The sequence below is a fragment of the Scleropages formosus genome, chromosome 22 (assembly GCF_900964775.1).
Source record: "Scleropages formosus chromosome 22, fSclFor1.1, whole genome shotgun sequence".
NCBI lineage: Eukaryota > Metazoa > Chordata > Actinopteri > Osteoglossiformes > Osteoglossidae > Scleropages > Scleropages formosus.
In genome coordinates, this window is record NC_041827.1 from 8,625,157 (window position 1) to 8,744,321 (window position 119,165).

Genomic DNA, 119,165 nt, shown 5'->3' on the forward strand with positions numbered 1-119,165 from the left:
TTATAATTTTGATTTTCATTGCATTGAACATTACAAATGAGGAACACCATCTGAAACTCTACAACTTTTGAAAATATTTGGACTTGTCTAGACTCAAGACTCATATCAGATGTACACAGACATGTCACAGTGCAGAGGGCCTTGGATTCCTTAGAAGCTGTCTCTTAGCCACCTGTTCACCATACTTTACTGTATAGCTGGGAGGTAAGATGCAATTACCTACCAGCTGCAGCCCATCTCACATAAATGCTCTAATCAGAGATTAATCAGTTAACAGACTGGTAAACCAAGCAAAACAATACTTTAAGCTCTAAATCCTGCACAGTGTTTGTATCATAATAAGACATTAGTTATACATAGTGTGATTGTGCAGTTAGGGGGAGGGGCAAAGTGAACAAAGGGAGAGAGGAGGAAGAAGATGATAGAGAACAAATGTGTGTGCAGTAGAATGGTGAATGCACCAGAACCCCTCCAGTGAAACATTGCATCCCTCAAGATCTGCTATACCACACCTGTTTGCCTTCCTCCTGTGCTACAGAGAAATATGCAATCCTGACGAACTGTGGTGGAAAACAGCAAATGAGATGAGGTAAAGCCAGAGCTCAGACCATTGTACATCATACTAGCTCGTCACAATAACCTTAACTTCAACCTCAACCTCAAGTACTGGACCACAGCAGAAGTCCCATAAAGGCTGATGGGCAAAGCTCTGTACTGAAGAATGCAATTTCTGGTAGCAAAGGTTGTTTCCTTAGAATACAAGGAAACTGCAGAGGAAACTAACACAAGCTCATCCCTTCTTTTGAACCACCTGTATTTATCTACAGTTATTAACAGTTGTGCATCTTTAACTGCAAAGTATGTGCCATACTTACTACTAAAAACAATTAACACATCTGCAAAAACAATGCAAGCGATAATAAAGTGCTGCTATTGCGTGGTATGGACAACTACCAGGACTTCATGGCCATGAAATTAAAACAATTACTAGAAAAAAGAAATTGTGATCAATTAAATTCTAAAAGCATATAACACTTTCCTTTGGGAGTCTTTTCCTCCATCCACCTTTTGCTCGTTTCATCTTCTTTTTTTCTTTAGGAACATCTTATTTAAACAAGTAAATCACTGGACATTATTAAGTGAGCCTCATCATGCCTCTTAAACACCTGTGTGTCATCACTTTAGTTTGCAATTTTCCAAGTGTGCAGGCACTGAGGTTAAAATCCTTCATTCTTCTTCTCCCACACTAAAACAAACAAACAAAAATGAAAGTGCCCTCGGGTGCATAATTGCCTGCACATGCTCATGCATACTAATGCAAAATTCAGTGAAAGGCCTTTGAAATATATGCTTCAGCTATTATATATTTTCGTTGCTTTAACAGCTAAAATAAAAAATCAGTTTTGGGGCCAACGGTGATGTGAAAAATCACCCCCTTACCTGCTCTCTGAAATTGTTTGGAGACTGCTTTCAGTTAGTCTGTTTCAGATGTGCAGTGAAATGAGGATGTAAAACATTCACTCCTTGGCTGGTAACAATAACTGCACAGGAAAAGGGATCTTGCCCATGTTTCTTGTTGTACCAGTCAAATGCTCCTTTTTCTGTTATACTGCCGTTCAACAGACAAACGGGGCAAAGATAAGAATCACTCAATCCAATTCAGTTGCTCAGCTCTGCTGAGACACACCCTAATAAGAAAGAATGTGTATTGAAATAAACAATGAAACAGCATGTCACAGACATGTCACAAAGCACATATATTTTAAAATTCTTCCGATATGTTTTTTTGTACATATTACAACATGTTATTTTTTGATCCTGAAGGGAGCATAATACTAAATTAAGACTGTATACTGACACAAGCTTCTTTTTATGTAACTGTTTCAGGCACACAGTAAAAACTGGCACCTTATGAAGGGTAACCATACTGAACAATCCATACACAAAACACAATTTGTTAATTGTATCACACACATGCTTGCATCCCTGAACAAGAGCTATTCTAGTCTTTATTTTGTGATGTAAAACCTTTTAATGCTTAAAAAAATTATTCTTGACATGTTAATGCAGTATACTCACATATATAAAGTTAATTTATGGTAATTTATTTGCAGGAGGAAAAATTATATGTATAGACACATAGCTACTAAATGTAAAATAAAAATTTTTGGTTGCATGGCAATGTAGCAAGTAGTGCCAGTGCCTCACTATTACTGGGAATGTGCGATTGGACATAGGCTCAATTCCCAGTCCGTTTGTTCGGTTTTGCACGTTCCCTATTTGCATTGGATTCTGATTTCCTTTTTCAGTTGAAAAACAGGCACTTCAGGTTGACTGGTAACTATAAATTGCCCTTACTGTGCATATGTGTACAAGGTCACAGTGGTTCAGAGCCTTTCCTAGAAGCACGGGGCATGAAGCAGGGCACACCCTGGGTGGGATGCCAGATCGTTGCAGGGCAATTATACACAGTCATGCATTAAGAGCAAATCAGTAACCAATTCACCTTAAATCTTTAGACTATAGGAATAAACTGCCACACCCAGAGGAAATGAGCACGGAGACTACGTGCAAACTCTACACAGACTGAGCTGGATTCCTGTCCTCGTCCAAATTCACAGCCCAGGCCCTGTGAAGTACCAGCCCTTTTTGCCGCACTACAGTTCTGCTCTCATTCTAAAAATATCAGTATTTAAATTTTAACTGAAATTTTGAATACCTTAATTCCAAACGAACTTCCAGCAAATATATTTCCACGTTGTTACAAACTTCCAAAAAAACCTTAAAAGCTGTATTTTGCAAAGAAGATTAACATTTTATATACAATATTTTATCAGCCTTCACCAACTGAGGCATCCCGCCAGGCTATTAAAAAACTTTTGTCTGTTTAAAGATTCTACTTTCTACTTTTTGAATGACACATTTGGTGTTATTCAATTGAAGAACTCCTTTCATCATTATTTTTGCTATAAACCAATATTTTAAACATAATGCAGCACAAAATAAGGTGAAAGTCCTGTGGTTTAGCAATGGGGAGAGTCTAAATGGATTTTCATTCAGTTCTGAGGAAAAAATCTAATTAGTACTGATAATCTGAGATACATTTTTCACACAACTAAAGTACCACACACAAATCTGCCTGTCAGCTTTAGAAAGCTAAATGCTGGTTAATTTATGCATGACTGGGTCAAGGTTACAGGTTTCTCTTTATTCCTGTAGAATGTGTTAAAGATAAAAACTAGAGTGGAACAAGAAACTAGGGTGCAAAACCCTAAAATGAATTACTGCTTCAGGTATTTCAATCTGGATCATAATAAAGAAAAATCATTATGAAATATCAATGTTATTTGCATGTAGAAGGGAAGAATAAATAAAACATTTGACACAGTGTGACAATTAGCAATGGTCTGATGCAATGTTTACAGAGGGCCACCCTGGCATGAGCCAGATGGCATACTGGAAAGCCAACTGTTCGAGGAAATTAGTGAAAAATAAAATCACCCAAAATATCAATAACAAAAATATATCTCTTTCACTTATCTACTTGTTATTAGGGGCATCAGGTAGTGTTGTGGTTAGAGTTTTCACCTTGCCATCTGAAGGTCCTTCACTGAAATCCTGCTCCTGCTGAAGAAATAATTGACAAAAGTCTTTATACCATATAATTTTACACATAACAGACACAGTGGCTACCATTAAAAATTGTACTATCATACATAAATAATCACTTTCACTATTTAAATGAAAAAGCAACAACTCTACATAGTTTCAGTGTGTCCCTGCAACTGCAATGTACAACGTCTTAATATATAAAGAGATAATTATCGCCATTTTATTTATAATATACAGTGCTATACATAATGTGGAAAATGCTGGAATTAAATTTGGTTGTAAAATAATAATTTAAAAAATCTTAATAGTCATGGGGATGCAGTGGTGCAGTGGGTTTGGCCAGGTCCTGCTCTCTGGTGGGTCTGGGTTTTGAGTCCTGCTTGGGGTGCCTTGCAGTGGACTGGTGTCCCATCCTGGGTGTGTCTCCCTGTGTTGCTGGGTTAGGCTCCGGTTCGCAGCGACCCCGCTCGGGACAAGCGGTTTCAGGCAGTGTGTGTGTGTTAACAGTCATAGGCATGTTAGTGCTAAAAATTTTTTAAAAATTCAGTTCCAGCCTGACGTTACATGAAGATAAAAGGTTATTGAAGCACTATTGTAACAACTAGGTAAGACAAGCTTCATATAATTAACACTGAGCAAACAATCAGAGAGCTGCAGTATAATTGGCACTATAGTCTTGTTTATATTGTAGGAACAGAAAGTGGAAATCTGTAGTTGGGGGCTAAATGAAAAATTGGCATTACTGTTTAATGGCATTAAATTGAATTACACTTGTTTTATGAATTCCCACAGTGTCTGCATCTAAATGGTTTAATGTCTTATCACTGCCAGATGCAACCCATTACAAACAAATGCTGTTCCTAATGTCATCATGCAGCTCTGTGACTTTGAATGAATTTATATTCTGTTGGTAAACAGAAAAGCTGCAGAGATTTATTTACTTACCCAAGCCTAGGGAAACAAGCAAGTGAACGCTGCATGACCTCGAAGCTGACACAAGGACACATGCGGGAATCATGCAAATGAATGGTGTGAGCAAATGCACTCAGTCACTGCTGTCCATGGAATTCCATTACCTCCCCCACCTGGGACTGCAACTGTACCACTATACATAGCAAGCAGCCCTTACATTTTCCTGCATACCTGCTATAAATCGTTTGCAATTGCCATAGGACAATAAACTAAACAAGAATAGTCAGTTTGATAATTCAATGTTTAACAATAATAAACAATAAGAGCTGGTGTTATCATTAGTATTGTTGCTATTTTCTGCACACCCTTAGTCCAGCTTGCACTCCTGAGACTTTAAAGAAGCCTGAAGTTGTGGTTTTTGTTTCAGTCCAAAGAGATAATGCAAAGCCAGAAGCAGGTTCTTAAGCATAGTTGCAAAGGGAAATGTTGCAATATGTTGAGCAAGCAATACCATATAGCAGAAGGATAACCATAGGCAATTGGGACAAATAAAATAATTTCTAAGCCAATCGCCCCATTAACTGTGGTGTTTTTCTTGCCGTTTCTAAAGCATTTATTAACTCCTGGAAGATGAAGAAGAAGTTTTTGCCAATATAGACAGTTTAATAACAACAGGCCGGTAAAACTAATGTTGATCACGTAATGTTTTGTTTTATTTTATTATACGTTCTCCCTGTTTTAAGATAGTGAAGACACATTTCAGACAGTACTAAAATAAACAGAACATAACCTACAGTGAAAAATTGTGAATCACAAATCATGACAATTATGTTACTAACACACTGATCGTACACTAATTAAATCCTAATCAAAGTGTTCGCGTATTCATTATTTAATTTTAAAGTTTTCCACCTATTCGTTCTCACCTGAAAATGGCAATTGCATAATATTTTTTCATTCATCGTTACTTATTTCAGCAGAAGTAAGTTTCTTTCTTCTTGCTGAATTACTTTTAGAAGGAACAGTATGTGTGAGGTGATCTCACTTTGGCGAGGAGATTTTTTGTAAAATACAAGATCAAAGATTTCGGATTACATCAATAGATTTTCTGGACATGCTGATAATGTATGAATGTAATTTTCCAATAAATTCACAAGAGATTAAACAGTCAGTTGTGGAGATGAAACGTTTGCCTTCCTTTGGTGTCACCACCTAAAAGAAGCAGTATACTGAGGTATGATTATATAAGTGGCATGAGTTTCACACCTGCATTGTACACCAAGTACACTTCTACATCCTTTTTACTATACTTGACCTACATGACCAATGCAGCAGTTGGAAAGAATAACTCACGGTATTGACCCGATCTTGATGCTCACTTTGAGTTTCCTGCTTACTTGCGGGTTCAGAAGAAATGACCAAAATCGTCTTCAGCCGTAATAAATAATTTCCCGTTCCTAATAAGCATAAGCCGACATCACATGCAATGAGTACAAATTTTATATGAATGAACTGCATCAGTAAGCGTTGCTCGGTGTGTTACTGTTACTGTTATTGCATACTGATGCAATAGTGCGTACTGACTTCGTCCACAAGGGCTTCTTGAGCTTCTTGAGGTCTAACATCATAAAAGAGTACTGTATGTTACAGTTTACCTCATGCATCCCGCCGCGAAAAAAAAAAGAGAAATGCTGAATATAATTAACACCCAGTGTGGTGCATTTCTCTGGACATTGGTGCAAACCCAATATGTTCAGCAGCAAGACCTAGGAGGCAAATTAAACGCGCGTAGGCATCGATCACAGAGACGAGGAGGGCTGGTAAGAAACGCAGAGGTCGGGCGGGCAGGGGCCCTGGCTTCTCCCAAACAAACTGGTTAAAATGTAACTCGTTATGTACATCTAAATCTGTTGCCTTCCCGGCGGATCTCGCTTGATGCAGTTTTGTACACTCTTTAGGAAATCGGCATTGTAATTGTTGTCTTATTTGCTGCTGCGCACGGAGAGTCAGAGTGTAGGTGTGACTGGAACAAAACGACTCGTAGTTGAGCGCCAGGGAGAGTTAGATCGATCCAGCGAGCGAATCCGAATCGGGCTTGGGAACGGAGAGCCTTCCCTTCACACCGAACACGTGGATGCGATGCACGGCTCGAGTCGTGGAGAACTTACTTCGTCTCATCATATATGACAATGTGAGGGAATACTGTTCATTAGGGTTAGAGTCACGTGCCACTTTATCTCATTTACCTGTTTGTGTTTCTTTAGTTTTTCATCTTCGAATTCGTCACACATGAAATAGACTGATACGAAATTATGTGCAGCAGGTCTAATTACTTTGAACTCACATCTACTATGTATGTCCTGAGCCTGAGCGCTTGCACTACAGCCTACAACAACATGATCATGTATGCAAAAGTATTCCGGGCGTAATGTACATTAATATTTACACTGCAGAAACTTGTGGATGAACAGCTGCATGTTGCTATCGATGAAAGCATCAGCCACGTAATGAATTTAATAACCATAATCGTAGGCACGCGGATCATAACATCCGTAAATTAACCCGGATAAAGTTGTTGTAATCCATTCTTACTCAACCAGCTGCACAAGGGTCTGGAATTGTGTCCTGCGGTGTCTAACATAAAACTGTAAAGAAAGTAAAATCTGAGGTAGTACTAAATATGTAAGTAGCGTTTATTTTAAAGGAACAGATGGTGTATAATGTTTGTGAAATCCCGTACAATTTCGACTAGCCTGCCTGCGGTGCTCCAGGGAATAATAAAGATGCAAAGCACGTTCTCAATCGACTGACTTCCAAATCGATCTCTGACTGGAATCTTTCTATAAGCCTCATCTTGTTAAAATATGAGCAATGGGACTCCATTTTTGTAATATGAAAAGATTTAATAAATGCCCATAGATCTCGTGATTAATACTTGCAAACTATTACGCGCCTAATGAGACAAGTTAGGTTTTTGAGACTATAAACTGTTGAACTGAATCGATCCGTTGTTTAATTTCACAGCAGGCTTCTTACTGTGTATCTTCTGTAATTTCGGGTAACAGACTAGTATTGTTTAATATAAAATGGGAAAGAATTTTCGGCTTAATTTGCCAAACAAAATAAACTAAAGAGAAAGTGGGGGAAAGTAAATTATTTTTAAAAAAAAAAAAAAAAAAAAACATTCTACTCGCTGCATCTCTCTTTCCTGAGTGTTTCCTTTTTTCTCCTTCACCGCTCATCCAAAATGTGATGGGAACTATATCATATATGACACGAAGTGCTTCTAAAGGAACGTTAAAAAGACGCTGAGTCACTTAACGTGACAGTGCAGTGTGTGTGTCTGCGGCTGGTGCTTTGCTTTCTAAATATCATATCATATGTGTTGCACGAGATAGGGACACAAGCACCTGGCTGGAACAAAAACGGCGTTTTACGTCTGACTAACAAATGCAAGCGTGCATCACATGATCTTAATAATAAATAATAACGAGGAGCTCTGTTTGTTAGAAAGTGAGCTGACAGGGTATCGCTGCTGCTCTAGGGGAGGGAGTGGCGCACGGAGTCATTGGCCAGACCCTAGAGGGCACGTCATCTTAAATTAGGGATCGAATCCCCTCACAATATTGGCTTCTGTAGGGGCCCAATTGGCCCAATGTGAGCTGTAAGCACCTAGCAAACATTGACACAAATCCAGAGCTGCTGTGAGACGGACAGAGCGGTGCCCGGTGCGGTTTACCTTCCATCGAAGGCTACACACAGCATGGAGGACAGGCGAGAATGTCAAAAATTCATCTGTGGAAGCACAGAAGAAAACTACTTAGTTGCCACCGACTTTTCCGTGCAACAACGTGTGTCACAGTTCCGCAACGGTACCCCCGGTCCCGCCCCCAGCTCAGCGCAGCATCTCGAGTTCTGCAACAACAGTATCAGCAGCTTCCAGGCTGGAAGCCTTCACCTCACCTTCAGTACCGGGACTCCGACTACTCCCACCTATTCTCAGAATGAGGGCTACTCCGTCCCTCCGAACTGCTTCCATCATCCTTATCCCACTGCCTATCCTGACGAGCAGGAGCTGGAAGTCGGCGCGCCCAAATTTCAGTTCACCAAGGAAATCCCGGCGGCCTTTTCCGGGCTGCGTTTCGGAGCCGGATCAGGATCGCTTGATCCGCACTCCGGAACAAAGATTCACCTGACAGTCAAGGACAGCCCTCCCCCGGACGCCACTTCCCAGCCTGGCAGCAGTTACATCAGCAAAACGTTCCAGTGGATGAAAGTGAAGCGAAACCAGCCCAAGACAGGTGGGTCCAGCTCCTGAGACCATATGGCTTCTCGTACATCTGTACGCGCTGCTGTAACCAGAAAACAAGAACTTGAGAGCTCGTCTTCGCGGCTGTACGTAAAACGCCGGGTGTGTAAACGGACGGACGCGCTTCTAGATTAAATACATTAAAATCCAGTCACTCTGAAACTCTTGGTTCTTAGATATCGCTCACTGATGCTGCTGCTATAACAACTTCAGCGACACACTCATCATGTTGTGTAAATAAATGCAGGATCATGTGCAATGTGAATGTAGCACATTCAGTTATACTAAAGCAGTTTTTTGCGGTTTATTTTTGTGACGTTCTTAAGGTACAAACGGAGCACGTGATAAAGTATACAGTACCCTGTCTCGCAAATTCACTGCAATAAAAACCATTATAGTTGGATATAAGTTAAAAGTAATCATCACAGTCAACCATTTCAGTAAAAAAAAAAAAATCAGATACAACAATATACAAGTCTGATAGTGACATAAAAGAGTGTTTAGTCGAACCTTTGTATCTTTCAGGTCTTGTCATAGAGCCTGTGCTGGTTAAAGGTCAAATATTTATTAAAATATAAAAGCCGAAACGTACTGCACGTCTTTGTAGTTATATTTCTCGCCTGGAATGTGTTTCGTAACTTTCTAACAGCTCTAACAGTGTATATTGATATCTGAGGTCCAGATTTCACAGAAACATCAATCTGTGTGCTATGCAACTACACAAGGCCATAATTGTCCATGCCACGTCTAAAGACAGCTTTTAAAACTTTAAAACTTTCACATACTGCCCTGTCTTGGACTGCAGACGAAAATTTACCTGATAAATAACTGTAGCACTCACAAAGTATAAACTAATGACTTTGGTTCTAAAGTTCACTCTGAACGAACCCTTTAGTTTTTCGGTCTGAACAGATATCCTGCTGTAAAATTACAGACTAGTATTTCTTTAAACATGTTTATAAGCAGTATGGGCACAGTAACTCCAGCCACATCTGGGTTGGACGATGGATATCGCTTCCTCTGGGCAGTAAATTCCCAACGCGTCATTCCTCAATTATGTGTTGACAGTAGCAGAATTACTGTGGGCCGGATGCCCAGGTGACTGACCCAATGTATATCGATCATATGATCTGTTTTTTCTCGGTCTCCCGGCGTCCTTTTCAATCGGCTCTTCTCGTGGATGCAGATAACTCAGCACGACTCTTACATTTTTGGCCACTTTATTAATAGAGTTTGTCATAATGTGAATTGAAGCAATGTGTTAACAATGTGTTATATTGATAATGTGTTAAGAGTGGCAATTCTTAGCAATTCTTGGCAGTAAGGCTTTAAACACCGTCTAAATTTCTCGCCTTCTAATAATTCTTATGAATATATTTGATCACGTTTAAATTAACTTTATTGTGTTACTCTGCCTATGAAAGCAGAACAATTGTAGTTGTATAATTGTCATCAAGGCGTCTAAATTTTCTACATTTAATACCATGCCGTGTATTTTTTTCTGTTCATTAATGGAGTATATGTTTGTTAATAAAGTATATTAAATTTCTACTACATAATATCTTCTATATATGTATATGTTCTTGAGGCTGTACTAGTTGTGATGAAGGTCGTGACTTCGGGAAACTTAATTTCCCGAAAAGGTTACTTTCTCTTCTTTATCATAAACTTCTGTAATCTTTATATTCTTTTTATAGCTTGTCCTTTGTCCTTTTGCCATCTGGTCCTTGCAGGTGTTACGGTGATTTTTTTTTTTGTGATATTGTGCTCCTGTATTTGCTGTAGACTTAAGGTGGTCTAAACGACATATATTTCAAATCGGGATATGGTTACAGGTAAACATTTGGAAGGCTTGTGCCGTGCCACATATTTTGGACTGAGCTTCGGAATTGACTGCGAAAAGGACTCCAGCACCGACTCCGCTCAAAACGAGCGTGATGGCAACGTGACCCCGAGGACCAGCTTCACTACCAAACAACTGACGGAGCTGGAGAAGGAATTCCACTTCAATAAATACCTGACGCGGGCCAGACGGGTTGAGATCGCTAACGCCATGCACCTTAAAGAAACGCAGGTGAAGATTTGGTTTCAAAATAGGCGGATGAAACAAAAGAAAAGAGAGAAAGAGGGTCTGCTGCTTGGCCTCTTGTCCTCCTCAAACAGTAGCCAGGAGGACTGTCGTTCTGAGAAGGATAGCGGTCCATCGCCTGCACCTTCACCTTCCCCTTCCCCACGTCAGTCTCCACCTCAGGATGCTCTTGTAGGTGATTTGTCTCCTTTGCAAAACGAGGTCTTCTAGAAAGCTGACGTCAGCAGTACTGATTTATAATGTTACAATTGTAGCATCTGATTTATTTATGTGTAAATACTTATTTACCTCACTATTTGTTATTTAAACCTCTTATTTATTTTTGCTCTGGTGAGAAGCATGTTATTCTGAGCTCATTGATGTTATAAAAACCTGTAAATGAAAATCAAACAGATAAAAGGAGTATAGTAAAGTGTCTGCTTAGATTACTTATGACAAAAAGTTGGATACAAATGCTTAGCACAATCAGTTTCTAAAGGGTTTTATTCGTGTTTTCTTTATATTCAAACGAAAAGCATAGATACAGTGACTTCACGTGAGCCGTCGATTTCTTGTTGTTAGTTATTTTGAGAATTTTGAGGCACTATTTTGTGTTACTAGTTTTTTTTTTAATCAGAGTACGTGTTTGCATTTGTTCAGTCTTAAATATTTTCGTTTCCGTTAATTTTGCCCCGTTAATGTGAAATATCTCCTTATGGTTTGTATAAATATTGGGTTTATTAAATATAACAAACAACTTCATGTTAACTTGTGTCAAGTATAAGCCTACGTTCCTGAAGTTGTTGTAGAGCATAAACCTTTAAAATGAATTAAACGCACGCAAAGAGGAAAACCAAGTGCCTTGAAATTCGTCATCAAACTGACTAGCTAACAGGAATATTCAATTATGTAACTTCTGACAAGAAAATAAAGATGAAAATGACAAAGAAAATATTTCTCTATGCGTCACATTTGTAATTAACTAATCAACAAGTTTGTAATCTACACATTTTTAGCGTAATTATACCTGACGATACAGGAACACTTTGTTGCTTTTCAGCAAAAGAATTTCACACGTAGACGAATCTGTCTCGTGAACACACCCCATTTAAAACCTGCAATGTATACATTTTGGGAAATGTTTAGAAATGGTACCAACAATAATAACGTATCTGAAGTCTATCTAAAAAGAAAATCTTTAAAAAGATCAGTAGTGTAACAAAATGATAAGTGTAGCAACTTCTCAGACACTCGGGTAACAAAAACAATAGAGTACTCAGGTGAGTTGTACCCAAATACTTCGGAGGACAAATTAGGGTTACTTGATCACTGGGGGGGCATCTCCCCCTTTGTTACGCCTTTGGTTAAAAACCCCATTTTAATATTGCAATTTCTTTTATTAAACCCTTTCCAGACACCAGACGTGGTGGCACTTCAATTTTTTTTCTGAGTGTTGTTCCTGTATATGCCAGCTATATTTTGAGCTATAGTGTTTCGTAACAAATTTTATTTCTTAGATTCATTTTCGGTTTGCTTTTTTACCATAAAATAATAAATTAAAAAAAAAAAATCAAAGGATGCAAAGTCTGTATATATTATAAGACGTAGCAACTTGTCAAATACTGAGCGGAACAAAAAAAATTAATAAGCCGGGTTGCAAGTACTGGCGAGACCATTGTGCCTTTCCTGAACAATAGGGGGACCCGTACCGCCGCCCCCCTTCACATACCCAAGAGGTAAAGTAATCTGTCTGTTTACTGCATCGACCTGCTGCAGGAGATGCCCCAAAAAATAAAGATGTAAGCAACACACAAATTAATGGAAGTTATGCTTCAGATGTAAAGGGTTACTCACTATGTGTAGGGATGTCGGGTATAAAACAGAAGTATCAATACACAGGTAAGCTACAGACAGACACCTATATATATACCAGCTTCAGGGGCCGTCAGGTGCAGACGTGAAAGAGGCTGCGGAGGCAATATAATCGCTACAGCGTCCTTTTTGTTCAAATTAAAGACTTTATCAGTAATGCCTTAACATTTCTGACCCTATAAAATTTGAAGACAAATTGGACAGCCCTCAGATTGTTTTGCTTTAATGAATAAATCTTAATGTTTCACAAAACTGATTAGGTCTTCATACATGCAAAACATCTATAAATTAGAGAAACATCAGAGAGATCTAACAGAGAAACCCTAGGACTCTGCAGCCCTAATATATAATTCTGAATTTAAAAGAGCGCTCACTTTAAACGTGATTCACTTAATGTTCAGTCACATCATTTATTTTATTGACTCCGGCTTTGCGGTTAGGTTTAGAGAACCATGTTGTTTAACTCAAAACGGCATATGTGGTCTTAACTTTGACAGACGAATTTGTGCCATGTCGTATTACAGTATATGTTAAATTGACTGAACCCTGTACATTGTATTGTCTCTGAAATTAAATGTTGAATTACTTGCGGAATATGTAAAATCTAAAGGCATAAATACACTATACAATCAAAATTCAAAAATAAGAAACTATAATTACAATGCAAACACGAACAGACGTGAAGCTTTGAATTATACTTCAGATAAACGACGAGTTTGTTGATTTTAAGGCTTTTATGTCTCTGAATTAATTTTATCGCAGCTATTTAATAAATGCTTATCAGTTATTTAAGAGAGGCTGATTATTTTATAATATATGATTTGCGGTGTCCTGGCAGGTGGATTTCTAAAAGCGCTAAGAATGATCACGAAGTGCACATGCTCTGTCATGCTATAACGAATGCAGTTCACTCTGTAGTTCAACTTTCACCTCTTCACCTCTGACTCGCCTTGGGACAATGCTGACCCGGTCACTGACTCTACTCGAGTCAAGTGTATTCATGTGTACAAAACTTCGCCAAATACTGTGCCGGATTTTACCGGTGGAGAGAATGTCTCTTTTTGTTACTAGATACATGTTTTTAGAGCCTTAAAATGCAACATCTTCTTTTAAAAAAGAAGCAATACGTCTCTTCGAGCTCATATACTAATAAATTCATGCGTATTTAAATAATCTTCTGTTTTATTTGTCATTCGGGACTTTACTTCTATCTAGGACTATAACAGTCCGAGTTTACCATTTTTATACATCAGCTCATCTGATTACATAATCCACGACGATTTTGAGCGCCCGAGTTTTATTCATAACGGTAATATCTTAATTGATATAGTATATCACAGCTCTTATGTCCGGTATTGTTGTGTCCCGCTACTTTATTTTTCGCATTTTTCCACGCAGACTAAAAAAACCAAAAAAAAAAAAAATCAATTACGTTTAAATAAATTGGATGCAGCTGCCATTTGTTAAAGGACAAATGTTTGCGAAGAAAGCCTTGTTCCCTACTTATAGACGCACTGGTTCGGGTCCTAGTTAATCGATATAAAAGGCCCGGATGAAGGATTATGACAACATCGTACATTAGGATTATCGATCAAATATATATTTATAGTTAAAGCAGGGCACTTAATCTGAAAAAAAAAAGTTTAGATATGTAAAATAAAAGAATTCTTGCATCCCCCACCCCATATTTACTTACATTCAAAGACAAAGGCGAAAACACGTCATGAAATTGCACTTCGCCTACTGTATGTATTTAAATTTATTTATGTATGTACTGTACCCGTACATGCCTAAAGAACTCCGAAATTCCTGCAGATTGCTCAAATATTTAGCATAGTTTAATCATGGTGTGCTCCCGTGCATGTGTACAAACAAATTAGGGGATATTTGCCTCTGTAATCCCGGGCGCGCGTGGAGCTGCCCCTTGAGCTGCCCTTTGTGCGGTTGCGCTCAAAGGAGGGATTAAGCATCGCTGAGGTGAGCGCCTGTTCGCAGTGACTGCAGGTCCGCTGTCACAAGAATCCACAGTGTGCCGAGTCTGCGTTTCTGGGCTCAGATGTATTATTGACTTTCTGCAGAAAAGTTCTTTCGCACGAATGTTCGCTGAATCTCGTGACACATGCAAAGTCGCTCCTCGATCATTTCCTTCGGAGAAGGATCTCCAAGCAAATTACAGTACCTGCGACGTTATTTTTATTCAACCGATGAATGTGAATGAACATCAAAGGTGAGCGTATTAATTGGCCAGCCTACCTCATTAAATATACGATGAATTTAATCCTTATGATTATTTCACTGTGCCTATCATCAAGAAATTACTTCACAACTATGTTTTGACATTATCTGGACATAAATTCACCCATCAGCACAGATTGGCTATTTCACTGACCAGCACAATCCGTGGAATAATTGTAGTAAAGATGAAAATATTTGATCATCAGACGACGAGCACATTTGTAAAAAAAAAAAAAAAAAAAAAACCTTATACCTGGCAAAAGACACAAACCCTGTAATAGAGTGCATGCCCGTAGGCTAATAAGTTTATCTAATTTTATATATTTATTTTATGTATTGAGATGCTTACTCAGGAATTCCGTTGTACTCACGAGATTACTTACTGAAGTAATTAAAATTATTAGAACATATCCGTTTTGTAAATTAAGTAGAATAACAGCAATGACAGACTACAAAGTAGCACCAAATTGATGCATATTTCAAATTTAATTTAAGACTATGTTTGTTTATAGTATTAATTCATCGTCGTTAATTTGTCCTAATAATCATATCCATATTTTTGTAACAAAGTGGGTTATGCAGCCTGCTGGGCTGGATGTTGTACATCACGAACGAGAAAGCCGTTGTTGTTCTCCTGGAACTTTACTGGGACTTTCACTCCTTATTATCAGCACCAACACCGCACATTCGCAGTAAGATATTTTAACCCTTTTCCGTAACTGATCAAAACTAACTTTTATCAACAACAGGGAAGTAAGTAATATCTACTTTTCTTTGCTGCTGACATCAGCCTCGTGTCGTTGCAGGAAATAAAGAATCCAGGAAGACAATAGCTTACTAAATATACAATAATTTTAATGTGATTAGAACTGTCGAATAACCTTCTAAAAATTGCAGTAGTTTAATGTGTCGCCAGCATGGCTGTCCGTAGCGGCGGAGGAAGACAGAGAAAGGCTCGCAGTGCCGTCCCGCGTGCAGAGTTTCGCGTGCACTACCACGCACTTCTGGAAAAGCGTCGAGTACGAGCACGTTGGACACAGTGAGCGGGTTGCCGCTTGTTTCGCGAGAGAAAGTGTGTTCTCGAACAAGGAACTTCTCTTCACCAGTACGCGTTACTCTATCACGTGGAGTTCAAGTAGACGTTTAACGTCGAAATACGATTAAAGAAACCCAATAGAAATAGTTACAAACTAGTGTTGTGAGTTAGCCTCGCGACAACGTTTACCTATCACTACATTTATGGAGTTAACGCATGTAAAAAAAAAAAAAAAAATCGAGGCTCGTTTAAAAGTGCGGGTAATACAGCCACAAGACATTTTCAACGTAATTCCAATAAAAACTCGACTCTGGTGGGACTCGAACCCACAACCTTTGAATCACTCCTCTTAGTGTCATGACTAGAAGTCCAATGCGCTATCCATTGCGCCACAGAGCCATGACACGTCATTGCGGCGTTTAGTATTTCTACCGTTCACGTTCTAAAAGTGACTTTAAAGTATGCACTTTGTTTTCAATGCAGTATCTGAGAAGGAAACTGAATGACACGAAAGAAGTACAGTAGACATTTTAAGGGAAGTTCTTAATCTGTACACTTTTTCACATTTTGCTACAACTTTGTGGCTGTTACCTCTTAATAAAGTAAAGTAAAGGCGAGACAAGAAATGTGAAAACGAAACTACGCTCATAACGGGCGGACTAGTTCGCAGAGCCCAGTCAAGCGAAGTGGACACAGGCAGGGTAAAAAATGGACCATGTGATCATGTGTTTCAGCGTTGCTTCAAAAGTTTCCTCAGCTGTTTCGGGTAGCAATTAAAATTCATGTTTTGTGGAAACAAAACTAAACATGTTTACTTGCTACTGAGTTCATCCAGTGAAAAAAAAAAATGAAAAAAGTTTCCATGGTCAAGCGGATGACAAAACGCATCGCCCGTTCTGAACTAGTCTGTTTATCGCATTGTTTCCACTGCATACTGTTTCCTAAGGTCATGAGGTAGCGATTGATTTATTTCATTTGCTTAGGTTTTTTTTTTTTACTTATATTGACTTGTTGCATTTTTGGAACATACATGGTTTCTAGCCCTTACTTGGATACCCAGCCAATACTAAAGCTGTGTGCAGTGGTTGCATTGCCTTACAGTTCCTACTTAAGTGACTGAAGCAATGGTAAAATAAATTCATACATGTTGCTTATATGTATATATTGGTACCCATCAGCCTATTTGGTGCTAACACAAGCAGATTAGCCTTATTTGTGTTTGGAAAACTGAACCTAGCGATGGTCTGATAATCTTTACTGAGAGCAATTCTGTTATTCTTTATGCTGTGCAGAAAATATTACACACACAGTGAGAAACTGCTTATTCCAAGTGGGGGGGTTGCAGCCAACTGGAGCCTAACCCAGCAACAAAGGGTGGAGGGGACACACCCAGGATGGGATGCCAATCTGTCACAAGGCATCCCAGACAAGACTTGAACCCCAGACAGCAATTGCTGGGCAAACCCACTGCGCCACCACATCCCCCCAAATAGAGTCTAAGTTTTGTTTCATTTTTATAAACAGCATACATAATTAAAATAATAGATGAGTGACACCCAACATGGAAAGTTCATGTCAATGTCAAAAGACAGGTTTCAGGCCAACACCTGTCATGTGTTATCATTTCACATTGAATACTGTTCTAGATATTTCTGCCTATTATAAAATCTATACAAAAACATATATTTTGGAGGAACTGTAGAAAATGCAGGGATGATATATAAAGACAAAATAAGTATGTGAAATGGTATTTGACTTGGTTTTACACATCTCACTGAAAACCTATTTTAAACATATTATTATAGTTTCAGAAAATAAGGAAATTATATTCCGTTTAATGTTTCATGGGAAATGTAGTTGTTTTATAAAAGAGACAAAGCAGTGCACATGACATTTGCTTGCCCTCCCTTTGTACTCCTGAGGGAGGATGATAGGTGACAGCTCATGGCCTCAGCATATTTCTGTGTGTGAAGCAAACAGCTATACTCAGCACTTCTGGCTGCTGAGAAATTCAGCTTGAATAAAAAATTCTGGGTCAAACAGAAAAAGAGATGGCAACAGACATTTATGAACCTTACATTTTGTCATTTTTGTTATGCATTTCGTACTTTTTTGGTGGGTGTCTTTTCAAAATATTTTTTAAATCAGAAATGGTCTTATCGAAGACGGTGACCAAAATTTTATATATTTCCAACAGCTCGACCTTAACAAAGGTAAGAGCAGTTAGTAACTATCAGAAGTGAGACAAATGACAAAGATGCAAAGAGAAGGCTGAACACAAAGCAGTAATAACTGCTGTTCAAGGAAAATATTCCTTGCTGCAGCATTAATATAGTCTGGGCCTGTGAAGCATTATTTTGTCCTCTAAAAAGACTCACATACACAGTGTACACTAAACCGAATAGTCTGTCCTCAGTAAAATTTTTTATTTTCTTGCTAATGGAAGCATCAGCTGTGCAGATCCGGCACAGTGTCATTTCCTACATCAGTGTAAATTCTTGGAGAGAATTTGGCACAGTTATTGAGTTTCAGGCATATTGCAAGGACAGAAAAAGTGCGCAACATAAACAGAGGAGAACCCTTTAAAATAATGTCTGACACAGATCTGCCCTTTTATCAGCCTCCACCATGAATGGAAGCCCAGACTGTGAACTTATCTCTTTGTTTAGCACACAATTACTGCCCTTCCCCCAGCTTAAGCTTCATTGAAAAATTATAAGATGTTTTTTTTTTTCTCACTTTCAAACCTGAAGTATCAAAGAACTCAAAATTTAAACCTCAGATGCCTCTAGTTTCAGTGTTTGCCTACTTTTTACAGATTGCATTTTTTTTCCTTTCCTGCATTTTTGTCTCTACTCCTGTTCCCCTCTCTGTTGTACCAAGAACTGACCTAAACCTACTTATCAACCGATGTGGTCCAAGGTCACTGGCCGGTCATCTTTGCTGACCAGCTGACCCCTGTAAAAATTTCTGCCAGTAGGCAATTGGGTCAATTACATTTCCACATAAGACTACCTTTTGCCTGCAGGTCATCTTCAGCTTCATGGCTGGGAGTGTCATCTGCATAGGGATGATTGAAGAGGCTTTTAGCACCTATTTAGAATGAAGCTATCCACACCACACTCTAATTACCCACTTTCTAATGGCAGCTACCAATGGAACTGCTTTTTGTTTGTTGACCTAGTAGAGCCCTTAAGAAAGACAAATTTCTTTGTGGGAGTGTGATTCTGAATGTGTGTTTGTGTGAACTAGGTGATGTTAAATAATAAGGTATCTGTACGAGAAAGCAGATATTCTTTTTGCAGGCTCATCTCTGAAACTGTGTGTGCATAGTCTTGTCAAACAATTTTCAAATCATTTATTAATATTTTTGTCTTGGCATTTGACTCACAAATAACAAACAGCCTAATAATCTAAATATTTAGTGGAACACAGAATAAACACAACAGTCTGTCAAGGAAACATCTGTCCCTTAAATCTGCAACCTCCACAGATGTCTAAGCAAAAATGAATTGCTTATGATCTGTAGCACAGCAGGGTAAATTAACATTATCTCATTTATAATTTCAGACAGCAAGTGTTTTTGTTCGTCACTGTTTAAAGAAATCAGCAGCAGCAATGAAGGAAGTAGCAAAGTTAGCAACATTACTGCATTCATACTCCTGCATTGAGTACCTAAGGACAGCATTCCCACAAAGTGCTTCTGTACTTTCACAGCTGGCATTAGTTTCCATGAGGATATCTTCCTGTGGATAGTTCACACATAACTCAGGCTTGCTGCCTTTAGCACCAGGTCATAAATAAAAACCCCTATCATCTGATAATGTCAGGTTAATGTTTAGTCAATAAACCCCACTGTCATTTTTTACCTTCTTTCTTTAATTCATTGGAAGAGCCTTTTTTTTATCACGGCACAGGCTGGGAGCGCATGGGCAAGGATTGGTGTCTATGTATACTCCAGTCCTGCATGTGTTTGAAGGAGATAGTAGACACAATGGTGGGTTGTGACACAAGCTTGAGTGAGTCAGTTTAAGTCATCATTCATGGCACAATACAGCAGCTAAATGGTTCTACTTCGCCCAGGGTACTCAGTTCTGAAGAACCACAGTTTTTTGCACAGAATCATGCAGTGCAAAAAGGTGGTCACCTATCTTACTTTGGAATACTCCCAGAATATTTTGCGCAGCCACTGGTCAAACTTTCTTGTTGAACCACAAACCAACATCTCCACCATTCATTAAGCATCTCTGCATATTGTAGACATGTGATTTATCTCTGTGTGCAGCTGAATGGATGCTTGCATCTAGTATGTTCATTTATCTCTTATTGTCTCTGTAGCCCAGGCCATTACATCAATCATCCATGCAACCTTGTCAATGTACAAAAATGAGTCACTTTGAAATTTGTTGTAAATTAAAACTATATAAACATTATGCAGAACTGCACAGAAACATACAAATATGGCCATATACAATTGTCAGCATCTTCAAGGTCACTATACCTTATTACGTTAGCTAGCAAAGAAATTTTTGAATGCAAAATGATTTTTTTTTTTTTTTGAAAAGACGTAAATCTAAGGAAAACAAGTTTTTACCAGCATTATCTGCAAATTGCAAAACAGAAATGTGCAAGTCAAAAGAGAAGATAAATGGCAAAGACACTCTTCTTCATCTCCTCATAGCTTCAAGGTATAGCAGAAGATCTTTTCTCTGTGTCTATTAGCAACCCTCGGGTGCACTATTCTAGCGTTCCAACAGTTTATGCCATGATTTTTCGGTACATGTAAACAGACTCCTAAAAATATAACAGAAAAATATAATATTTATATATATTACATCTGTGATCAAATCAATTAAATCACTATCTGCATTATCATCTGCATGGTGCACAGAAATTCCTAGGATGGGGATTTAGAACTCTCGTGTGTGTGTGTCTATATACATATATACACACAGATATATACACACATACTACAATTATAAAAATGACTGCAGAATCAAGGTCTAATTACAGGTTTTCCATAGTATATTCTGACTTCATCCTTAAAAACCAATATATGCTACAAATATATTTCCGACTCAATTCACTTCTTGACCAGTCCACCTTAATAAAATGCAATACTTCGTGTCATTACTTGTTCCATACCAATAATAATATGAAGCAACTACTGCTCCCACATAATGTACAAATGTACAGATAAAGTTAAGCAACGTCAAAAATCATTACATTGGTAATCAACAGATGCGAATGTACATGTAAATGTAGGCAGTAAAGTAAACAACTTGACTTGCCTTACTTGCTAGTCATTATAGATCCATGTGTCATATTACATTTCTTTAGCTTAAAGTTCTTCTAATAAAGTATGAGAATAACATCAGGTCAACTGCTTCGCCAACTGGTATTTATATCAATACACAGAACCATAAAGGTAAAGCATGTGTTTGACTAATTGGCTTTATCTAAAACCTGTAAATGGTTGATTTTAAATGGCTGCCACAGAAGTTCTACATGACGCTGAAATGAAGACGTATATAAATACAACGCTGGACACAAAAATAGTGTTCTTAGGGAAGACATGTAAACCTTCCAAAGCAGTTAGTGAAGAAGCAGGCCAGACTGTGCAATCCTAAAACAGGAACAAAAAGATGTGATGAAGGCAGTGTCAGAGAATATAGGAAAGACCGTAACCTCAGAGCACAGACTCTATTACCGCGGTAAGAATACTGCAGGTGCAGTCAGAAATAGAAGCAATATTAACTAAGATATCAATAAGTGCCCCACTAACTAAAAGTATAGCTCATAAATCAAATCCCAAATTTTTAAAACAACCTATTTATTGATTAATTAAATCCTGTATAAAAAAAAAAAAAGAAAAAACAATGTTTCATAAAACCACTTGCTAATACAACATAAAATGCATAAAAGTAGGAGTAGACAAATTAACACTAGCTGAATGCTGTAAATACACCTACATGCTATAAATTTTATGTTGTAGTGACAGAAAAACACTTTTTTCGTTATTTTTTTCCTTAAATAAAACATTATAAAGCAAACCAGAGGGACTCTGAACAAATTATGTTTTTGAATAACCTTTTTACATTATATTCCTATGATTTTACATATATAATTTAAAGTATACACACAATGTCATGATTGAAAAGAATCAAAGTAGCGTTTAAATAATTCAAGAAGCCTGTATAATGGCAACTAAAGGAGGAGCGATTCAGATACAGGAGGGAACACAAATAGGAGGAATTTCATGAGGAGTTTCATTTGGGTTATTGCTACTACCCCTTCTGACCCTCTTCCTGTTCCCTTGATATCACTGCAGCCGTATACCATAATAAAGAGCGATGGCACCAAAGCTATGCCGTCCAGCTCGCTAGCCTCCGCAGTGGAACCATTCACACAATCATTTATCAGCTCCCCCCCAGCTCCCTCTCTGCTCTAATTCTGCTTTAATAACCGTTGCTTCCATTCATCAAAGTATTGACGGCTCTGACAAGCAGGCAGCACACACTAACTCCCTGCCCTTTACTCGAACACAGGCAGGGTCACTGGGAGGTTACCTGCTGCCCAATCAATAACTACACCATACACAGCTGTCAATGCAGAGAACCTGGCTATGCATGGGCAGGCATAGAGACGCTTAAAATGCCAACAAGCACAATCTCACACCTGCCCACCAGTGCCACACAGAACATGGCAAAAACATGAACAATATTATTCATCTGCATATTCAGCATTTTTAGCCAACTAACATTTTACAGCAAAGTATAACAGCAGTCATTCTGTACACAGTGCAAGGACTGGAATAAAAGATCACAGGAATCCAGACAGTATGGAGCACTAACAGATGGAATGGTAAAACACCACTCTCTCCATGACTTCAAGAGTCAAAGGTCATGTAACCTTGACCTCGCAGAGAGGATAATGTCCTGTGAGAACCTGTCCTGCAAATCTGTCAGTACATCATCTGAAAAACACTGAAATACAGCAGCTGCACAAGAGTGTATCTGTAGATTTACATGGACCTTTTTGTGCATCTTCTTTATTGTCGTTTTGGAAATTAATTTACATTAGCTCACAAATACACTGAGCTAACATAGTATAATAACAGATTTACGATGACTGATTGCTCAAATAATGAGTTTGGCTCCATACCACAATGCACTTTTCCTACTAGACTAAGGGATCTGTGCTCCAAACACAGGTAACTGCAGATGCAGAACAGCTCATCTCCACGAATCCTTGGCTCTGCCTCACACTGTGCTTTCTCTGCAGGCTTTCAGTGCAGGCTGCTTCCCTGCACCCTCATCAGGTCTCCTCGTCCACAATCAAAGTCAAGTCCATCTTCCTAACCTTGAGAGCCTGCAGACCACAGAGGCAGCCAGGGATGTTTTGCTTGGGGGCTCTAATTCATAGCCCGGGTCCCGTTGGCAAGGATCATTGAGCTAATTAATAACGCGGCACAGAGAGCAATGAGAGTCATTAAGAACCATGGCGGTGTTGAGTCTGCAGCGCTGCAAAGGGCCGCAGGGGTGCCGCAGACAGTCCCGCTTCATCGCACGGCCGGCATACCCATTTCACAGATGAAACATGTTTAGACACTGCTTTACCTCTTCATCTAGAGTGAAAACGACAACCAAGTTAGACATCCATGTAAACAGCGGAGAATCTCCCTCAAGGGTCTTGCCTCCAAAATAATTAGATAACTGCATGAACCATTCGTTCAGTCTGGTTACATTTGAATCAATTGAAGAAAATGAGTTAAATTTCCTCAACAGAAATGCAGGAAACATAAAGACTAAATTAAAGTATACAAACTACATGACCCTGAATCTGCTTTACCAGAAGCAGAAAAAAGCTAAAAACATGTTAAAAACATAAAATCTCACCACCGCCTATTATCTAGCCATGACTCTATAATTTTTTTTACATGTAATACTTATGGCATATGAGTTTTTGGCATAGGTTAATAACAGATCTATAAAGGTTTCTTGAAGAATGCAGCTCACACCTCCGAAGTCTACAATCTCAAGTTGTAGGTCTGGATGCAACCTTGCCAAGGGACCATGATTCTTTCTTTTTAAATACAGTTTGTACACCAGAATGCCAAGAAGGCATGAAAGTTTATGATATCCTCAAGGAAGGACTGGTGAAGGCTTTGCTGCAAGGGAACCAGCTGTCTGTTTGCAGATAATAAGTTGCATAGGTATGATTTGCAGTCTAACTTCCTTTAGGGTTTAATCATACTTTTAGAATCTGCAGCTCCAGTTTGGTCTCCCTGCAGTAGATTGTCCCGTATCACAAAGCACCCATGTCTGCTATAAGCCACAAAGTGATAAGTCAAGTGTGGAATCATCAAAGAATCCCAGATACAGCACAATGTTTATAAAGCCAATGATGGCAGTTATGGAGTCAGTAGTTCCAGAATGCCTAATTCTTTCAACCTGGCCATGGCCAGGCTTTCCCAGCCCCGATTAGCCTGTGCGCTGCGAGGGGAGGGGTGCATGAGACCCACCACACGCACCTCTATGCCAGCTGCTACCAGGGCACGTCGAGCTCGCTGCTCTGCCACCTTCCCCACCCCAACTACCATGGCAATGCCCAATGTCCGCACCACCTGACAGAGGGCCTCGTCGCACAGGGCCAACAGCGCATCCCGCTCACTGGGCGGCAGCTCAGGTGGTGTCAGGTTCTTCCCACTGCTGGTCATGAAGATGAGAGGGCACAGGTTGTGCACAAAGCAGTGGCGGAAGAACACAGCAGGTTCTCCACACAGCTTGCGGAAGAGTCCCCAGAAGCGTGTGCCGCTCACTTCACTCTGCGTGCATGAAAGACCGAGAATTCTCCGCTTTGGATGCTCTTCAGGTGGATGGCCAACCTCCCCAGAGATTTTTAGCCAGTCACGGACAGATTTAACTTCTCCAAAAGGTACCTAGATCGAAAAGGATGAAGGGAGGTAATTAAATAATTTAATCCAGAGATGTGGGAAGTACCATTCTTTATGAATAAAATAATTGCTGAATTTTATTGAAGTACAATGAATTCTTCTAAAATGTATTTTGCATATATGTGTTATATATGACATTCTTCACCAAAATTTAGTTCTGCAAACTAGGCAGGTGCACTTTAGTACATAAGAATTACTAAAAAATAGAGATGCCAACTTATTTTGTAAGGACGGTAAAGAGACAGCGCACACGTAATGGAATAATTTATTTTCTTCTCTTGCATTATTAATTATTCTCCTAATTGCCACTAATCTTCACTGGTACGATGCACCAGACACATTGACCTTATGTCACCCAACCTTAACGGAACCCTTCCTTTTGACCCTAATACACTCCTTTCGATGCTGTCTTGAGCCCCTCCTCCAGTCTGCCGAAATGCCACAGAATTACTTCACCTGAAGCCATCGACATTTGTGTCAGTCACTGAAAAGGTGGATGCATCACTCAGGACAAATCAAAGTCCTTTTATTGACTAATTTGTTTTGCTGATCTAAGAACCTCTGAACTCCCAAGCCAGGTTTAGAAAATGCATGTGTTTGCATGCAAGTGTGTGTATGCTCTTATGCAATCTGTCAATATGTAACATCACGTACCTGTATGTGCACTTCTGCTTTTCGCATTTGTCCACATTTGAGTAAACAAATGAGCATAAAAGCGCTCATCTGTACATGCACAGACATAGAATGGAACATAACTGAAAATCAAAACTTAAAATGATCCCAAGAAACACAAACAAAAAGAGGAGGTGCTGTCTCACCCCTGTCTGTGCCATGCCAAAGGGCCCAGGGTTCATGCCCAGGAACAAGACGCTTTGCCCCTCATGGCAGTAGGTGTTAACGTAGCAACGGTGCGTCTCCCAGGCATACTCCAGCGGATTATATGTGTAACGCACAGGCTCCTGGAACACAAGTCTCCTCAAGTGGGCATTCAGCTCTAGCTCCACCTGCAAAAACTGCAAGGCTATGTCTGAGCCATTTGGTACTTGGGCATGGGGCCCAGGCAGCCTACTGCGGTCCTCTGCCACCTCCGTGTCCACACTGACATCTTGCATTGGCAGCCTGCAGATTGGTAAATAGGGTAAAATTGGGAGGCGGTTTAATGACTGGCAAAGCGGTGTACAGTCAGCTTCAATCACTTTGATTAGAACCAGTTTAATTTTATTCTCTTGCACTTTTTTAAACAAAAGCACTTCAGAAACATGTGCAGCTGAGCAAACCAATACAGTTTACTGCACTAAGAAAATATAAGCATTTAAAAACCAGTGTCTAGTCCCAGATTTTAGCTGGTCTCAAAACGTAAAGCATAGAGATGTAATGCTTTTATTTAACATTATTCTTACAATTACACAAGCAATACCTCAAAAAATACATATTAAACAAATCCAGATGTCAAAGCTCCAGCTGCGATGTTGAGTGCAAATGGAAAACGTATATAAGTTACAGCAGGTAAAAATGAGCGGAATAAGATGAATAAAAGGTAACATTTACATTTAACGGTTCAGGACAATACAAACTGGCACCACGAGACTGAGGAACAGCTTCTTTCCCAGATCTGTGGCCTCCATCACCCCCTCCCTGCCCAACCAGAGAAATACTGATCACAAAAGCCAGCTGCCGCCTCCATCACCCCCCCACATCCATAGCCCCCCCGAAGGCTGCTAAGGACCGAAGACTCCAAAGTTTCCACCTAATTCTTTCGTATTTATTTCAAGTGTTATTTCTGCTGCTGTTCTTCCAAGCACTGCCACACAAAATTTCACTGCATTGTATACAATGACAATAAAGTATCTTATCGCTTCTCTTATTCTCTTAGAAGATGCCTTTCTCCAAAGGGACATACAGTGATTGTATTATTTTTATTTATTTAGCTGATGCCTTTGTCCCAGATGACTTAGAATGCTGGATGCACTAAGTACTACGTTCTCCACAATCATTTACCCATTTATTCAGCTGAACAATGGAACACGCGTTCACTCACACATCCGAAGGATAATTTCGATTCCACGCTGCTTTCGGAACCAAGTCTTTGGATTGTGGGAGGAAAATGTAGCACTTGGAGGAAATCACTGTGCAAACTCCACACACACACACACACATTCAAGGTGCTATAAGGTACTAGTCTAGAGCTCATGAATTCACTGTGCCATTGCACTGAATTCATGCTTTCAGCTGCAGGAGTAATTTAAATGGAAATTAAATTTCAAACTAGACTCTCACATGGACACAGCTGGTAGCGTAGCGCTTCTGCCTTTACCCAAAGGACGCAGGTTCGAATCCCCCCCCCTCCGGCTGCAGTACCCTATCATATGAACCAGGTACTTAAGTTACCCTAGACTAGCAGACTAGTGCTCCAGTAAAATTACCAGCTGTAGAAATTTGTAATAACTGTAAAGCTACAGCTAACGAATTGATCATTATGTAATTAACGCGAAAACTTAAACTGTAAGACGCAGGCACATAAATTATTTATTATTGTTTTACTTTCCAACACGTCGGTAGACAGAACGAAACATAACCTATAAAACAGCGTTTAACAATAATCTGCCAGCTACGACTGTATTTATAATTACAATAAATTTAAAAATCCGAAATGAATTTCCACACCCTCCCGCTCCTCGTCGAGCCTAGCATTTCAAAAAACGTGACTCACACAGTATCCATTCAAACTCAAGGACAGACACTATCACGAAATCGTGCAGTTCAATACACGCTCGCTGTACCATGTTTGCCTCTAATCAGATGTAATGTTTACTGTATTGTTTCTTACCTCCCCGGTTCGCTTTCGTACATTTTTTACTACAGCTTTCCGGCAACAAAGACACCGGTAGTGTTGCATTGTGGGACATGTAGTTTACAGAAGTACTACAAATACCAAGAGACATCACACACTCTCTGTTTTGTGTAAAGAGCGCCCCTTATCGGACGACTACGTTAATTTTTTTTAATGTTATTGATTTACCTACGTGATTGTTTTATTGGCAGGGCGTACTGCTCCATATTGGAGAAGTATATGACATGGAAAACAAATTGTCTATGTTATTTTGATGTACTTTTTTCCTTAATATGACAATAAGTAATATGAAAAACACATGTCAAAGACACACTCTCTCCACACCAGCGATCCAGCTCCTACCTGGTTCCTGCAGAACAGCTCATTACAGTGTGCTGAATTCACCGAAAACATGATCGAGGATGAACTGCTAAATTCTTCCCACTGTGAAAATGGTCGCCATCTGTCAATTTTAACTCTCTGTTGTATGAGCTCTGGCAGTTTTGCCTTTGGATCTAATTTATTGACGAATAAAAAGTTTAATTTTGAGTGGTCTTCCTATAATTGAACATAAATAGTCTAAAATTTTCATTAGTGTCCCCTTAAAAATATTAGGTGCCTGATGCCCCTGAATTACGTGGTTCTGTGACAGTGTAATGCATGCAGGCGCCCTAGGCCAATACTACTTAACCAGGCTCTTAAGTTGATGATCATGGTGGAAACTGGCAACTCACCAGTTCTGATTTGTCCATTGATATCGGACAGTTACAGACTCAGCATTTAACATGCACATACGAAAATGCACATCCTACAGAAAAAAAACAAAACGGGGGGTTACATAGGAAGACCTGATATTTGATGATACTCCAGAGTCCTACTGTATGGAATAAGAACCCTCTTTAAGTCACAAACTCAAGCGCTGCTCTGAAACCTAACATTTTCTGTCTTTACTGAACCATGACAGCTTCATTTGTTATGTTTGATAAGAGGAGGGCTTGGGTCTGTGAGCTATGATTAATTGGGAGCTCCTGCAACTTCTATCCCTTTTGTAGTGTTCCACCTGGATGAGCTCAGGGGCCCCAGGCTGCTGAAAAACGTTCCTGATCACCCGCACAACACCTGGAGAGACCAAGCAGGTTCAGCGAATGCTTTCTTATTTCCTTCTGAGCTTCACTGAACCATAGCGCCACAGAAAGTGAACACGGAAAAGAAATGCTTTCCCTTATTAACATTTATATTTTATTTTCTCGAAGCCCCACAACCAGCATCTGATGGCTGAAACACATGCACATCTCATTGGTAACCAGTTTGGGGTTGTACCTCCATGTAGTTTAAAATGCGTTTGAAAAACTTCAGTCCAGCGCAGCGCTCATTTCGTCTCTTGTACATTTCATTCTAAAGGTCAAATATGATCTGATCTCCTGTAATTAACTTGTTAATGCTTCACAAGGACAACATCTGAAAGATCAATATGAGGATTTTTAATGTAAACTTTTTGTTTTCCCGACTCGCACATCCTGCCCTCTCTTTTTCTCTTGTAACTACAGTGCTGCATGTTGGGAGGTAATGACAGGCATAGCATTACCTTGTGTAACTATTTTGGACTACAGTCAAGCAGTTCACAAAAACATGATGCTCATTTATCAGCATATGACACTAATAAATTTCTGTTATCCATCTTCACTGACTTATCACTTGAACCCATTTTGGTCTAATGCCAAATAGAAAACATTATACAACCAGTGACGTGTGTATCAATCTATTCAGTATTAAACATATTTTATTGCATTAAACTTTAATTTTGAACATATATTCAGTGTTCTGCTTATGAAGGGCTAGTGAATCTGGGGACACTTGCAAAATTTCACCACACAGGGGATGCAGTATAAAAACTGAAGGTAAAACATATTCAAAAATAACATACACTGACACTAAGGGAGAAATAATGTAGTGAAGATAGAAGAGTTTAAAAATCCGAGATCAAGACTCCACCTCAGCCTCTGCACAGGGATTGTTGTTGCCATGGCAGCAACCACCCTATCTGCAGCTAAGGGAAGAAGCTCATGGCCCCCAGTAGTCAACCCCTCCCACCTCCATTGCTGACCTGCTGCTGAACCTGGTTGGGGTCAGAGGTCGATGGCTGGAAGCGAATGGGTGACAGTGAGGGATGAGGGAAGAAGAGAATGAAAGAGGGAGATGTGCCGCACAGATGGGGCAAAGGCTGAAAAAATAGCAGGCAAAGCTGAATGTAATTATTATTAATGAGAAAGAATTAAATTGACTACATTTTTTCAACAATCAGAAATGGCTATTTTTCAATAATACATTTTTCTGTGGTTTTCAGAGAAATGGTGTTCTCTTGTTATGTTATTTTTGTTTATTCTGTCTTTTTCCAGATTTGTGCTTTTCTGCAGGAAGGAGCCTGAAACATGTACGCATGCATGTGCATTATGGGGTGGGGGGATGGGCAGCACAAGCATACGGACAGATACTTCATCACATTCTTTACGGATCATTTCAAACGTGCGCGTATACATGCATGTATAGGCATACGTAAGTGTTTGTAAAATTGTGGTGCTGAATGAGACCCTGACGAAATCCCAAGATAAAACTGACCAAATTGCATCCCCTTGTCAATGTCTGCACCTGTCAAGGCTGGATGGTGCATGTGTTTGTGTGCATGCGTGTGTTTATAAATTCTTTGTGACTGTATGTTTGTGCCCAAGCGTTTGTCAAACACTATTTACGTATATGTTGACATTGCCAAGAAACAACAAGCAAGAAAGAGGTCAAGTGAGTTTATCTTTGACCTCTCCTGATCTGAAAGGTCAAACTATTTAAGTTGTTGCAGTTACTGTATATGTATTGTCACCTCATTTGCTTCAACAAAATGAGACCCAGTCTCCAATCTTGACAGTCTCCACATCTTTTGTCACTGAATGCATACACAACAGTTTACTGTTTGCAATATAAATATGCTGCTGTGCCAGTGATTTCATGGCTCTTTGTGAGTACATCTTTCATATTGTGTTAAACCATATGAATTTCTTTGAAAACTTTCTATTTCATGATCTTCCACAGAACTCACCAAGTGATTATCAGATTCAGTATTAAGACATCAAACATTCAAAGCAATGCTGTTTTCTAATACAGCTGGTATGAAAGTGTATATTTATTCATCCTTTAAACATATACCGCTCATAGAGGCTTTTCTGTTGTATCAGAATGGTGTTTTGGCTTCATGTTACTTTAATTAAAAACGCAGCCCTATTAAAAATTGTTTTTTTTTGCAGTTGTGATGCTTATTTATGTGATAATTTATTATTAAACAGATGGCATGAGTAATGATTTTTACACACTACACACCTAGAATAAAGCTACATTGCGCAGCGCTGTGTTACTGAGTCAAACAGCCCCCTCTAGTGGTGAATTCGCATCACCTCCCCTCATTTTTACCAGTCACTTGTCCAACACAGGGTCCTGATGGTCCAGAATCTATCCTGGAAGCACAACTTGTGAGGCTGGGTACACTCATGATAAGACACCAGGCCATCAGAAGACACACACACACACACTGTGGGCTCTCATTTCAATCTGAGGAAACTGGTCCTGACAGTGGACATTCATGACTTTGCAGTGTCTCTTGGTCTGATACCCAATAAATTGCGCTTATAAGAGGAGCTTATAACTGTTCACAGTTACCAATTCTACAAAGTTCACATTAGGTCGATGCCTTGAAGCTTAATTTCACTGTCGTTCCCTCCCCCTTCTCGAGTCCCAAAAGGGTCACTACGCATAACCATATTAAGGGCAAGCAAACAAATTATACACGAGGTCTCCATCTGTCAACACAAAGATAAGAGTTTTAACAATAGTGCAAACCACCTACGCTGGTGTAGGCCTTATTAGTCCAACCAGACAATTACAACCAAACCGCACGCACGTGCAAAGTCCTATACTGAACATTCTGAACAGTTTGCAACAAGAGTTGGCAGCCCGCAACACAGTGACCAGGTCCTGACCTCTGACCCCAGACAGCAGTCCTCCACTTTGTACCGAACCAGACAAGAACAGACAAGCGATACTCTTTTAGCACGATTCATGTCAGTCACCGTCCAAAGCTATTTTGCATGCCTCGATCCCATCCGAAAAGCTGGATGATAGTCATTTCCGAATTCTGAATTTAAAATGTTACAGAAAAAAGTACAGTACCGATACAAAGTGGGAAAAAAAATGCAAAAAATAATGCAAAACAATATGTCCACTTAGTAACTTCACCGTACAGTTTTTCTTTAATATTTTGAAGGCTCTACACAGCACTTCTACAACAAGGACTTTTCTTGCACCGAAAGTCACTCGACACTGATTGATATAAATAAAAGGCAATATTTGAATTGCGTTGTGATTAGGAAAACGGATATTCACATGTATTTCCAGTTGGTAATGAGGGTATAGTTTTCCGAACATGTAACGCTAAAAACTGCATATTTTCTGCCGTTTGGCTACAAAGCTCATCTTGTGACAAACTCCATTTCATCATATGTCACACACTTGATCCTTTCCTCTGCCGATGTCTTACTGCTTATCTCTTCACTTTCCCACTCTCTGATGTGTCTCTGTTTACCTTCCCCTTGTACTCTCCAGATGTATCTCTGGAAACGCCCTGTTCTCCTCTGCGACATGCTCTGGTTCTTTCGCTGCGTATCATGCTCAGCCCCGCCCTCCTCCTGTTGACTCTCCGCTTTCTCTCCCCCCAGCGCTCTCTCCTTGGCCCTGATGAAACACCTTCCCCTCCCGGTGAACTCTACTGATAATCTGAGGGAAGCACCAAAGGACCATCGATCAGCATCGCTGACAGCCTCCCAAGCTGCTGCGCTTCATGAGGCCAGACCTCTCTGTGTGTGTGTGTGTGTGTGTCTGTGGGCGTGTGCTGTATTCTTATTTGTGTAGGTCAATGCATACTCAGAAGTCTTTTTCCACGCGTGCAATGTCGTCTGTGCTCCTTTCTCTCCGTGTACCTGTCTGCACTCTCATTGGCATGTGTATTCCCACGGTCAAGCCCGTGTTCCTGAAGGCGTACGTTTCTCCAGCATTTCCATCAGCTAATATACGACCCAGAGACAGATATACGGCTCGTCAGTAAACGACTGGCCCAGATGGCACCATTACAGAACGAGTGAGGGACAGTACCATGTGGCTATGATGTTCAGAGTCCTGCACAAGTCCGCCTTTGCCGCCCGGTATCTCCTCGTACGTATACTTTCACCCCTTATCAAAGGACATCAATGATCAATCATCTGAGCAATATTTTCACTGATTTATATATTATTACCTACAGACCTCCAAGGACAATGTTTGCTTCCGATTGTGATACTAATGCTGATAAGAAAAAGGCTACAAGGAGAGGAGCGAATAAACACAGAACGTAACAAATCATTTAAATAGCCTGATTGTGTTTTTTGTTTTTTGGCAATTGCATAAGAATGGGCCGTAATGACATTTTCTGGAGAGGATTGGAATTTATGAAGAAACTAGCTGCGACGCTCATTCACTTCTTAACGGCACTTTTGCCCATTTTCACACTTCACACACAGTGTTTCGTACCTTCGTAGCACACTTGAACACACGCTTATAGAAGAATACCTTTACCGCAATACAATCTGCTGTATAAGCTGTAAATGAGAATCGAGTGATTTACCATACAAAAATTATATTTCAAAGGGTGCAGGGCCTGAGCAATTCCTCTCTTGTATACGTCTGTTCATTTTGCGTGTCATTAACAAATAATAATTCTGTTCTATTTTGCTCTTGATGTAATATCTTTTCGAATCCTCCTCGGAGTATGTGTACATTTTTAGCGCATAAATAGCATGTAATAACTAGTTTGGTCTGAACCATCTTTAGGGTCTGTAAGGTCCCATCCCCTGGTTTAGAACAGTATCTCCACATTCTTACCAGTGTGGCTATATTTAGTCTAACTGTCTCATTTATGCGTTCTAAATTACCCCGGCATTTCTGGTGTAAGTCTCACTAATACTAGAAGTGCTTCACAAAAAGCCTCTCATATTTCTAAATATTTGTGTATAAATGATTCAGATAATATGTGCACAAAAGACGTATTAGTACAAATGTTTGCTCATCATCAGTGTTGCACAACAACACATGCCAAGAAACACTGACAAATTGCATTTTATCCGTTAAGTTAAATTTTTCGATTTTTCTGTGTCTGTCTGTGGGTAATGGAAATATTTACGTGTGTGACAGAGTGTGTCTTAGAGCTTTGTTATTACGGTAAAGGACAGTCAGATTTTTAAAAGGTGAGATGGAAATGATGACTCTTTTTTTATAAAATAGGGTAACAGATCATCCTTTCCATTTTTTTGCCTGCCTCTATTCAGCTATGTGCGTAAAAGTTTGCATTTGTAATTTTATATTTTTCAGTCACTTTTGTCAGTGACTCCTTCGGTTTCCTCTGACTTATCTCGGAGAGGGCAGCGGTACACATATTTGAGCTTGTTCGTATATTCTTGTGCGCGTGCCCTCAATAATCACAGTACGTCATCTTTTATCACATACATTTTAATCTGTGTGTACATGTTGTGGGTATGCGAGTGGTTTGTCTGTGCGTTAAGAGGACTGAGAGAAACAGCAGCGAGGGAGACATTGATGGATCGTACGACTGCAGGTTACCGCGTCCTCCTGTCATTGCGCTCGTCTGTCAAGGCAATGGCCTGACCTGCGGGCAGAGGACTCCCTGCTCCGACACCCCCGCCCGAATCTCAGCCACATTCTTGCTGTGGAGGCTCCTTTGATTTTTTTAAAGTTATTAAAGTTGTGCAATGAATATGAGAAAGAATGTCTGGGGAAGGTCTGTGGGTAGATCTTACTGACTGATAGGAAGAGAAAGACGCTCTGAGGCTCTATGGGTCATTGTGTTAATATTTGTAAACTTCGCCCTAAATCGAGACTGTAAAGTTTTATGCAAGGCGTAATGTTTTTCTTACCGTATCTTCAAAAGCTTCAATGCACATCAAAGGTTTTGGTGAAGTGCACCTGAAACATGACACAAAAAATGGCTCAATATCTCCCCCTGCTGTTTAATCTCTATCCCAAAACCCATTCCACGTGTGCAGGACTGTACACCTCCACAGTACTCATACTTACCCATGGTTTCCTGCATTCGAGACCAGCCTGACACTATAAAAGACTTGTGATTTCAGAAACTAAGTACAATAACACCAGGCTATACCCTTCTGCATTTTAAGACAATATACGGTGTGTGTATATATAATATATATATATATATGTGTGGCGCAGTGGGTTGGACCGGGTCCTGCTCTCCAGTGAGTCTGGGGTTCGAGTCCCACTTGGGGTGCCTTGCGACGGACTAGTGTCCTGTCCTGGGTGCATCCCCTCTCCCTCCGGCCTTACGCCCTGTGTTGCCGGGTTAGGCTCCAGTTCCCCGCGACCCCGTATGGGACAAGCGGTTCTGAAAATGTGTGTGTGTGTATACATAAAAGCAGTTCCTTTATGAGAACCACACACGTGCTCACACATGCACACACACTTCTCAGCCGCTCACCTCCTTTTGCTTCAGGTGTTTACCTGCAGATGTTTCATGATGAAGAATTCAGCCCCATATGTTATCAGGGTGATCTTTGGCAGGAACCTGCTCAGGGTGCAATAAAGTTAGAACACCATAAACAGGGTGGAGGCTTAGGGGGTGCGAGGCTGGCTATTAAAGAGGAAAAAGGGGCTGAGCGCAGAGCAGACCTGCACCGCAGTTGGACCTTGCCCTTGTTTCCGTTCACGGACCTTTCCGAACCATCTTCGGGTCTGATGTCCTCTAGCATCGTCCACAGGGTGTGACCCCAACCCCATCCCCGCACCTCTCCACGTTATCAGTTTGTTGAGCCTAGAGGGACCGGGGCCCCGGGGAATCACAAGAAAGGCTGATTTACACCATAGCCCTGAGAGGAGTTTATGGCTCGGCACTGAAGGAGTGAGGGGAGGGAAGCAGGGAGGAGGCCGCGCAGATGAAAGGGAATCTCTCTGGAAGAGAGAACGACAGGAGCCCGAGGAAGAAGGACACGGAGGGCTGAGCAGAAAGGATAACACCGAAGAAGAATGTAAAAGGGGTTTAATCTAAGGATATCCTGGAATGTGCTGGTGTTTGTACGTACGCGCACTCACACTCACTCACTCACTCTGCCCGTCTCTCACACTCCCGCACGCGGCCCACGCCGGGCTCAGCTGCGCCATAAATCTGAGCTGAAGAGCTCATTTAAGCTCTTTGAGTTAGACCTTCCTAAAACCCGAGCTGCTTTGAGCAGTGCTCCAGTCTGCCCACCGAGAGTCGAGTCCCGAGGCAGTAATGTATTTACCTTCCGCTGCGTGGACGAGTGCCTAATACGCGCACTCGGTTAACATCATCCACATATCTGCACGGGTGCGACTCTGACCTGCGAGTGCACGGTCGCTCTTCCGCTGTTAAATTCAGAGTGGATCCAGTCAAGAGGTATTGTCTAGACAGTAGACAGCAGACACAAAGACAGAGTGACAGCTTCAGTGATTCGGCCACACACACCAAGCGAGGAGAGACAATAGCGCCCTCTGCAGGCAGAAACCATCAACTGCAAGAGGGCAGAAATGTGTCATTCATACTGCTGTTGGTGTCAGACCACACAATTGCTTCCAAGCACCAGTAAGTCGTACAGCATCGCTCAAGAAACCTGGTTTCAATTCAGCCACAAGCAGCAGACCGATGTACGGTGGATTGTGAACATCAGCTGCAAATAACAAGCGTCACCTAGTGCAGCATCACAGCAGCTCTAGCAAAATGTTAAGCGGCAGTAGAGAAACAGTTCTCCTTTAAGAGGATTTAAATCATATTCTTCCATGTCGCACATGCCAGGCTTGTTTCTCTGTATCTAAACCAAATGTTCAGAGTAATAAGTGCACAGCATTTTTACATAAAATAAAATGTACTTACAACTTACCTACTGCGTATTTACATTTATTCATTTAGCGCACGCTTTTGTCCAAAGCGACGTACATCTCAGCAAAAGTACTTTTAACTGTTTGTCCAAGTCAGGATCGCAGAGACCCAGATCCTATTCCGGGTGCAATGCAGAGAAATCCTGGATGGGATGCCAGTGTTTTTAATTAGCTTAAATCTATTGCTGATTAGAGGACATTGTAGCAGTTTTGGGTAATTGGTTTCCCAGAACTGAGCTGTACAGGTATTTCTGGCTGTTCTCTGCCTTTAACATTGACTTTGGCATAAACTATTCCTGGATTTAACAATAACTGTCCTGTAGGGTAATACTCTCTATCTGTTCATATAAACGCACACCTTTGTCCTCACAGATAACTCATTTACTAAGAACTAAGTGATTTAAACAGTGCCACATCCTTCAGCACATAAACACCTGACAAATTACTCATATAAAAGAATACCTAGATACTCCTGATAATAATTTACATTTGTTATTATTTAAAGTAGTAAGTAACAGGTCTGCACAGCTGTATTTATAGAGAGGAGAGTGAAGAGCATGGCTAGGGCGAGACAGATTTCATAGTCACCGGGAGCCCACTGTCGTTCTGCAGCGGAATCTCAGCTTCAAGGAACCAGGGCTCAGGGAAATAAGAACTGTTTTATTCTGAGCTTTTGAGGGAAAATCTCCAGTTCAGGAAAAGGGAGCTGGTGAGTGCTTTAGCACTGTTTCTCATAATGTTGACACAGTCTCTCTATTTTTTTACCGTTTTTTTCTGTACTGGTTTAGTTGTGTTTATCAGAAATTCAACTTTTAATTTATTAAAAATAGAAGTATGATTCTGTGTATCTTAGGTTCCACTTCCAGCTTCATTTCTTCTCTGACACCCATATAAAAAAAGTGCATCCTAGACAGCAAAACACTCATGTTACATATATATCTGTCATTCATGTGCTATATGAAGAGATTCATGACTGTGGAAAGTAAGATCAGCTAAGCGATGACTAATGTCCATAAACAAGGATAAATGCACTAAAGTCAGAGCTGACATACAATGGCTCATTCATCTGCTCAGGTGGTACTGCAATATTTCTCCATTTTTCATCCATTTTTTTATTTGTGTGGTCCATTCCCAGGACTGGGCTGGGAGGTGAGGCTCATGTCAGTCTTTGATGAGACTGAAAAATGGCAGCTTGATATATGACTAATGAGTCTGCTCTCTCATCCTCCTTTGCACTTTACCCTGGGAGCTGAAAGTAGATTTGTGAGGTATGGTGGTGCCTAAACAGGTGTTTGTGCTGCCAGTTCATAACACAATACACATAAGAATATACCCACATACTCAAGGGGGCAACAAGGAGGTGCCTGTAGCTAGGGGTTCATATTATTGGTTAGTGAGTTATGGCCCACAATGGCCTACAGAGTAAATTTTACACATTTTAAGGGGGTACGCCAGCACCACTCCACCTAACAATATTATTATGTACTTAAAAGCACATTTATTCCCATTTTTTTCTTATGTGGATAAGGATTGGTAACCGAATTCAGAAAAGGACTTTTTTGTACAAAATAATTGCTATTGTTACATGGAGCATCTTAATAAGGTTTGGCAGGAAATGTGTGACCATTTCTTCATCTGCCTCTAAGGCTCTTCAAAGATGCTGCAACAGCTGTGCACATTTTGCACTTGTGAGTGAAAAAAAAAGGATGTTAAAGCACAGAACTGTGATTCTACTGCAGAACAAAGTACCGTGGCGAGCTTTGTAACTTGCCTCCAAAACTGCATATGAAACTCAAGGCTTCTGAGCTGCTGAAAAATTCATCATTTGCCTTTCTATATGGTCACTTCAGGGAAAAATTGTAGTGTACAAAGATTCTGGAAAGAATACATTTGAGTGCCAACATAAATGATTAATTTAAATTATTATCTAGTACAGGAACAAACAAGGGTAGCTGGATTATAGGTGTGTAATTAAGTGATTAAAGAGAGATTTTTCCGGCAAAGCGTCACATTAAGCAGAGTAACGCACAGCGCAATAGCGCCCTCTCGTGGTCCCACCTCACATGCGCAGTATTCAAGCTCCACTTAAGCCGATTGCCATCATTAGGTGCGTCGTTACATACACTAAGTACCACGGTAATTACAGCACTTGAGTTATTTTCACCCACCTGTTTTACCTTATTTCACCTACCCTTACCAATCACCAGGCAGCTCAGAGCTGTTGTTAGCAAATCAAGTAAACTGTAACATTGTCGGCGTCTCATCGCGGTAGACAGAACATCCCTCTTAAAACACCGGGCTGCACGCTGGTGCCTGGGCGGGTAGGGTGCGAGTTCGAATCCTCCTCGGTCTGTGCGGAGTCTGCGTGTTCTCCTTGTGTTGTCCTGGGTTTCCTCCCACAGTCCAAGCTAAAGATGTGTTTCAGGTAGACTCTCTACCCTCGCAAGTATTTCGCCTTGCGCTTCCGGGATAGGCTCTGGATCACCCCTACCCTAACTCAGGACAAGCAGGCAAGCGGTGAATGATTGCTTAAGTGTCCTCAATGGACACGTTTCCAGCTCTTGGTCTCGGAGCAAACGCATCAAACGAGGATCCTTTAGTTCCGCTGCTGTTACATGGGGGTTGATCTTCTGTTCGTACAGATGATGTTCTACAGCCACGCTGCTTACTTACTGTGTGTAAACATGTGATGATCCAAGGTCACCGCTATGAAATATATTTCATCCGGTGTCAATCTGTAATAGATGCACTAAGAGGTGAATTCCGAACTGTGAAACTGCTTGACAGTCATGGCACGTGACAACGACAAGTGACACTCGTGAAACATGACAGTGTGTTGCACGACTGAGGGCCTTGCAGTACCGCGATCGCTCAGCGGAGGCGCTCTGCTCATCTATTGTCCTTTGTGTGCACGCGTCACTGTTGCACGAGTCACACGTGGAACATCAGAGGGAAAAACGCCGCGATGCCGATCTCAGAACTCAGAGTACTGGAATTGGTTCTGGTGCATCATCAAACGCAGTATAACAATGTCCAGACGGTGAAGGGCCAGACAATAAGGATTCACAAAATAGTCATCATTTGCAAGTAATAAATTAACGACAGGATTGAAGACACAAGCAGTGGTGCAAATGATACACAACAGTGCAAGAAGAGTAGAGATGATGGTACCGCGCAAAGACGAGCGCGGTTAAGAGATGTAGCGCAAATATAAACAAGATTTCGGACACAAAGAGAACTGGTTTAGGGGGTGCACCTAGTTCACTTTGTTGAGGAGATGAGTGGCTTCAGGAGAGAAGTTGTGGAGAAGACGTGAATTTCGAGTGGCGATGGACTCGCATCACCTCTGAGACTGCGTTTTGGTGAATGTTGCCTGCTCTCTACTTCACTATGACAGGGGAGAGGTCTTTTATTGATGGTAGCTGACAATCAGGGATCTTCTCAGCAGGGTGGAGCATTCGCTGTAGCCTGGTCTTGGAGAAGGTTGGGGCGGGAGGGAACCCGAATGTGGTCGAGGTGGTCAAAACACTCTTGATGACGATTGTGTAAAATTTCATCCGGTTGCATTGTGAGATGTTGAGAGCTTCTTGAGCTGACGTAAGAAGAACATTCTCAGCTGGGCTTTCCTGATGATAGCAGTGAGGTGCTTGCCCCACTTGAAGGTGTTGGTAATGGTGGTCCTCAGGAATTGAAATGATTTGACTGCAAATACAGCCGGACCATTGGTTCCCAAAGGAGGCAAGCAGGAGGTTGTCTCCGGATGTCGACCAGCATTTCCCCTGTCTTGATGAGCTCAAGGTTATGGTGAGCAGGTCTCATCATTGTTGGAGACAAGACCTATTATTGTTGTGTCATTTCGCAATTCCCTTTACAGTTGTGCTGTTTACAAACCGAGCAACCGCAAACACGTTGCTGGCGGTTTATACGTGCGTTTAGTCGTATCGCATGCAATTTTACTATATTTTAAAATATGCTGAAGAGAATACAAATGAATTATTGGTACTCGTGTAATGGTGCTGATGTTATTTAAACGGTCCCAGAGGGTGCTGTAGCCTTTAATGGTTTGTTCAAATGTTTCTGTTTCAAATCCCTCTCCTGCTATAGCACCCTTAATGAAAGTAGTTACCTTGAACTGATACAGTAAGAATACACTACCTAATAAATATGTAAATTATTCTAAATATTACAAGTCACCTTGGACAAAGTTGTTAGATAAAGAATAATAATGATATTGTGTAAATAACTTATATCCTGCTTACTTTAGAGGTCTAATTCCATTCCAGATTAGGAACATATATTTTAGTAAGTGTATAATTTTAATAATGTGCATGAATTTTTTTATGTAGCTCACTGCCATCACATTAGGACCATCTTATAAACTGGCCTGAAACTTTCATTCAAAATATGCCTACAACATATTTCCTGTTTCAAAAAAAACACACATTGAGTTCATTCCGACAGTTAAAATATAGGTTTTGTCCACTGGATGGAGATTCATTGCTTGGCTCCTGATATGAACGTCTGCATGCGCTGCCAAAATGCAGAAATGCGTTTTACAGATTTTTTTTTTTTTGTCAATTCATGGCAGAGTAATCAGCTTGTGATGGGTTTGCTGGCTCCCTAATCCAAGGCAATGCAAAAGCATTAAATGTTTGCGTGATCTGTGGAAGGTGAGGCTGGGCCACGGGGCTGACGGACCAGGCCTGGAATGTGCCTCTCCCCCGCCGCGACTCTGCACTCACCGCTACCTGGATTTATGTGGAGGAACAAGAAGCAGCAGGTGTTGGAAACTTAAGCTGCAGCGAGCTGGCGGTTTGCTGGGCTCCAACCGGGCAATAAGTGGGCCCAGCAGTCACCGCGTGATTTCCTGCCACTATCGGAGCCTTACGGCCTGCTGCCTCGGGACCGGGACGATAGGAAACAGATGGCCTGTTTATTGGGCTGGAGGCCTCCGCAGACCTTCCCCTCACCCAGACGACACATCTGACACACATTTTCTCTTAATTGAAAGGGAAATCCCCTTCGAGGCACTCATTAGGTCCTGTAACTGACACAGTAATGCATTTCTGCTTTCAGAAAACGGTCTCCAAACACAACCCTTAGATCTGTCCTTATTTTTCACTCCCGCGCAAGCATTAAGCATTCCGTCACCGGTTTCCGAGTTTTTTTCCCCGAGTCGCATCGCTGTTACGTAGTGTGTATTCGTCTTTGAGCGGGTTTTCTTTACACACATAACTTGTTAAGTTGGTCGTTACTTTGTGGTGGGTTCTTAATCGTCCACGATTACATTTCTGGTTTCAGGAGAAGTGAATTAAGTGTGTGTTAATGACATATCCACGCACTAAGTGTGGCCGCTCTGCTTTACTGTACAGTTTAACAACTTTACAACAGATACAAGTCATTAGCACGTAATTCTAGAGCTGTATAAAAATTGCAACCATCAAAGAAGACAATTCCATTTACGAAAAATATAGGTGATCTTTGATTAATCACAACTAAATTTCAACACAGAAGTTGACTCATTTGAAGCTAAATCTAAGCCAGCTAGACGTCCGCGAATGTTCCGTTGCTCCGTTCACGTTTCACGTCTGTACTCGACTATCCCTTTCCCAAGACCGGCTCTCACTTTAAATGCCATCAGCAATTCTGCAGCTAACTGAAAAGAAGCAGGTGGTGACACATCGGTACTCTAAAGGTCAGAAGTGAGAACGTATGATAAAGTTCTCTTCTTCCCTTGCCTTCACTCCCATAAAGTCAAGTGTATCAAATGCACCGTGATAAAATGGTGAGGAAAGTCTTGCCATATTAATTACACGGCCGCAGTGAAACCACACTTAAAGCAGTGACGTCTGCAGACGGGTGGGTGTGGGAACCTATATGTTGGGGGCGGGCTGGGGGGGTATAAAATGTAATAGTAGCTTATTAAATCTGGAAGCGAGCCAACATGTACAGCGTTCGTCCTTAATCGCGTGCAACGTGATACAAAGTCAGATTTATCGCACACAGGTGACGGCGGTGTCCGGAGGAGCGCCGGCGCACGCAGCATGCGAGCGTGTTCGGTGAGAGAGGGAGAGACGGGGAGCGAGGGCCTGCCCGTCAGGGACGCCATCTGCTGCGCCTGCAGTCCGAGCTCGCAGTCCATATTCCCCTGCCTTTCCCCAATTACTGGAAGTGCTGAGTGACTCCGTGTCCCTGCCAGGCCGAGAGACAGAGGGCCAGATGGAGGTAAGTAAATTCGCCACAGGGGCAAACTGCTGCTGACTGATCTCCACTGCCTGCACTACGGTGCAACTGCACAACACCGACACTGATAACCAGAAACCCACAGAGCTATAGATGGCCTCGTGCTGGGATTGCAGCACTTTTTTTTTCTCAAGATAGGGCCCATTTTGGATACTGTCTCCTAGTTACGTACAATATATACTGGCACCCATCAGTAACGTTCCAGTCTCTCCTGTCTGATTATTATTGCTAGCAGAGGTAACCTGGGAGATTGCTTATAGAAATATATTACATTTCATATTTTTTTTTAGATTTGTTAAGTCCATTTTGCTTCTGGAGAGTATGAATGAGGCTTCACACTAGTTATTGCCCAGAATGATTACATTTATTGTGAAGAGCCAGTTAGTGACAGCATTAAGATCATCTGCAAATAATTGCACATAAGTGCATACGGGTGGAGGGGTGCGGTGGCGCAGCAGGTTTGTCCAGGGCCTGCTCTCTGGTGGGTCTGGGGTTTGAGTCCCGCTTGGGGTGCCTTGCAATAGGCTGGCGTCCCGTCCTGGGTGTGTCCCCGCCCCCCCTAGCCTTATCCCCTGTGTTGCCGGATTAGGCTCTGGTTTGCCATGACCCCTGCTCGGGACAAGGGGTTTCAGCCTGTGTGTGTGCACGTGCATGCAGGTAGGCTGTTGTAGAAAGAGACAGTAGAAGGTCACAAGAAGTTCCTCCTCCATGGAGACAAGCACTTCTGAATCTTTCAGATTTTACTGTGTTACTCTAACAGAGGCGTTCACTAGCTACTAATTTATTTGCTCGCTCTCACTAGAAATGTATTCATACTGCTGCATTAATTGAATTTTATGTTAATGACTCAATTTACATAAATGACAGCAACAAATCATGAATGTTAGTACTACATTGGCAGCTTACAAGTTAGAATAAGTTATTTTTAATATTATTTTCATCCCAGTTTGGCATCCAGGTTCCTATTTTGATACAGTACATATTTTAAAGAACGGACAATTTCAAAATTCAAAAGCTGTTTAAATCACATACACTCTTCATGATTCTGACAGTATATGAATCACAACATTGCTGCACGATATCAAGTCGGTCAGGCAGTTAACTCAGTTAACTATACTGGCAGTTGAACAATCCATGAACCCATTTCAGAGTGGAAAATATCACATTGTACCATAGTTATTTACTCTTGTTCTTTGTCTCACTTGTACTCGTGCTACAATGGACTCCATGCTCCTCAGCCAACATTTTGACCTCACCGAGACAATGAGAACTGCACTGCAAGGCCATTCCTCTTTTCACACACAGCAGTGGGACAGCAGCTCCTGCCTAGATTGCCAGCTCTCCAAGAACAAAAAATACCCTTTTCAGTTTTAAGCATGATTATTTGATGAATTAGTATAAAAATCCCCACGAAGTATGAAGAAGCCACATATCAGACCTTTCAATATTTTAGATGTTCTCGCAGAAATAGATGATTACCTTTCCTTCTCACTGTTCTATATATTATATTTTACCTCATACTTCATTGGCATATTTCAATTAAATTAATTAAAGATTTCCGGTTTGTGCCCATAAATCCGAAAGCTGTGTTCCATGGACTATTAACTAATAACTACTGTTATACCTTCCCCACAGTCAAATCTCCGTGCCGTTCTTTACTGGACTCAGTTTCTAGCCTGATTGTTCGCAGACAGTGACACAATGCTTAGTATTCAATACACAGACTCCGAAGTCACACCCATCCATACTTAGCCACATATTACAAGTGCATAAAAATCTCATTATGAGAGAATGGCAGTCAGCCATATTGCAGGGAACAGGCCAATAATTGTCATGGTAGTTATAATTTGAACACAGCTCTATATTTATGTTGTTGTAGAGAAAAAATAGAAAAATCCATTGTTTATAACAGTCAACACACGGGGAAGAAAAAAAGGAAGCAGACACCCCTCGACTTATGCAAATAGACCGTTCTTCAACTCTTTACGTAAGTCAAAAGTTACGTATGTCAGGTTCGCCCTCCTCCCCTACCATTCAATGTAGGCTAGCCTACCCTAGGCATTTGTTGCAAACACGGGTTATAAAAAATTACACAGTATACTTCTCTAGTAAATGTCAGACATATTAGATCTCTGTCGTATTATTATTGTTGTTTTTATGCTAGCTGTTCCTTTCATGTGCTCCTTTACACGTGCAGCGTCCTTCACTATCGTATTCACAGTCTATACAGTTAAACCTATAAATGATAATCTCTGCCCACCTTCATACTTCCTTATTACTTTCAGTTTCATCTCCAAATCCATTTCTGTATGCTTGCGAGACGGTTCTCGTTTTCCTTCAAGTGCACGTTTAGCACCAGGCATTGTGAATAATGGAATGGGAGAAAAAAAATGGGGAAAAAGCATTACACTAAGGAGGGATGTGTTCACGGCTTAAAACATGCGGGAACTGGGAAGATGCAGCTTCCTGCCTCGTCTGGCTACGCCGAGCTGCGCTTGACGTATTTCACATGTTTTGTGCAAGCGCTATCCTTAAATAATGCGTATGCCGGGAATTTTTACGCAAGTCAAATTTACGCACTGTAAGTAGAGGGGTGTCTATTTATATAGTATATTCATAGTATACATACAGTATGTCATCACTTCCGATTTCAAACATTAAACCTGAGGAAGATGACTAAAGATAACTAAAATTTAATCACAATATTGGAACACTGTAGACTTACGGTTGGAGAAAATCTATGAAACAAAACTATTATTTAAACTTGTTTATGAAAGCGTAGATAATGGAAAAAATAAGTACACAAAGGACAACAAACCCAAAATGGCATGGCAAGTCTTTAAAGGCTTATTCTATCCACTAAAGTGCCCTATCTCCGGTAATTGTCCATAATCCAGAAAATAAATGTTTTCATCATGGCATATTAGGTCGCATTGCATGGTGGTTTCCACTTCCGTCTATATATTTGTTCTGCTAGACTTCGGGATTGTACCATGCTCCGGGTCAGCAGTTGGGTCAATTAGCAGTTAGCTATGCAGAGCTCGTATATACGCATCAGCTTGTAATGGGACTGGATTAGCACTTTTTAGCCATGAGGCCGAACTGTGAACTGCTTCGGTGACTTTTTTAATTAAAGGCAGTAAAATGACAGCTTCATAAACTGTGGGATAGAATATCAGAAGGAGTCTGGTAATACCACATACTTTGCATCCCCCACATGCCACATGTTCCCTGGCCAAGGCCCAGCAGGGCATCTTCAGTTTGCACATCATTTCTCCCATGTACTACACAGCAGCACAAGGGGAACGGATACATACAACCCAGGCACATATTCTGAATCTATTTCCTGCCATAAGGACTGACCCCTCAGAGTGACCTCTGCACTACTCACTTTACTTCAGGATCTTGTTGGGATTACACTCCTAGATACGATATGATTTATATCTGGATTATCATTTACAGGCAGATTTACTATGGCTTTATTAATGCCCATACAGATTCTCAGACCATCCTGAGATCCTTTAATTGTTGCTTGAATGCTGAGGTAGATGAGTGCCAGTTTGCAGTGTTGTAATTTAGAAGCCCATACTGGCCTTTGGGATCAACTGAGCATTAAACTTTAATGGAATTGTACCCTTGGTATTAATTGCTGTTAATTCAGGATTCTGATTTTACTTAGGTAGTGTGCCATAAAAAAAGACGAGACTCTACTAATTGCATGGTGTGTCAAGGTAGCAGACGACTTAGCACTAATTGTGGAACTGAATGGCATCAATTTTACTCCAAAAAACTGGACTGCAAAAGTGAAACCACAAGAACAAAAAGCTAACACTACCAGCAACATGAGTGTCATCAAGTGAACGCTATTCATTTTACTGTTATTATCTAAAAATTCTTAATATGTGGAATCTGAAACAGCAGAAACTGAGGAAAATGTGAGAGCATTTTTCCTCCACCTATATAATTTAATTATATATTATTGACTGTATGATAAGCTACAGGTACTGTCTGTAGCAATGTGTTTGTCATTTTTTTGAGATGCCTCAAGTACAAAGAAAAATGAGGAAGAGAAAATTGTTCACATTTTCGTGCATGACAAACTTCTGTTTACTTTCTATATACAAGGCAATAATTTAACAATTATAACAAGTTCAATATGCCTTGAATCGTTTTCATTAGAGTTTTACAACGTGTTATTGTAAATGTTATGACATATCAATTTTCTAGTAAAATATGAATACTTAGGAAGGAAGGGGGAGAATACACTGTTTAACAAAACAATTCACTTTTTCTGAGATTGATAGCAGAAGAGCTTTTACTTGTATTTGTCACACTGCAGTGAGGCTGACATCGAGTGAAGAGTGTTGGCAATGACTGGAATGTCCACGAAGGTTCTAGAAGTACTAGTGCAACAGATGAGGCTATGGACTGTAGCAGCTGAGACAGAAGCAGTATCTGACCCCACTGCACCAACTGCAGTTGTACAGCATGAGAAGCAGGGGGAGCAAGATGTTCAGTTGCCACTCCATCTTCTTTGATATCACTAACGGAATATCACTCGCTGTCTTTTTTTGGTTCAAGCTGTGTACATTTTTTTTGAGGGAATGGGAATGCCATGATTACATTTTTCAGAGGTAAGCCAATTGCTTCAGTGCAGAAAAGTCAGAAGACAGCTTTGTGTTGACGTAGACTACCAACCAAGGGCCATCCTGGTGAATGTTCAGCACATGAGCTGGATGCTGTATGTCAGAGGGAAGCAGGAGAGGAGGTAAGAGGACAACAGAGCTCTTGTGAAGACTACCACATACAAACACAAAAGGAGAATTTATACAGGATAGCGGAGTGAGATGTCCCCATTGGCAGAAATACCCCCTTAAAGACAAAGTACCGGAGCTCAGAGGCTGAGAGAAAAACCAGAAATGTCTGCACACATGTTTTGGACAAAGTACCGTTATAGTTATAAAGCTTAGTAAATCTAAACATCATAAAAATCTGTGCATAAAACTAAAGTGTGCAGAGGAAGCGCAGACAGAAAGATGTGGGGTTGGTTTGGGTTGGGTTGAGTTTATCCAACATCTCTTGAATGCCAGTCTCCAACATTCATTGTTTCCTCTCAATTCATGTTCTCTGCAGCAAACGCTGGAAAATAATGACTTGTTCTTTGGAAACTTATGTCCTGTTATGTCATGATTAATAATGATATGATCTGTTTGGGGCTTTTCTAATGAAGTCCTTTTTGGGGTAAAGCAGTTAATTTAAGCTTAACATATTATGGCACACACAGAGGAACATATTACTTTCATTAAATCATGAGTGTTGGCAGCACCTGTGGGGGAGTGTTGGTGTGATCCTAGGCCTGGTTTTTGTCTCAACATGTCCAGACTCCTTTAAAAGGGTAATAAAGTGCAGGTAAGAAAACATCAACAACACTTCCTTCATAGTCATACCTTTCATTACTGAGGTATGTCAGAGGTTTTGTTTAAGAAGCATGGTTTTCAAAGGTCTTTTTTCACTTTTTACCCTTGCTGCCTTTAATAAGTATTAAAAACCAATGTTAATGGGAAGTTTTCAACCGGAGTTTGGCAGTACACCAACGAATACCTTGTCAGAAAAGCATGTGACTATATGCTTTTATAATTTATTAAGAAGTTTTAATTAGATCAGTCTTTAATCTACTTTTCCCCTATTTTTTTTTTCATATCAATTTATGGTTCAATTACAGTACTTTGACAAGTGCAGAATTATGGCAGGATACAAATTATCAGTCATTTGGTGGAAAATGGCGTAGTGTAATTGAACACCGGTCTCAGATCAATATTCTGAAGCCCTAAAAGGTTACAACAAGTGTGACACCAATCTGAGCTGGACAAATATAATGCTGTTAATGTCTGATGCTAATGCTGAGTTTTATACAGAAATCAGCTTTCTTTTTTCAGTCAACTTTCTCTGGTGATGAGGAAACAGACCTTTTAAAACACTGATAACTTTTTTCTTTTTACCTTGTTCCATATTTAAGAACGCAACTCTATATTCATTTGACTGCAGTTGAACTATCACAAGATAATGACAAGAGTCTTCTAGACCCTTTATCCTGTTGCACTTAACATTTTTACTCATTTTCATTTGATTCAGTGTATAAACATGAAAAGAATACTATACATACTCAAAGTAGAGAAAAATAAACAATTAGAATTTTTGTGACAAACTATATCAGACATCATCTCTAACGATGCATTCGTTCTTAATTTCTGCAGCACAATCCGCGCTCCCTTTTTTTGACAGAAATTTATTACGACTCCTGAATGTCTCACAAAATTGTATTCATTTTTCAAAGCTAAAGGTAATGCATGTCAGTGTTCCTCAAGAAATCACCAAACCCAAGCTGTTTGAATAACAAAAAAATCTGACGAGCGCCAAACAGTAACGACGAGCATTACTGTGAAGTTACGCTCAGCGCGGTATGACTGGGCGGGCAGCAAATTCTGTGTCACCCAGCAAAACTCACGTGTCTTAGCTGCACTCATCTTCTAGCCTTTACTTCTAGACCATAAAAAATTATCCCAGCTTGTGGAGGGCAAGCATTAGCATTTGCATTTTATAGCAGTCATAGAGATTTAGAGCAAAGGATATATCAGCACTGAGCAGACAGAATTAGTTAACAATGCATTATCTGCCTTTTATGGCAGCTATAACTCTTTCACTCAGCCAGGAGAGGAGGAAGAGGGGGTGGGGGACGTGATCTTAAACTTCCTTCGTGCCTGTCCACAACACAGCCTTGAGTTGCTGCACTCACGCAAGAAAGGAGAGCTTCAGGAAGGAGGATGCTTCATCTCGAATGCTTTACTATACATTAAACTTGATAGAGACCTAAATTGGATGAGGCATCAAGGTGCAATCTTCTGCATATGGATCAGAGGCCTGCTTTATGAGCTGCAGCAGATCCCATCACCGTTGACACCAGCCCCTGTGCTGGGCAGCAGAGCGCTACAGCAACTTTAATTGTTAGCACTTTAACAGTTAAAATGATGAGCCAGTGTGATTTGGCTGTAGTGTTACAGCACAAACTCTCTCGGGGTATGAGAAGAGCTCTGTCACTATGGCTCTGACCTTGGAGATCTTCCTGCTCAGTAGAAGGGAGTGTTATACTTAAAACCATATGCTAAATGTAAGGCTGCTGTCCATATGCAATTACATTATTCTTTAATGCAGTGCCGGTCTTCAAAAAATAAAATCATCCTAGTAAACAAAGAGCCACTTCATAAATTATTAAAGTACATTTGTTGGAGACCAAAAGGTTATTTATTCATTTCATTTTATTTCTTTTCAGCCCGACTAATGAAAGGCAGATTTTGACGGTCAAATGGAAATGATTTGCTATAGCAAATCAAAGTCGCTTTCCTCTTTGTCCCCCACACATGAACGCATGTATGAGATTGCACAGACATTCATCAGATCTTACACTTAATACAAAAATGCCTTCAGGAACTTAATCAGAATTAAAAGTAGGAACACTGTACTCCAAATGAGCCTTCTGTTCAGGTGGGCAGAAAAGTAAACACATTTCCTTCATCCGAAATAACATAAGATTCATGCATTTCATAGGATTTTTAAAAAGCCAAGGATTCATGTATAAATTGTTTTTTGGCAAGTATCTGGCAACCTCTACACATGGAACATGGAACAAGTATGTTATCATGGCTTACAAGGCACTCTCATTCTTATGAAAATTAATCTGTGGACATATGGTAAACATCGAAAGTGAAAATCTCAGTTTCCTGTATTTTTATGAGGGTGTATTCAGTGTCTGTGTGCCTTAGAACCTGGAAGTTTTCAAGATTCTAGAAGAGTAACTAATGATCCATTATAATACCTGACAGCTCCTTGTTGCTGTAACATGAGAAGCTGAAATCCGCTGAACATTCACAAATTTGTGCTCCTGTGTCACAGAGGGAGTAATTGAATTTCTGTCAAAACAAATTGCATAGCTTCTTTTCACTATTCAACAGACAACAGCAAATATTTTGAATCGACTTGCACACACTAGATGCCTACCTTTGCATGCAAACCTCACTTTTACTGTCATTGTAAAGATCGTTGTAATGGTTAATGTTATTCATTGTTCTTAAATATATTTTTAGAAGTATAATTACTTGATTACAGCCATAATTCAAAGTTCATAATTACAGTAGTAAGTCAAAGTCAGTAGCATTTGTGAACTACTTTCACCTAACATACATTATTCAGCCCGATTGCAGCTGCTGCATGGTCCTGAAATCACAGCTCTGAGTGCCTCCCATACAACGCAACTCTCAGCTCTAGAGAATAAAACACTTTGCCCTCACTCGCTGCACTGGGAGTAATAGTCTTGGAAGATGAAATTTACTGGCGACCTTTGCATTCCATTTAGACAGTGGCACCCTCATTTTCATGAAAATTCTATCAGCAATAAAAGAAACAGCTATGCAGCTGCATTTCAGTGTAGGGAGAAGAGAACTAGAGACTACCTGATTTTTACAACAGCATGCTTTCTCTGGAAAACTGCCTTTTCTGCCCTTGAGCTAATTCGGTTTCAAAATGTATCATCTCGGCTATTTTGGGAACACAAGAAGAGTAATGAACACATGAACTCTGAAATACATAATACTTCTTGACTCTTTGCTCTCCAAAGCCTGGCACTGCGGAAGTCTTTCATAACCAATATATCAGCTGGTGGCACGGTGACACAGCGGCACAGTAAGGAGCGCTGCTGTCTCACAACACCGGGGTGGTGTGATTGGACATGGGTTTGAGCCCCACTCAGGCTGTGTGGAGATTGCATGTTGTCAGTGTTGGTTTCCTCCCACAGTCCAAAGACATGCTGTTCAGATTCACCCATAGTGTGTGAATGAGTGACGCAGTGTATCTAGCAATGTAAGTCACTACATAGAGTTCATAGGAAGTCACTTTGGAGAAAAGCATCTGCTAAATGTAGATTAAGTCCATGGGACTGGAGGCATAGCTGTAAGAACCAGGTAAAGTGAACTCTGTTTGGATGCATTAGTAGTTGTTTAGATGGACATGTGGACAGCTGGACATGGCTGACTCTACTCTTTACATAGGTTTTTGCTCTAATGCTAATTATGACTATTTCTTTACCAAGCCAAAAGTTTTATCCAAACAAATCAGAATTTATCCCAGTAACTGCAGCAATTCAGTTTAACTAACTGCCAGTATACAGCCAGAAAATGCCTAGAACTGGCAGTCTTTTATATTCCATGCTATTGATTTAAGAACTTGAAAAATTAAGATTCTATACAAATATGTAGTAGTGTGTCCACATTCAGAAAATATTTGATGTGCACTAATTATTATTGGTTACTCATTTACATTTTTCATTTAGCACTTTCCTCAAAAGCAACATATAATAAGGTAGTACATAGCAGACACCTTTATCCAAGATAGACTAGAGCAAACTCCCAACAACCATTCAGCCGTCTATATACTGGAGCAACGTGACACATGTAAATATATACACGCATATCATGGGACATTTCACAATCACCAAATTCACCTGATACTCATCTTTGTACTGTGTTCAGGGAACCATTTTCCTCTCTACCAGTTGAAACTCGGATACAGCAGAAAATTAACACCATAATGTCAAAACCTTGATAGCATTAAGAAACATTATATTGCTATAACTATCATACAATAACAACTCATCTGCAACCAAAAGATGGCTGATTCAAACCTAGGACTAAAAAAAAAAGTAATTAAACCACTGCAGTAGGCTGCCACAACACCCTGCCCAGCCTAGCACCCTATGCTTTAGGGATGGGCTCCAGACTAGTGTCGTGCTGTATGAAGGCACACGTTAACTATAGTGAAAGATTACAGGGAACGTCTTTTATACTAGTAACTAAAGTGCTATGTAAAAAAATTAATGTAATTGCACAGCCTTAAATTGCATTGCAACAACAAACGAAGATCACTTACTTTAACCTTGTTCACTAGTACACACACACACACACACACACACACACACACACACACACACACACACATTTTCTGAACCGCATGTCCCATACGGGGTTGCGGGGAGCCAGAGCCTAACCTGGCAACACAGGGCGTAAGGCTGGAGGGGGAGGGGACACACCCAGGACAGGACGCCAGTCTGTCGCAAGGCACCCCAAGCGGGACTCGAACCCCAGACCCACCAGAAAGCAGGACCTGGTCCAACCCACTGCGCCACCGCGCCCCCGCTCACTAGTATATAATAAAAGTCAAAGCTCCTAGTATGAGTTACAAATCAAAAAGTGGACAACTGGTAGCATAGTGGTTAGAGCTGCTGCGTTTGGATCTAAAGGGTGCAGGTGTGAGCCCCACCTCGGGCTGTAGTACCCTTGAGCAAGGTACTTGCCCTGAATTGCTCCAGTAAAAAATTACCCAGCTCTGTAAATGATTGTAAGCATGTAATTATTGTGACCTTAACATTATAAGTCGCTTTGGAGAAAAGCATTAGCTAAATGAATAAATATAAGTTCAAAACTACCATCCAGTATCATCCATATCCCTGCATTCAACAGCTTGACTTCACTTGAGAGCTGTTCCAGGGCGTCCTCTGCTGGTGACAGGGGAAATACCACTACTTTGAATGGCCCGAGACAGGGACGATTAGCATTTTTAGCACTGAATAAAAACTTAATGTAACAAAGTAACTATAAACAGTGATATATCAAATTGTATGAAATAGGTTTAGAAACATGACAGTTGTGTTTTGCAAAACAAAACCGTTGCGGTAGGATTCGGCTCCTTGTCCCTAAAATGACCTGCGGGGAAAAAATGCAGTACATTCCAGTGTGCGGCTGGAACACACCACACCACCTCTTAGAACACTGAAATGTTGATTTACTACAACTGAAGGGCATACAGCTTCAAGAGCACTGAGGGATCTTTACATGAATAGCGAATATTAAACCTTAAAAAAGTTTAAAAGGGGAATAATGTACATGACAGTTCAGAGATTATCAATGCAATATTCAAAAGAACAAAAGAGAAGAGCAATCAATACTCAAGTCTCAAAAGGCTGAGGGACTGCAATGTCTCCTCTCATAAACAGAGCGGAAAGGTAATTTATCATTAAAAATCATAATATTAGTTCTATAAACTGGGAAGAGTATAAATGATACATAGACCCCGTGACAGATTTTTTTAATGAAACTACAAGTAATCACTTGTAATACAGCATGAAAAACAATGGACTGAGTTTTTAATGTATATGCATACCCAATTTACAGTAATTCTGCAGAGGTTTAAAAAACTTCTATTTATTTTTGTGAAAAACCATCCTTAATATACATTCCTGTGATTCTTTTTTCGCCACAATTCAATGATAAACCATATTTACATGAATACTGGTGTTCAATTCTATCATAATTATCACCATAATTTGTATACACTGTAGCAAATACTGTAGTATTACATGAAAAATGTTTCATGACATGCAAAGTTTTAAAAAAAAAAAAAAAAACACAATATTACCTGCATTTAACTGTGGTCTTAATACTCCTCACAGATCACTGTCCAGTGACATACATTAAAAGGTTTTTTTGTACATTAGGAAATAAATCCAGGACAAACAGAAGACTTTAAAGAAACAATGCAAAATGTAATACATACAATGTTAAGTGGAAGAGATTATAACGAAAAACTATCTGGGACAACACTGGTAAGTGTACATTTCCCAATAACCTGAATAACTCCACCTATGGTTTACCACTGAAAAGGACAGAGACATTTTGAACAGCAGAGCTCTTTTCAAAGTGTCCACATGGCCAGTTTACCAAAAATAAATGATCAGTAACTCATGTGAAGCACAAATAGTGTGTGACATCCACTAAAAAAAGCTATTTAAATGTTAAAGGTCATCAAAATGTCAAAAATACACTGAATCCAAAATAAAAGCCCTGTTTTCATACAATAAAGTTTGTGCTCTTCATTTTATATTTTTTTTTTTTTAATTACAGAAGGGTTAAAAAAGGACAGCGTCCACTGCTGGTTTGTTTACACTCACTTGCACGAAGAAAGAAATGTTGCTAGTCTCTGCTGAAGCCCTACTTGAAGAATGTTCTCTCCATTTCCATCAGTCTGAGCCCTTCTTCTGTCTTTGGTGCTTACACTGCACCTCACACACCTAGTGCATCCTTCTCCCTTTTGTCGCCGTCCTCATACCAAGTAAGGCGCTCCTCGTAGAAGGCAATAACAATCTGCGGACACTTTTTATTCGCCTCCCTTGCCAGCACTAGATCCGCCTCATCCGAGTTCTTCCTGCAAAGATGAAGACACGAGAGGAAAGTAGCCAGCAGGTTACACAGACTTCTGATCAACCACAAAACCATGCACCCATTTATTCATACTGAGCAGAGTGTGAAATGTTCTTAATTGAGTGTTTTTAATCATTGCACCAAAAGACTCACCACTTCATCAGAAACATAAGGTCTCCACAAGAGTCTGTGGCACCGATGATTTTTTCTGGCTCCAGGCCCATGTCAAAGCCTCGTGCAACCAAAACTTCATCCTAGAGCAAATTTAAAGGAGACCAAAGCTGTCCTCCAGGCCACTGGTGCCGTCCCACTCAAAATGCTAAGGACTGACTTGCCTTGAGTGAATGAGGGAAACTGCCACATGATTAAATAAGAAAACATACTAATGACACATGTTCTAAGTCAAACTAAACAAGCAGGCACCCTTTGTTCTATGGTCTTTCCTCAGATGGTTACTCACCTCTTTCTTCTTTTTTTTAGGTTTCCTGTCCTCTTCATGCGTAATGGATTCTTTCCTTTTGGGGCTATACATTTCCTTGGATGTGCCCCCCGAAGGTGCAACACTCTTTAGGTGAGCACCCTCACTTCTGGTAACTTCATCTTTGCTGCTGACTTTTTTGTAGGTCTTCATGAACTCTGAAATGAGTTCTGGACAGTCTAGGTTCTCCTCCGGCTCCCAAGTGTTGTCTTTACTACAGGGGACCAGAATCCATGAAGTTCATATTTATATTAGATCATATATGTATATAGTAAGACATATTGTAAATTTAAACTGACATTTGTGCACTTCAGTGAGTGATCCTTTCACTCACTTAACATCTTTTGGGAGTTAACTATCAAACAAGACAAGACAAAAGAGAGCGTTATTTTTAATTAATACATTTAAAATGAATGTATGCAATAATTTCACAGACACTATGACAATGAAAAAATTATTTTGAGTCATACAGTATGTTTTTTTTCCAAAAGTAGCTGAAGTGTAACAGACCAAATGGGAGCCTATTTGTTCAAAATGACATCGAGTCACAGTCTGAAGATACTGCTATAAGGCCATTTTTTCACAGCAGTTATATTATGCCTAATCAGATATTTGTGTATATTGTGTGCATACAATATAAAATGTTTTATATAACGAATGCTCACTCTGAAAAACCCTTCCACTTGAGAAAATACTCTATGCGACCCTTCACCACTCTCCGATCCAGGATTTTCTCAACAACATATTCTTCCTCGTCTGATGACTGACGCTGCTGGGTCTTCTTCCCCATGTTGAGTGTAGACTGGAATCAACAGAAGCGTGGGATCCTTTGATCCCCAACAGAAATGGTGTTAATAAAGTGAGTGACACTAAAAAAAGAAAAAATCACATTAAATATACAGAAACGTTTTCCTCCGACAAATACCAGATGCTGGTATGGTAGATGAAAAAGCAACACCTGAGATGAAGGGTCAACATTTACTGCTGTACCTTACGCTCTGAAAATACACCCCAATGTTTGCGCTGTAAAATATGCAGTAGCCTACCAATCAAAAGTTGGGTAAAGTGGGTGTGAATGCACCTACTACAGACTAGTTTTCTTCACAATGTTAATAACTGAGCAGGAAATGAGCCATGTCTTCCCAGCTCTTTTGCACTTGTTGCCAGAGATGTAGGACACTAGTGCGTTGCTAAGCTTTCACTCCTCTGCCTCGATTGCCCAGGACAGCTATTGCCCGCTTCGCCTCCTGGCTCCTGTACACCTGCTGCTTTTTCCCCCCCGCACACAAGGCACTGAGGTTCACGCAGGATTCGGACATTCGGGGGCGCGGCAGCGCAGCGGGTTCGACCAGGTCCTGCTCTCTGGCGGGTCTGGGGTTCAAGTCCAGATTGGGGTGCCTTGTGACAGACTGGCATCCTGTCCTGGGTGTGTCCCCTCCAGTCCTATGCCCTGTGTTGACGGGTTAGGCTCCGGTTTGCCGAGACCCCACTTGGGACAAGCGGTTTCAGTCAGAGTGTGTGTGTGTGTGTGTGTGTGAGTATTCTGACATGTGTTGATGATAAGCTGCAGTCCACCAAGTCACTGCTGCTGTTAGAAGAAGGGTGAGGACTGTGCAATTCCATGTGAAGGGCGCCAGTCCACCGCACGCCATTCCACACCCACGTGCACCGCTTGAACCTCACTCCCTACTGCACCTACGCAGCGAGACCGTGTCGCCGGAAGCACGGAGAGCCGCACCGACACACTTCCTGTTCCCAGCAGACATCGCTTTTCAAAACCACTCTTTTCAGCTGTGGTTGCACCGACATGTGGAAGCAGTAAAGAGAGGTGTTTAGCCACGGACACCCCCTGCAGAGCTCATGCGAAAATCATAATATGTACTATAAATAAATTATTCTTACTCGAGTCACGAGTGCCAGTGTGCTTTCGAAATGTAAATATACGCCTGAAAACAACGGCTTCCGATGAATTCTAAGCAGTGCAAGTAACAGAGCTAAAAACAGAGTGCAATTACCCGCTTTTCAGCAGCTGAAAACAGCAATTCAAAACAGTTTGTAAAGTCACGCTACGCGTCGGACAAGCGACGTGCATCCTGCACCCACGACTCGCAAGTCGCATTCACATCCTCTGCAGCAGCATAAGTAATAACAATAACAACTGCATTAATTTAAGGTCCAATATAATGATTATACTGTACAGTTACATCAAGTCGATCTCCAGGCGCGCGACATAGCTGGACCACGTGCGCTCTACGTTAAGGCTTCACGTAAATTCAGCCTCAGGGGCATAAACGTATCCAGTGATACTGGTAGGGTTGATATTACAGTTAAACCACAAAATTCAAATGCATATTGTTTTCAATAATCCGGTCAGGCTGTGGTTGTTGCGACCAACTCAGGAGTTATGAAAACAACCGCACACACACACGCGACACACCACACAGCGCGCGGATTAGGAAATTCCCTTCCATCACCCGTGTCTTAGTTCTTAGCTGCCAATTGTAAACAACAATCTGCGTGGAGCTGTACAGTACCTTCATGTGATTTGTCTTTACATCCGCCAATCAACAAACATTCACTTTATCGCCACCCATTAAGGAAGGATTTCTGTTTTCACTGTATCGCCTCCACTTCTTAGTTTCTAACCACCATTCATTCTCCTTCTCGGTAGGGCATCCCACCCACCACACACCTCTACTAGACTCAAGCTCAAAGAAGACACGCGCAGTGGCTAATGTACAGCACGACTCACCCGATAAGAAAAGGTTCGAACCCTGGTGTAACCCTCTCTAATGTGCTCTCTGCAGGACCGCGGCTCGGACGATGCCCTCCACCTCTGACTGCACTGGCTGGGACTCCGCGCCAAAACACACAATGGCGGGTCGCGCGCACGCGTGCGCACCCTGTAGCCCCCCTTTTAAAATCATTCTACGTTCCGAATTACCCTACTCTACTTCACGAATTGCTTAAAACACGTTTTATCGCAGTAATAATTACGCACAAGCCAGCTTAGTTTCCTTCGCATCATTTATCATCATATTCAGTGAACAACGTACAAAGTATTTGTTCGGTGTACAAAAAGGTGTTAGACCAAACATCTGAGTGAAATTTGTTATTCTCTCGGTGTTGTAATTCTCTCATTTAATATTTCGTGTTATCCGTTGTGAAATCGCAAGCTGGTCTTGATGTACAACGTTTGGTCCAATAGACTTATAGAGGATGTTCTCTGGGCAGCCATTTATGGAACGTCTGGCCAATGGCTGCTCTCTGAAACGCAGACATCCACTTATGCGTAGTGTATTCAGGACGAGCTCTCGCAAGAGGCTTGATCTCATGTTTTCTGTCTACACCGTAATAGTTAGAAACCAGGAGTATGTCTAAGGAGGTGAGTGTTTACATATTAGATATGCTTTAGTGATTGTTAAAGCTCGTCCTCACTCACTGTGTACTGTATTAAAACTAAAAGGGGGCGTTAGCCACCAGTAAGTAGTTCGCTGTTTTAAAATCAGCAATTAAATTCATGATATATATAGTCATTAATGTGGATTCCCACTGAATAAACCTTTGGAACATGTAGAATAGTCTTGGTGTTCTTTTCGTAATTCTAGTCCGCAATAAAATAGGGCTCGACGGCGGAGGTCCGCCATTTTGCTGGTCTTGAGCAAATCTCTGATTTTAAAATTAAGCCGTTTTCGCTCAGTGCAATCAGCAATGCTAATGCTTTTCGTTTTTAGTTTATATCCAGAGTGTCTCTAACAGACGAAACGCTCTTTGAACTTGTGTCCGCGTTTTGTCTGCTGTGTGGTCACGTCAAACTCACTCTCTCTCTGTTTTGCTGGAGATCATGGAGCGAACATGGCGTCGCTCCTTAATAATAACCGTTCCGCACATCCCGGTCCACCCATGATTCCACAGGGTTTCCCAGAGCAGAGCTCCGGCAACACGCGGTGTGACTGATTTGTCCATTTTTGCTCGGAAAAGAATGCAACGTGTTTCTCTTAACGGTTACGGATGTAACTGGTAATGCGCATAATTTATTCTGAAACTAAACAATTACAAAGTATACAACACAAGGAGATCGGAATCATCCATCATCAACATCAAAGCTTCGCTAGTGGAAGCGTTACTTTTTTTGTGCATTCCCCCCCCCCCACCTAAGCATGATGCTGGAGCGAATTAATGATTTTATTTGCGCCATTAAAGCAGCTTTTCAAAGTGTTTTTAATATAAGAAATGTATATGTTTTATAGTCTTATAATATCAGTATGTAAAAGGATTGTAGAAGTTTTTCTTGTGTGGCCATGGTGGAGAAGGTGGTTTTATTGCATTGTTTGTATTTGGCTGCCGTACCTCAGCGATGCCCGTCAGTGCCCCAGGGTGACAGGTACCCACTTGTTGACAGGCTCCCCGGGAACCCGAGCAACTGAGGAAGCTCTTCATCGGAGGCCTCAGCTTCGAAACCACGGACGAGAGTCTCCGCGCTCATTTTGAACAATGGGGAGTCCTTACAGACTGTGTGGTGAGCGGTGCTGCTGCGGCCGTCTGACCGTTTTTGTCCACGTTTGTCCTTGTAAATACTTACCGCGTTTCTTTACGTGTCCAGGTCATGAGGGATCCCAACACAAAAAGGTCAAGAGGGTTTGGGTTTGTTACGTATTCTTCGGTGAAGGAGGTTGACGCCGCGATGGCAGCACGACCCCACAAGGTCGACGGAAGGGTGGTGGAGCCCAAGAGGGCTGTGTCCAGAGAGGTTAGGTGCATGGTTGTGTTCATACTTTCCATTTTTTTCAATATGTCTCTTTGGCCAGATTGGTTTCACAAATGTGGATTTTTGTCTTTGCTTTTTTTCGTTAGGACTCCTGCAGGCCAGGGGCTCACATGACTGTGAAAAAGATCTTTGTTGGGGGGATTAAGGAAGATACTGAGGAACACCACCTGCGAGATTACTTTGATCAGTTTGGTAAAATAGAAGTCATTGAGATTATGACTGACAGAGCTACTGGCAAAAAGAGGGGTTTTGCCTTTGTAACATTTGATGATCATGATTCAGTGGACAGGATTGTCAGTGAGTTGATTTTGTTTTACTTCTAAAATTGTAGGAAAATTCAACTGTAAATTATGAGAAATTGTTGGCAGCCAAAGGATTAATGTGATATCCTTTTTCTGATTAAAGCATGTTTTTTTTAAAAAAAAAATATATATATAATTATATACATAAAACTTAAATCTGTGCAGCATGTTTGTTTTGCTTTCTTTATTCCATGTAGTGTTTTATTTACACAGTTCAGAAGTATCACACAGTGAATGGACATAACTGTGAAGTGAGAAAGGCTCTTTCTAAACAAGAGATGACAAGTGCAGGGATGAACATGAGGGGTAAGGATGAGAAGTTATGTAGTCTAAGGTCTTTTGTGTGATATATACAATTAATGGCAGTCCATAACTTCGTTCTTGAAAGTCATTTTAGAAGCAAAAATCATTTAAATGGGTTGCCTTTTTTCTAATTGCCCTTGCATCACGAAATTATACGTTATCTTAAACTTGCTCGTCTTGAGAGTGTGGTTGCATTCTTATGTCTACAAAGTTTAGTGCTTTTCCCCAAATTAACTTGCCGTGAACAGAAATTACTTTTTGGTTCTTATTAGTGTATGGTGTGGTCATAAAGGCAGTTTGTTTGAAAAGTACAGAGGATATACAGTATGTAGCAGAAAGGATTTAATCCCATGTACTGTGTACTGCAAAACTTGTAGTTAAACTCTCCACATTTTTCTCATTAACATGAAATTGATTTTAAAGCAGTTTGCTGTTACTCAGTATTTATGATGCCAAAGAAGCATATGATATATGTTGGTAAACAGAAATGTTATTTTTGTTGCTCTTGTTTAAACTTTGATTAAAAGTAGCATGCAGAATGTGTATAGTTATGGGTTTATTAGCTAGTGCCTGAATATGGCAAAGATGTATTGCAGTGATTCCGCTTTTTTTTTTTTTTTTCCCTCTTTCCCCCCCCTTTTCTTCTCCCCTCTCTCTATGGTTGCTATTAAGATGCTGCCGACATTTTTCGTAGAGTGAAAACATTTTTCTGTTTTAGGGCGAGATAGTGGAGGTGCTGGACACTTTGGAAGAGGAAGTGGCTATGGAGGTAATTTTGTAAATGTCCATCCAGCCTCTATGCCATTTGCATGAAGTGTGTGTGAAATGCCTTTTATCAATTCCTCACATTCTAGGTGGCTATGGAGGAGGAAGAGGTGGTGGTGGTGGCTATGGTGGAGATGGATACAATGATTTTGGGGGAGATGGTGAGTGCAAAATAACTTCATACATGAAATATTTTGAAGAGCAGGGAAAATTACATTTTAATTTTCCAGGTTGGCCAAAAATGGTTTATTTAATGTCTGTGGAGTATTTAAGTCATCAAGGTCATATCTAACTGTTACTGAAATCCTTAGGGGGCTATGGCGGAGGCCCTGGATATGGAGGGAATCGTGGGTATGGTGGTGGCCAGGGCTATGGCAACCAAGGAGGATATGGAGGACATGGAGGTTATGATAACTACAATGGAGGAGGAGGTGGAAACTTTGGGGGTGGTGAGTTTTTATTAAAAACATGTTGTATTAATCTCCATCTTATTACTCAAAATTCTGGTTTGTAAATAGAATTTTCAGCAGGAATAACCAATCTCATTGGAGGCTTTTGAGCTGATTTTTTTTTTTTTTTTTGCAGGAAACTTTGGTGGAGGTGGTTACAATGATTTTGGCAATTACAACAACCAGTCCTCTTCCAGCTATGGCCCAATGAAAGGTGGGAACTTTGGAGGAAGGAACAGTGGTGGCCCATATGGTGGTAAGATAATCCACAATGAAAGTTGAGCATGAGGTCCACAGCATTTTAAAGGGAAGTATTGGGCTAGATGTTTAGTACTTTGATTTCTGAGAGGTGTTAAATTTTGCAGGTGGGTATGGTGGTGGTTCCAGTGGTGGCTATGGTGGTGGCTCTGGAGGCCGGCGATTCTAGGTACTTAGTTGGTAAGCACAACTTTTTTCCTCTTGGTTATCTTTATTAGCACTGATTCAGACTTTAATAGATTTGCTACCTTATTTTTGAGATCAGTTGAAAGGAATGACAGACCTTCATGCAAATTCAATGCTGCAATAACTGTTTTACTTAAAAGTACTGAATTGAGGGACCCAGCAGCAAACCTTCATTTTTTGCTACTTTTCAATTTGTGCAATGTAGTCAAGAATTGGAATAGGCTTTGTTTTAGATTCAATTTGTGGATTCCGTTATGTTCCTAGGAAAAAGAATGGTTTGAAAACTGAAGGCTTGCTTCTGACTTTGATCCCCATAATGTAGCCTTCTGAATGAGGACAGTGCACAGTTTAACAATGTTGTTCCATATTGTTCAACAGGAATCAGTACTTAGGAGAGGAGAGCCAGAGAAGTGACAGGGAAGCTGCAGGTTTACACCATAGATCTGCTCAGCCAAGCACAGTTGTGGCAGGTTACAGCTGCTACGTGAAGAGATGTGCTCATTAAATAGAGAAGAAAAATCATGGGGAGGGATGGGCTTCAACCAAGTGTTTTGTGAAATTGCTATGGAGCAGGATTTTTGTAGTTGCTGTTTGTTTCTGTAAAGTGTGAACATTCCAGGAGTTGTATGTAGTGTGTGGGTTTTTAAGCCCTGGTATTTTTAATGTAACAGCAACAAATCAAGTTAAAATAAACCATCTTTCAGTTTTTTTACATTGTGCATATCAGTTTTTCTTTTTTGAAGTAGGTTGAAAATAGGCCTCATTAGGTTGTCAGCTTTTGCTTACTATTTTAATGAACTGCAAACTTGTGTAATAAAAAAAAAAAGAGTGCTGTTATGTAAAACATTATAGCTCTTGATGATTAGGTTCTTCTTGGAATACTTTTTTCTCCAATATGAACTTCTGACAATCTTAGTAACTAGGTATTTGAAAATAACAAAACTAATTTGAGAAATGTCCAGTTGCAGATGTTGGTTTCCCTGTGTTCAATCTTAACCCCTCTATGAATGCAGCATAATCGACATGGTTGGGTTTTAGCAAAATGAAGCACTTTGGACATAACCAGTAGTTTGCAGGAGTTCCAACTGTGTGGATTGTTCAGCATCGTAGAATGATAAATAACTACCATCTCCATTGGAAAGAAACCTTGTTCCTCCAATGAACAGAGACTTTTCACTGTTCTAAGCAGAACAGTTGCTTCTAGGCCCATAGCTACTGTCAGTCACCTTGGCCATTGGAGGCTAGCTTACATGCAGAGCTTGAGGCTAGCCACGGGAGCCAGCTAAGGGAAAGAAGTAGCAAGATCTTCGCAAGGAGCCAGTGAAGCAGGGGACAGTCTTTGAGTACAGAAGGTTGCTCTTGTAAGACTAGCAAGCAGCAGCTACAAAAGGGTATTTTTATACCAAGCTAGTAGGTAAGAACAGACTTTTCAACTTCTGTACTTGTACTGTTTTTACTAATAGAGAAATGTTAAGCAGTTCAGGGTTTGTTTCAGACAGAATATTTGTTGACATATGCAAATTTTATGCATGTTTTGTTTAAACTGCAGTTATACTGGGTAAGTATTGAATATGACTAAGCACAACTGAATGGCCATTGAGTCTGTCTGCCTGGTTGATACAAATCCTGACTGCTAGAATTCAAATTATATGTACGTTTACTCAATTGCAGCTGTAATGTTCTGGAATGTGGAAAATATGTAATGCATGCAAAGGTCTTTGAAAGCATCTAATGTCATGTTTGGGTTATATGTTCAGTCTCCATGTTATTAATCCACATCAAGTTCTTAAGATGAATTGACATGAGTATGTTGTTTGACTGTGTTGTCTTTATTTCTAAGATTTGGTTATTCATTTACAGAATTCTGACTTGGGACATCAGCACCTCAACTGAACATCTGCGCTTCAGGCACAGTGTAGCACGGTTGGCTGAGGAAAAAATGCACTAAAGGTATTTTGCATACTTCTAAAGGAGAACTGTATATTACCTGGAGCTGTTTTGTTATTCCTAAACTACCTTGTTAAATGTATTTGAATTGGAAAAAAAAAAATGTGGGGGGGGGGGGGTTCTTATTAAAAGAGGGTTGTTACCTGGAAAGACATCAACAGTACCTAGACCTGCTCTTAACATTAAACTTGTTTGTCTTCTAGAATCCATTAAGACATGGAGGACCTCATGATGTGAAGGCTGCTGGGCAGTTTTTATTTTCTAATAAAATTTTTATATTAAACTTGTGGTTTTTCTTTTAATTTCCTTTTTTGGGGTGATGCAACTTAGTATAAATGCTAAAATCATGATCTGGGTATTGCCAGTTCAACAGAACTTTGGTTTTCTTTGGATGACCTAGACTCTTAATGCATTCAGACTTGGTATTCACTTATTAAACTTTTAGAAATTATTGAATTGCATCAAACAGTATACAACATAAGTTATTAATTTTATAAAGACCATACAAAACTGTACTTTATGGAACAACTGACAGACAAGGTAATATGACATGATGATGTGTTTCTGGTCTGGCGAGTGACCAGGTGAGAGGCAGCAAAGTGAACTAATAGAGTTGCTTTCAAAATAAAGTAAATGGCAATCTAAACACAAAATAGGAACTTGCATCTACAAAAAAAAAAATTAGCCATGCAGTTCAGTCTAGCCTCTACTGTTGTGTGGTCCCTCAACTTTGGTTGCACCTGTTCCTCATGTGCTACACAGAAATGGGAATGGTTTGCATCCTGCATGTCACATGTAAGCATAGATATAGCAGAGTGACCTCTTCTGCCCACTTAATGTAAAAAAGGATTTTGAAGTTCTTAGACAAGACCAAACTTCAAAGTCTGAGAAAGTTCTAGCATTCCATGAAGTTTTATTAACACCTTCTAAAGATTTTAAATGAATGAATTTTCTGTAAATGCATTATATGCATTCCTACAACTGTGGACATACTTTTCTCAGTACACTGATTTCTCATCTGTGTCCTAACCTTTAAAACTATGGACCTGAGGCCATTTCACGTATACTGTAGGAGTTTCATAGCAGTGCAGGGGTAATGCAAATGCATCACAGTGCCTGAACTGCATGTTTGGGCATAGGTTCAAGTTCAGCTTAAGGTGTGTGGTTTCTATGTTCCTCCATCATTTGCAATCCAAAGATGGGGAAAGAAAAGGATACAACAGTGAACCACTTCTGTACAATCCATTACCATGAATTTGGCACAATGGCACTTAGCCTAGTCTAACTTGCTGTAATGATGACTTAAGAATGGAATCTAATTTCACATTTGTGTATTTCTTCAACAGCTTTATAAGGGGTTATTTTTGTGTAGCTTGGAAAATTAAGCAGTAGTTTAGTGATGTTAAACTACCAGAAATACACTGAAGAATTCTAGTTAAAGTCAACACAGAGTGAACATACAGGTGTTATTTGGGAATTTATTCTTTCAACACAACAATTTATAGTAAATGCAGAAACAGTACCAGTAACCTTAAGAAACATTTTTTTTTTAAGATTTCAAAAAAATGTTAAAAGTGGGAACTACAACAGTTAAAAATGAATTACTATTTTGTGATGCTTAAATGTAATTCATTCAGACTTTGTAATCATACAGCAAAATTACATTTTAGAAATATTTTAATTATAAACATGTATTTCAAGTTATAGCTGCAAATGATGCTAACTCAAAATAATGGGTTTAATTAAATCAGAATGCTTGATCCTTTCTTTCATGGTTTGTATTAGTCTTGTCATTTAGACAGTATATAATCAATAAAACCAAAAATTTAAAAAGAAAAAATGTGTGATGCAATGCTGTCACTGTTGCCCAAATTAAATCGAATTAGTGGTGAATAAATTGTTGCTTTGACCTCACTCGCTTTTCTGAAGCGCTTGTCCGAGTCAAGGTGGCGGAAGGACAGGGCGAACGGCCACACGATACACCATGGACAGGACAGCAGTCCATCGCAGTGTTTCTCCACAGGCTTTGTAATTTTCCAATCGGTGTCTGAGGTTGAATATGCTGGTATAAATTAATTCAGCAATAAGTTATGGCATTGATGTACTGGCCATGCAAAGGTTTCTGAATTCAGTTCCTCAATTAGGTTCCTATTTTAATATATACATATTAAGAATCAATATTAACATCGGAAAATAATATTATTGCTTATTATTCTGCTGAAGACCTTGCACTATCTATGAAATTAGAAGACTAAACTACAGAACTGTCAAATATCCGGAGGAGCAGGGATTTGAACAGAAGTCCTTTGATTGCAAGCAGAGGGTCTAACCGCTATGCTGCACATTCTGCCCCAAAAATAATAAGTACTGTACTTTATACATAAATTCTCTTTCACTCACTCACACTCACTCACTCACTCTCTCACTCACACACACACACACACACACACACACACACACACACACACACACACACACACACACACACACACCTCTTATTTAAATGAGAACAGCTGCGTCACTTCTTTGAGCTTCGGCTAAAGGAATCACACGGATTGGCTAGATATAACCAATCCAAAAGCGAAAGTTTTTGATTGGCGTTCACCAACATCCAATTGGAGAAAGCTTCGTTTACGTCGTTTCCACGTCGACAGGAAAGGAAAATGGATGCGCTCATTCTGGTACTGTAAAACAGTTATATACAAACGATTCAAAAGGCAAAGTTGATGATTTATGGATATTTGTAAAATATTCTAGATTGTACTTTGTAACAGATTAAATAAACGACTTATAACTGTTCTGAAACGTCGGTATCCGTTACACAGTTACACACACAGAGAGAGAGCGCTGCGGAAGTGAACAGGAACTGGTGTTAATTTGAGTTAATACAAATAACAATGACGTATAACAGAATGCCTGGACTAAAGCAGCCTTCTTAATTTGCTAAAATGGTATGTTGTACTGTTTTTTTTTTTTTTTAGGTGCATTTCATTAGTTATATATAGTCCTGCCGGGTGTGTGTTGCCTGCTCATCTACACCCCCCATCTCCAGCTGTGTACTTCACTGTCCCGCTTTTACTAACATGATGAAAAGCCGTTTTTCGTGTGGAAATCTCGTACGGTTCTTCGTGTCTGGCGTGCGTGCGCGCGCGCTCGCTTGCTCACCCGCCCGCCCGCGTGTACCGCCGGTGGTCGCGTGCGAGGCGGACCGAGCCGTTGTGAGGCAGCCCCTGAGGTGGAGTTCTGTTATACACTCAGGCTGTGACTCCCGGCAAGTCAGTGCATCACAGAACTTTGTCTTGGGAGCTTGGCTGCAGCAAAGCCCTCAGCCAGGCAGGCAGGGTCAGGGTGTGTGTGTGTGTGTGTGTGTGTGTGTGTGTGTGTGTGTGTGTGTGTGTGTGGGACAGCCAGGGTTTGCAGTGGGGGTTTGTTGTGCGTGTGTAGCGCGCCAGCCAGGCTCGAGTCTTACTGCGTGACAGCAGCTCCTTTCTGACAAGCACCCGTCACGTCATGCGTCAACTGACCACGTGTTGTCTTCCTCAACAGGAGCCCTCTTTGTACACCGTCAAGGCTGTCCTCATATTGGACAATGATGGAGAGCGACTCTACGCTAAGGTAATGCGCAGCTGATGTCGGGGGTGCAGTGTGTGTGTGTGTGTGTGTGTGTGTGTGTCTGTCAGCAGTGAGTGACACATTACAGTTTGGAGTGGCAGGCAGCATAGTGGTTAGAGCAACACCTTCCCAGGATCAAATCCCTGCTTTACTTTTGAGCAGGGTATTTGAACTCGCCCTGAACTGATACAGTATTCAGTAAGTATCTGACTGTGTGATTGAGTAAATCACGGTAAATGGTTTTACGTTTACAAGCTAACGTAAGTCACCTTGGACAAAGGATGGATAGATAGATAGATAGATAGATAGATAGATAGATAGATAAATGTGAATGTATTGCAGTGTGTGTTCTTTAAAGTACGTCTCGAAATAAAATCCCCCCCCTACTGTGGCTCTAACAATTGCACTGAATAGCTTTTTTGAGGGGGTACCACCATGTCAATACATTGGTGTTGGCTCAAGCTAATTTTAAGACCATTTTAAGTGAGCTCTTACCTTTATTTGTAAGAGAAGGTGTTCTGCTACTTAATTTTACATTGTGCTGTAGCTCAAAGCACTTCGCTGTTTTTGTGGATTTAACATTCTTCCCCATTTTGTTTTGTTTGGCTAACCCTTCTGGCAGTATTACGATGACACATATCCTACAGTGAAAGAACAGAAGGCATTTGAGAAGAACATCTTTAACAAGACACATCGCACTGACAGTATGTCAAAAGTTCTGAGTTACTTCTAATTTCCTTTAAATGGTTTTGAAACCACTATTGATTTTTTTTTTTTTTTTTCCTCCTCTGTGTGTGTGTATTTATTGTCTTCATTTTTCTGTGTCATCCTAGGTGAGATTGCTTTGCTGGAAGGCCTTACAGTGGTGTACAAAAGCAATATTGATCTGTACTTTTATGTAATTGGAAGCTCTCATGAGAATGAGGTAATTTTAATTATGGTGTGTAGATTAACACAATGTTTTAACTTATCTGGAATTAAGTATTCATTCTATTTTTGTTTCCCCAGTTGATGCTGATGTCTGTTCTAAACTGTCTGTTTGACTCACTGAGTCAAATGTTGAGGTAAAACTGGTTTTTGCATTTGTGGTGTATGTTTAACTGTTATTCCTTGTAATTAAGTGTTCAGAGAAAGTTAATTTTCCTGTTTTTGCTTGCAGGAAGAATGTTGAGAAGAGAGCCTTATTAGAGAATATGGAGGGCCTTTTTCTGGCTGTAGATGAGATAGTCGATGGTGGGTAAGTTTGCTGTGAAGTACAGGAGTGCAGTGGTCCAGAATCTGTCCCGTAAGTAGAGGGCATGAGGCAGGGTATATGCCAGTCCATTGCAGGGACATCACATACTCATTCTCTTGCTCATACACACTATAGGTAATTTAGACTGTGTAATGCACCTGGAACTCATGTTTGGACTGTGGGAGAAAACCCATATAAACACAATGATAACATGTAAACTCCACACAGACTTGTGTGGTACTGCTGCTACAGAAAAAAAAACTCCAAATAAATATTTTGTTAATCATAATATAGAAAAGAAAGCAGCACATTTGTGTGAATGTGGAGTCAGTAGTTCATGAGGGTTAATAGAGCAGTGGCACTCTTAAGGGGCTTTTAATTGCTTTAGTACTGGGGTTTCAAATTGGCTGTGTTCTTTCATCTCGCTGCTTATGCATATATGTATGTACAATTAAATGTATGTGCAATTAAAAGCCCCTTAAGAGTGCCACTGCTCTATTAATATAAAGCAAAAACAGCACACACACACACCTTTATATATAAAGGTGTGTGTGCTTTTTTTTTTTCTTTTTTTTTTTTTTTTTTTTTTTTTTTGCTTTATATTCAGAAAACTTACATTATTAATAGTAAACTACTAATTTCAATAACTGTCAGGGGACTGATTTAGTCAGCAGCTTGTAATTCTGGTTCTGAAAGATCCTTTTTGTATTTTTTTTTTTTTTTTTTTTTTTTAAAAAAAAACCCCATTTGAGCTTGAGTTGTTTTGAATTTTACTAAACAATTTATTTTATTCATAAAGTACATATCAATATTAAACCTTTTATTTCACATGTTTTATTTTTAGCTGTTCAACAAAACTAAGTGATGGATTAATCCCAGTGAAATTGTTTTGATTTATTCAGTTTTGCTTATGTTTTATAAATGACTCAGTGATTGAATTTATGTTTTGGGGCAAGCACACCTCATTTGTCTTGGAACAAAATGAATAATGTTTCCTGTTATTCAAAAAGTACATTTTCATTTCAACAAGTGTTGAATTATGCAGTTTGTTCAATCAGCAGTGAAATCACAGAAGTTAGTTTAAAAACCACTGTATATATAGCTTGCCAGGAACAGTTTCAAACCAGCCCATGTTTGTAGTAGAAGAGAGATTATGTAAAGGCATGGTCAAAAGCTGTTTAAATGAGTTTTTTCTTTTCTTTTCTCCCCCCCCCATTTTGTATTCAAAGGGTGATCCTGGAGAGTGACCCTCAACAGGTGGTGCATCGGGTGGCACTGAGGGTAAGGCTGTGACACTTCTTCCTGCAGCTGTTTGAAAAGGACCAGTCACTAAGATATATTTTGTCTTCAACAGGGTGATGATGTGCCATTAACAGAACAGACTGTCACACAGGTAACACATTTTTCCATTTCAAGTGTTGCACAAGATAGATGAAATTTCCTACTACTACTTTTGCCTATGCAAAAAAAGTCAAACTTAGTCTCAAAAGTCCCAACTTAGGATCTGTTTTTAATATCTTCACCTATGAACATTTTCATAGAAAGCATACATTTATTCATTATAGTAAATTGCTAATTTTCCTTTTTTGGTTTTGTAATTGAGTGGATAAAATTTTTGCTTATGCATTGTGATACTATGATTTTAATTTTAAAATCATGTTAGTTAGCTTGTGTGGAACATCTTCAGGTTAACACGAGTTGATCAGTTCCAGTTTACCGTTAACGTTTCCGACTCCGCTAAGCCAAGAGCTACATCTGTTTTTATAGTGAACTGTTGGTTTGCATTTTATGTCTTTATTTTATAATCTTAATTTTAAGAATAATTGATGCTATAGTAGCATGACAGTCAAATGCAGTGTTTGGATGTTTACCTGAAGTCTGAAATGTAGTTTCCATTTTAAGAAAAGTTCAACAAAAGTTATCCTTGATTACATGGACAAAGCTCTACATAGTGATTCCTGGAAAATATAATTCTGACTCAAATGGCACAGTTAAGATGCACACTGGTTTCACAAAAGCATCATCTATATGTTTACATATCCTACATATGTTTTGAGTCGTACAAAAATTTTACATTAAGAACTGTAAGTACTGACTTTTTGTTAGTGAGTATGCCTGTTGGATCATTTACACCAAAAAGAAGTCTGCACTATATAGTTTGCTAATATTTTGTGTCCTTTTCAGGTGCTTCAATCTGCAAAGGAGCAGATCAAGTGGTCTCTGTTGCGATAGGACAGTTCTTGAAGCTGTGGGAAGCAAATATCAGTCGTAGAGTTTGTCTTGTGCTTACAGTTCCTCTTCTTAATTCCAGTACTTTCTTTACCTTTATCTCCAATTACTGCACTGAATCATCTGATTGCTTCTGCAATTAAGAGTCACAAGTGGACCTCATTCTCTTTTTTTTTTTTCCAGTTTTTGCACATTCCCATGGAGCTACACTGCATACATTTTTACCTAAATGAACTGTGAAAAATTAAGCTTGATGACATTGGTTATATTTTTGAACAGAAGTATTTGTTCTTTTCTTCACTGATACCATAGAAATTCATGAACACTTCCAGAAAGGTAACTTAGAAAAGCCTACAATGAGATAAATGTTGAGGGAAGAAAGTTGTGCTTTTAATGTTCTACATTTTAAAATGTTAATACATACTGTTGATCTCTAGAGCAGGGCTCAGTCCTCAAAATGTTATTTATGCCCTGGCCATTAACCTGGGTTTGTAGCATTGACCAGCTGGTTCTGCCAGATAGAGTATGACTGGCCCACAGGTATACCAATTAAACTTTATATTAAGTTTAGAGTTCATGGTTTGTTTATTTCCACCTTATGTTCAGTAGGAGGGTATGACATATCAGTCAGTGGATTTCCCCCCCCCCCCCCCCCCCCCCTTTAGCTTTAGGAAATATTGACTTGAGAAAGTTATTCTTTATTCCTATTATTTTCCTTATGAGAAGTTTAAAATGAACAAACCATGTAATTGTATTCTTTATGCAACCCCTATCCAGCCCATCTATGAATAAAGTATAGCCTTTGAGGAAAACTGTTATATACGTACATATGCAAACACACACAACATATTAAGTGAAAAGTCTTGTCATGCCTACTATGCCATATTGCCATATTTGTGAAGTCTTCAAGGTTTTGTTTGTTCAGCCACAGTGAGGATATCTCAAGAAAGAGGATTTCCAACAATGAATGGAGCCAGTGTTTTAATGATAAATTATGTGATGGTATTTACTGAATGATAAGATTCTTCCCTGCCCTGAAGGCTTCCAGGCAGATTTTTTAAAGCCTTTCATTGATTGGCAATTTGGACTTATAATTAAGGAGATGCAAAGCAGGGTTCATAGGAAAGCATACTCCAGTCAGCATTGAGATAGACTCAACCTCAGACCAAAAAGCACATATTTCTGGGCAGTCCCAAATAGCGTGCATAACGGTACCCCGTGCTCTATGTGGACAACTAGTACAATAAGGATGTGGAATTGACCAGTCATTTCTTTTGAAGCTCATATTCAGTGGTTAATCTTGTTTTTAACACACTGAATCCACAGACAGCAATTTGTATGAACTAGATGATAGGTTTCAGTGTTCAGTGGTGTAGTCACTCCACTTTTCTGGTTAGGGCCCCACCCCTTCATTGCTCAAGCATATAATGCTGTGTTTTCAGATGCATGTTTCTAATTGTTGACACGGATTCTAGAAACTGCACTGAAAAGCAAATTGTTCCTCAAAATTTTCAAGATGTATTAGGAAATTAAGGTTAAAATAAAACATTCTTTAGGCTGTGTGCTATATTTTTTCATTCATAATGTATACAGTAGTATTTCAAATGCTGTTTTGATCCTGATGTTGTCAGACTTTAAACATTATGGTTATAGAAAAGAAGTAGAACAAAAAAAAGTTTTAAATGTAATAGTGCTGCATAACTGGTCTATGAGGGTCAGTCCTGTGGTTTTAATAGAATACATCTGAAGTACTTCCTTGTGGGGATAATGCAGAACAAATATTACTGTAGCTAAATGAATAGTTGTAAAGTAATAAGGAGCTGAGAATGAGCGTGTATCAGCATCTCTGGTGGCTCCAATGCACTGGAGTTGCACACCACTGAAGTCCAAGGAAGGAATTATTATGGGAACTCAGGTGGTTTATAATAATATAGGAAATAGTGCCATCTGCTGGTAGAAAGTACACCTAGTTTAGGACCACATTCTCATAGATCAAGAATTTATACTTTTTCATGTCCATTCATATTCATACTTGTACATAAACAGTATTGCCAAATTGAAGGGGAAGGCTAACATTTCCAGCCTGTACATCCCTATACACGTACTTATACCTACATGCACCACACCTTATTTTGGTGTATTATTTAGATTGTTTATCCATCTGTTTCTGTCCATCCATACAGAACCTATCTTGGATTCACCAGGCACAAGGCCGAGGAGTGTACTCGCTGGCGAGATGCCAGTTTCATCTTATTTGATTCTACTCAAAACCTACCTATAATTGTTAGTGTGTATTTATGCATTTTTTTACATTTTACCTTTGTAAAGTTTACAGCTTTCTCTGTTGCTGTTTTGTTATGCATTATTTGTGATTTTAAGTGGACTTTATACTCTTTGTTTGAGACATTGTACCATCAAAATCATAGAAACATGGTCTTTTTTAACAACTCATCTTTTCACTCGATCGGTTTTAAATGACCTACCACAACCCATGATCTCCGTAATGGAACGGAAAAGTTAGTGTCACTGTAGAAGGGGCCTTGGTGATGTGTAATTAAAAGAGTAAATCAGTATGTAAAAGTCACACAAAAAAACTGTTTTGGCAGAAAAAGAACAGTGAATAAAAGTGGATACATAGCAGGCCCAATTCTGAGCAACCACACAGTGCCACGCTCTCTAAATGTACAGTTTTTTTTGCATGGTTAGACATGAAATTTGCGTAAAGGACTAGAATATTGCAGCCTTCAAATCGAGCGCATCATTTCTGAGAGGACTTCCCAAGTCATTTTGTTTTTTGCTCTTGACTTCAGTAATAATTTTTTTCAGGCTGGTACAAAAGTCTGGCTGAATTTCAGTGCTCACTGGGTTTTATCTTACATTCCAAATGGAATATGCAGTTGCAGGCTGATATTTCCTTACCAAAATTTGTGTGTTTGTATACATGTACGTGTTAACGCTTTTATCAGTTTACAAGGATTAGTGGGTCATTGGTTGAAGAAGAGTTTTGAATTTCAGTACATGAATGAAATTTACACAAACAAGGCAGACCATGCAATCTCCACACAAACTGGGCAGGGTTCAAACCCATGTTCTCTCGCAGCACCCAGGAGCTGGAAGACAACCGTGCTGCTTACTGCACCGCCATGCCAACATCTTTCTGTAAGATGCACGTCATTTATGTTTTCAAGGAACTTTGACACCTTTGGCAAGCAAGGACTTGTTTTTAATCTGCTAATTACTGTGACAGAGTCATAAAAAGCAAAAAGGTAATTTATATTAATTATATAAGAATGAGTATAATAGTCTGAAATGCCTGGTCTGACACACTGAATATAACATGCTATAAAAGTGTCAGAGGCATGTGGGCTACAGGCTTATAATTGATGAGTGTACAACTGTGTGTGTGTGTGTGTGTGTCTTGGTCAATTTGTAAACATCAATAAATTAATATGATTGCCAAGCATACAGACTCCTTATGTAACTGACTCCAACTCTCAGTGGCATTTGAGGTTACTGAGATTAAGTTCACCGACAGTTCTATATGATATGTGTTTGTACAATACTGATATATCTGATATATCATGTGCTGTGCCACTTTGTTTGTGTACTTTTTTTTTTTTTTTAACTTTTATCTTTTATATTTAATTCTTGTGGTTAATCTGAGCAATCTCTGGCACAAGAATTTCCTTCGGGATGAATAAAGTTTTATCTTATCTTATATCAGTTTTCAGCCTCTTCATATCTGGCTACAAATGATTCCCCCACATTACACATACATACATACAAAAAAGTTATTGATCCGAGAGAAAATTGCATAAAGCTTATTTCTAGGCTACGCCGTATTTTTTGGAGAAAACTCAAAAACGTATTTATCCCATAATTAAAGTAGTACTGTTTACAGTGTATAATGTTAATTCCCATTATGTACTTTATTCATTATTGCGTAAAGTACAACACAGCAACATAATTTTCAAGGAAAGCGAGGGAATGTGGGTTGGAATAATGACCCTGTCTTGGGAGCAGGTTACTGAGGTGAAGCAGGTTTGGGGTCACTTGGTGGAATGGGGTTATTTGGTGGCATAGAGCCAACTGGTGGAATGGGGACACTCAGTAGGATGTGTTCATTCAGTTTGGTGAGATCAGCTTGGGAAACTGCGCAAGTGCAATGTGCAGCATGTGGTTGCAGGTCTCCATTTCCCTACTATGACTTCCTTCATGGTCACCACTTATAAACTGTCTTGCAGAGCAGAGAGTCAATTAAAACTTTGACACAATCCCAGCAAAAATAAAACCTGCCTCCAGAAAAACAGTGATATAATGTTGAGCATGCAATTTTTCATGTGAGCTGTAAATGTAAATGTTCATGCACCATAACTTGAAGATCATGCCCGGATAAGCCTTTACACACCTACTCCTGTAATGTACTTAAATATTTGTGTATCCCAAAAAAAAAAAAAAAAAATGAGTAGGAAAGTGAGCAGGAATTGTCAGTATTCTGAGTTTTATGCAGCTACTTGTGTGATGAACATGGGTGCATATAGCGGAAAGAAACAAACTAACTTTACTTAAGAATCACACGTCTGCAACTATGTCTCTTTCTCCTAATGTAATGCACACATTGTATTTTTTATGAGATGTACATCACTTTGGAGAAAAACGTCTGCTAAACGAATAAATGTCAATGTAAATTTTTGCTTTGATGGCTTTAACAATAAAAAATGTAACAAAATATTACATTTTCAACAGACAAAGGTGTGAAAACATATTTGTTGCATTTGTTTATTTAGCAGATGCTTTTCTCCAAAGCAACTTCCAATGAACTCTATGTAGTGTTATGAGCCACACACCTTATTCACCGTGGTGACTTACCCTGCTAGATACACTACTTACACTGGGTCACTCATCCATACATCAGTGGAACACACACTCTCTCTCCGTCACTCACACACTACGGGGGAATCCGAACAGCATGTCTTTGGACTGTAGGAGGAAACCAGAGCACCTGGAGGAAACCCACACAGACACAGGGAGAACATGCAAACTCCACACAGACTGAGTAGGGATCAAACCCATGTCCTCTTCCACCACCCAGGCACTGTGAGACAGCACACTCACACAAACTCTACCTGCTGTGCCACTGTGCCACCAATGTTTACGTTGTTTACAATACTGCAGTACTGTAATCCCTAAATTGTTATATGTGGGGACTTGGATTCAGACTTCAAAGCACATGACAGGGATTCGGACTCAAAAGTTAAGAACGGAATTTCAATAACTGAATTTTAATGATTTAACAAATTATCAATAGGGTTTTTGGCAAACTGGGGTTCAAGTCTCGCTTGGGGTGCCTTGTGATGGGCTGGCGCCCCGTCCTGGGTGTGTCCCCTCCCCCTCCAGCCTTAAGCCCTGTGTCGCCGGGCTAGGCTCCGGCTCGCTGCAACCCAGCTTGGAACAAGCAGTTTCAGTCAACGTGTGTGTGTGTGTGTGTGTGTGTGTGTGTGTGTGTGTGTGTGTGTGTGTGTGTGTGTGTGTTTTTGGCAAACGTTTTTCTCCAAGGCGATTGACAACAAATATTATAAAATCAGAACGAATGAAAGGATCTACAACTTGTAAGCCGAAAAAATATACACAAAATAAATGCTTAATTCACATTGTGTGAAAGTGAAGTTTTTGTAACAGGGTTCAAATACAACATATTTACAAGATTCCTTAAATGTAATATCTTGGTTTCTGGAACTTGGGAAGCCATTCAGCCTGTACCTCATGATTCAGACTCAATGACTCAGACCTACTTGCACTCAAAAGATATAGGTTTGAGTGGAACCTTATTTTGAGGGGGTGTGGTGGCGCAGTGGGTTGGACCACAGTCCTGCTCTCCGGTGGGTCTGGGGTTCGAGTCCCGCTTGGGGTGCCTTGCGACGGACTGGCGTCCCATCCTGCGTGTGTCCCCTTCCCCCTCCAGCCTTACGCCCTGAGTTGCCGGGTTAGGCTCCGGTTCCCCGTGACCCCGTATGGGACAAGCGGTTCTGAAAATGTGTGTGTGGAACCTTATTTTTTGAGTTTGTGATATGACTGGGGTGCATGATAGATGTAAACAAAGCAAACAAATAATCAGGCATCCTGTTAAAGCAGCTGAGAAGTACAACTTATAATGCTACTGAAGATGCTTTCTTCTTCTTTCTTCAACCCATGCATATATGTGGTACCAGTGGCAAGGAAAATATTGACTATGAAGCTGATGGAAATTGCTGCAGATCTCTGGATTGGAACACGCTCGGCGAGCAGCAATGACACAGCACATATGGACACCAGCCTTTGAGCTGAGGGCTGAGAAGCACAACTGATGAACTGCTGTAAAATGTCAGGCAGCTTTATGCATCAATAAATAATTGTGTTTAATCTTCCAATTAGTTACAGTGATGCATGAATGTTTTTTAAAGCCCATTTTGACCGCAGCCATAAAGGTTTACGTGCATCTTTTCTGCGGTTGTGTTTGGTCTTGTTTGATTCACAAATGTCTGTCAGTCAGTGTCAAGCTCTACTATCACATCACATATGATGTTATAAGCGGCTGAAAAAGAAAGAGGAACAATGTATTTTCAGAAAAGCTTTTCTTTTCTTTCTTATTCTTTTTCGCCCCTCCCCCCCCCCCCCCAGCACACTTCTGCATGGATTCCCCAGCATTAACACAGCACCCATTAACAGGCTTCCACCTGACAGATTTACTGCCATCGTCCCACCGCTGGCCGCCAACCTGACAGCTGTGAATTAATGCCGGCTTCCCATTGGTCCTGCTGTGACAGGGCTAATTTATTGGTGCGCTGTGATTGGATGTTGCTTGGCTTTGAAGTGAGTTACAGTCCCCTGGTTGATAGAACACAGAAGCGGTGTCAGGTTGCGGTCATAAAACTCCTGCTCCTGAGGGAAGGAAGGTATGCCGCAAGCCTGACGTCATGAACCGAGGAGCGAGAGCGAGAGAGAGAGAGAGAGAGAGAGAGAGAGAGAGAGGGAGAGAGAGAGAGCGATCATGTCTGAAATTATTTTTTCAACTAAATATAATTATCGGACTTGAAATGCTTAGTTGCTCTTTCGGCACACGGCAGCTATGTCTGCACGCGCAGTCACACGCGCAGGAAAAATGCATTACGTTAAAGACCACGTTTGGCCGCAATGTGTCTTATTTTTAGATTTCTTTTCAAATGATGCTGATGATGATTTATAGACCCCTCTAGGGAAGCTGAAGTCTGAAAGCTCAGGGAATGGCAACGGGATAAAATCATGCACATCACCGTGGACGTGCATGAAAAAATGATAAAGAGCATAATAGCTGATACAGAAAACGCCGGGACTCCCTGTGTGTGGTCATCATGCTCAAAGATATTGAATGGTTTCATCAACTTGTGTGTATATGCTTTTTGTGTATGATAAAAAGCCCCCGTTGCTGTTACTGTGTTATGAAATAGCCATGCAGTAGAAAAATGTGACAAAGTATTTCATCTTTAATAGTTCAAGATTGTAAGTGCTGGTTTTTATCACACACTGTGGATTACCTGCTGCATCATTTGCTTCCTCCACCTGTCTCATATGCTACTAGTCTGTCAGCCTGCCCTTCCTTGTCCATGCGTTACACCATACATCACATCTCTTTTCCCTCTATATAAATCTTTGCATAATACAGTTAATCAAAAATACAATTGCCGGGATTTTTTTCTTTACGCTTTCTCTGTTTGCTGCTATTAATGGATACATTTGTTACATGGGTCAATTAAATGTTTTCCTCTACCAGTGCACCAATCTGACAGTCACTCCCAGAGAGGGCAACAAAGGTAAGGTATGTTTCCTAGCAATTTCTTTAGTTCATGGAAGAGATCCAACACCATCAAAATATTTGAAACTTAATATAAACCAGAATCCTGCCTTCCCTGTCTAATTAAAAATCATTCCTTCATGTGATTTTTTTTTTTTTTGTTGATGAAAATACCTGCTTTACTGTATCCATGTGAAACAGTTCCTTTCTCCAAAAGTATCCCATATTAGAATGGTTGCATAATACAGGTTGCTACACACAGCGGGTACAGAGAGAATTTAGGATGATGCTATTGCTTTAGTGACCTACAGTTATCTGCCACCATAAGCAATAACCTAAATTGTGATATTCAATAAGCCATCAGGTACACTGGTGCTAAAGTTACGACCAACGCAGTGGGTGGGAGAAAACCCATGATGAGCAGGGTGTTGTGTCGTCTAAGCCTCAGAAATTGCTGGATGAGTGGCTGTGCACTGACAGGTTCCAACGAGACAAAGATGAATGGGGTGGTGCAGGGCCAGGGTATGTTAATGGACCTGTCAAGGATAAACATTCATCAGTCGAGAAAGTGATTTTTTTACACTGTCAGTAGGGCGCCAGGGTGCCCATCCTGTCAGTGGAATGTACATGCTCCTTTCTTAGAATAAATCCTTGTGGTGAATCATTTTACCACTGAACCCTGCCAGCTATGCTGTTTGCTTCCTCTCAAAACCAGTGAACTAAAGGGATCCAACAAAAGAAAGCAGTGCCATTCTTGTAAAATGCAAGGCACAGTGCATTCACTCACTATCATTAACCACTTTAACGATATCCTAAGGTGTCCTTGCAGCGATCTGGAATCCATCCCTGAAGCATACAGCTTCAGGCTAGGAAGGGTACACCCCAGATGGGAGATCGGTCCATTGAAACTTTACCGTATAATGTAAATTTTGAGCACTTTATAGTTTTAATAAAAAAAACTCATAAAAGCATTAGTTGATCTTATTGTTGCTCTGCTGCTTCATAGCTTTATAAGATGGCATGTACAAGTTATTTAGTTTACCTCTGCATGGTATCACTTAACTTGGTGGAAAAGGGAAAATTAATCTGAACCTGAACCTATCACTGTAAGTGAACAAATATGTAAAAGACAGACTTTCCAGAATATGTCATTATTATATAGTATGCCCCTCAATACCTGCCCTGTTGTATTTATTCTAATTCAATGTCAACTCCTGACCAATTCATATCATAAACATATGTAAGCCCAATGTTCATCATCTTGTTCCTGATCATCAAAACTCAACAACCCCGGACACTGGGGAAGTGAGCTGAATTAATCCAGTCTCATACCCCTACCCTCTTTGGGTGCACTGTATAACACAGTAATGGCTTCATGCAGAAACAAATCATTTTAGCACTATAAAAAATGGAAATTTGACAAATCGATAAGTGAACTATGGACATTTACGCAATGTATACGCAATGTGTTTTGTCTGTGTACCTTGTGTTATCCCCCAGTGTGTTATATGTATACTATGTATATTGCGTATACTGTGCAATATTATGTGTGTGTGTGTGTGTGTATACTGAGCAACCCCCTGTGTATTGTATTGTTCTACTATATATATAGGGATTGCATAGTGTACACTTATGTTGTATAACGTAACTTATGTTATACTCTCAACACTGCATTTTCTGGAGCTGCACTAAAGATTTTCACTCTTCCCTACACGTTATGTTGATGGTGATGTGACAATAAAGCTTGATTTGATTTGATTTGAAAAATGCGATAGATAGATAGATAGATAGATAGATAGATAGATAGATAGATAGATAGATAGATAGATAGATAGATAGATAGCATGGGAAAGTATTTCTACTAATTGACTGAAGCAAATTGAAACTGTTGTACTATATAGGGTTAGGGTTAACTGTGCTGAACAATTTGACTAAATACTTTCAAGAGATACGAGAGACATTTTTTATTTTATTTTATTTATTTATTTTTTCTTTTCCTGTCCTTTATTGTTTATTCTACTCCAGCTTCAGTTTTCAGTCATGCAGAATTCCGAATAATGATTTGCTTTAAGCAAAGAGCACGAATCACAAATCTGTTGCTTACTTACTTAGCTGGAATTACAGAGCTCAAAAACAGATTTTCAGTGCATACTATGTTTTTGTTCGCACTGATGTGTTCAAACAGGGTTCTGATCCACAAGGAAAACCGTTTGTTTCCTTTATTTATGTTACCGAAATGGAAGCATTTCATTATCACAGTCTGAAACCCTTGTAGGAGATGCTACAGGAGCTACTTGCGGTGAAAGCCATTTTGTAGTCTAGTCGGCTGCTGCACTCAGACAGCTGACCCAAAATGGCTGCCTCTTTGTGCAGTCCCAGGGGACTTCTTTACTCTCATGTCTAAGACATTATTTTCTTTCATGATATAGTGTTTCAGAATTATTGCTCAGGGAGTTTTGTCTTCACAATATGCTGAAAATTTATATCTCTTCATTAAACTAGTTCTTAGACTTCTCACAAAGGAATTGTTATCCAGGCACTGATCTTTTGAAAGCCGTCACTATTAATTCTGAATGGAAACTAATACAGTGGTAAATGTAGACAAGAATAAGAGAATAATGGGTGTAATATGCAGTGGTATATTAAGCAGATGCAATGATATTTCATGAAATGAACAAAAGAATGTCATTTTGTAATTAAACCAGTTTCATTTAGTGTTAAATTTTGTCCAGTTTAATTAGATTTTTTTAAGATATATATACCTTACTGTATATTTTACATTTTACATTTACATTTATTCATTTAGCTGACGCTTTTCTCCAAAGTGACTTACAGTGTTAAGTTATTTACATTTATACAGCAGTGTAATTTAGCTTCAATTATATATAGCCTGTTAAGAATTTCTGCATTTTGGTGTTTACTTGTCATTCATACACTACAAAAATAAATGTGAAGTTGGGTTACAACAAAACTCTTGTTACTGGTTTTTAGAAATGTTCCTGCATGATGGGCAAGATTTTTAATCACATGTGCATAATCCAAAAAAATGTAATATTAATGAGACTACAAAGCAAACTGGGCTGAAATAACTCAATGTGTGTTCTGTTCTTTATAGACCCGACATTTTCATGATCACTATATCATGACTGAATTTGGAATGATGGAATTGTGTTAAATACATAATCTGAGCTAGCACACTTAGCATACAGTTTTATTCTTCCAGCTGCTGAAAGAGTAATAGAGTATACTGTTTGTAATAGAGCAGTTTAATATCAGTAATTTGCTTTCACAATGTAGTTATTTTTTTAGAAAAATCAAATATAGTACATTAGTTGTCTAGTTACCAAAACTGATGAACTAATTAACTAGTAATTAACTATTAACAACTAATTACTAATTTTCTACCCATGTTATAGTTAATTTTAACATTGCTATTAATACACACACACACACACATTTTCAGAACCGCTTGTCCCATACGGGGTCACGGGGAACCAGAGCCTACCCGGGAACACAGGGGCGTAAGGCCAGAGGGGGAGGGAACACACCCAGGACGGGACGCCAGTCCGTCGCAAGGCACCCCAAGCGGGACTTGAACCCCAGACCCACCGGACAGCAGGACTGTGGTCCAACCCACTGCGCCACCGCACCCCCTTCATTGCTATTAATAGTAAAATTAATTTATAACATTTATTTTGGAAAACAAAATCATATTTTTCCAGTTTTATTTTTCCATTTAGAAATGTTGCTCATATTTGCAGTATTTCTATACATTTCTAGCAGTTTCACAACAGAATATCTAATAAAAGAGTGGTACAGTAGCATGGTAGGTAGCAATGCTGCCTCACAGAACCTGAGCTGTTTTAGTGTAGGTTCAAATCTGGCTCGGTCTGTGTGGAATTTGCATGTATTCCCTGATTTTGTTAATGAAGATGGGTGGATTGATGGATACATGGATGGATGGATATATGTAAGATTTAATAAAGTTCATAAACATAGTGTTACTATATATATGTGTGTTAAATACAGATTAATACAATTAAAAAAAAAACTTTGTCCACACATGGAAGAAATGTCTGTTTGCCATCACCTTTATGGGGTGCAACAATCAAAAACAATAATGAAAAGTAACATATTCAGATGTTCAGCAATATATGTACAAATTTTGTTCCAACACTACTAAACTGTGTATACCAAACATGAGGCACAGGTTCTGCAGCAGAAATCACTTCCCTGGTTTTTTTAAGCCGTATAAACGTACTGAAAGGCACTCTGTGTGCTTTTGTGGGGATTTACATGTAGAAGTCTGAGAGAGGTGGTGTGGATTTAAATGTTAACGAGGAATACTCATGCTGACAGCCACAGAATATATCCGCTTTCTTAAATGTCACTGTTAATTACCAGAGGCAAGCAGCTACTCTCATGATAGATAGCAGGGTGCAGATTGCAGCACTGAATATGATGCTGATTAATGTATCAATAAAACATTAAATCAGAAGCTTCTAGACCTAGATCTACTGAAAGGGGGTTATCTAAAGGTGCAAGCATTCTTGAACAATCCTGACAATGTAAGACCTTTGCTTAAACCTTGTAAGAAGTTGTGGATCAGTTTTTAAAATATAGCCTTCTTTTCACTGTGTTCTCAAGACATCAGTTAAGAAGTTTAATGTTTTATCCAGAAAGCTGAACACTAGAACACTGCAGTTTGTGACACACAAAAAGAAGGAAGCAAAGAAAGGAAACTTTCTGGTGGTCACAACGGATCCTCTCTCTCAGGCCTCATGCCTTCTTCTTCTCTTAAGATGACACTTTGTTAAGTGCTTCAGACCCCTAAGGTGTAGTAAATCAGAACAATGGGCCCATGTTCAGCACCATGTTTCCCTGGAGATGCAATTTAGTCACTCCAGACAGTGGTCTCATCTCATTGCACTCTTGATGTTTCATTACGTTGTGGTCAATATGAAGGGTTGGTGGTCAGGGACAACACTGGAAGCACTTTGAAATTTCTCAACTGTCCTCTTGAGATTCATGTACCTCAAAAGGGTCTGCACTCACTGACTAACCTTTCCTCAAATAAATATTCTCACAAAAGCAATGCAGCAGGTGTCACTACCTAACATGCATTATTTGACAGTAAATTCATGCTGGCATATTTGCTATGGTGAAAATACAATAATGGACATTTTGCTTGATTGTTTCATTCAATTTGACTAAGTGGTATTGATTTCCTTGTACCAGGAGTCTCAAGGAAGATATATTAATAGATGGTCACTTCAGTGAATTTGGGTTAAAAGAGCGCACTACAGTCACATAGCAAAATTCCTTATGCTAAAGTATAAGCTTACCTATTTTTACAGTAATATACACTCACAGGCTTGGAGGAGACATTGGCTCTAGCCTTCATAATGTATGCCTGTCTAAAGTCAGATCTGCCCTACATGAACCATAAAGCATCACACACATTCTGTACTAGAACAGGAGACTGCATCCAGCTTTTATTAATTTACTTTAAATTAAATTATCCTGTTTACAGAATGGCCCGCAGGACCAAAATCTTGATAAATTTAAAAGCGTTACTTAAGGAATGTCTGTGTTAGTGACTAGATAATTAGTCTAAATACAGTACATGCTTGTAAAATGAAAATAAGAGCACCAGTGACTTAGGTAATTGTAAAAGTACAAGGAAGGAGTTGATTCACATCATGTTTGCATCATTGCACAATTTAATCAGTCATTTGACTTCAACACCGGTTTATCCAAGTTACTTTTTTAGTTCTTCGCATTATTTATTTATGATAATATATTCTGCCACAAATCTCAGTATGACGTTATTTCTTTCCTCATCTTACACATGTCATGTCTATATATAATATTCTATCTATGTTTTACACAATTTTAATATAATTTGAAAATGTATTTCTCGGAGTTTTTTGAGCACTTTTACTAGGTGTAACGCTCCAGAAAGAAAACAGATGAAATGCTGAGTCGGTGTGGCGTAATTTTAATCCTGCAATTGCAATAATAAACATATAGATCAATACAGTTCACAGCTCGGGTGAAATAAAGGGCGAACCACACTGGGTCGCCAGAAACAAAACTGAGGAGCTCCCTCCTTTCCACCCAGCGGGCGGCGGTGCGCTAATTTAGAATAGCAGCGGACTGCGAACGATTAACAATGCCTAGGATACGTTTCCGGTGGATAGCTCTATGATTGATTAGGAATGTCTGTGATGTCTCTGCTCTGCTCCACAGGGACGGTTTCCGGTTAATCCAGTGGACTCTTATTTCTGTAATAGTTTCCGTCCACGGTTAAAATCTTTTAACGAGCGGTTGGTCATCATCGCTGCCTCGATAAATGTTGCAGAGGTGTATAGTTATGTGTGTTGTGTAAAAAGAACAATTAGTACACTCGACAGACTGTGTGAACTCACTCACTCTCAGTCACCGATAGTTTCTTGTTGTTTCTCTACTACGCTTTTCTTCTTGCGCCTCACAAAATCACAAATCATAAACAAAATCTAGGACTGCTATTTCACAATCTGACGATTTTAAAACCTCTCCTGCTGCAGTGATCAAACTACCTTAACTGACACAGAATTCCATACTATAAAATAGGTAAATAACTGTAATGCTTATTCTCTAATGTTGTAAGTCACCAGATAAACATCTCAGGTAAATTATCAGTAATAATAAATGAAGTGTTGCACGGTAAACTCCTGAAAGAGATGCAGAAAAACATCTTTATATTATGGATTCACGGCCAGGCATGTGGACATGATTAAAATAAACCTTTGTCCTCTAAAAATAAAAGGGAAATTTCAAGTCAGTAATGGAAAGTAAGCACTGACAAGGAACATTTTGCCCGACTCCCTGCAGTTAATTTAGTTTTGGAAAATTACAATTTGGATTTGCGTGTCATTGGACTGTGGAAGGAAACCCACACAAACAAAAGAGCGTGGATAAGCCTACACTTGATTGTTCAGTCAGGGCATTATGAGGCACCTGCTGCACCACTTTGCCACCAGGAAGTAAAAGTAAACATCTAAAAATTTCTTTTAAAATAGTATCGGATCAAAAAGTTAATTTGATTCAAATTAAGCTTTTTAATGTTCAGCATCACTAGCAATGTCACCAGTTTCAATATAGTTTTACTCATGGAAAAATGTATCTACATATCTTTTCAATAAAATTAAATCATAGAGCCTGGTAGCTTATTAGTGTATAGTTAGCAAACTAGGTACACAGCAGAAGAGCAACAGCCTACACTAACATGTATTTAGAGTGGGTCTTTCCGCTAATGTAATGCACGCATTGTATTTTTGCTGAGGTGTACGTCGCTTTGACGAAAAGAGTCTGCTGAATGAAAAACATGTAAATGTGTAGAGTTATTTACAATGACAATGACATTCTTTAGCAAAGAAGTATGACAGAGCTGGGAAATGTAGGTGGATGTGTAGCCAGCATACCTTGTCGAGTTAAAATCGATGACTAGCCGGTGTATCATTTAAGTAATCCATGTATATCCAGACTTCTGGTTCCTGCGGGATGTAATGGTGTCGCGTAAAGAGAAACAGGACTGAGGTGAGGAAAAAACAGGTAGTTTTTTTTATTGATTAGCAACTGTAACAGCACTGGATGACGGTAGCATAGAAACAGAGACAACACAGATTATGAATACATCTACTTATTTAAATTGAATAGTTCAACATGTGGCCAAGTACCGCTGTCTGAGAAGTCCACTTTACGACAAGGTGTCCTAAGATTGTATGATTTAACGCACAGGTCAAATGTTAATTTTTCAAGCAGAATAAGATTAATCACTTAGGACATCCATGTACTGTTTTTATAAGAGAACTTAAGGTATAGACCACAACAACAAAACAATGCTACTGAATTACTGAGGCTAAAAGAAATGGTAAAGCTAACACAGGTTGTTGTATTAAATGCACCATTGAGCAGAATGATTTTTCTTTTAGTTTAAAAACATTTAAGCATCTTTAAATCCTCCTACTATTGACATCCCAGTTGATAAATTAAAACAGAAACTCAATTTTACCACAAAGCAATAATGTAAACCCAGTGATGAAGTCATATTATCAATAAGAACAAAAACTGGAATACAATTTCTACCCAGTGAAGCAGAAAGCATGGTGGGGAGAGATATCAAAACTTGACATCCAGTACCAGGCTCCAAACAAAACTTAACACTCCCCCAAGGAACCTGCTGGCCACCACTTTATTTATGGGTGCCTGGCAAGGATCACACTCCTAGCTCTTAAGCATCCTCAGTGGGACCTTTACTCTAGAACTCACTATGGATGAAAGTGCTATTGAGTCCATATCAACTCATAGAAATTTCTCATGTGGTTTCCAGGGCCAGGGAGGAGCAGAAGTGGTTTACCAGTTTTACTAGTGGTTTTACCAGTTTTTTTTGTATTAGTGGTTTACCAGTGCCTTCTTCTATACATGTCTCAGGATTGCAAACAATAAGAAGTGCAAACCGCAACACCCAGAGTTGGACTTGAGCCCCACAGCTACCAAGAAGCTCAGGAGTTTTACCTGCCAGGTCACCATATCCCAGAACCTACCATAGCTAAAGTAAAAAGTGCAGTAAAAGACAAGTCCATTAAAAACAGAAACCTGAATAGAAATACCAAAGAAATTCAACTCTTCCAAACAGTTATATGAACCAGTCTCAGCCCTTCAGAGTACCTAGAAAAGCTGACGCAGATGCAGGGCACTCAAGTGGATCTTCCTTTTGTGTAAGACATCTCAGTTAGAAGAGAAAGCCAAACTACAGTAGATTTTACATTATTTAAAAAATCAGGAAATTTCACTGAATTCAACCAGAATATTCTTATCACAGGCATCAGTAGAGAAAATCTATTTTAATAGAAGGAAAATGGACCTGCACTCCCACCCAGCACATGTTGAATTCTATGAGCTGTGGCAATTTAAAACAGGTTGGTTTATTTTAAAGTTAGGAAAATGTGTTCTCAGTACTCAAGATTAACATTTTATTATTTATGCACTTGATCATTGCATATTGCATATTCAATACATGCACATTTTTTGTTCCCTAAATCTCAATTTTAGTTTTTTTTACATTTTAGCTTTAATTCAGTTCCCTGTATAATTTCTTAATTTAATTATATTCTCTTGTCTTTTTAAAATAATTTTTCTCTTTTAATATGTTGTTTGCACAGTCTACAGAGCTGACTAGATTAACATTTCACTACAGGTTGTATGTGTGTATAACTGTGTATGTGACAAATAAATAAAATCTTGAATCTTGAACATTCAACATTAAATTACAATAAATGGAACTTATTCACTGAATAAGTACTCAGATACCTGTTACATCATTTTCATAGGTGAAAATCTGTCAAATATTGTGTGTAGCCTTATAAGCAAAGAATATGAATAATTCACCAAAATGAAACAAAGCTAACCAAAGATACAATACCTGTATTGCCACTGCAGACCATCACACTCTGGTTTACAAGGCATGTACAACTAACATATTAATCAATATAAAAATCCACACTGGTGTATGAATGAGTGACCCATTGTAAGTAGTGTATCTAGCAGTGTAAGTCACCTTGGTGAATAAGGTGTGCGGCCTCATAACACTACATAGAGTTCATTGGAAGTTGCTTTGGAGAAAAGCATCTGCTAATAAATACATAAATGTAAAAACATTTCTAAAATTGTGTAACTCCAAAGTGACTCTTACCGCTAAATTGCAATGAATAAAAGCTACATAATACAGACAACCCTTCAGTTAGAATGCATGGTTAAGTGATTCTGCTTACAATGCAGAACTGGGTCAACTTGACCCAGACCCATTCTTGTACATAAGTGAAAAATTATATTTGATGCTAATTAGAATACTCCTTTGTTTACTGGGTCACAAAGCAGTAAAAATGTAAAATTTCACATTTTGTAACAGAAATATATAATATATGGACAAGTCATTTTGACACGTTATGCATTTTAAGGGGCAACTGCTGTTTGGTAGAAATAACTATTTCCAGGATTGTAAAGCGGCATTGATATTTTAATTGGAGTATCACAGCAAAAATGAGTAATGTGTATTAGCATATATGCAAGTCATTTTTATTTTCTTCAGCAATCCCATCTGTTCCATTCCCCATTACCAAGGTTCCTATTCCTAAGGAATGTTTTCTAATGTATTGGGTATTAATATTGCTGCTGTGGAGATCTTCAGCATATTCTGTCCATCTCCGCTCGATCCTTCTCTGCTTCCATTATGTCCATTTGCATTACAAGTTGCAGATGGAACTTCTGGATTTCTCAGATTTTCTAGAAGGTCTCTCTTGTTCTTCCACTTCTGTATCTGTCTTCAGTCTTTCTTTGCAGATGTTATAGAACGGTGCTTTATCCTTTCTTGTAGTTGACATTTTATATTCACTTCTTTCATAAGATGTTTTCTGGTTTTATTTATGTAGGAATATCTAAAAACATCTACTAAATCTTAACTTCAGTTGTACATTGTGCCATCCACAGGAAATTTGACCTTCTCATTATTCTTCAATCACAATACTGTGAACATAATGTTTACTGATGCCATTTTGTAAAGAAACAGCAGATGCAACATCAGAAAAAAGCCATTTATTTATGTGGGAAACCCTGCTCTTCATAAAATTTGAGACTTAAAGGTACACATTTTACTTGTTTTAACAATAATAATGAGAGCAATAAAACAAGGTTTCACCCATAGCTTTTAACTAAAGAATTAATAAGACCCATTTAGCAAAACTGCATGCAATACTATTAAAATGAAACACTAACTTTTTGACGGTTACACTAAATACAACTGTTTCTATAGTTCCTCTGAAGACCTATCAAGTTTTTTTTTTTCTGAAGACTAAAAATAAGTTTATGAAAGGATTACATACATTATCAGTTTGTATAACTCCAGTGTTTAAAAAAATACTACAAAACAAGGTCCTTGAGTCATTAACATAATTACTGTAATACAAAGATATAGACATGAACCCTTATCTGATTGGTCTTTCCCTGCCCTCCCCTCTTGTCCACTGTGCGAACTTTAAAGCTGAATTGGCAGAACCCTACTGTGATTTAATGTCACATCCTGACATTTCTACATGTTCTTATAGTAGAAATTTACTAACAAATATTAGTAACAAGGTCATCAACATTTTTGTAATATTAAGGGACCTGTATCCACCAGTGTCATAAGTAAGTGTACCAGTATGCACATGTAACCCAGCAGCAAAGAATTGACCAGGGATTTGGAAATTATACAACACATAAAGGGGGGGTTCACACACAAAACACTTCTAGACTATCCCAAGGTTATCATACAGATCCCCTCAGTTGTAAAGAAACTTTGACAACGTACTCTTGCCATCATTTGTCTAAAAAGACCCCCATGTCATTTCAGTACAGCAAAATTTAAATTTCTTGCAATATCAGTTTCTTCAGTTGTGTTGACATCGGTTATTTTACATGGCATTGCCTACCTCACACAGACGTAGTTAAACTTCAGTGTACTAAGTTCCATTATTAAAGCCTTAAAATAAAATAAAAAAAACTAGCAACAGTAACTAATGTTTGCGTAAGACAAACTACTCACTAAAATGAAAATGTATATACATATATATTGTTATATGCTTGTATAAAAAGGACAGATACCTGTAAAGCAGCCTGCTTGTGTCATGTCCTGAGTCATCAGCACTATTTTATACTGTACTCTATCTAATGCTTTTCTCTCTACACCAAATACAGTAATTTTAGACTAAACACTGACCTCTTTAGTTAAATAATCTTTTTTTTTTGCTCTATTTACTCACTGGGCACCAACAGCTGTTTTTTTTTTTAAATGAAAGGGTCAAAAACGTACAATATCTGATTTCTTTACTTCTTTTATAGAGATGTTTTGTACCATTGTTTAAAATGTTCGGAGTTCAAAACTATATAACTTTTAATTACTTAAATTATTTATTTAGTTTATACTGTATACCCATGTATAAGTTGCATTTCATCATTGCACTGGTGGTATTATAAGCAGTCTCAGTCCACCAAACCCCTCACGTTCCTAATTTTCAGTACCATGAAGAAAAAAAAAATCTCACAGTCATAATCCAAACAGAACCTTGGATAAAACCAAACCGGGGATCTTAGTTGGTGAAGAAGAAGAAGAAGGGTGTCTCGGTTAGTTAAGGCGCTCTCAACATACACAGACTGAGTCCTGCAGTGAGACCATGGCTCAGTCTGATATGTGTCTTTGCCACCTGTGAGTGGGAACGGGTTTTGTTCCTCTCACAAGGGGAGGGCATTGGCAGGGATATCTCCGCTGCCTGCAGCACACAGCTTCAAGTCTGTCAGTTCCTGGCTGCCTGGGCCATGTCACTCCTCCTGCGAGTCCTTGAAACGTGTACACAGAGCCAGTCAATTGGCAGTGTTGGCAGAGTAAGTGAGGACATGGACTGCAATGCTGCCCCTTACCATCTAGCAGACACATGGCCTTTGCAGTGAGCTATGTTACTTCTTAATTAGTGAGGATTAAAATGGGGATATATTTAAAAAATAAAAATAAGTACAACATTAGAATTTCTCCCAGACTGTCACGACCGAAGCTGCAGTGTCAGTTTGTACCATAGCGCTGTGCCACGGCACTCCCGAAACTGTAAATTTTGCTTGCTGTGTTTTTCCAAGGAGTTTGAAGCCAGCGGGTCAGTCAGACTGGTAGGCGACCTGCAGGTGGTTGCAGGGTAGTCCAGACAACAGTGGGGTGAGGGATCACCTGGGAGTAGGGTCTAGCCTCATACCATGACTGGTTTGTGGCCTTGGAAGTGGCTTGCCCCTGACACAGCCTCCGATGCCGCAGAAGTCGGTCTGTTCGAGAGAAGCTCTGAAAATGAGAACGAGAAAGCGGTGTAGCGACAGGAAGAACACAGACACTTGTATCGTGTGTAAGGAGGGTGTGAACTGTGTGGGATTTCTCACCTGTTGGCAACGTTCGCATTGATACGGCTTCTCCCCACTGTGAATTCGTTTGTGTCTTGCCAGGTGGTAACGCTGCGTAAACCGCATGTTACACATGTCACATGGAAATGGCTTCTCCCCTAAAGAGAGAGAGAACTTGATTATGATAAGCTCATATAGCGAGACGATCATTAAATTGCAAAACATTATATCCCAATGATATAATGGCTCATCATTGCTTTAACAACAAGATTGTGGCCAAGTTTCACATTAAGAAACTTCAAGAAAAGATTTCTTACTGTGATAATGAAACTACACAACATGTCATATAATCCACATTACCTATATAAAGACTAATTAATTGTTTTCAAAGTGAAACTGACCTTTCCATTCTTGGAATGGCAACTTGATAACATTTGTTAATAAATGAGCATGTTATCTCTGTATACGGTACTTTACGGCCCATCAGTTAAAACCTTTTGTCCACAGTCATACTAGTTTTAAAATTGCCTGTAGAATTGATTCTGCATATAATGTACAGCTTTGTTCATGAAGGTATGTCAGTAACATTTCTTACTGGGCTTTCAGTTGTAAAAGGTAGTATATGTCACGATACTTTTTGTGTCATCACAATCTTGTCAGCACAATTTAAGGTTGTACATTGTATTTAGTGAAGAAACAAGGCAGATACAGACTTCTTAAAAATCCATTTATTTCAATCATATGGGAAACCTTGGTCTTTGCTCCATGAATTATAACTAACTGGATCTTAAAAGTACACATTATTTTGCTTAACAGCATTAATGAAGGTAGCAACAAAGACAAGTTTACCCATATATTTTAGCTAAACAAGAAACTAATAATCTTTCAAACAAAACTATGCATGCAATACAATTACAATGGAAACACTAAACTGTCTGCTAAATTATTAAACCACTACAAATGGGGTGGGACATTAGTATAAAAAAACTACCCTTTTCTGTGACACTATGTTTAACTACAACCTCCAAAACCCAGCCAAAAAATACATTTTAAAATGACTAAACATTTTGAATTCTGATACAATACTACTCTGACAGAACAGTAATTCAGGTACTGGCCAATTTTTATTGTTTTATAAAGAAACTCTAAAGCTAATGGCTTAAAACAGTTTTTTTTTTTTTTATTTTTTTTTTTTTTTTTTTTAAAAGGAAAATCAGTTGCCAGCCTGTCAGTTAACTCCAGTGTTTAAAAAATACTAAAATATCAAGGTCCTTGAGATTCATTAAAAATTACTGAAACGTAAAGGATGTCTTCCCCTGCCCTCCCTTTTTGTGACCGTCAAATTGAAAACAATGCTCAACAACTTGTGTTCAGAGCTCAGATACAACAACCTAATACGACACATTAAAGCTGAACTGGAAGCTCTGTCTGCGTACAAGGACAGAACTGCCAAAACTAGTGGGGTTTCACTGTCACTTTGTCATATCCCACATTTCTACATTTTAATAATTTCTTCATAGGATTTCCCTACAATAATTCATAAACAGGCCACACAAGTCTTTATAATACTAAGGGACCTGGATCCAACAGTGACTTAAGAGTACCAATATGCACCTATATCCCAAGAGCATAGACTACTCAAGTGATTGGAATAACATGTATTGGACAACATGGAAAGAATTGATTTTTTTGTGGGTAGTTTACACATTACATATAGTTCCACTGTGGTAATACAGAGTTCATTCTTAGCTGTCATTTGCCCAACGTAGTCATGGTTAAACCACTTAAAACATGTCATTTTCTGAAAGCCACTCATGAAAGTTGAAGAACACAGACACGTACTTCTGACAATAACAGTAAGCCTGAGAGTGTTATATAAGACCGATTCAAGACAGCTGCACCCTTACAATGAGTTCAAAGACTAAAATCAAAATATTCCTGCAACAAAAGACATCAACTGTCTGACAAAGACTTTAAATCACTAAAACTAAAATGCATAAAGTCCTATCATATAATGCAGCTCTTAAAGAAAAATGTCTAAAATAGATACAGAAACAAAATAAATAAATATATAAAGTCCGAAGGCCACACGGCTTTTTCATTTAATTGTATACAAAAGGTAAGAACTACTAAAGCTGCTTGGTTGTATGCTGTCCTGAGTCATCAGTGCTAATTCAGCACTGTAGCCTAATGGTTTTCTCTCGGGAGCAAGTGCAAAAACCTAAGTCCAAACACTGCAATCTTCAATTTGACCCTTTTCCATGACTGCTTATTGTTTCGCTAACAGTTCACCGAGAAACGCCTACAACTCAAAGGTAGTTACTGAAATGGTTTCAACACAACCACGGTAATTTTCCCCTAGGAAACTCTTGATATGAGATGTAACCTACTACAATGCTCCTTCCTGACAGCTATGTTCATTTTACTTTTTTTTTTTTTTTTATTTTATTTACCATGCTTGAAGGTATGTGTATGATTCCCATTTTGTCATTGCCAAGATTTTTACTATTTACAGTGACTTGAACCCCAACCCTCCAATTTCCCAATTAGTACCAATGAAAGCAAAACTCAGAAATCTAAGCAGAATAACAGAATTTTCAGGAAAAATCAGATTTTGTAAGTACAAAATAATCCGTTTAATTCATGAAACTGGGTGGTAAAAATAAATCTCAGTCTTTCACAGAGAAACGTGTCTGAAACTGCAGTAGGGATATGCAGCAGGGCGTGGCACTACTGAGCAACTGAATGTGCACCAGTATTTTTGCTTCTCGTGTTTTTCCAGAGTGCTGGCAATGAGGACTGTCAGACCGGCAGGCGACCTGATGGAGGTTGCAGTGGGCTCCAGGTAGCAGTGGGGTGAGGTGGCTCCTGGGAGTAGGGTCTTGCTTCGTAACACGGTTGGTTCCCAGGCTTGGGAGCCACGTGTCCGTGACAATGGCGTTGATGTCTCAGCAGTCTATCCCTTCGTGAGTAGCTCTGAGAGGAAGAGTGTGAAGACAGTGAGGGGCAGTACACATAGTTGGACAGAATGCAGGGAGGACATATGCTCTGGGAGATTCCTCACCTGCTGACAGTGGTTGCACTGGTATGGCTTCTCCCCACTGTGAATTCTCTTGTGTCTTGCCAGGTGGTAACGCTGTGTAAACCGCATGCTACACATGTCACATGGAAATGGCTTCTCCCCTGGAAGGAGGAGGAAAAAAAAAAAAAAAAAAAAAAAATTAAAACCTTGGTTATAATATGCTCATCAAATTGCAAAAAAAAAGCCTAAGCAGTCATTCATTTACAGCTACAATTCAAGGCTTACAGGACAACAATATAAGACATCATTATGAACATTCAAGAGTTTTGATTTATGGTATACCAATTTGGGGGGCTAAAAATAAGGATTAGTAAGAGTCATGACTTAGTTGATAGGAAGAAATTTTCATGAAACTATGACAGTTTCACAAAATGTGCAATTCATCTCCCCCAGTTTCTCATCCTTGAGGCAATATGTCCTTTTAAAGATTATGGCAGTTCAAAAAAATTACGTAAACTTTACAGTACTGTCCTTTTTACGAGAAAGGTGTTTATTTAGGAAAAACATCCCTCCTAGATTTTGTGGTGCTTAGCTCCTCAATCAAAACAACTATTTTGTAAAAAAATTTAATCATAGGGTTAATTGTTCTGACTTTATAATGCCATTTTTGTTTAAGCAGGTACTTTAACTTCAGGCACTGGGACTATAACGGGACTATAAACTATATACTTATAGGAATACAAGTTACATACACAAACATTTTATTGTGTCTGTTATTCATATTACCATAGTAACAGTATTAAGGTCATATTGTACTTAGTGAAGAAACAAGGCAGATACAGTCTTGTTAAAAATCCATTTATTTCATCATATGGGAAACCCTGTTCTTCACTCCATAAAATGTAAGTGGATTTTGAGAGTATACATCTTTTTGGCTATTTTTAAGTAACATTATTCATAATTATAGCAATAAAACAAGGCTTAAACATTTCCCCCTAGCAAAACAACAAAATTTAAAACTATGCATGCAATATTATCAACTGAAACAGTAATCTTTACTACACTAAATATGACTTGTTTCTATAATTCCTAAGAGCCACTCACTAAAAATGGGAAGGGATAACAAACAGTTTGAGGTACTATATCCCCTGTCTTCGGCAAAAAATCCAATCTTAAATCATAAAACAAACCTGAATTCTGAAATATTTGTCATATATAATACAATACAAGTACTAATTGAGGGTTTTTTGCTAAGGACTAAAAGATGGTTTAAAACCATTAAAAAGCCATCAGTGATCATTCATCTGTTTAACTCTAATGTTCCAAATATACCAAAACAAGGTCCTTGACATCCATTTCCAGAACCACTATAATGCAAAGAATATAGAGAGGAGGCCTTTACTGACTTGTGTTCCCCTGAATGCTCCCCTCTTATTCAGCATGGGACCCCCACACTGAAAGCATCACTGCTCAAAAAGTAGTGTTCAAAGCAACAAAAATACACCAGGCCAACACATATGAGCACTGAAATCTGAACTGTCACTGTTTGTACTGGGTCAGAACTGGTGTAAAAAGGAGGGCTTCCTACTCTGGTCTTAAGTCACTCCTCCCTTTTTGTCATAAACAGGAATTTCCTAACATATATTCAACGGAGAGGCCATTAATGTTTTTGAAACACTAAGGCATCAATATCCAGCAGTAAGTTAAGCAATACCAGTATGCATATGTTTAACCCAAAAAAGATTACTGCAAGGATAGATTGTTATAGTACATGGAAAGGATGTGTCTGTTTTACCAGGTGTTTCAGAGATGAAGTTTGAAAAGGCTTTGAAACCATACTTCTGACATATCTGCCCAAAAAAAAAAACTTACTTGCAACCATTCATAACACACTAATATTTTCTCCAAATGCACCTTTGAAAAAATAATGAACCACACACTTGGTTTGTTTAAGCAGTTATAGGCATGGTTTCTCACATCCATATTATTCTCCAAAATATTCCCTGTCTGAAAAATATTTTACAGTAGTTCAACTCCAACATGGTAAGTTCAACCATTTTAATACTTTTTAAGAAGGTAAAAAGGATGGCAACTAATGGAAAGGTTTTTGTAAAAATAAATACAAACTCAAATCAAAAATATATTAAGTCTGAAGACTACAAGGCTTTGCTTTTCATCTGTTATTCACTAAACAAATACACTTGTACATACAAGTAGAAAGATTACTAAAGCTGCCTTTATGTGTCCTGCCCTGAGTCATCAGCACTATTCCAAGCTGTACTGTAACAATATTCTGTCCACACCAAATGTAACTTAACATCTAACAGTGCATTTTCCATTAGATTCCCTTTCATCATTCAGTCTTTTTAATGTTTTTTTTGAAAACAGGCCCCTGACAAGACTTGGTTTTGTAAAAGAATGTTTAAAGTTGCATATGTTGCAAAAGATTTTCCTCAGTATATTGCTTTTAACAAATGTACTAATTCAAACACTTTTCCCTAAGCAGTACTAACTCTTCTACCATTTCACTTTACCTACTGTATTTATATATGCATGCATAAATCCAAAACTGTCACTGGACTGTTAGTGATTACCATGCCCCAGATTCTTAAATTTCCAATTTTTCAGTAGTATCGTAAGACTAAGCAGCAAGTTCAAAATGTAATAACTGAATTTTAGCTAAAATCAATGAATACAAAGTAATCCACTACTCTCCATCTTATTCCATCTCCCCACTCATCACTGAAGCTGCAGTATCAATCTGCACCATGGCATGGCGCCACTGAGCTCCTGACTGTCATGGTTTTCCAGAGTGCTGGCAATGAGGACTGTCAGACCGGCAGGCGACCTGATGGAGGTTGCAGTGGGCTCCAGGTAGCAGTGGGGTGAGGTGGCTCCTGGGAGTACGGTCTCGCCTCATAACATTGTTGGTTCCCAGGCTTGGGAGCCACGTGTCCGTGACAATGGCGTTGGTGTCTCAGCAGTCTGTCAGTTCGCGAGTAGCTCTGAGAGGAAGAGTGCGAAGACAGTGAGGGGCAGTACACATAGTTTGACAGAATGCAGGGAGGACATATGCTCTGGGAGATTCCTCACCTGCTGACAGTGGTTGCACTGGTATGGCTTCTCCCCACTGTGAATTCTCTTGTGTCTCGCCAGGTGGTAACGCTGTGTAAACCGCATATCGCATATGTCACATGGAAATGGCTTCTCCCCTAAAAAAAACACAGAGAACTTAGTTATGACAGGCTTATTTCATGAAGCAAAACATTTTAAATTATACCATGTCATGGGCAAAGTTTGAGTTTACAATTTCCAGCTCCTGATGCAAGACAATTGTGAAAAACACTGATGGACAGAATTTAGGATTACGTCAAATTCACTAGGGTTCGCAAGAACTTTCTCCAAAAAAGTTGCTTCTTCAAATGCTTTTCAATGGTATTGCATATACATGAGTAATACCGTTCATAAAGTAAAATATACCTTTCAGCACACACTTCAGATCTGACAAATTCAGTATTTTCTCTACCACATTAACGAAGGCATATGTTGCATTTATTGACTTAAAGCAGATTGTCTTCTCAAAAACAACCTATTTTATCATATGGGAGACCTTGCCATTTACTCTGTAAAATGCAACTAAGAAAATATCAATGCCACACTACTTTAACAATAATGAGTTTGACAAGTTTCACCCAGACTTTTAACCTTAGGACAAAACAGCAAAATCCACACACACACACACACACACACACACACACACACACACACAAAGTATTGAGCAAAACAACTTTTGGCTGTTACACTAAATGCATCAATTTGCTGCCATTCTCACAAAGCTCCATTCACAAAAACATTTGTAGCATAAAAGGTAGCTGCTGTATCTGCTTGACTGGATACTGGATCATAACTGGCAGCATCAAGAAGGTTCCCTGCAGTGATATATCACCACACCCTCAGATTTACACATTTTCCTATGACAGGAAATTAATGCCTATAACAGGAAAGCAGACCACCTACATATTTTCAATAGTAAGGGTAATATATGCATTAATAAAGTACAAGTAGACAAATGTAGCTTAACATGGAGAAAATGATGAGTTTAAGGGTGGCCCACAGATGCCAATACTTGGGAGAAATGCCACAACTACTTCATGTCAAGTATACCCACTTAGGCCTTTTCTGTAGAATAAATACTGATAGAAATTAAACTAGCAGGTACAGTCTTCCCTTGCATAAAGCTCATCAACTCACACGAGAAACACCACACAAGAATGAACGCTGTATTTCAAAACAAAGAGCTTTGGTGACACGCAGCACCATACAAGGCAACAAAAAGCCTGACATGGGTTTATCATATTACAAGCGATAAAGCAATTTTCTTGAAAGGCTATAGCAATACAAATTACTCACTCTTCATTTCACAGATGATACTTGAGAAATTGCTCACCTGAGTCGTGACGAGAACTGCGAGTCACTACGGTAATTATGCTATACACCTAACTCATACTCGTATACACTTGTACCTCATGTTACAAACATTTTGAAGACACAAACATTTGAAAGGTTTTTTAATTGCATTTCTTCACTTTTTTTTTTTTTTTTAGAACAACAAAGAAATTAACCAGATGCAGAAAAAGACTGTCTTTGTAATGCACTGATCCCTTCCTCGTGGATAGTTTTGTGAAGTTTATCATGAGACAAAGTCAGTACTTAAGGTGAAACACTAATACACATTCCTGATGCAATCCTCCATTATGCTGCAACTCACCTTCCTTTACTTCATTCCTTTGTGGCACCTGATGCACAGAAGCAACAAGGCACTGCCTTGCACGTATGAAGTACAACACACCGAACAGGAGATTATGGACAAAAGTAGACTTAACTAATGTTGCTTCAAGTTAAAAAATTATAAAATAAACTGGTTTCCAGTCTACATTGAATCCTGTGTTTCAATGTTTACAGTAAAAGTATAAACACCAAGACCATCCACTGTATGAATTGTTGAAAAGAACAGTTATCGTAAATGTTCAGCTGACTTGACATTTTTTCATAAACCTAACCCATGAATAAATCAGTTTATTAAGCTGTATGATTAAACTTTCATTGATTGTGATGTAGTGGGTGGAATTAAGAGCAATTCCAAGTAATGAACTGATTTCCAGTTTCAGTTGTGTGTGTAAGATGAGGTACAAGCACACGAGAATATAAGAAGTACAGAAACTACTAAAGCTGCTTGTTTGTGTCAAGGCCTGAGTCATCATCAGCATTATTCTACACTCTGGTGTTGTCATTTTTGATTACAACATCTGTGTGATTCAAACATGCAAATTATATTTCACCAATAGATGTTTTTGAATATACTGTACCATAAAACATCTGATGCATGAACTGCTTTATGTATGTACAAAAATCCCATTTTTATTGTCAAAATTTTCATCAGTTACCTCTACCCCACTCAACCCCTCTCTTTTCCTTATTTTTAGTACCATCAAAAGTACAACCAAAGTGATAACGTTATTGAAAAATTCCAATTTAGTTAGAAAATAATTTAAGCCACATCTCTCAGACAAATGTCTGAATCTGCAGTATAAATTTTCACCAGGGCATGATGCCACTGAGCTCCTGAGTGCCAATATTTTTGCTATTTTCCCCCGAGTGCTGGTTAACAAGAATGACTGTCAGACCGCCAGTCGACCTGAGGGAGGTTGCAGGGGGGTCCAGGTAGCAGTGGGGTTAGGGGGCTCCTGGGAGTAGGGTCTCGCCTCACAGCACGGCTGGTTTCCGCCCTTGGTGGCCCCTTGTCCGCACATCCGTCGATGTCGGAGCAGTCGATCGGTTCGTGAGAAGTTCTGGAAGAAAGTATGAATAAAGCGGGGAGGAAGAGCAAGACAAGAACATGCATGAGTTTGTATACAGTGTGTTGAAAAATACACAAATGCACAAGAACATGCTTTTGCTTCCTCACCTGCTGGCAGTGCTCACACTGGTACGGCTTCTCTCCACTGTGGACTCGCCGATGCCTCTCAAGGTGGTAACGCTGAATAAACCGCATGTCGCATATATCACATGCAAAGGGCTTCTCTCCTGAAAGACACACACATCTTTATGAGACACAAAGATTATACAGTAGTACACAGCATGGGTGGGATTCAACCCTCAGCTATCAGAACGTAGGAATGTGACGTGGTATTTTTCTTCAGTTCTTGGACCGCAGCATACTTTTAAACAGGAAAAATGCAAGGTCTTGGTTCCAGAAAAATTACCACTTTTTAATAACATTCTCCAAATTTGCCAGATTATTTAAACAAGGAAAAAAATTTAAAGTTTCAATAATTTGACCTAGTTATCATAACATAACCTAATGAGGCAGTTCTCTTGTAAGGCTTAACCTGCAGATATTTCCAAAAGTGTGGAAAACTGTGTGATCAGAATGTGAGAAGACGGATTGGACACAGGTTTGGGGGCAAAATGGAAAAGGTTTTTGTTGTCTTGGAGGGCAATTGTTTCTGAAAATGTAAACAATAAAACAAACTCAGCAGACAAGTAACCACTCTACAGATGAAGAATATAATGGAGAAAAAACACAAAAAAGGTAAACATGATCATTTACATTTATTCATTTAGCTAGCTGACGCTTTTCTCCAAAGCGACTTACAATGTTAAGGTTACAATTATTTACCCATTTAGACAGTGGAGTAATTTTACTGGAGCAATTTAGGGTAAGTGCCTTGCTCAAGGGCACTGCAGCCAGATGTGTGGATCGAACCTGTAACCTTTGAATCTTTCACTTTCATTCCCATTACTTAGTCTCACAAATAATACCACATATCATCAATAAGTCAGGATTTCCATATATCTGATCAGCAACATCAGATCCTGGTCCATACAAGCGGTCTAGAGCGATAAACCGAGACCGAATATGAAAATTGCAGAAAGCAAGAGTCTGAGAATCACAAGACTCAATGACATAAGATTATTTATAGAAGATGCAGCATACCTGTGTGAATGAGGATGTGTCTTTTCAGATGGTAACCGCTGCGAAATGCACCATAGCAGTGCTCACAAATGAAGTTCTTCTGCACTTTGGACAGTGGACATTCACCATTCTCATCCACCACTACCACCTTAGAACAAAAAATGTGTTCAGCACAAGACTTACTAAGTCTGCTTTATGTACATATCCAGGATGTACATTTGGGTGTTTTGAGTTAAGTAATTAAATTCTAAAGCAATGTTTTGTATCTTAGGTTGCATTATTTTCTTTAATACATACATATAAAACATAAGAGCTGTTAATCTAACATTTGTCTTCTTGCTAATCTGTGGGACAGTTGACATATGTTCCTAAAACATATATAGTGTGCAAATGCTGTAAGCTTTAGACAAAATTAGCAAACAGCAACAAATTAACAGTTCGATCATTCTAGGTTCAGTACTGCACTTTAATATGCAAATGTATATAAAGGCTGCTTAGTTTTAAAAGTACATTTATAGAGGACAATTTACGTACATAGTTCACTGCTACATCCTATGTTTAGTAAGATATAGGATTCAGAATAACTATTTTATTTGTAAATATTAGTGTTTCTGAAAGTTATGCTCTCTGTTGTCAGATTCTTCACAACTGATGCCTTTATCTCAGTAGACTTTTTCTACAAGAACTTTACTTGGCTTTTTTGTACTAAACATTTTGCCAATTTACATGATATAATCTAGGAAGTCTTTCAAAGATCTATTTGTATCAATAAGTTTTACTGTGTATAAAATTCACTACTTTAAAGTGATGAAAGCCAGTCATGTTAAATTTATGCATTTAGTCTGTCCATAATTTTAATTATGAATCCATTACATATATCCTAATTAAATTTAAAAAAACACTTTCCTGTCAAAGCAGAACCTAATGTTACTAATAGACCAAACCTCACATATAAGACTCTAACTTGTGGTATCAGTGGACCTCAATGAAATCAATACTGTACATTTTTGTGGAGCCTTGACAGATAAGCTAGAGGAACTAATACAAAGCACAAATATACACCACATGATCAAAACAGAACAAAAAAGGAATTAGCATTACCAATTCCACATTAAACTAAAAAAAAAAAAAATTTGTCAAAGAAAAAAATAGCCTTTAATGTTTTCACCACAGAGAACTTAACATATAAGCAAACATACACTTGGATAACAACCCCCCCCTTCACCCCAACACAGCAAACCCCCACCCTGCTCACATGCACAATAACAGTTATTGTATTTCACAATCCCATCCCCCTCCTTTCCTTTCCAGTGACCCCACCCCCTCCACATCGCCTCAACCCCCCACCCCCACTCTCTCACTTTGCACGGCGTTCCTGATTTCCTGTTCTTCTTTTTCAGCTGCATATCCTCGCTCTCTCGCATTTCCTTCTCGTCTAACAACCGGGATGAATGGAAATCTCCTTCCTTACGAATAAGCTGGAAGTTCAAGGAAAAAGGGGGGGGGGGGAGAGAAAACATTTTAAAGGTATATTACGGCTAATAAAAAAACCGAATGTCAAAGTGCAGTTTAAGAAACTGAAAATGAGCACATTTTAGTCTGTGCAGTTCAGAATGTGGGCATGCAGGACCAACACAAGCAGGTTTAAAGTATATCACAGAGAAGCTAAGGTTTACCTTCTTTTGTATATCAGCAAACGGTTATAAATGAGTAATACCGGTCAAGAAAGCAACAAAATTAAACATTTACATAAAAATTGCAGCCCCAACCTATGACTATGTTGTAACTTTAATTCAAAAAGTCTTTACTATTTGAGGTTGCCCGAAAAATCAGTCCTGCCATGTTTCAACATGAAAATTCAACATTTAAGCTTGAAAATATTGGGAAAGTATTTGTTCGACAGGAACAAATTCTCACAAGTGGCGGGCAGCTCATGCCGGAGGGCAAGATCATGTGACTCTGGGGGCCACGCTCCGGGCTGTCTCTCTGCCCGTGGCCCAAGGGGGACATCATCTTCTTGGGAGCGGCCATGGAACTGGCTTGCATCAAAGCCATACTGGAAAGAACAGCCTCACAACCCAACAGTCCTGCCTGCCGAGACAAACAGCCATGCTTCAGAAACCAGAGTGACACACAGGAGGGAAGGGAAACATACAGGATGAACTTTGGTTTGTAATAACAGCTTGTAAGTGTAAAAACTGAAAATTAATATTTTTTCAGTATTGTGAAAACACTGACCCATTTCATGTGGTCACGGACCGAGCTGGTGGGCAGGTGTGTCATCGCTGTGGTCGCTATGTGTCAGGGTGGGGGAGGGGACAAGGCAACAGGGGAAGCGGTCACTCTGGATAGTCTGTTAGATCTGACCCAACCCAATCATCTGGCACATGTCCCTGTGATAAAAAATAAAAAAAAAATAAAAACATTTTAATATTTAAAAAGTATATATCTATTCATAACAGCACATATATTCATAAAAGAGAGAGTTATGTAGGATAATTAATTATACAAGTATGCTTAAGGGTTTTTCCTCCCCACACCAACTCTGTCCTATATTAATGGTCAGGCCATTCAGTTGTCACGTTTCTACAGGCCATCATCTGGAGACTTTCACCAAATTTATTTGTAGTTACTTCTGAAACTGGGAAAAAAAAAAAAAAAAACATTTACAAAAAGTGCATGTTCTTATATTTCATTATTGTTTAGACACTAAAAACATATCAATACTAACAAACGTCCAAATTTTCACAAGTTGTCTTAAAGCTAATTTGTAATATAAAAACCAAACACTATGGTGACAAACTAGTTATTCTTAAGACTAAGTTCTCCATCTTGAAGCACGATGATTCTTCCGAAAAAACAGTAACTGCTGTCAAACTCTCAGTTATTGTGTGCAGCGCAATATAAAACCTGCAACAACGATTCTCGAAAGGGTACCGTAAATTTCATTCTATGACTCTGGTAAAAGTCATTTGCGGGAGAATTTGTGCAGGTGTCTGATAAAATTACAATTCACCTGAAGCCATGATTTTGATCAACAATGAATCAAACCACTATTTTTGGTGCTGCTAGAAAAGTACTGAGGATTAACTTGGGTCCAAGGAAATTAATTAAAACTGCCATACTTCGAGAGGCAGGTTAAAATAAGCATTTTGTCCAGTTTTAAAGATAAGCATTGCCATTCAGACTACGCTGTACTGAATGGTAATGCTTACCTTTAAAAGCAGTTTGTACTTCTTGCTGAATTTTAGACCCGGATCAGACGAAAACAGAATACATTTCTCACAAATTCAAGTACATCAAAAATCAAAGTTGAAAAACTGAGCAAACTTGATGTATGTTGTAAGGTATGTGATCAGGGCCCACACTGGAGGCCATGGGGCCTTTTCCTGCAACCCAACACACTCTTGATCCTGACTGAATGGGACATGAGCGCAGCACATGACATGTGTGAGACACACCTAGATTCACATGAAGCTATTTGCTCCTTCAGCAAAACAGCAAGGTGGACCTGGCTGACAAAGACTTTGGAACATCTGCCAGCAAACTGCTGACAACTGTTAGCTTTTTTTTTTTTTTTTTTCTTTTTTTTGCAAAAACCAAATATTTTTTCAGAGGGATTTGGAAAAGGCAGATGAATGTGATCCAGCACAAATCCACACACGGCAGGTTTTAAAACTGCAGCTACCTTTGCTAGAGAAGTAAACCAAGCTATCTGGCACGCATTTTTAAAAATAATTCAACTCGAAAGAACTATAAGCAGCCCTGACACCACATTTGCCATAACATGAGCACTATAAATATGCAAAAAGCATCCACTTGGCGACGCAGAGTTCCAGGCTCTCTGGTGGGAAATGAAGGGCCACACCCCTCCACATGTTTTATAAGAATTATGATTAGTGTGGAGACTCGACCGATGTGTATAATAAGGGACGGAGTCGCTCGATACGTACGCGCCGTTCTCCGTATCTCAGGCCTACCGTCCCGACTCAAAGAACGCCTCTCCAATCTCCGCCTCATATCATTTCAACGCGATTCCGGGGCTGAACTTAAACAACGAATAAAAGAAAGCGCGATGTAATCGTTTATGTCGTCGACAAGGTAGGAGAACAGTTACTCGCGCACTTTGCTGAAGCGGCGGCGCGCTCCAGTCGGAGGACCGCCGCTCGAGCCCGGCGTCCGCGTCCGGGGCCGCAGCGCGCGCACGTTCAGCACTCGGCCCACAACCATCATGCGCTGCCAGCAATATTACTACGAAAGTACAAACTGCATTCAAATTGCCACTTAATTATTATCCCAAATTTTAGTCTTACTCTGCAGCCAACTACCATCGTAAACAATCAATCATCACGAATGCGAAATTAGATCATGGTATGTATTTATTCATTCATTGTCTGAGAAAGCTTAAATTACAAGCCTTTTTTGATTCGGCTACCGGTTCGCCGTTGCTGTGGAAGTGCAAGCGAAAGCTTAAATTGGACACTAATCTTTATTTTTGCAGCCGTTCAGTTATACATACGGACACAGGAAGAACAATGCGTCCAATCCCTCCTGACCCGCTAGCATGATAGCTAGCCACAAGAATCGGGCACAAGAGAGCTAGCTAGCTAAGTTAGCCAAGCAGCCAGCTACACGAGTTAAGTTAATCAAGAGACGAGACGGGGGCGCGTTTCAGCAGCAGGAACTGAACTGCGAAGACTGAAATGAGTAGAGCTGTAGTTAAACGGAATGCCGGAGCAGCCGCCCGCTCCGGTGAGATTGTGCGATCATCCAGGACGTTTCTACATGATGTGTTCTTTGCGTCGTCACCCGCTTCACCAGTCTGCACGGCTCACAACTAGTCGTGTGCCTCGAGTCTTTTCATTTGCAACTATGGAGTCTCTCTGTACATTAAAACCCAAGCCTGATCGCAAATTCTCTCATTAATTCCAGCTCGAAGCCAATCAGCGTTAAACACGATTGATTTACCTTGCTCGTTTCCCTGCGTTTCGATAATTTTTCAGTGTGTCGCCCCGAGTTCCAGTTTTTCCTCAGTTTACAAACACAGGAAACGCTACCGGAAGTGCTCCCCGGGGAGAGGAGAGCCACGTGACCCGAGAGAAAAATGTCTGCCATGTTTATTAGGGTGTAACGGTATCACCGGCCCCTCCATTTTGGTTATGGTTGCCAGACTCCTTTTCCCCCATTTAGTAGACTTGCCGTTATATGTTAAAGAAGCCTGGTATTCAGCATACCAATTTACCAATATTAATAAAACATTAAAAATTCAAAACATCTTATGGTAAATCGTATTATAGGAACCAGTTGAGAATTCGATGATAAATCACAGCAATCAATGCTGCCATTCTTTTAATACTACTGTACAGTTGAATGAGTTAACTTTAAGAGCAGTAAACTGGGGATGACTTTTTTCTCTTTCAGATAACAACCTGCTCCTTATTTTGTAGATCAAAACATAAAAGCTACAAATTACTTGTATGAACTCATTGCAAACCTTAAGTCCTTATGCAGGCCCTGCACCAGACTACAGTTTCATGATGTTTCCACAAAAAGTGTGTCAGGCCACCTCATGACACTGTATTGGCACTGCAACATTAAAGTCAACATTTTTAATTAATTGGTTGATAAATATTAACAGCTCAATGAATGGTTTAATGAATGAGTTCACTGAGGCTTACAATATTTCACAATTTTTCACTTTAATGTGTAACAAAAAAAAAAAATCTATACACCAAGCTCTTGCATTTATTACAACACCTGCATTTACTAATATTACACTTTATAAACAGTTTAGTCATCTGTGTGAACGTGTGATTTCACTTCAATGGGCTAGTGCACCATCACTTTTTAAGAACTATTCTTTCATAGGTGTAAAAAGGTGGTTTGTGATGTTCAATGTCCAAGCAAGTTCAATTTGCACTCCCCCACTATTTATGTGTAACTGAGTACTGTTGCTAATATTTTTTGGTTCCTCATAATACCACACAATCCTCTGAATATAATAATACAACATGATTCATGCACAAACAGAAAATTAAATCCAGATCCCCATCTATGAAGTTCTTCCTAATCTGGGATGTATGTGCCTGGTGGTAAATATAAAGTTAAATGTAATTTAGTTCATTTACTTTATGGGGATTTACAAGGTATTTTTATATTTCTTTAACATGAAATGCAGATAAGCAGAAAAACAAGATGGACCCACAAGACCATTTAGGATGACTGAATAAAAGTAATAGAGATGATGAATGACTGCACCTGTGGTAACTAAAGGGGAAGAGTTATGGGCTTCAAATTCAAAAAAAGTGATCACACACCCACAGCGTAAAAGAGTTGGTTAACAGAATAGATGAAACCTGAGAGGCATGTTTTATAAGTCTCCCCCCAATCGCTCAATCTCGTTCAGAAGGAAGTGCACATCTTGCTCCGAAATCTGGGGGGAATGGACAATCATAGGAAAAAAATTGACCCTGCCAGCTTGTGGTTGGTATCCTATCATCATGCTCCCCTGACGCACCATGCGCTCTTTTATTGCTGGAGCCACCTAGCGGGGAAAAACGACAACACCGTCTGCTAAAAGAACTGGACACCATGTCACTACTTCTCAGAATTTTGTTCCAGCTTCAAATAAATCAAGACAGAAATTCAAATATACATAAAAACAGAGATAACACGTTAATCTATCCGTTAATCTAGACAAATTCCTTGTACGTGTGAACATACTTGGCAATAAAGCTTGTTCTGATTCTGATTGTTGCAAGTAATATTTGAAAAAGTACTGATTAAAGACCAACCTTGGACAGTCTTTCTTGGTAATAGTCACTGTTCTGTTTTCCTCGAAGACTTGGTGGAATAAACCAGAAGCACACATTCATAAACTGTGGCTGCTCACAAGTACACAAGAAATGGTCAAAAGAAGAAAAAATGATGTCAGTAAGGAAAATTAAATTATCTGATTTGTTCACTGCAAAACAAAAGTACTGTAGGTGGCCAGTATGTTACAATGCACTTGCTCACTTTCATTAACCGCTTGTCCTGGTCAGGGTGGCGGTGGTCTGAAATAACATCCTGGATGGAACACCAGTCCATCACAGGGTGGCACACAGCTCACACACGCACATGTTCATGCACTACGGGCAATTTAGAGTGCCCAATTCAGCCAAATGGTGGGTCTTTGGACTTGTACTAGAGGAAACTGGAGCACCTGGAGGAGCCAACACAGGCACAGGGAGAATATGTGAACTCCACTTATGCCAGAATAGCCCAGGTAGCAGTGCGACTGACGGCACCACCCGTATTGCAATGTAAAGAGATACAATTTCCTTCTTCAATTCTATCAATAAGAAATGTTTATTTTTATTAAACTTGTACAATAGTGTTTAGGTGTCAGGTTTGCCAAGTCAGTCATGCATTACTCACTTCAGTAACAAGTTGAAATCCTTCTTTCTTCTTCATCTCTTGTACAAGGTATCTGCAGTTGGTAATAGGAAATATGGAGGGGCAATGTCACAAACATCTTTTTAGACTGTATTTAAAAATGTGGAGGATTAAATATAAATAAAAATAGTCACATTAAAAAGTAAGTTTAAACAAGTCAGCTTTATACCTGTAAAACCATTATCACAGCTTTCAAGTTCCACTGTTTAGGAAAAATTATGTATCTATGACATTTTAGGCCCAGTTCAGTGGTGTACCTGGTGTAGAAGAAGGCTTTGTCCACACGTTCTTCTAGGCCCCGTGTGCCAACAGCCTTCCACATAAGCCACAGTTTCAGGCAGTCCACCTTGTGGCCGCACTGGATAGATTTGTCTCCTGTGTCGAAACTTACGTCGTAAAATTTGTCTTTCTGAAAAAGATAGGTGACGTTGGCACAGTGGCAGTGCTTCAGCAGGTCCTGAACAGGGGATAAAGCATGTGTTGATGACCATTTTCCATCATGTACTACACAGATTCCTTTACACAACACCCTTGTTGTAGGTTTCAAAACCAAATCTAGTGCCAGAGCGGCAATTAGGAGACGTATGACTTTTCTTCGTGGGCCAGAGAGGTTTTCATGGATCTGGGGGAAGTTCTTTGCAGCCAACATGTGGCACAGTGGCACAGCAGGGAATTTGCGCTTTGCAGGTTCTGAGCTGCTTGCTCTGATGCAGGTTCAAGTCTAATTTAGGGTATGCGGAATTTGAAATGTTCTCCCTGTGTTCGCAATCCAAAGATGAGGAAGGAAATAGTAAATGACTTCCATAGCCTCCCTTAGCAAGAAACCCTGTAGATCGTTTCCTACATTATGTGTTTAAAAAAATGTACTGCATATCAATTCTATATGCTGCTACTTGTGTAATGTATGCCAGCACAGTGATTTTGGACTAAATGCCTACTTTGAGAATCATGTCCATGCATCTGTATGTCTCACTTTTGTTTACTTTGTCAGATTAGTCATTTATGTGTTCCCGTACATTTGGATTAGTACTGTAGTGACTAATTTTCTACACAATGGTATGTGAAGAACTTAACAAGGACCTCACACCCAGGAGAACTTCTGAAGCATTTATACTCCTATCACAAAGAAAGAGACTAATGTCCTTGAACAGTGATGACAAAAAAGGTATCAGAGCCCAGTGGATTACTTATGTTTTAATGCAGAACAGCCTTTGTTTAAGATTTTCCTGAGGAAACGGCAATATGAGCTAAGGTCTGAGGTAAAACGCCACATGTAATTTCAGGTTATCATATTTACAGGTTTACAGCTGACTTTTCATTTGTGTGTTTTATGAATCACGGTTTGTCACATGGAATAGCCTATTTGGCTACATTAGATATAGTGTACGTTATAGTGTTCATTAGTTGTAGTAGTTTCGTTGTTCAGCTACCAGTACAACTAAAGGCTGAGCCATAGCTCATAATTCCCGAGCTGAAAGTTAGTCCCACTCTGGCCCTGACCAAAACAGTAGTGGTTTGAATGACTGGGTTATTAAATGTGTTGATTAACATTAAAAAGCTGTCAATATGTGGATGTGGCTGCATCACAAATACACTGTCTTACTGTAGTGTCCTTGAGCAAAAAGGCGGAACACTGGAGGCCTGTTAGAAGCATCTTGTGTGGGTTCCAGGTCATTGAATCTGCCCTACAAGGAGACACAAGTATTTGAAATAACAGCCGTGTTGGACAAATTCGACCAATCCACCATTATATCAGCTAAATGTGTGTAAGATGTAAGTTTACTATCTTCTATGAAATACAGAAATCGTTTACCACCAGCACTAACTAATACCTTGCTTTACATACCAAAATACGCACTTGTGTATGTGAACTACATACTTTTGGAACACCATACTGGATAACAAAGTCCAGAGGAAAAAGTATTTGCCTTGTTTCTGTTTTCTCTATTTCTGCAGCTTTTTGATATTATGTCAGAACAGTTGATGGGATAGTGGTTAGAACTGCTGCCTGTGGATCTGAAGGTTGCCCGTTCAAATCTCAACCTACTGCCACTGTACCATTGAGAAAGGTACTTACCCTCAGTTGTTCCAGTAAAATTGCCCAGCTGTATAAATAGGTAACTTAACATTGTAAGTTGCATTGGAGAAAAGTATCAGATAAATTAATACGTAAATGTAAAAGTACATTTTCCACCCCAAAGAAAATGACATAAAAACAATACTGGTATCACTTTTTCTCTCTCAGGCTTTTTTTATGTACTTGAACCGACAAAAGGATCTGATCAAATTTAGTAACAAAAAGGTCCAAAAACAGAAGAGTGAAAAGGGACAAATACTTTTTCAAAGTACAGTGTATCTATTGGAATATACATCTGAATATTGACAGGCTTGTCTATGAATTGACATGCAGTCAGGCTGTTCTCATCTTTATAAGTTAAACTTACCGTTCAATTCCTTTCATTAGGTGTCTGTGTTTTTTGGAGAACAGAACACTCCCCCCCCCCCCAAGCAGCCTGTAAACAGCAGTAAGGGGAATACAAATAAATGGCATATTTCAATGTTCATGTAACAGGAACCTATTTTTACTATTTCTAAAATATCATGGGGGTACTGCAGCAGTCTAGTATATTTCATAGTATACAGTATGCATGTGTTAGTTAATCCTTTGGCCAGGGGTGTTAACTCTCATATTCATCAATTACATGTGCAGCACTTGGTTAATTAACAACTTTCAAAGCATTTCTCAAACATTTTATTTTAGAAAAGCTGATATTAGTTTTGAATGTTCTAAAAAAAAAAAAAAAAAAAAAAAAAAAAAAACATGCAGAAATTCTTTATACCATGCATGGTAGAGCATATTCTTAACTGTTAAGTTTTATTACATCCACTGAAAATTATGGTCTTGGATGTCTTCTCTTATGGGGAAATCTGTGTAAATACTGGTTTTCATTTACATGACACTTTTCTCCAAAGCAACTTACAATGTTAAGTTACTTATACACACACACACACACACACACACACTTTCAGAACCGCTCATCCCATACGGGGTCACGGGGAACCGGAGCCTAACCCGGCAACACAGGGCGTAAGGCCGGAGGGGGAGAGGACACACCCAGGACGGGACGCCAGTCCGTCACAAGGCACCCCAAGCGGGACTCGAACCCCAGACCCACCGGAGAGCAGGACTGCGGTCCAACCCACTGCGCCACCGCACCCCCAAGTTACTTACACTTGTTTACCCATTTATACAGCTGGGTAATTTTTACTGGCACAATTTAGGGTATGTACCTTGCTCAAGGGTACTACAGCTGGAGGTGGGATTCAAACCTGCAACTGCTGGATCCAAAGGTAGCAGCTCTAACTACTATACTACAAGCTGCCCCCAATTTCAATTCTTTTTCCTTTACCAATTTGTCATTATGCACATAATTATCCAAAACATATTGGGTTTAGAGGGGGCGCGGTGGCGCAGTGGGTTGGACCGGGTCCTGCTCTCCAGTGGGTCTGGGGTTCGAGTCCAGCTTGGGGTGCCCTGCGACGGACTGGCGTCCCGTTCTGGGTGTGTCCCCTTCCCCTCCGGCCTTACGCCCTGTGTTGCCGGGTAGGCTCCGGTTCCCCGTGACCCCGTACGGGACAAGCGGTTCAGAAAATGTGTGTGTGTGAAAATATTGGGTTTAGTTCAATCCAAAAAACACAATGAGCTATTTGCTGCAGCAGATTTTTACCAGTAACTCACATCTACATGCATCCACAAGCCATACTTCTCACAGATGTCAGCTATGAGGTCCAGAGGGTCAAAGGCACCATGTATAGTAGTACCAGAAGTGGCACTGACTAAAAATGGCACAGCACCCTGAGAATGAGCAAAAGGAGTGGAAAGTCAGATGCATGTCCTTTTCACAGAAAGTAACAGAGAACCACCATTACATAAACCTGTGAACAAAGAGCTTTGACCTACTACCCCTGCACAAAGGGCTCAGACCAAATAAGACTGATTTTATTCATGAAGGGACCCATAGATCACAAACTAGATACTAAAAAGTTGGCATTCTTAAAAATCCTGCCACCCTTTGCTCTTCATTTTCCTGCATGTAAAAGTCCTGATGTCATGAAAACTTGCCTGCGATTTAGCAAGCTCAATTTTGTCTGTCAGGTCCTCTGGAAGCATACAACCACTGTGCAACATAGTAGGAGAAAGGGTGTGAGAGAGGGAGAGAAATACAACATAAACCACACAGAGGAACTGTATCAAATATTTGATGTGATAAGGATGCAGCTCTTCAGAGGTTTGAGGTACTGTACCTTTCATTTGTTTTCACAAGAAACACATTCTCCAGCCCAATGCCCTGCATTGAGGCAGCTTTACAAATCGAGTAGTGGCCCTGTAGGCAGAAAAATGTGGTAAATGTAGAACTCATCACTTGCTTATACAGCCAACCAGTCCATCATATTTCTTCCATTTGTCATGGAGAGGGTCATAGTGGCTCCAAACTGAGCAGGGAGACCGAAAGCTCCTTTTCCCAAGTAAGTCTACAGCTCCTCTAGCGGGATCCCTAGGCATACCCAGGCTAGCCAAGAGATATAATCTCTCCAATGTGTCCAGGATCTGCACTGGCATCTCCTCTCACAGGGCATTCACTTGTACCACTTCAACTGACACCTCTCAATGTGCAGGAGTAACAATTCTATTTTGCAACTCTACATCAGAGTAAACCTAGCAATCCTGCAGAGAAGTGATGTTTTGGACCGCTGTATCCATGATGTTGTTCTTTCAGTCATTACCCAAAACTCATGCCCTTAGGTGAGGATGGGGTATGTCGAATGAGCAGTAAATCATGACCTCTCTCCAAAGGTTGAGCTCCTACTTCACCACCACAGATCAGTACTGTGCCCAAAAAAACTGCTGGCTCTGCACCAATCCACAATTTGAGCTCCCATTTCCCTATTCTATTACTGATGTATAACAACCTATTTGAACTCCAGTAGTGTCACTGTTCCCCCCTTTCCTGGAGGAAACAACCCATGACCACAGACCTGGAGGTGATGATTTTCATACCAGCTTCTTCACGTTCAGTCATAACCCAATCACAAGCTGCCAAAGGTCACAATCATCCATCTATCCATAATCAACAACTGCTAGTTCCAAGCAGGGTCGCGGCGAGCCAGAGCCTTACCCAGCAACACAAGGTGCAAGGCCAAAGGGGGAAGGGACACACCTAGGATGGGACGCCAGTCCGTCGCAAAGGACCCCAAGCAGGGCTCGAACCCCAGACCCGCCACACAGCAGGCACCGGCTGAACCCACCTCACCACCACTCCTCCTAGGTCACAATCAGATGAGGCCAAAAGGACATCATCATCTGGACACAGCAGGTATGCTACCCTTAGTCATCCTTCTGTGCCTTGACATCCTGTCCATAAAAATCGCTTGTAACAGAGACAAAACACAATGTTGGAATTGGACACTCACACTGAACAGTCTCTCCAAAGTCCTTCCATACCCAAGCTTTTGTTTCTGCCTCTCCTACCCCTCTTTCCATACCAATACTCCCCAACCAAATCAAGGGGTCCTGATGAAAGCATTGCCTAAAAGGTGTCTACCTTGAGCTTAACAGCCTCCCTCACCACTGATGTCCACCAGCTGGTCCTAGGGTTGCCACCATGGAAGGCACCAACTGATCTCAAACCACAGCTTTCACCAGGTGCGCAAAAGACTAAAGTCTTTAAAATGGTTTGTTCTGATTCAGTGTCTCTGTCCTCAGTTGAGTTAAGGGAGAGATTCTCTAAGAGAGGAGAGGTGAATTGATCTCAAACTAAGCTAACATCCAATTGTTCCCAAAAAACCCTCCTAGAATATTTGAGTCTCCAAGGTCTGTTCAGTCTGCACCCCATATGCCAAATCCAGTCACCACCAAGCCATGATCATTTGAAGGTCAAGAGTGCACCTTGATTTCTAAATTGCTATTATCAGTACTGTTTTTCTAGTTCCACGAAAACAATCAATTTCCACAAAGAGTAAATCCTGCTCCAATAAGATTCCAACAATAATTAGAATGAAGTTTTCATTTTATTTCAGATCTGAAAGTCTGTGAAAAATTGCTTGTATTTTCCTCATAATGTCTCACCTCTTCAGATGTAAAGACAGCCAGTCGGGGTACACTCCACAAGCCCTTCAGCTTGACCTGTGGAAATGCCCGATAGCGTGCCAAGTTCATAGCATAAATGTTGGACACAGACCCTCCAGGGCAGAAGATCCCATCCCCATCTGACCAGCCCACCAAGGACCGCAGTTTGGACAGCACTACATCCTCCATCAGCACAAACACAGGGGCCACTTCATAGGTATACCTTCAACAACAGAGCACCATCACAATGAATGTCAAGCAAATCCAGTTTCGCTCACAGAAAAGATTTTTTTTTTTTTACTCAGGCAAGCCATTCCCTTGCATTATACATGATCAAAAATGTGTTGAAAAACTAAAAACCCTTGGTCTACTTTTACATGTAGCTTAATGCTTGAAAGCAGAATCTATTCTCTGTTCAAAGCATTAAACGCTGTAGGATATCTGTTGTCAGAAACAGGGTGCGACTCACTGGCTTGTGTTGAGTGCCTCTGTAAGGAAGCGCCTGGCCAAGGCATGTTAGTCCACCCCGCCAAACAGCTGGTTGTAGAATCTAGGGTGATCTAAAACAAAAACAAATGCAGTCGGTCCCTCAATTTTTTTTTTTTCAATAATTCTTTGAAAGTTGCTAGCAGAGAAATCTTTATCTGTCTATAGTTTTTTATGGAGCCTTGTGACTTACTGGTCTTGACACTGTACTTGACCATTTCTTTAACCTGCTGCAAAAGGTGATCATGTGGCTGCCCATCTTCCAGTAGCTCTAGGTCCAACAGTCTCCTTAACTCAGCAGGATCTCGCCACTCGCAAACCTGAAAAGAAGCTTACTAAATATAAACCAAGCCACCATTCTGAAGTGCTCTAAACACTACAAAAATGAGAAAATATATGTTAAAGAATGCTGCGATACAACTACAAAAGATGCAAAATGGTACGGGTAAGAGAGGGAGGCGTGAGAAGAACCTTAGTGTAAGTTCAGGTGTAAAAGCAGAGACTACATGAGCAACGTCACCTTCTCTTTCACATCTGCTCCCTTGGAAAGCACCTCTTCCATAATGACTTTAAAGGTGTCGTTCAAGAATCGCTGTCCCTCTGCGTGGTCAATCAATGGTCCTTTCTGCCCATCCTTGGAAGCAACATATTGCTCTGAAGCTGAGGGAATGTTTTGAGAAGACAAAGTACAGAGATCATACCTGAAATATCTAAGTCAAATAAGAAGTATAAGATCCCAGTCAAGGTTAATTACAAGATGTTTTCAAAGAGCAGTGCACAGACATTTTTAGGTCTTTTCCCCCTAAATCTGACTTTTTTATATCTTTCTTGTTGCAACAACAAATGTAATTAATATGCATAGACATAAGAAAACAAGACCGTAACACATGCATCTTCTTTAGGCAGCACTTCATGTTGAGAAATGTCATCTTATTTATTATGTCCTGTGTACTGTCTGATGAGCAGCAGAAATGTAACCGCGCACAAATTCCCCGGCGCTACAAATCGAAACCTGAGTCTTTTTCCCCCCCCAAAACGAATCTTCTGGGCACTCAAGAAGAAGTACTGGCGCAACATTCCACTTGGCAAAACGCCAATGAGTAAATAAAGCAAAACGTATAACCTGATCCCGTCCTGGCCGGACGCCCTGTATTGCCGGGTTAGGCTCCGGCTCACCGCGACCCCGCTCGGGACAAACGGTTCTCGACGGATGGATGGAAGGAAGTGTAATAACCCGCATCTTCCCACAGTACAAACGAACATATGGCGTAGTTTTCACCATCTACCCCTAGGGGGCGCTCTAGAACAGCGCACGCCACAATGCAAAAAGTCTTGACAATTCAGTCGTGGGTGAGTGTGTTTGAACTCAGTGACTTAGTTTTAATCCACGAATGCGATGCTTTTGATTCTGCTTGTAGAGCAAAGTAAGAAAGGAAATCCTTTATCTGTAGTGTAGGACATAACCTGTGCGATTGTTACAATTTTGTTTTTGTCATTCATCCTCGTCGCAGAGTTAGGAAACTCAGTCACACATCCATTCGACAAGTCCGTCAAGTGTTTGTGCACGTTAAGCCGACGCTGCACGCTTTACCCTGACAGCCTCCAAGGCTTGAAGTCGCTGCTGTTGCTTCTGCTGCTTTTGGATCCATCGTTCGGTAGCGTGCAGGTCGCGCGCTCACACGTTGCAGAGTTCCTCTCTTTCACGCGAGCCAATGGCGTGACGTCACAAGCCCTGCATCGCGCCACTGTGTGTACAGTTGCTCCAATTGTACGGTAGAGGTTCCGTTCGACGAGATGGTGGGTTGAGCCTTCCAGCTCATATTCGTTGGCAGAGCAGAGAGTCGTGCCAGTCTGTTGTAGAAGAATGCATCTAAAAGGCACATCATAATCCCCAAAAGAATAAATGCTGGAAATTCGCGGCTTTTTTGGAAAACCCAGCGTTAACACGTTGTGAGCAGAGCAATCTCACACACCACGAGCTTATTCTTCACTTCAGTGTCTCTATAAACTGATCTCCATCAAGTGATCATGAAGAGCCCTAGTCTAGGACTGTAAATTCTGTGTTTCTTTGTTATTTTGTTTTCTATTATTTTTTTGTGACGTAACCAAGTCGTGAAATTCCTTGCAGTGACGTGATTAGTGAAGCACACTCGTATGTATTTGATCTCATCTTATTTTAGATGACATAATAAATTAAATGTCCATAACGGTGGGGTTAACAGGCATCTAGACAAATTGTAATGCTTAAATATACAACATTTCAGTACAGTATTGAAAAAAAATCTGAAATATTACAATCCAGAAAAACTGACCTTGACCCCAGAATGTGTCTGAAGGTAATGCTGACTTAGGTAGAGAAGATACATATTTGATAGTAAAATTTTTCATAAAAGAGTTACTAACAACCCACTTTTGTCAAAACATCCTGCAGAAGATCTTTGTGGATACCT

At 39.7% G+C, this 119,165-nt stretch overlaps 6 protein-coding genes, 1 non-coding gene and 1 pseudogene across 14 annotated transcripts; 3 read left to right on the forward strand and 5 right to left on the reverse strand.

Moving 5' to 3' along the window:
• Window positions 1-6,875: 6,875 nt before the first annotated feature.
• hoxc1a (homeobox C1a) lies at window positions 6,876-11,142 on the forward strand. The gene is made up of 3 exons (XM_018725416.2): window positions 6,876-6,938; window positions 8,201-8,825; window positions 10,669-11,142. Exons 1-3 carry the CDS (start codon window positions 6,876-6,878, stop codon window positions 11,130-11,132), a joined length of 1,152 nt encoding a protein of 383 aa, XP_018580932.2. The 3' UTR covers window positions 11,133-11,142.
• A 5,207-nt stretch (window positions 11,143-16,349) lies between these two features.
• Window positions 16,350-16,443, reverse strand: trnar-ucu (transfer RNA arginine (anticodon UCU)). Its single transcript has 2 exons — window positions 16,407-16,443; window positions 16,350-16,385 (listed from the first exon to the last, which is right to left on the reverse strand). It is a non-coding gene; the product is annotated as a tRNA-Arg (tRNA).
• Window positions 16,444-23,885: 7,442 nt separating this feature from the next.
• On the reverse strand, window positions 23,886-27,881 carry LOC108918353 (single-strand selective monofunctional uracil DNA glycosylase). The gene is made up of 3 exons (XM_018725490.2): window positions 27,828-27,881; window positions 25,819-26,119; window positions 23,886-24,985 (listed from the first exon to the last, which is right to left on the reverse strand). The coding sequence occupies exons 1-3, from the start codon at window positions 27,848-27,850 to the stop codon at window positions 24,458-24,460; spliced, it is 852 nt and encodes a 283-aa protein (XP_018581006.2). The 5' UTR covers window positions 27,851-27,881; the 3' UTR covers window positions 23,886-24,457.
• A 26,718-nt stretch (window positions 27,882-54,599) lies between these two features.
• Window positions 54,600-58,968, reverse strand: LOC108918506 (chromobox protein homolog 5-like). Of its 2 annotated transcripts, none has more exons than XM_018725834.1 (5): window positions 58,603-58,968; window positions 56,516-56,677; window positions 55,833-56,064; window positions 55,526-55,626; window positions 54,600-55,376 (listed from the first exon to the last, which is right to left on the reverse strand). In XM_018725834.1, the coding sequence occupies exons 2-5, from the start codon at window positions 56,638-56,640 to the stop codon at window positions 55,235-55,237; spliced, it is 600 nt and encodes a 199-aa protein (XP_018581350.1). In that variant the 5' UTR covers window positions 56,641-56,677; window positions 58,603-58,968; the 3' UTR covers window positions 54,600-55,234. The 2 variants fall into 2 exon arrangements, with proteins under 2 accessions (XP_018581350.1, XP_018581351.1); XM_018725835.1 differs by lacking the exon at window positions 58,603-58,968 and adding an exon at window positions 58,288-58,492.
• Window positions 58,969-59,099: 131 nt separating this feature from the next.
• On the forward strand, window positions 59,100-65,106 carry LOC108918505 (heterogeneous nuclear ribonucleoprotein A1). 4 transcript variants are annotated; one of them, XM_018725830.1, is made up of 12 exons: window positions 59,100-59,235; window positions 60,253-60,369; window positions 60,454-60,600; window positions 60,705-60,915; window positions 61,134-61,226; window positions 61,942-61,992; window positions 62,078-62,149; window positions 62,300-62,437; window positions 62,574-62,693; window positions 62,803-62,875; window positions 63,260-64,831; window positions 65,032-65,106. In XM_018725830.1, exons 1-10 carry the CDS (start codon window positions 59,224-59,226, stop codon window positions 62,862-62,864), a joined length of 1,023 nt encoding a protein of 340 aa, XP_018581346.1. In that variant the 5' UTR covers window positions 59,100-59,223; the 3' UTR covers window positions 62,865-62,875; window positions 63,260-64,831; window positions 65,032-65,106. The 4 variants fall into 4 exon arrangements, with proteins under 4 accessions (XP_018581346.1, XP_018581347.1, XP_018581345.1 ...); XM_018725831.1 differs by having other exon boundaries at window positions 64,742-64,831; window positions 65,032-65,104; XM_018725829.1 differs by having other exon boundaries at window positions 62,803-64,831.
• A 2,352-nt stretch (window positions 65,107-67,458) lies between these two features.
• Window positions 67,459-72,473, forward strand: copz1 (COPI coat complex subunit zeta 1). The gene is made up of 9 exons (XM_018726041.1): window positions 67,459-67,509; window positions 68,375-68,443; window positions 69,063-69,144; window positions 69,274-69,365; window positions 69,449-69,504; window positions 69,600-69,677; window positions 70,904-70,955; window positions 71,029-71,067; window positions 71,859-72,473. Exons 1-9 carry the CDS (start codon window positions 67,492-67,494, stop codon window positions 71,904-71,906), a joined length of 534 nt encoding a protein of 177 aa, XP_018581557.1. The 5' UTR covers window positions 67,459-67,491; the 3' UTR covers window positions 71,907-72,473.
• An 18,724-nt stretch (window positions 72,474-91,197) lies between these two features.
• On the reverse strand, window positions 91,198-107,720 carry znf740a (zinc finger protein 740a). Of its 4 annotated transcripts, none has more exons than XM_018725805.2 (13): window positions 107,634-107,720; window positions 104,904-104,959; window positions 104,583-104,756; window positions 104,027-104,143; window positions 102,687-102,813; window positions 101,655-101,773; window positions 101,385-101,538; window positions 98,783-98,901; window positions 98,538-98,694; window positions 95,732-95,850; window positions 95,487-95,643; window positions 92,707-92,825; window positions 91,198-92,611 (listed from the first exon to the last, which is right to left on the reverse strand). In XM_018725805.2, the coding sequence occupies exons 2-13, from the start codon at window positions 104,946-104,948 to the stop codon at window positions 92,438-92,440; spliced, it is 1,581 nt and encodes a 526-aa protein (XP_018581321.1). In that variant the 5' UTR covers window positions 104,949-104,959; window positions 107,634-107,720; the 3' UTR covers window positions 91,198-92,437. The 4 variants fall into 4 exon arrangements, with proteins under 4 accessions (XP_018581321.1, XP_018581322.1, XP_018581320.1 ...); XM_018725806.2 differs by having other exon boundaries at window positions 101,457-101,538; window positions 104,904-105,058; XM_018725804.2 differs by having other exon boundaries at window positions 104,904-105,058.
• An 840-nt stretch (window positions 107,721-108,560) lies between these two features.
• Window positions 108,561-118,364, reverse strand: LOC108918327 (cysteine sulfinic acid decarboxylase-like; annotated as a pseudogene).
• Between the last annotated feature and the right edge of the window lie 801 nt (window positions 118,365-119,165).

Excerpts from the sequence above, each read along its gene's own strand:
- hoxc1a (XM_018725416.2), top strand. The coding sequence starts at position 6,876 with ATGTATGTCCTGAGCCTGAGCGCTTGCACTACAGCCTACAACAACATG. Across the intron at positions 6,939-8,200 it reads ACATGATCATGTATGCAAAA|CAAACATTGACACAAATCCA; the intron begins GTATTCCGGGCG and ends GTAAGCACCTAG. Across the intron at positions 8,826-10,668 it reads GCGAAACCAGCCCAAGACAG|GTAAACATTTGGAAGGCTTG; the intron begins GTGGGTCCAGCT and ends ATATGGTTACAG.
- LOC108918353 (XM_018725490.2), bottom strand. The coding sequence starts at position 27,850 with ATGTACGAAAGCGAACCGGGGAG. Across the intron at positions 26,120-27,827 it reads TACGAAAGCGAACCGGGGAG|GCTGCCAATGCAAGATGTCA; the intron begins GTAAGAAACAAT and ends ACCAATCTGCAG. Across the intron at positions 24,986-25,818 it reads TTGGCATGGCACAGACAGGG|GTACCTTTTGGAGAAGTTAA; the intron begins GTGAGACAGCAC and ends TTTTCGATCTAG.
- LOC108918506 (XM_018725834.1), bottom strand. The coding sequence starts at position 56,640 with ATGGGGAAGAAGACCCAGCAGCGTCAGTCATCAGACGAGGAAGAATAT. Across the intron at positions 55,627-55,832 it reads CTAAAAAAAAGAAGAAAGAG|GATGAAGTTTTGGTTGCACG; the intron begins GTGAGTAACCAT and ends AATTTGCTCTAG. Across the intron at positions 55,377-55,525 it reads CTTATGTTTCTGATGAAGTG|GAAGAACTCGGATGAGGCGG; the intron begins GTGAGTCTTTTG and ends TCATCTTTGCAG.
- LOC108918505 (XM_018725829.1), top strand. Across the intron at positions 61,227-61,941 it reads TGCAGGGATGAACATGAGGG|GGCGAGATAGTGGAGGTGCT; the intron begins GTAAGGATGAGA and ends TTTCTGTTTTAG. Across the intron at positions 61,993-62,077 it reads AAGAGGAAGTGGCTATGGAG|GTGGCTATGGAGGAGGAAGA; the intron begins GTAATTTTGTAA and ends CTCACATTCTAG.
- copz1 (XM_018726041.1), top strand. Across the intron at positions 69,678-70,903 it reads GATGAGATAGTCGATGGTGG|GGTGATCCTGGAGAGTGACC; the intron begins GTAAGTTTGCTG and ends TTGTATTCAAAG. Across the intron at positions 71,068-71,858 it reads CAGAACAGACTGTCACACAG|GTGCTTCAATCTGCAAAGGA; the intron begins GTAACACATTTT and ends TGTCCTTTTCAG.
- znf740a (XM_018725805.2), bottom strand. The coding sequence starts at position 104,948 with ATGACACACCTGCCCACCAGCTCGGTCCGTGACCACATGAAATGG. Across the intron at positions 104,757-104,903 it reads TCCGTGACCACATGAAATGG|GCAGGACTGTTGGGTTGTGA; the intron begins GTCAGTGTTTTC and ends TTGTCTCGGCAG. Across the intron at positions 92,826-95,486 it reads CCCACTGCAACCTCCATCAG|GGGAGAAGCCATTTCCATGT; the intron begins GTCGCCTGCCGG and ends CTCTCTCTTTAG.